Source organism: Battus philenor, unplaced genomic scaffold (assembly GCF_028537555.1).
Source record: "Battus philenor isolate CCGP_79_NKW_IND1 unplaced genomic scaffold, ilBatPhil1.0.hap1 SCAF_20, whole genome shotgun sequence".
Taxonomy (NCBI): Eukaryota; Metazoa; Arthropoda; class Insecta; order Lepidoptera; family Papilionidae; genus Battus; species Battus philenor.
The window spans coordinates 11,168,494-11,289,511 of record NW_027181683.1 but is presented as its reverse complement, the minus strand read 5'-3'; the positions used below and the strand labels follow the sequence as shown (position 1 = coordinate 11,289,511).

At 33.6% G+C, this 121,018-nt stretch overlaps 1 protein-coding gene across 1 annotated transcript; it reads left to right on the top strand.

The window, feature by feature from the left end:
• Nucleotides 1–3,759: 3,759 nt before the first annotated feature.
• On the top strand, nt 3,760–115,104 carry LOC137922734 (homeobox protein invected-like). Its single transcript, XM_068765781.1, has 6 exons — nt 3,760–3,892; nt 35,192–36,284; nt 36,884–36,964; nt 100,220–100,255; nt 113,801–113,904; nt 114,682–115,104. The coding sequence occupies exons 2-6, from the start codon at nt 35,216–35,218 to the stop codon at nt 114,946–114,948; spliced, it is 1,557 nt and encodes a 518-aa protein (XP_068621882.1). The 5' UTR covers nt 3,760–3,892; nt 35,192–35,215; the 3' UTR covers nt 114,949–115,104.
• Nucleotides 115,105–121,018: the final 5,914 nt, after the last annotated feature.

The following is a 121,018-nucleotide window of genomic DNA, read 5'->3' as shown; positions in this document are numbered from 1 at the left end:
ATCATTACGACAAAAGGATATCTGAGAGGACCAGGCCTCGTCTTGTTCGGCTGGTAGTCGCTGTTATTCATTTATTTATAGATTATTGTACACCAAAAATCTATAAAAACACAAACACAACATAAATGGAAATGAAATAAAAACATAGGTAATAAATAAAATTTTAACAATATGAATAGAGGTACAACAGGAGGTTTAATCACTGTTAGTTGCTGCCCTGCCAACATTACCACTTAGTAGGGCTTTAGCGCCAGAATCAGTGTAAGAAACTTCAGCAAAGCTTCTAGAATGATTTCTGACGATGCCTTTTGATTTTCGAACGATTGTGATTTTTATTTAATTATTGAAGATCAGGACTGTCATTAATTTTAAAAATACAAAAACAAACCATCCTGCATCCACTTTAATTGATTTTGATTTGATCTTTGATGCAGGGAGTGTAAATGTATTTATTATATCGGAAAGCTGTCACTTCGCACTACACCAATAGATGGCGCTAGTAGTCGATTACCGAGCAACATTTAGCACTGATTTAGTAGCGATCTAGGTTCTACCAAGGTATAAAAAGAAATGCTAAGAGCTTCAAAAACAGTCTAATATAGTACATAAGAATCTCGGTTGAATTGTCAATTATTTATTGACAGAGAGATATCAAATAAAACGCAACATATTAATTTATTCGCTTCATACTTCATAATGTAATTATTAATTATTTAAAAAATGGGGTAATATTTAATTTTAACTCACAATATGCGCGAAAAAATTCATCTTTACGTACGTGAGCGGTGAGGTGATTTAGGTGCTATTAAAAAGACGCACATGAGATATACAAGAACAGATAGTTTGTCGTTTGTGACTATCATTTGCAAACATATTATAATATAATAAATATGGTGTCATCGTTGTAATTTTAGCTGTAATAAGTCCACAGCTGGATATAAGCCTCCCTTATAGATTTGTAATAAGACTGAAGGTACATACAGTATAATTGAATTAAAAGTCTGTATGATACTACGGAACCCTACATACTTTTCTAATGTTCTGGCACTATTTGTTAAATTATAACGATAATAGAAATTTAAAACATTCTAATAGACGAACAACAAATCTGGCAGTAGCACTGACAGTGTGTAACCACCTTTATAAACATGTAACCTTTTTAATTAACATCGATACCAAGCATTAATTTTTTTTTAACATGGCGCATGTTATATTTGCTTGTTTTTTTAATTTCAATTATTCCTAGTGTTTATTATAACTGTTTTGTAATTGTAAATTTTTATTTGTCATTTGTTGTTAAAAAAGATGAATGTGAGACATAAAATTAGGTTTTGTTATCTGTGTTCTAAGCTACATATATGTAAATAAATCATGTATAAGTTTGTCCGTTGGCGGTGAATGACTAATTGTTTATATATGTTCCTTCTTCGATAGCGAAAAAATTAAAACTAAAAAATCGTCGTGGTGTATGTTAGAGTAAACATTTACAGATATATTTATATATATACATTGGTTTACTATTTACAGTTTTTATCTGAACACTAGGACAGCGGCTGTTACACTGATGGCGTCCAGATTCAAATTGGTTCGAAATTTAAATTCGAACGCGTAATAATTTAATTTTTAAAAGTATTATTGCTGCAGTGGCCAGTAGTGCGTAGCATTCTCATGTAAACGCTACAAGAGTATAAAAATAGGTATGACTATATTGTTTAATGTATGTTTGCACAGACAAGTAATAATAAAAATAAATAATGAGAATTTTAAAGATTTGTATATATTTATTATTAAATGGATAAATGTTTGAAATTTCCAGACAGTATTTAGATATTTATATGGATAAAAAAATTTTTGGACGTTACGTTCAAAATTAAAATAAAAAAAAATTGTCAAAGAAAATAGCATTGTTTTCGTATTTTCATTTAGAACTGCGTGAGGAAGTTAAAAAAGATTGTTAATTTAATAATCCTTTCTGAATAATTTATGTGCAAATAATGAACGAAAATCATATGATTAAAAAAAAGATTTGAACAGTTTTTTGGAAGTTAATTAAAAAATAATTACATAACAATATAGATTAATTCAATTAAATGTGGATTACATAAAATTTCGTTTGGAAATGAATAATTTCGAATTGTATTGTATTTGAAGATTTTTAATAAATGAAACCATATTTCTGTTTTTAAAATCAAGATGACAAAGCCTTAAATATATTTAGCCTAGATTTCTACTCCCGGGGACTGAAGTTGTTGGTATTACATTAGCTCTTGCATCAGATTTGGAGTCAGCTAATAGAGTATCTGGACGCGAAGTTCACCAATTTAGTGTTATACGAGTATGTATAAGAATAAGCTAGTGCAGCAGCTATTGAATATGTATTATATTTTGGCCCCCGGCTTTTGGGGATCTTTCGTTATACCCCCTATTTTGTTGGGAACAGGGATTTACTTTCTTCACTTAAATTTTTCACTTCCTTTTTATTATTTTCAAACACTTCTTTCATTCTTCACAATCTCTATCGTTGTCTATTTTTCTCTTCCGCTCTAATATCCTTTCGTTCATCCTCAATTACTGCAGTTTAGTTTATTTATACAATTTATATATATCACAGCCTTTTTAGTTAATTTTACATCATATACCTATATACCACAGTTCTCTTATTTCTCTTATTTTCAATATTAATATTTACATGTTTTTTTTTTCTATTGTAATTAGTTTTAATATACATTTTTGTATTTCACTGTTTATCTTAGAATATGTAATTTCTCAGGCTATTGTAAGATTGTTATTTTAACTCGGTTTGGATACGCACTGTTGTTTTATTGACGTCGAACTTAGGTCGTAGAACAATATTATATTTAGATTTGTTAGCCAGAAAAAAACAATTGATCACTGGCAAGGTAGATGATGACCAGGAGGTTGCGGCTCCATGCGATGGTCCAATCAGGTTCGAAATATGGTCGATACCGTAGTAGCCGAAGTAATACACACCGTCGAAGATCGGAACAGATGACGTAACATATTGCACTACGGACTTATTAAAAGGATATCGAAAAGATGGAAATAGGCATCGTCGCAAATGGTCAACGTAAACACCGCTTTCTTATTTAGTAAGACCTTACGTATATAGTCCAAGTTAAATCACTATATTAAGTGAATAATCTATGTTATGATAACTTATAAAACATGTGGCGTTATATTCGTCGAACTGCGTTTGCAAACAGGGGAATGGTTACTGGGTGAAGTTAAATCGATATTCCTTTCCTCCAACGTACAGGACTTGGTAGCGTATTTATAATTTATTTACGTTCACAAATGTTTATGTTTCATTTGTATATGTAAATGTTATTTATTTATTTTAATTTAAAATGTTCCGTTCGACGTTGATTGAAATCAGTTGATTCATTGAGACGTCGGATAGAGGGCGTCCGTGAGTCGCAGATGACAACTTCACTTATATTTAAATCGAGAGCAAACGAATAGACAATACAATATAATAAACTGTCGAACGGAAAATAAAAGCAAGGCGGCTGAGAGATGTTAACGTATAAATAGGTAGAGGGAAAAAAAGGATAGCGCTCCGCCCAGTTGTGGGCAGGCCACGCCTAAACATGGAGGGGATGAACAGCGCTATTCGCCAGTCTGATCAAGCATTCGCGCATCGCGTACGACATTTCAGTTCACATTACGCTTTTCATAAAAAGAAATCCAGGCAATTCATTCCGATATACCGCAAAATATAAACCCGCGAATTTTGACAGTTTTTATTTTTAATTTCGCGTCCGGCCAGTTCTGTGTCAGTGTGTGTGTTAGGATGATTGTTATGTTGTTTTAATATAATTGTTTCGTATGATGGCAGATTATTGTGGGATGTTCAGCGCGATTTAGAAAGGTAGGATTTTAAATGATTAAATAAATGAATTTCATTGATTATGTAAATTTCTATGTACTGCAAACGCAATTATATCTTCTCTTATAATATAATTAAACCATCTATTAAACTTCCGTTTACTTTTACACAATTATTCATTATAATTTTAAGAATAATTTTATATCCCACTAAATTAATATCTATTTTAAATTCACTAAAGCCACTCTTATAACAATCGGAATTATTGTTAGAGTATCAAAAATAATTTCGAAATTCGTACCAAAATTAATTTAAAAAATATATTTCACTAATTTTAACAACTTTATTATTAATCTTGATAATATAGCTGTTAATATTAACAGTATCAGCATTTTAAATAATTTTAATATGATATACTTTATTTAAAAATAAATAATCGATTGACGTATCGATCCCTGTTTCTGAACGCAGCGATCCGCTTAGGAAAATAAAAAAAAATAAGCTCACTTAATATATAAGCGCCATATTGTAAAAAATTCTATAACAAAATCTGTGATTGTAAATAATTGAAGAAATATAATAATATAATTTAAAATGTTCATAAGTCAATAATATATATAGTATATAATATATAATGCAAACATAATAATCTGTAAATTCATATAGACCGCTGACATAACGGTTTAAGGTGAACTTCCTCTGAAAATTTTATACAATTCGTTTCGAAAAAGAAACATTGATTTTAAAAATTTATTTTAAAATTTTTTTATTGTTATATAGATCTGTATCTAAATATGATCTACACAGGTTGAATGGTTATAGATATAAAAGCTATAAACGGTTGAATTTATACATGTTATATATAATAGGGATCGGCAAGTAATGTCGCTTTCTTAAATTAAACGCTCGTTTACATTTTCAACAAGTTTTTATTTCTAATCGACAATATATTCACCTTTATTATCAATAACATTTTGCCATCTAGTATACAAATTTTCAATCCCGGAGCGATGAAAATTCATCGGATTTTCTGTAAAATGTGTCGACAGAAACGACATTACTTTCTGTATCCCTAATATATACTCATGTTTTAGTAAAAAGCTTAAAAACTTTTACGCCTATTTCTAATCACCCTGTATAAAGTGATCACTCTGAAATATATGTTACATTAATTTATTCTTTATTTACTCTGGAGGAACATATAGTAAAAAATAATTAATTTAAAAATGAAGTTATCCGAATTTTCAAAAACCTTTTTCTTACTATGTTATTAATACGTTGTATATAATTCTTAAAACCTTTGATTTTAATTATCGTGTTTCTTATACATTATGATTGAAAATGAATTATATATTTACAAAGCTTTCAAGCTACAATAAACAATCTCCCTGTACATAGGTTCTACATGAAATAAATGTTTGTTAGTTTTTTTTTTTTTAATTGTAGTTCGATTTTTAAGTGTCATTCAAAATGATATTACTAAAATTTTCTCATACTAAATATAATATAAATATTTAAATTTATAGTAGCATATATATGACGCAGCTATAGTAAAAACTTTTTCGTTTTTGTTTGGATAATAGAAACAATTTTATTTACGTAGTGTCGTGCAAGTTTTCTTTTTAACTATATCTTAACTATAATTTGATCCAATACCAGTATTTATATTACATAGTAGTATCTCATACATACTCTGTCATGGTGCATTATCTATATATATAATAATATTATTCAGTTTTTTGGCAAAAGCAAATAAAAAAAAAATCAAAATCGTTTTTATAAATAATATCTATTACATTATAACTCCAAAACCGTTGGTATTTAAATATGGCATTCCATTTGATAGGTTATAGGCTATATTTTCACCTCTACAGATCTTTTACACCTATCACTATATATATGTGTATATATTGCAATAAAGTTAGAAAGGTTTATAAAGATATATCTTCCGTTTAGATAACAATAAACAGTTATTTTTAATAATACTTTATAACATAGCACAGATATAATGAATGTTGAAACTGTGGTCTCGAATAAGCTGAAAATTGACGCTGATATAATTATACGGAGGCTAGTGTAGAGTCGGATTCCAATATTAGCATAGCTCTCAAAGTATATGAATAACATAATAATTATGTATTTGTATATACTACACACAGAATTAAGGAATAGTTTAAGGGAGCGGCAAAAAACAATCGGATTTTTTGTAAAATATATCTGTCCATATCTATCTTATTGGTATGTATATCATCTTATGTGTAGTATATCAATAATATAATAATTATGTATTTGTATATACTACACACAGAATTAAGGAATAGTTTAACGCTAAATAAATGAGGTGATTCGCTCAAAAACCAAGATCACCGACGTAGATTGAAGAATTGCTCATATGAAATGCCAGTGGGCGTGGCACATCGCGCGTGCAACCGATGATCCTTTGCGACTGAAGGTTCTGAAGTGGTGACTTCGATCCGGTAGACGCGGCATGAGTAGGTCCCCCCTTAGGAGACCGACGACATAGTCAAGTTTGCGAGAATTCGCTAGACGCTGGCAGTGGAAGACCAGACATCGTGGCGATCTTTGTGGAAGGCATACACCTTGCAGTGGGCATCCATAGGCTGATAAGATGATGAAACAACATTCTATTGACGAATTTATTTATTTATAAACCGCAACATAAGTAGATGCATTACTAGGGTACAATTAAACACTTAGTTATAGTGTATAAAACATTCATAGTATTTATGATGTGATACTGTAATAAAAAGTAAGGTTAATTTGTTTACAGAATGTAAATTAGTTATTTATTCTTCCAAAGCAATTTCATAATCTTTATAGTAATCCCCATACGACAGTACATACGTTTTGCCAACGTTTTTTCCAGTCTTCAAATAAGTCGGAATAGTTTTTTCCCGTATAGCCTTCAACGCCTTCTTTTATTTAATTTTTATCTCCTTAATTGTGTCAGAACTTCGTCTCCGAATTGGATTTTTGAGTTCGATACAGTCAAAAGTCAGACGAATACGGTGGTTGCGATATGATATAAGTAGAGTTTTTGATACTTTTCTTTTCCATAAAACACTTATAACTCGGAAATAATTAAATCATTTGACAAATAAACGCTTGGTAAATGTTATAGACAGTCTTACCAACCTAAGAAAAAAGATTTAAATGTCTTCCTAATGCACAGGAATTTTAAATGACAATTTAAACTTACTTTTTATTCACATAGTGCAAATACACATAAATAAGAAAAATAAATTAAGATTTAATAATTATATACACATATATACACATGCAGCATTTATAATAAAACCAAAAAAAATAAAAACCTTATTTATGTAATGAATACAAACTCTTGACTACCAGCGCTAATCAAAACAAAAGATTACTTTTCACGTATTTAATGTTGATACGAGAGTTTTTAATATCTAATAAAAATAATATATATTAATAATAAATAAAAAGAATTATGGTAATACAAAACCCAATACTTAAATCAAGTAACAAAGTATACGTACTAACATACAAAACTTTGTCGTCATATAGGCGACTACTAGATCTGACAGAAGCATTTAAAAACATAAATTAGAGAAACCTAGGCTTCTTTGGAGAAGGCTTCCACCCGTGGAGGGGTTCTTGTAGATTAAAGAAACAAGCTGGTAAACCAAGAAATTCATAACTCTGTAACTTTTATTTCTACAAGAAATTAAAGGCTTTATTATTGTTATTATGATTAACTATTACGTTCGAAAGCAATCTACACAGCCTTGGATTTGAACTTTGAAATGTAACAGAAAAGATGGCCGCCGAGGCTTTAAAGTTCTGATGTAGAGACGAGCCTAGGACGTTCCTCCCGTAAGGCTCTACTTGGGTGTAAATCTATGGTGGAGGCCTATGTCTAGGTGTGTATCCACACCTACGGTTCCTTATGATGATCATTTGTCTGTATGTCCTTTATAGTATCGTAAACTATGCATTTGATTATATGATGATCATAAGCAAAATTATTGCGCATGAGCCTACAAAGGTTTCTATGTTACTATGACTAATTTTCGACAGATGGCGTCACTGTTATTCCAATGAATTTCATATATAGTCGTGACAGTTCATGCTGATTTAAATTAAAACGAAAAAACCCAAAAAACGTAACGGTAGAATGTCATATTTATTTCGTAATGAATAATATAAATAAAATTACTCAATATCAATTGAATATTTGTGTAATGTTTTCCGTTACATTTATTTTAGTTGGTGGCTTAACAATGCGCACAGGACACTGCCAGTTATATATGCATACGGAATAAGTAAACTCTTATAATGTAATAAATAAAATTTCCGTGTCACAATGTTAGTTACCGTACTCCTCCGAAACGGCTTGACCGATTTTTACCAAATTTTATATGCGTATTCAGTAGGTCTGAGAATCGGCTACTATCTATTTTACATACCCCTAAGTGTTAAAGGTGGTCCACCCCTAATTTTTTTTTTATTTTTTAAGCAAATTTTTATGATACAGCATACAAAAATACATACAACCCTAAATTTTCATCTCTCTACGACCAACCCTTATTTTTCATTCGTTAATTAAATACTTTAAATTTTTGCAAAACGACATTTGTGGGATCAATTAGTATAAATATAAACCTAAGTTGTTTTATGGTGTCTTTTACAATTTAAATAACACACGTTACAATTAACCATTACTTAGTCTTGTTAAACAAATTGAAATATCACTGTAGTCATATCAGACGATAGACCTCATCGCAAGAGGTAGACTTGCACCTAAGGCCGCCACTCTGACCAGTCTCGCGCTGCCCACATGCAGCGACTTCGACTATGTTGATCTTAGCTATGTCGTCGTTCCACCTGGTGGGGGCCTAATCACGCCGCGTCTACCTGCTCGTGGTCACCACTCAAGAACCTTTCAGCGCCAAAGGCTACAAGCTATATGTCTCGCTCACTGCCATTTTAGACAAGCAATTATTCAAGCTACATCGGTAATCTTGGTTTTTGTGCAGATCACCGCTTATTAAGCGTTAAACTATTCTTTAATTCTTTGTGTAATATATACAAATACATAATTATTATATTATTGATATACTACACATAAGATGATATACATACCAATAAGATAGATAAGTTTTACAGACATATTGTATATATAATCCGATTAATGTTTACCGCTCCGACATTGAAAATTTTTATACTAGATCGCAAAACGTTGTTGATAACGAAGGTAAAGATATTTTTGAATAGAAATATTGTTACATATGTCGTGTGAATTTAACGTAAGGAAGCGACATTACTTTCCGGTCCCTCTAATATAATGAATATAAATTCGACATGACACGGTAACGTGACTATTCTACAGAAGATATGTAACTCAAAAAAGGAATCCAAAAATGTTTTCTTTTTTTAAATAAAATATATATGAATATATTAATTTTCTTGAAAGGAAGTGTATCGTGCGATAAATCGAACGACATTGTAAGAATAATACGAATTCGCAAATATTTAATCTTCATCAAGCAATTAATCATTCGAAATATAATTAATTTAACACATTAACAATGTTCGCATATTTGTTCAGATGTTTCGTATTTAAATTATATTCATAAGACGAGAGGATTTGTAGATACTTTTAATAAAATAATAAAATAAAATATAAAATATCTATATTCAAGTAGGAATTTACACATACTTTTATTACATCGATTATTTTAACATTACAATAATAAGCTACCAGTTGCTCTATTTAAATGAAATTTAACAAAGTTCAACATATTGCGATCAATTACATACTCTTAAATGCTACTTATACTTTTAATTATAGATTTAAAACTAAGAAAAAGAAGGCCTGAGACATTTTTTTTAACTTTATACATGCTTACATTCGTACATGAAGGATTTATTACCTTTTTATTTCATTTATTTATTATATAATCATATATCGTTTAAAAGTAATTTTAACAGAACACAAACAAAACAATTTATTATTTAAATATCAAGTATATTTATATTATATTTATACAGGTTGTTATATCATGCAATATATAAATGTGGCAGAAGGCTTTGCGACTTTTGCCTTGTCTGAAAAATAAATAAAAAAATTTAACCGGTACATAAAAATCGGACAAAGAAATACATCGTACGTAACTAGTGACAATTAAATAATATAGCAAGATAATGACAACATAATAATTTATAGTATTTACATTGTCTTACGCAACCCATTTATTATATGCTTGCCGCTGACCATTCTTTTATAGCACTTGTTATAATATAATTACAATTTGTTTCTTGTTAATTTCGTACTTAAAGATTGCGCGTAATTAATTTTCCGGTATTTGTCACGTCGCATGTTTTACAGCTCCCATTTTGTATTTTCTTTTAAATTTCGAATTTGCTAGATTCTTATTTTAAAATGGGCATTCATATTAGGAACGCTATTATTTATGTGATATTATCTCATATTGTACGTGAAAACTTGTTTATATTTTTAGATCACTCTATGAACAATCATTAGGGAGAGGCTTGTACTTAAATGATGATGATAATGGTGATATATATTTAAAATGAAAACTAGTTGAATTTTAAGTAAATAACCATTTTTACATACATAAATGTATAATTTAAATTTTATTTATTTAAACTTTAATGGTACACGTAAAGTGTAATAATAATATGATTTTAATAAAAAGTCAGGAATAGGCGTAGATCGAATTAGTAACAAAATGATCCTTCTAGATTGTACAAATAGGAATTCTCAAGTTCTTTGGACTTTTTGATGGTGCAAGGAAAATATCTCGTGGACACTCTTCAAGAAAATGAACAGACCTCAGCAAAACTACAACAGAAAACTAATTAAAAGAACACCCTCTCTCCGACAAACACAGAGCTATATGGCGACGCATAACGGAAGCAGCGGGGGCATCAGAATCGACCGGGTCATGACCACGAAGAAGAAGGAGATTTAGTATCGTAAAATGCATTAAAAATCAATTATTGAATTTGTATATAAACCTGCTTAAATGGAAAAGAAATTTTATTATCATTAGCAAATATATGAATAAATATACACATAAATACAATTTCGTAATGATAAATATGCATATACCTGTAAATGTATCAGAGAGATCGGAAAGTAATGTCGCTTTCTCAATTTAAATTCACACAACTTTATTTTTAACAAGTTATTATTTGTAATCAACAATATATTCACCTTCGTTATCTACAACCTTTTACCATCTAATATACAAATTTTCAATGCCGGAGCGGTAACAAATCTATCGGTTTTTCTGTAAAATATGTGGACAGAAACGACATTACTTTCCGGTCTCCCTAATATATAAGTATCTTAATAAAAAAAATATAAATAATTTACACTATTTGTAACTATAAACGCCTGTATTTTAATAAAGTCTTTTTGAAACTCAGTGTAATCTAGTTCGTTATTGCAGCCCATAGACGCCGAATGCAAGGGATAGGGCTCCCCTAAATATATCTATGGGGGAGATACCATAATCGCCACGTTGAGAGGCACGGAGAACACTATTACCCGTCCTCTGGAAACTTGTTTGTGAGCTGTGAGAATCATATATAATTAATAATGCATAATGTGAATTATATGAGATTGTATTCCTGATATCGAATCTGCGATCTACGGTCGTAAGTCTCAATCCTCTGCCGCTGTGCTACCACTGCTCGTGCTAATTTATAACATAGTAATCATGTTTCGGTTTTAGTTATTCAGAACAAATTATTTAACAAAAAAAATCGATATTTAATATCACCTCTTCATAGCATAAATTGTTTGTAAAATTTATGTACTTGTTTGTTTAATAATTCGTATTAAATTATTTTAATATATCCAACAATTTCAAATTATGTTATAAAAATCGATAACATCGTTTGGTTTAATAAATTTAATCTCCATATATAAATGTGTTTGCCATAACAATTTTTATTGTCCTTTAACTTCGATAGATGGCGCTAGTAGTTCAATAAACTTCCAATATTATTACAAACGATACATAGTAAATCATATTTAATTAATTATTCTAATTTAAAATCTAATGTGGAAATAATATAGAATAATACTTAATTTTATTTAGTTTACTGTTATATATATTCATTTTTAACTAAATTATCTCTGCACATATGTCAATGGCAGTATACGTACGAATGATAACGTAATTGTATTTTTTTTAATAAAACTGGCTCATGTCAACATTATCTTTGTTATTAAAATTAAAAAAAATAAGGATGAAAAAACACTGACATGTGAAATTTTTTCTACAGAAATACATTTATTAAAAAATAATTGACGTGTTGCATCATATATTAGTTCATTAAAACGTGAACATAATTTAAGTTATTATATATTAGTAATCAAAGAAACCTATTATTTAATTATTTAGGTTTTTATTTTACATAGAAAATATTATGGTTTTCGTTTCAAAACTTTGTAGTAGTTGAACGTAACCTCAAATGTAACTGCGTTTATTTAAATATGTTTTATGTCATAGATTTTTCAATTTATTTATATTATTTATAAATTAAAATTAATTTTATTAAAAATTGAGAAGTAACATAATCTTGACTATGTAACTTACATTACATTATGTTTGTTTTACAAAATTCTGCACATCGACTCTCTGTTATTTTAATATCTATGTAGTTTAGAAACGTATTTTTTAATCAGAACACAGTAAAACTGATACTACTTGGCATCTTATATGTGATTTAATTTAATCACTAATAATGATTTCTAAACGCTGGTTGTAATTTGGCCGTTTCGCAAACTTAACAAACCCTTGCGGGTAGAATTTCGGTAAATCCGTTTTTTTGCTCGACAAAAGAAATATTCTTATGGACTTTCAAATCTTTCAGACTTAAGGTTCTATAGGTGTCGTGGTTATTCAATATATAGGGGGGGAAATATGTCATATGTGTATAATATATACAGGGTGTTTGGTAAAAGGGTGGCTTGTACAGCTCATTTCTTAGCAAAAAAGGTTTTTACACTCATTTCCAATAACGCTGAATGCAGCGATTACTACATGTGGAACATTAATTTATGTTATCTATTGTAATGTGACAGGCTAAGTCTGCATGAAAACAGAGTAAACAGTAATTCATTTTAATACGTGCTTACAATATTATTAATACGTTGTTTATTTTTAAAACTTACCGGGTTTATCATGTTTAAATTGACAAAAAATTGGCTCTGTTATACAATAACCTCGTTAAAGATTTTATAAAACTAAGCAAAATGTATATAGATACATGAGAGTTTTCAGTATTAAATAGAAAACGCATTGGAATTTACATCACATAAAATTTTATAGAAAATAAATATAATCTTTGTAATTTTTAGGTTATGATTAAAAATAGCATGACTTTTATGTATAAGCTCATATTATATTGTGTAAACGCTGTAACAATAATATAGCAATAGCAGATATATCTACTATTTTCAACAACAATCTTTTGAAGACACTCTTAAAGTATAAATTTAGTAAGAGCTCTTAAAACGTCTCCTGTTTAAGTGGATTTGTATTAATACGTCATAATGTTCTTCGCGGATTTATGACTCTGTGTTACAAAAAGCTATAAAAGCTAATGCTACAAACGATAAGCTTTATGTTATACTTTGTTATGTTATTCCAATAGCGGCAACGAGATGTAGCGGACATCATTTTTGTGCTGCTATCTTTCGCGCTTCTTCATAAACCTTGTTATAATTATACAGCAAAATATAGCAATAAGCAGATATATCTACTACTTTCAACAAGAATCTTTTGAAGACACTCTTAAAGTATAAATTTAGTAAGAGCTCTTAAAACGTCTCCTGTTTAAGTGGATTTGTATTAATACATCATAATGTACTTCGCGGATTTATGACTCTGTGCTACAAAAAGCTATAAAAGCTAATGCTACAAACGATAAGCTTTATGTTATACTTTGTTATGTTATTCCAATAGCGGCAACGAGATGTAGCGGATATCATTTTTGTGTTGCTATCTTTCACGCTTCTTAATAAATCCTGTTATAATTATATAGCAAAATATAGCAATAAGCAGATATATCTACTATTTTCAACAACAATCTTTTGAATACACTCTTAAAGTATAAATTTAGTAAGAGCTCTTAAAACGTCTCCTGTTTAAGTGGATTTGTATTAATACATCATAATGTACTTCGCGGATTTATGACTCTGTGCAACAAAAAGCTATAAAAGCTAATGCTATAAGCGATAAGCTTTATGTTAAACTTTGTTATGTCATTCCAAAAGCGGCAACGAGATGTAGCGGACATCATTTTTGTGCTGCTATCTTTCGCGCTTCTTCATAAACCTTGTTATAATTATACAGCAAAATATAGCAATAAGCAGATATATCTACTACTTTCAACAAGAATCTTTTGAAGACACTCTTAAAGTATAAATTTAGTAAGAGCTCTTAAAACGTCTCCTGTTTAAGTGGATTTGTATTAATACATCATAATGTACTTCGCGGATTTATGACTCTGTGCTACAAAAAGCTATAAAAGCTAATGCTACAAGCGATTAGCTTTATGTTAAACTTTATTATGTCATTCCAATAGCGGCAACGAGATGTAGCGGACATCATTTTTGTGCTGCTATCTTTCGCGTTTCTTTATAAACCCTCTTATAATAATATAGCAATATAAAGCAGATATATAAACTATTTTCTACAAGAATCTGTTAAGGATATTCTTAAAGGTTAACTTTCCTAGCAGCTCTTGTAACATCTCTTGTTTAAGTGGACTTGAAGAGATTGGTTGAGCTAAGTTTGTGAAGGTGCGTTGATACATTATAAGGTAGTTCACAAATTTATTACTGCGATAGAAGAAGCTATAAAAGCCGAAGCTATAAGCGTTTAACCAAATACATTTACATTATCATTGAATCAATAGGCAAGCTATATAGCCGGTATAGATGCCCGCTGAGGATTTAAAGAGTTGATACAACTAATTTATATTTACCATGTTTTCTTTTAGCAACTTACAAATTATTATTTTTTTCATTATATTGCATTGTGTAATATTCGAATCGTACTTTTTTCATACGTTTTTAGAGTGTAATGTAACGTTTCGAGTTAAGAATTTGTTTATTTTTTAAATATATACTTCATATACATACAGACGTTCTGAAGTTACAAACTGTTCTGCGTGCTCACTGCAACTCCAATTCATTTATTCTGTGTTAAGTCAGTTAATTACATTCAGTCAGTAATTTCGAGCATAGCCTTATCCGTAGCTTTAGCGGCTGTCAGATAGGCCAAGAGGCGCAAAGATACCACGTTTCACTCCTGTAAAATAAATCTCACAGTGTTATTAATACGGATTTTCTTATTTCTGACTCGATCTTTAAAAATTCCGAACATAGCCATCTACATGGTTCGTTGAATAATTGTATTACATAGTTATGTGAAGAAAAGGCGTTCGCAACTTTTTAGATGTACGCCGTGTGCAGCGGTGATCGTTCAGTGGCATGGCGGAAAACATTTAAATTTTGTATTCAAATAAAGAAGACCCGTTAATTCTTTATTTATTTAAGTTTTAATGCTATTTTATCAACTCTTACATGACGCTGACAACATGGATACAAGTTTTTTGCCTCAAAAAATAGCATATCCTGCAATCTATAAGATGGCATAGGTTCAAACTCAGAGATAGTCCATCGATGATCTATCTGGGAGTGGACCAGACCGTGGTGCACCTGTCTCGGTTAGCATAGAGAATAGAGAAAGAGAACATCGCCTCACTAGAGTGAAGAGGAGAGTTGTCAGACCTTTTTGGAGTTTTGCTAAAAATGTAATAGGAAAAAAAGTGATAAAATATCTGTGATAGAAATGTAAATTAAATGCGATATAGAGAGTAAGAAAATGTACAGGAATATACAATAAATTGTTAAACAAATATTAAAATGAATAAACGTAAAGATTGTAGAACTCTGGACGGAAGGCGAAGGAAGTGAGACGATGTATGAAAGGAATGAAAGAAACTGAGAAAGACAAAACATGAGTATGGAAAGTTTTTGAAATTAGAATTTAAATAATTACAGTGTAAATAAAGACCCAATCCGCCCATGATATGGGTTGAACGAGCAGCACCAAAAACGGAGCCTTATAAAAATATCTTAGACTTTGTATAACTGTACATTTGTACATTAATAAATCTACACTTAAATATAGAGAATTCCACCATATACAATTTCTATTACGAGTCATATATTCCAATAGTATGAACATAACATATAACACTATATTTTTTCCCGCCATTTTCCATTGCGTTTAACATCTAACGACCAATCAAAGTTTAGCCGCCATTCCAAATATAGTGATGTTACACACCCGCGTGTCGTGTTCACACGAATAATGTAAGGAATTTTTACTTTCATGCTTTATAGGGTAGTCATGGAAGCCGCGGGAGAGCTTTACAAACCTAATGTCTTTATATTTTTTTAAAATGTCACACGGAAAAGACAAAAACAACGTTCTGCTACAGCAATGCGGTACAATTTTTTTTTAACAATGCGATATTACGAATTGCCTTTTTTATGTTAATTACATAAGACGGCTAGTGCTCATAATTTTTTTTATTTAACACTATAATTTTTTGAACTGGTTTATACTGCTGCCTATCGCTTAGGCGGAAACTCTTATGAGTGTCTAGACTCAATGCCCCCCCCCCACTCCTTAGGGCACCACAGCCTGGAATATTACTTATCGATAATACCTGTTTAGCATTTCAACTTAAAGGCACTAGGTAGGGCCTAATTTTGACTTGGTCTGTTTCTATTGCCTGCCTAACATTGGACGCTTCAGACAGCGTTAGCGCTGGGAGTTTTCTTCTGGCGGAAGAAACTCCGGTAAATTTTCTATTTAGAACAATGTTGGCGACACCTGTAGCACACAAGCTGATTGTCATTTCGACGAAGCCGGTTGATTTTTCAAACGCTGTAATAATTTATATCTATATAGAGGAATAAAATTGGAGCGTTTGTTTGTAATATTAATTTAACCGCGTTTTACTACATGCATTTATTTTACTACATGTATATATATACATATATGTATATATATATATATACATATATACAAATATATGTGTGTGTATGTATAACTGGTCCTTTAAGTATGTATGGGGTGAGGCTTTTATCCGGCATCAGACAGATCATATATAGCTGGAATGATGATTATTGGAAATAAAATAATAAACATGAAAAAAAAATTAACTCTTGTTCACCAGTGTCTGTTTCTAACATTAAAATAACTGCTTTGTTTTACAGACATATGCATATCTATACGGTATATATAACAAAATTACATTGTTTTATATAGAGACATATATAAATCTCTGAAAGGGCTATACCGATTTAAAGCTATTTATACCGACATGTAGCTGAAGTAATAAGGAGTAACTAATAGTATTTTGGAAAAATTCTCAAACAAAAAAAATGGATAAAATTTACAAAAAAAACTTCTTAAAATCCTAGCGGACAAAGTCGCGCGCACAACTAGTTTAATATATATATATTACCTTTAGATTTATATTTATAACTTTAGTGCGTCGTAAATTGATAGAAGTTTGAGTCAAATTGAGCTCCCGATGACATCCTTCAACTGAAATTAAGTCGCGAAGATTCCTAAAATAAACAGTCGCTATAATTAATTTCGCAAAATATTTAAAAATAGAAGATATGTTAGAAAGTTTCATGTAAAACGAATATTTGTCAATTTCAAAAATGGAACATTTTGTTTATTGGTCAGAAGTGTCACACTTTATTGTATAATTTGTTTCCTTAGCAAAACAAACCGTAAGTAGATGCATTAAAATGGTACAATCCAACATTAAAAAATTCTGATGAATGTTGTTATTTAAGACGGTGTACAACATTCACAACATATTTTAAGAGAAAGATGATAAAATTCATTTATTCAACATCGAAACTTTTAACAGAACTCTTATTGATAGTCAACTTATTTTTTTAATATATTATATTTATGACTCTACTCTGTTTCGCAATATGTTATAGTTGTGGAGAAGAAGCAAGAAGAAACTCCACAACAACGCATCTTTGAATAAAGTATAATAATACAGATTTAAACATATACACTGTATCAGATATATTCTAAATTAAATCGAAATAATCAAGCGACATCATTGCCAAGGATTCTTGTCATTTAAATATTCGTTTATTGAATAATTAGCCTTTTGTGTCGATTTACTTTTAATATGCGTTTTGAATTTTGTAAATAATAAATTTTGTAAACCATAATGTTTTGCTGAATTTTATTAAAAAAAATCTGACTTCGTTTATTACAATTTCAATCAAAGCGGGTAGCTTTTTGAAACTTTTGAAATCAAAAGTTATTGCAGATTTCATATATTATTACTATGGAAGAATTTAGACTTGTGTTGGTACGGAACGACGATATATAAAAGGTGTTTTCGAAAGTACATCTTTGCAATTCGTGTGGAGCCTTTTTTTTCAAAGCGAATATATATTTATATATATATATAACCTGTAAGAATGCAGATAAGATATATTATATCAGTATCCATGAGATGAACGAAAAAAGATCCCCACAGAGTATAAAACAAACAATTGTTCATTAATTCAGATACATTGTCACTATTGAATTTGTTAATAATTCACATAATCATTGCTGTAATAATGCGGGTTGCAATGGCTCCCCTCGCCTTAAATAAACTTAATAATATAATTGATTGTATGGGGTTGTATGACCCATACATAAATAACCATAAATAATATAAGCCATGTGTATATCTTTTTTGATTAGTGTTTGAATTTAATGTATTGAACGTTTTCTATGTTTACAAATAAATAATGGTTTAGGAACGAAGACGAAGGAAGATTATGCATGGGAGACGATTTTAATATGAAGAAAAATACAGATGGTGAAGGACAGAAGAAAATTGTAATATAAGAGAAAGAAGAGGATGGAAGGAGTTGTAACGTTCCTGTCTTATACATAGTAGCGGGAACGAAAGATCCCCAAAAAGGAGAGCCATTTCAAAAAATAAAGAATAACTAGTTGTTTGTTGAAAAATATATTTTGGTAGAACTAAGAATAATGTAATATAGCCACTCACTAAAAAGCTCGCAATCGTCAACGAGCTATGGAGAAGGCTATACTAGGGATTTGTCAACGACCAGGCAATAAAAATGAGGAGTTCAGGAGACGAACGAAAGTAACACAGTCCAGGATTGGCAAGTTGATGTGGCAATGAGTATGTATCATAGCGCGAAGATTAGATAAATACTCTGAACTAAGGTTCAGCAGGTGATCACATACAGATGATCTTGTTAGATGCATCGGAATACGTTGGATGCAGGCTGCTTTCATTTGGAAATGTACGGGACAGGCCTATGTCCAACTGTGGACGTCATACGGCTGTTTATATTTAGCTTAGCCAAAACCAATTTTTTTTAAGTTCAATGACCCCTCCGCTCCTTAAACTTAGTTTTGATGAAGCTGTAAAAGCCCCTGGGCTAATAGCATCAACTTAAACCAAAAAAGCTAAACCTCTTTAAGTCAGGAATGAGATTTTCAGAAGAACCAAGATCAGTGATGTAGCTCGAAGAATTGCTCGTCTGGAGCAGTAGGCGAGGCACGTCGGTCGTGTACCCAATGGTCGTTGTGGCCAAAAGGTTCTCAGGTGGCGACCACGATAGAGACGCGGCGTGGGCAAGCCCCTCACCCACTAGGTGGGCTAACAGCATAGTTAAGGTCGCGGATAGTCGCTGAATTCTGGCAGACCAGTCATCATGATGCTCTTTGGTTAGGGGCTATGGGTTTAATGAGCGTCCATCGGCTGAAAAGAAGAAGAAATCTCTTTAAAATAATTTTATTTTTAATATTATTATTATTCACTTAAAAAAATTTACAGTGACCATTTGTGTACGTAATAGGCTTGATAGGTGCGGTATATACATATATGCATACAGGGTGATTTGTTATAGGCGTAAAGGATCTAAAGTGGTGAATGTACAGCTCATTTACTATCAAGTAAAATATAGTATCCGAAAATCAATGGTTTCAAAAATAATGTTGAAAAGTTAAAAATAAATTTTAATATTCATTATGATCGCTATGTATTAAAATTAAGTATTTTTATTATCTGTCCCTATAGACTTTATACTGCTAGAAGTTATTGACCTGTGTCATTTCTAAAGAATAAAACAACTAATGTATGTACGTTCAAATCGCTAATGCTTTTACACATATAACTAATCAACATACAACATATATATCTTAATCGTGTTCATTGGATCATAGTGGTTTTAATATTTATAGATACACGAGAAAGGTTTTAAAAATGTAATGTTTAAAATCTAAACTTACAGGTTTAAAATATTTATTATTTTACACTGTTATAATACTGATAAGAAAGCCGCGAAATATTTACTAACCTGCCAAGGAGTTCATAAATTATATGAAAACAATAACAAACAACTCCGACTTTTATAAGATGTAAAAATATCCGAACGCTTTTGTTTATTTTTTTTTTCGTCCATTTTAAACGTAATTTATGACCGAGTGACAGCCGGTATATTTTTTTATGATAAACAACAAAAAGTTAAGGTTTTATTCGCCGTTATGATTTTTTTATTAATGTAAATATTTCGATTATCTGTATTTAATCATATGTGACACATTAAAGAATTATACGTTCAAATTAAATAACATAATTGAGATATCTTTCGTTTATTTCGATGTTGTTTTTATACATAAGTATATTAATTAGAATTTACCGAAGCGATCAAACAATCCTCGGTGTCTATATACGAAAGCGTACAACCAATATGTTACCAGTTATGACTTGGTAGAGAAACGTGGTTTCACACTTCTGGTCTAAATGCGCATAAGCCCACAGTTGCCCAACAAGTGGGTTTTGAGTGAAACGAAAGTAACCAACGTAGCCCTTCGGATTGGCAACTTGAAGTGGCAGTGGACAGCCCATATTATGTGCAGAACGGATGACCGCTAGAGCCTGCGAGTGGACACTACAGACTGGCAAGCGTCGCGCAGGACATTCGCCTAACAAAGACTTCAACCGGTCCTTTGGGAGATCTTTGGGCGAGGATTATATCAAGCAGTGTCAGTCTTACGATGATGACGATGAAGATGATAAATTATCAGTAAATGCTGGTGATCATGTAATTGAAATTGACTTTAATTTAAAGATAATTATATAATTACAAGAAACATGCGATGTTGTTTTCTCTTTCCAACATGATTTTGAAATAAAATAAAAATGCACAATCACTAATATTAAGCAAAATGTTTATTTTAAATCACTACGGAGAATAATTTATTAGCATATATATCATTTGAAATTGTCTGTAACTAAAACTGGTAACTTGTTATCCATAATTTTTTCATAATACGGCTAAAAAATTGTAACTCCAATTTAAGACGCAAAATAGTAAGGACTTAACTTTTTGCATTATAAAATGTATTATATTTATTAAAGATTGCCAAGAATATTACAAACCAATGCAAAATATCAATTAAAACATTTGACTTATTGCAATTTGTATAACAGGCAACCTCAATTTGAGCTAAGTTTAGAATAAATAAATTTACAAAAAATAAAAATCAGATCAGCAATCTTTTTAAATTCTTAACTTAAATCTATGTCAAATAAATTTATAATAAATATAATAACTAAATAGATTACTTATTTAAATAAATGAGTTGTTTATTTATTATCAGAATGCTATGTAGCATAAATATTTTTAAAAGCTGTTTGAATGAGGTTATAACAGTATTTTAATGATAATAAACTAAGAAACTAAGAAATTTGTTGTAATTGTAATGAGTTATATACTATATTAGTAGGTAGATGTCGTATTATGTGAATTGTGTTATGTGTTTTCACATATTACGTTTGGAGAGAAAATAAAACGTTTCCCTTTGAAATGTCATTTTTCCCGCCATTACATCGCGTGCTATGCGACTTTCCGAACGTTTATAATAATCAATACATTAATTATATTTTCACTTCAATTATTTCATAATTGACACTTAATTAATATAATTAGAGATCTGTTACGATCGTGTACAGAAATAAGTAAAAACGTTAGAAATTATAAGTTCTGTGTGTACTGGCCTTTTAAACGGTTTTTTTTTTAATGACGATAATGATTTTTCTTAACGATAAAAACGTAATAAATCATTAATTAATGATCAGACAACGAAATGATTTGCAGATTAATGGAAACGCTTCGTAATGTTAAGATTCTTTTTTTAAATTATTTATGAAAGTTTAAATACAGTTAAGATTTTGTATAATGGTTACTGTATTATATAAGATGATTTGTTGCCTTAAAAAGCTTCAAAGAGATGAATGTATTTTTTATCCTTTATAGGCCAAGTATTTGACCTGTGTCTCGTATGATGTTAAGTGTAGACGAGGTCTACGATGCTATATGTAAGAAGAAACCTATTCACTCTTGAAAACTCCGAAGTTATCATTGTCTAGAAACAATGACACTGCTAGGTTGTTCCAATCCTTAGCTTTTTTTTACCCCCGCTATTGGGGGCCTCTCGTACCCCTATTTATGGTGGGATAGGGACTTTATTAGCATTTAATTTATTCACTGAATTATTTTATTTTCATTCTCTTCTCTTTCATTCTTCACATAATCTTTCATTCTGTTCTTTTATACCACAATTCTGCTTTCTTTCCCTTTTGCTCTGTTTTACCATTCTTTCATCCTATTTTCATTTTACATTTTCTTAATTTCTAGTTTTGTTGTATCACATTTTTATCTTTATCTTTATCACAGTTTAATATTATTTATTTTCACATATCTTTTTTGTTTTTGTTAGTTGATGCCTAACTTTTATTTTTTCCTATTGCATATTGTATAATTCTTTTGCAATAATTGAGGAATTCTTTCATCAATCCTTAGCTGTATGCTCTATAAAAGTATTAACACAACGCTTAGATCAGGTGGAAGGAATTTCAACCGTGGACTGATATGTGATTTATCAGCTCATAGTGATCACTTTAAAACATGTTTGCACAGACTTATTAAGACTAGGGGCCACTCAAATCATGAACTGATGGCGGGCCGGCCGCCAGAACTATAGGTAATTAATTTTTTTTTGGTTTTATTCTGGAATAGAATTCAATATTTTTCGAATGAACGAGAGTATTATTTTTGCTGTTGGCGGGCCACCAAATTTCGACCTTCTGGTCGCAGTCTGTGCAACCATGCCTTAAAATGTGTTACAATTATATATTTTAGATATTATAGTGTGACAGGCCAATAACTTCTGGCTGTACAAAGTTTACAGTAATAATAAACAATAATTAATATGTGACAATATGAATTTTGAAATCGATATTTTTCTTACTAAATAATCATTACGTTATTTATTATTTTTTAGAAACATTAATTGAAAGCATTGTTAGATAATTGCGACTTGCGATCAAGGGTGCCAGTTCAATTCCGGGGGTAAATCTTATATATAATTCACACTTTGTGCATTATGTAAGATTGTCGCTGCTCACAATCAGGTTTCCAGAGGATTAGTAGCATCGTCCTCTGTGTACAACAATAACACGAGTATAGCGTAAAGGTTATGGTATATTTCCCCCATAAATATCTATCTTCCCATAAATAATATAAATATAGGTGAGGTCTATGCTAATTTTGTGTTTATGGGCTAAAAAGAGACATGTAGACATTCCAGTTCACCCGATAGATGGCATATGCATTTTAAAATCAATTTACAAGCCTTTTATATGTAGAAGTTATATTTTCAGGCTCTATAAAATATAAAATATGAGTTGTCAGTTTAAGCATATAAGTATTGTAACAATTATACATTATTAATTTAAAACAATTAAAATCGAAGTGGGGAGACATGCCATTTTTAAAGTTTTTTGTAATATATTTTTTTCTTCATTTCATTTGCTTTTATATATTATATAACAATAAATGATTCATTTGTATTAAATATAACGATTAGTAAGTAACATATAAAAGACTATTCATATGCTGTCGACGAGAATGTTAACTGTTTTCATTTGATTTTAGAAACTTTCTTAATATGTTTCAAATAATTTGTTTAAATATTTTGTGTGTACTGTCTGTCTGGTTTGTTTATTTAACTGAAATAAAATTGAATAAAAACATAAGTATGTCTATGTTTAATTTGAAATAATCAAATAGGTCATTCAGTAATCCAAAGCTATATGTAAATGTCAAATATGACAGGTGATGTAAAAGTTTTTATTCAAAGCGACAAAGACGTAGCGTTCTGCCTAACCATCATACGTTGTGTTTATGGTAATACGATAAAAAATCAACAATGTGTTCATAGAATAGCACAGTCGAGGACTAAATCGCAATGATAAACTAGCGACAAGTTTCACGCCATGTTGAGGCTTGTTAAAATGCCGTCGGCTTTGCAAGTTTACACCCTGTGATAATCTAGTTAAAAGTTAATTTGTATTTTAACCTTAATGTATGTCTATATGAAGTCGTACGTTACATTTCCATACACGCGAGCCAGTTAATTATTTCTTTAGAAATGAATGGCACAGGTGTCGATGGCCGACCGTAAACAACTCACGCCGCCATTTTGAAAAAAAAAATGAAAGCGGAATGTTTAAGAATTTCTATGTATGGCAGCATACGGTGTTGACTGCCGTTAGCTTTTATTTAATATGTTTTTTTTAGGTAAATTACAGAGTATATAATTCTCTTTTTAAAAGTGTTCGACTAATTATGACTGTCTCTTATGTCAGAAAATGGCACGAAATTTGCATAGGATTTATAAGAAGTCTGTCTCCAAATATTCGACCGTGTGATTTAATATGAGGTTGGCTTGTAGGAATGAGATTTATAGCCGGAAGAAGATAATTGAAAAGCCTAGCCGAATTAGCTAGTTGTAATGACATGGACAGTCTAATTAGTGTGCTGAACATATGGTGACTGGGGCCTTAAGTTGCAGTTGAGATCATCATTCGAAAAGCGCAGCGTTGGAACTTTTTAAAGTCATCCAAAAACTGATGATGCGGGTTGTATTCAACCGGTTCCATCGGAAACCTCGGGAATAAGCGACTGTGAACGATTTATGGCTGTCGATGATGAAGAAGAATCGTTTTACTCTGATGATGTAATTAAAGTTTAAAAGAAATATTCCGAAAATTTTATATTTATAGGTAAATACCATGTGAAAATTAGTATGTTTGGTGTAGATACTGAAAAAAATTCTCGAATTATTTTAAAATTTGAAATATATACGTATTTTAGTAATAACATATATATAGCAATTGCAATTTATATCTTAACTACACAAATTGATTGGCCGTGCATGTCATTAGGTTTTATGACCGCCATTTTGATTTTTGCTTCAAATAAATTGTAAAAAATAGAACTTATTTTAGAAAATAAGCAAGATTATTTTGGTTCCTTTATAGCTGTGCTATAATACTTATTCGTAACCATCTAAATAAAACATCACTATCAAAATTTGACAGGACGCGATGTCCTGGCTGTGCAAGGCATAGGTTAGGTTTTTTAATGAGACCGGTTGGGAGCATCCTGTATCTAGGGTCTTCTGGCGGTGTTAAAAAAGTTCCGGTGCAGGCAAATGTCCCACGCTGATCCTTACTGTTCATAGATTCCACAGAACCAATAAATAATATTTAAGTATGTCTCGACTAATAAAAAAATAGCTTAGTAGCAACGCTACTGCGAAATAACTAATAAGCAATAAACGCGCTAATTCGCGTTTTAGTTAAAATAATAGCTGTTAAGGAGACTGTCAATTAAATATAACACTAAACGTGATTACAATTGAAAAAAAAAACGTGACTAAAGTCATTTCATATTAAATACACCTTCAGTTGTTTTCATATCGTCAGAACGTGATGCCATAACACAGACAGGACCATTACGAGGTAAATCTATTAGACATGTGCATTTAATGAACCACACACGCAATTTAGTATCGCTGTGTTTATTTATAAACATCATTTCTACGGTCATAGCGTTTCATGGAACCGGTGTTAGGCATTCATTCTATTTGCACTCTTCGAATCGTTAGTAATTAAAATTAAATTTAAATCTAGTGTTACTATTAAATAGCATAATAATAATTGTAATTGTAATATATAATATACCTTTATACTTATTTTATACTTATGTATCAAGCAAGAAAAGGACCGATATTTAGCCACTTCTGCTCATGCAGTGGCAGTCGTGCAACAAAGTGCACCGCCCGCCAGGCCGCTGATAAATGCGTATGCGGCAAACAATGCGAATTACACAACTACCACTGTCAAATCACTCAACACAAGTTTCACCCTTTCACGGGGCATTTTCAGGAGTTATGTTACACCGATTAGTGCTAAACAGAGAGCAGAGGCACGCATCACACACGTTCATAATAAATAACTCAAGTTTTATTTACCACTGTCACGTTTTCCAGTCACGAACGACACTCAAATCGTATATAAAGAACTAAAATAGCTATGATAAGTTTTACTCTGTATTCTAATATTAACTAAACGTATTCTTTATTTTAAATTCGACCGAGATATTTACTGCGTAATACATGGGATAACATTTTATTGACGTTTATATTTGATGTCTCTTAGATAAGGTGTTTGTCTTGAGATGTCCTCTCTCTCCTGTTGCTACAAGTACAGATTAATGTGTAGTAATTAGACAAGACTTTATGCAGGGAAAGGCTTTGTTTTGAATATTTGGATGATAGGAATCCTCTATAGTTATGTCACCTGATTATTTTGATTTTATTTAGGTTACGTCTGATAAAGTGTATATATACAAATCTGTGTTAAGCTTTATTAAAAGATGTGTTATTGTGAAGTTTCTTCCTGCTTACTGGAATTCCGTGATCTCAATTTCAAAGCTGCACAAAGCCTGTAGCATAATAACAATCATATCACATACATAATTGGGTCTCGTAGAAAAATCTTTAATTTATCTCCCTCCATGGCTCTTGGACGCATTTTTGTCATATAAATAAATTATATTATTAAAGAAGAACTACACTGTAAATAGTAGTTTGTACATATTTAATGGAATCAGGCAATACCTTGCGGAAGTCCATCCTAAGTAAGAAAAGGAACAATATTTAGCCACTTCCGCACATGCAGTGGCGAATCACACAACTGCCACCGTCAAATCACTCAACACGTGTTTCACCCCTCCACGGGCCATCTTCAGGAGCTATGTTTCACCGATTAGTGACACTCTGTTTGGCACTAATCTGATTATTACTAATGTGATACGCATTGTTTGCCGCATACGCATTTATCAGCGGGCTGGCGGGCGGTGCACTTTGTTGCACGACTACGACTGCATGTGCGGAAGTGGCTAAATATTGGTCCTTTTCTTACTTAGCCGTTTGTATTTCTTTTTGTTAATAACATATGATTTATTTTATCATTCTGTATCTTGATATGCCACAGTTAAATAAATAAATAACAAAATAAATAAGCTTTAGAATTATTATTTAAAATAAAAAATCAGTCAAAAAGTAATACATATACAATGTTAATTGTATTATGTACAACAGGGTTGTCAAACTCGCGGCCCGAAATTAACATTTTTATGGTCCACTCAGTATATCAGATAGTTCACTTATTAAGTATTTATTTATTTAAGTACACCAGCAGTACACATAAATTAAAAATTGAATTAAAAGTGACTGCATAAATAATGGTTTTACTGTGTTCCTTTATAGGTGACATAACATTAAAATTTTACTACATACACCATAAGAAAAATCAGACCACATCAAATCAAAATAAACTAATTGAAATAAGATTGAACAGAAAATAATGGCACGTAAGAGAAAACATCTGGTTTACGACTTTATACACTATAACAGATTTTAATTTAAAAATATGTGTAAAAAAGTGCTTAAAAATACTCAATAAAAATTTACAATCTGTTGTCTTGACTGTTGATACATTAAATTATTAAAATGGTTTCTGAGAACTCTATAAGAGCCGCGAATGATATCGATGTCTCACAAATGTTCAAATACTCTGTTGTAAGAACAGTGCTGTCGACCAACCAAATTTCTTCCGAAATAGGATAGATAGTATCAAACATGACTAGTCAGATATATAAGACGTAAATAATAATCTAATTAATATAAATTTATAACGATTTATTTATTTATTTAAACACTTTTTATACATTATGTTTATAACGGTGAACTTAATGCCGAAGGTATTCTGTGCCAGTTTTGACAGTGCAGAGATAAATTAAAAAAGATAGGTGAAACAAATTAATATTATAAAACATGAAAAATAAATTTAATAAGTACAATGTACTGATCAAAATAAAAATATTTTTATGTATGAACATTTTTACCTAAATAAAGTTAAGGAATGTTGTTTTGGGCAAAGTTAGCTTTTGAATTTGACACCCCTGGTGTCATGTATTGAGTCGCGTTAAGCATCGATCTTAATTTACTTGTGTACTTAATTATAAATTACAACGAGTACTTGATAATTGAACAGAACTATCACGCATTTAGCCAATGAAACTTCGCCGTCAGGAATTTTGTACGACGCACACTGGAAAATAAAGTAAAGTAATTTATAACATGCGATCGACCTTTTTTTTTTCAAGTAACGTCGCATTCATAGAAGTTGGTATACCGTATATGTGAGAATTAAGTGCCCTAACCGCATTAACACGTCAGGCGAGCGATGTCGGTCGTCATACAGATTAAAAAAATATATATCCAATCGGAAATGTCAAAGTTTCGCGCCGTTTTAAGGGCGGGAAAATACCGCGGCGCGTTACACAAGCGTCGCCCTAATTGCACACGCGACACTGTCCGAAGAGTGTCGAGTTAAATATTTAAAAGTTTTTTTTTTTTTTGCAACCAGTTAATGTCGTTTTCGAATTTACGTCCACACCTTGTCCGGTGTGAAGATAAATAATTGAAAAATTTATTATTATCTCCATCGAGCTGTCGCCGATTCTGTTTTTTTTTCTTTTTTAATTCCGATATGACCTTCATTTTACACATGTATATCGGATTTTGCAAGGAAAATAAAAAAGTTTAACAGGTAGTCATATATTATCAATGTAATCATATCATGTTTGAGATACAGTTTTTTTTTATTAAGAAATCACTAATGAATATCGATTTCAATTCCTTATTTCAATAAATAAATATCAGAATACTATATTTACAAATGCAGTAGGTAGGTGTAGTGGGTAGGTTGACTGAAACGATCGTAGGTCGTGAGTTCAATTCTCGAGATATAATCTTATATAATTTACACTTTGAACAATATTTATTTATAATTACCACCACTATGGGCAAAAGCGTCTCCCAGATTCAGTTTTAACCTATTGTTTTGCCACCAATCATCTCTCCTATTGGACCTTTTTCAATTGGTCGTGGTATATGACCATTTTTAGTCCATTATTCGGCTAATATGGCCTACTTATTGCCATTTAAGTATTAGTACTATGGTTACAGGTGAAGGAGTCTAGCGGCAGATGACACTCGCGATGTTCGCGGATTCGATTCCCGGTATACAATCTTGTATAAATCACACTTTGTGGCTTATTTATATAGTGTTGTCACAGCTCATGAGCTAGGTTCTAGATGATGCGAAGCAGTTTCCTCTGCATACCATAATACCATACTGCGATCATCAACTCGTCTGCCAAATGTGGCAAGTATGGTACATCTCCCGATAGATATCTTTGTGGGTGGCCTATGTCTTGCAGTATGCGTCTAAAATTTCAAACGACGATATTTAAAGAGACCAATAGATAGGTGATTAAAGCATTACGATTTTGTAGTAAGGTCTCTGTATATATAATATTGATAAATAAATAAATAAATAGAAACAAAGATATGCCTATTATTATACCTTTAGAATCAATAAAAATAGTAAATATTTATTTAACTATCGTATAATAAAATTAAAAAGTTTATCGAGAACTTGTCAAAAATTTTTGTTACAATTAAGTCTCATTGTGCGTGTTTTGGACCGGACTGTCATTGACTAAATGGCATTTGCAGGTTTCGCGGGTTTTGGAAATATCGAAGGTTTCCAGGGGAGCCTCGGTGGGCGGGTTCATACTACTATTTGAGAGGTTTTCGAGCTCTCGTGAAGAGGGGATCTCTGCTTGGGCCATCACTCGTCGACAATATCCGCTTAACATTCCAACATGGCGCCGGAGAAGACTGAACCTAGGCTTGGTCGGTTGCTATTTCTTGGCTTTTCCCCTTGCAACATCTCTTGATACTGAGGGTTCTGACCCAGAAAATTTGTCGAACATTATGTTACGTAATCAATGCCGGTCTTCGGCGGTGTGTATTGTTTCATCTATTGTGGTTTTGGACGTGATTGGACCAGGTGGTGCGTCTATACAATTTTCAAGTTGCGAAATACTTTCAAATAAATAATTTAATGGTAATAACCATACGAATTTATGGCTAAAATGGACTACAAATACAATGTGTAAACATCTGAATATTAGATTTGAACTTAGACATGTGTAGCTAACGACAGAGACAGTATCTTTCAATACACCGTTTTGAAAATTTATTTATGATATTTCCTCATTGATTCCACGACTAAATAAATACAATAATTATTAATAATTTACTCGAATATCGTATATTCAGTATATAAATAAGAAACCACCAACACCTCGGAAATTGCGAAATCGTGATACTAAAATAAAACAATTCAATTTCGCTACACTTTACACGTAACAATCTACAAAACAAATAATACTAAATACATCACCTTTATTGCAAACATCATAAGATTGAAGTTCCCCTAATTGTGTAGCATTTGTAAAATGGTCATGTTCCTAAAGCAGACTTTGATAAGCTCACGAGTAACTTGAACTTTAGGGAAAGGTAGTAAGGTTGATAATGAATCGTGTTAAGCATGTCTTGTAGCGTGGTGAGCAGATTAAACGAAATGTCTGGTTTGGCTGCGCGCGCGCCGCTACGTGTGTGGTCTTACTGTTGCAACGTTAGGACTGTTGCTCTACTTGAATATTTTAATTTAAAATATTTTTTTATCAATGGCCAATTTTCATTCGTAGTTTCATTGCTTCATTTGGGATTGTAGAACACTAAAGACCATTGACCTAGACTATGATACAGTAAATAAACTTCTAGCCTTCATCAGGACCTTCCAGCTTAACTATGTCTCTTTAACAAATAGACCAATAGTAAATAGGAGCGCCGTATTCAAATTGAGTTGTTAAAATGAGTCCTTCGTAAAGTACTAAACCGTATACTGTCAATTTTAAAAACGAATACATTATCTATTTGTAAAGATGTAAAGTTGGGCAGAGTAATAGAGATGAGTTAAAATATTCAAAAAAAAAATTTTTGACGGACTGTCAGTGCTCGCTAAAAGTCATTTAAGTACTTTGTGGGTTTGAAGTGGCAAAGCGCAAATTAGCTTGATTGCTCAAGGCGAGCGTTGGCTCGGGTCGCTATATACTACTATTTATCTAATAGAATTAGGCATTACCTGGCGGAAGTCCATCCTAAGACAGAGACTAATATATAGCTACTTCCGCTATAATACTACTAATTTACCGGATTTGGATTTTAATCGATTGTGAACATTTTAAAGGAAAATAAACAATAGTTTAGTAGCTAAACGCAAAAATCTAGACGTATTCAATAGTAGTTGAAACATTATCTAAGATATAACAAATCTGTATTTAATATTTATATCATCGAATATGGCTGAATATAGATTGTCAAGAATGTTTCAAGTAACTTGGGTTAGTGCAAGTGTAACTGGCGAATGTGGAACGATAAACTGATTATCGTCATCATCATTTTAGCTGTAAAATGTTTATTGCTAGACTTAATATTCTCACATACATTATAGCACAAGTTTAGTAACTTTTTAGATTTGAAACATCAAATAGAAGTGTAAGACTTGCATCAACGGTCTGTTGGTTCGGTTTTGCAAGACGTTGTCTTTATCGCACAGTGCGTGACACGTGAAACGATAATGTTAACGAAATATTAATATTTCATGCAAATCGAATGTAAGGTAATATAATATTAAAGTAGAGCAACCGTCCGATCGCATATTTCTTAACCAGTTTTGTCTCCCCGGTGAGCGCAACCGCAGTTTCCTCTGCCCGGCCATCGCGGTTAACTTGTGATAATTATTGGGGATGCTGTGTTTTATGCGACTTAATGCCGATAAACCGTAAATTTGCATTTCAATATACCCGATACGCCGCATGGACCAGCGTGGATTATAAAATCAACGGAGGCCTTTTAAAATGATGACTTCAACAATTTTAATATCTATACAGTTTTATGATCGTATCTTGATTGGAGATACTATGTACTAGGGCACTAAAATCACTTGAAACCTAGCCTTTATTAGTTCGAAAGCATTAATATCTAATATATAAAATTCTCGTGTCACGGTGTTCGAACTTGAACTCCTCCGAAACGGCTTGACCGATTTTTACCAAATTTTACATGCGTATTCAGTATGTCTGAGAATCGGCTACTATCTATTTTCTATACCCCTAAGTGATAAAGGTTGTTCACACTTAAAATTTTTTTTTTATTTTTTTAACGAAATTTTTTGTTTTTATTTTTTTATGATACAGCATACAAGAATACATACAACCATAAATTTTCACCCCTCTACGATCAACCCTTATTTTTTATTTGTAAATTAAAATATCAATTTTTTTTTGCAAAACAACGTTAGCGGGATCAGCTAGTATTATTATATGATTAACTATGCCTTGCAGTTGGCGTCTATCAGCTGATATAATAAGGTGATGATTTTTTTATTGATACATACGTAAATACAGTTTACAATTTTAAATCACACACAATAGACAATGTACCAAGGTGGACAGATGACTTCTTTAAGGTGGACGGAAAATACTTGGTAAACACCGCTTCCTATGTCCATTACTAAAATAGTGCTGATAATGAACAGCGTGCTATGTTCTACCACTAGATCGTACTAATGTATCATTAATTAAATTTATATTAAGAATATTACTTTAATTTACATTCACGTAATGTCAAAAAATTAATAACTTAAAATGAAACTAATATCAAAGTCAATTATATCGAAAAAGATACATAGCGCCTAGAATTGATAACTGCTGGGGAATAAAGGTTCTGGAGCGAAGACCACAGACCAGCAAGCGCACAGGACGTCCCACAAGGGTAACAGATGACGTTGTTATGGTCGTTGAAAGACTGAATGCAGTGTTTTTTTTTTGTTTCAAAGGGGGAAATCTTCCGGTGTTCAAGATGCCATGCCTCTGGGGGGAGGACAGGGGTATGTGGGATTCCTACCCAATTAAACCCTCCCCGGTGGTCGCCCTCTGCGCTATACGGGGGTCCGCGGTATCTCCCGGTCAGGGATCGCCACGTGGTCTTCCCTCGCGCCGTGCTATTTTTCGCCCGTCCCGGGGTATGCGTGTATACGCTACCTTGAACGCTTTGTCTATCAATTGGTTCAAATCTGTGGAGGAGATCAATGTTCAGCAATGGAAGTCCTTATTCCGTCTTCATTATAAAACCACCTAGTGGACTCTACCCCTGAGAAGTCTACCAGCTAGTGGTCGACAAGAAGCTACCAGCCTATCGACAGTTGCAAGAGCGACGTACCTTATCCATTGCCACTTCGAACTGGCAATTCTTTGAGATATATCGTTGTTCTTTGTCCTTTTGCGGATATCTTTATTCCGTAACTTTAGATAAAACTAAACTGTTATATTTAGTGACAGTAAAATGACGATCATATATAAAAATACTTCTCGAACTTTCTCATTCTCTAACTCCTTTAAAATACTCTTTTCATTTAGGACTGTTCTCTCTGCATTCCTAATTCAAACTCGTTGAAATATTTCAAGCGCTGCCTCTCTATGGCTCGTTACATTATTCAGCATGTACTACGCGTTACAATAAACTACGTGATATATATATATATATATATATATATGGTACATATATATATATATATATATATATATATATATATATATATATATATATATATATATATATATATATATATATATGTACCAAGGTGCCATGCCACGTGCTAGCCATTTTGAGAACAAAATAGATATATTAATAATTATATTCAGAATAATTATTAACATCTAACTTTTCTAAAATTAGATTAAACTTATATATCTAAGTAAATAGACTTATTTCTGAATTAACTTTTAATTAAATAAAATCTTTTTTTTCGTTTACCTTGTGCATATTGTGGTTACCGATTCTTAAATTTACAAAAACTTTCGTATTTTTACATTTGTTGGCATTACTGAATAAATAAATTAAAGTTACTATTATCATATCAGCCGATAGATGCCCACTGGAAGCAAGGGCCTCCCTCAAAAGTCACCTGTTTTGCGCTGCACAATTTTAGCAACTTCCTGCGACGTTTATTACGTCGCTTCTAGCGAGCAATTCATTGGTGTACGTTGTAGACTGGATCTATTAATTTCTCATTCGGTTGCCCTCTGGGGTACCTTAAACTTTCTTATAAAACTTATAAAAATGCTTTTACTTATAAGGTCTGATGTACCAAATGAGAATAAGCAGTGTTAAAGTTAGTCTATATTTAAATATTGTGACTATATAATACAAGGGTAGACGAAAGATTAAAAACAGCGATCAGATGACAAGACGTCAAATCGACCTTTAGTCAAATGTCAGTGCGTTCAGACCTTTTTTGATTCACGTAAATGATCTCTGCCTTGGCATTTATGAAAGGTAAAAGAGAAGTTAGATATCTTGAGTTATCTTGTGTGCTTCCGGGAAAAATGTCACATAAATTTTATTGACACCAATAACAATAATGCTTACAATGTTTTTAGTATTGTCATAAATTGTTCGCGTTAACAATTATTCTATCATCATTGTCCGCAGGCCTAGTTAAATTTGAAAATAAATCATTGCGCTCGAAAGTTACTGTGAATTTTACTTTCTATCTAACAATAATTTGATTAGTTACGGGTCTTGACTAGGTCAGCGGACAATGATGATTAATTCCTTTATTTATGCGAACGGACAATAGTATCTCACGTAACAAATCTTCATCAACATAATGTCAGGGGAGGTTGTCCCCTGATGTGATGATAAGATTGAAACCCACTGTAAGATATAAGCCTCCCTCAAAGATTGCTACAGTGATCGATGCTCATTCAGTATAAAAAATGTTACATTTAAATTAAAATTATAAATAAAAAAATGTCTGTTCCTTCAACAGATGGCGTAAAACTATAGAAACAAAATGGCCGCCGTGTCGACAACAGTACACCTTCAGGACAACAGGATAAAGATTCAAGACCATAGCGATGAGGAGCAAGAACCTTATTCACCGAACACCAGGGACACCATCAGCCCGGAGTATCATGAAGACGAGAAATGCGAAGACAGACCTATGCACACATCATCCTTTTCCATTCACAACGTGTTGAAGAAAGAGAGAGATTCTGGCAGCCCTGAAAATGTGTTCTCAACGGACAAACTGTTGCAGAACACACCAAATTTTGACGATAGTCAAAACTCAAGGACGTCTGAAAGTGTCAGCCCTAGACACGAAGACGATGAGAATAATGCAATTGAATATAGAACTGAGATAAGCGTTGATGATGAAAACTCCTGCTGTAGTGACGACACCGTGCTCTCTGTAGGTAACGAGGCCCCTGTGTCTAGTTTTCACGATGATAAAGTTGCTGAGACGTCGCAAGGACTCTCATCTTTCAAACACATACAGACTCATCTCAACGCGATATCACAACTAAGTCAGAACCTAAATGTAAATCAACCTCTCCTCCTGCGGCCAAGTCCGATCACTCCAAACCCATTAATGTTCCTAAACCAGCCTTTACTATTTCAAAATCCACTCAACCAAGTGGACTTGAAGTCTGGACTGATGACGAGTCGTATGCCAATACCGCAAAGCAATTTAAACCTTAACCACCAGCAGTTCGGTCTGAATTTCGGCTTACGAATGAAACAGGATCAGCGACTCCGAAGCGACGAGAATAGACGAGATTACATGACGCCAAAATCACCAGAAAACGAATCGGGACGAGATTTTATAAATCAGAATTGTTTGAAATTTAGCATAGATAATATTTTGAAGGCTGATTTCGGAAGGCGAATAACGGATCCGCTGACGAAGAGGAAGACTTTAAAGTCGAGGTCATTTGAGGCTAAAGCTCCCGTTAAAGAGGTTCCGTTGCCCTCCAAGCCTGAGGTGCTGGAGGCCAGAGTGCCGGATTTGAAATCAAGTGACAAAGGTGCTATCGATCTTTCGAAAAGCGACGACGGTTCGAGCAACCAGAGTAGTACAAGTAAGTTACGATTTGTTTTAGATTTTGTTACACTCTATTTTATGTATTGTTATACTTTATTCGACGTTTCTTACATTTTATTCTACATTTTGTTACACTTTATTCTACATTTTTTTACACTTTATTCTACATTTTTTTACACTTCGTTCTACATCTGATCGTAGGTAGCCGGTTGGATTCCCGGGATGCAATCTTATGTAGCTTACACCTTGTGCTTTAATAATATAGAATTGCCACTGCTATCTAGTTTCTAGAGGATATATAGCAGCATCCACACTGCGATATCCAATCCTTCAGCCAAGCGTGGCAGTTGTTGTATATCTCTCCATAGATATCTTTATTGGAGTCCTATGTCTTCCAGTGAGCGTTTATCGGCTTAAAAGGAGAGAGAAAGAGAAAGAATAAGGCTAATATTTAGATAAACTTAATTAATGAGCAGATTGGTTCTCTTGAAAATCTCTGGGGAAGGCATGTGTCCAGCTGTGGACGTCGTGCGGCTGAAATAATTATGATTAAGGAATAGATACGGCTTTTGTATCTATATGTTTGAAGCTAATCAGTGACCGTCATACATTTAATATGATTTATTTTTTATAAAGGTACAACCGTTGGTGAGAACGGACCGATGGTTTGGCCCGCGTGGGTCTACTGCACCAGGTACAGCGACCGGCCGAGCTCGGGTGAGTCGATACTTCAAATTTTGATTTCATGTATAAGTCTCGAATAGTAGAGTAAGTAATATTTCTATAAAACTGAAGAAGAAGCGATGTAAATATTAAGCTATAGAAATGAATATAACCTTATTATACCTTTCTATAGGCCTCATGAAATTAATTAGTTTTTCGAGGTCCAATGTATACTCTTTTGTTTCTACCTCATATTATACTACACTGGCGTTCTCTAAATGTAAGTATGATAAAGTTTTCTCCACCCGGGTTGGCACCAGGGCGGAATGGTTAGATTGTTCTAAACATGCTTTTAAATAACACCATAAAAGATTAAGAAAATGCGGTAACCCATAAAAAAGATTGCCACTATCACTTTGCAGCCCCATAAGGAGAGAGGGCGTTTAATGAAGTGAAGAGGGCAAATAATTTGATAACTGCCCTCCTGGGGGTGTCCCTCCAGATAAGCGGGGCGTCAACTTCAACTTATTAAACAACTCGGAGGGGAAACGAACCCTTGATACAAAGTTTCTTCGTCACATTTTTACGCAAACTACAGGGTGATTGGTAAACGTAAAACCTTTAATTGAGTGAAGTATAGCTTATTTTACGTCAAAAATAAAATTGTTTCAGAAATAACAAATAGCTCAATAATAATAAAGATAGCGTTTTTAAAATTCGAATAGCTACATACTAAACCTAATTTTGTCTCTGCAGAATCAAATTGTCGCATTCCAATAGATAAAATAAATTAATGTATTTTATTTAAGAGTGATCATTTTATACATGGTGATTGGAAATAGATGTAAAAGTGTTAAAGCCTTACTGATAAATACATTTCCCTTTTTAAAGCTTCTATATCTATAACCAATCATCCTGTAGATCACTTTTCGGTAAGCACATGAATGGAGACCAATTGGCAGCGAAACACAATACCAGACACGTTTTAAGTGGATGGTATATACTTGTGAGTTCTCCGACCTTGGCCTCTGGGTGATGGACTAAGGAAAGCTTGTTGCTCATATTAGATACGTAAGACAGAGAAATAAAGCACTGTATAGGTTCCTAAGAAGGAGAAAGGGAGGTTTATTTCGATATGGGAAAGTGATTCTGTGGCCTTTTCTTATGTTAGTGATAGAAGAACTTTAAAGGGGGTTTTGGAGCCATGAAATGATGATGTTTTTTAATTAATTAAATCTATCTTATTTGTGAGAAACGACGCGAAGAGAAACATTTACAATCGTCAAATGCAGCGGGCCCCGAAATGTAATAGAATTAGAAATCATTAGGCATGAAGTAAGGTTGGTAGTTGATAAATATTTATCAACTTTCCCCGCGGAGGGTCGCTTTAAAAATTGCTTTTTAGGGATGTCCTTTATTTTATCGATAACTAGTGTTGTTCTGTCAACGATACTTTCTTTAGATTTAAAAAAAATACTTTTGTACTTTTATTAATAATTGTGAACGAAATACGAAGGAAATGCCTCAGCGACATCACGTTTGATCATATCAGCAGAGAATTGAGATTTGCGAGCGTGAGTCGCGGGTTCGATTCCAGGGAAACAATGTTATATAATTTACACTTTGTGCATTAATTATATAAGATTGCCACTGCTCAAATAAGTTTCCAGATGCCAATGATTGTGGTATATCTCCCTTTAGTTAACTATGGGCTTAAAAGACGACGATACGGGGTGATTTGTAATTGTTGTAAAAGATTTATGTAGGAGTAAGTAGCTAATTTGGTGCCAATTAATGTGTAGGATGTTATAAAATATAGTGTAGTGTAGTAAGTCATAATATGTGTCCAAGTCATAAAATCAATGGTTTCAGAAATAATCATTAACGTAATGATGATATAGTAAGAAAAAAAATCAAAATTCTAATTACTCCATTTTAAAATTAATAATTGATTACTATCTGACCCCGCAGACATACTGCCAGTAGTTGTGGCGTGTCGCATTCAAATATAAAAAATCAATCAATGTGATATTTCAGAGTGATCACTTTATACAGAGAGATTGATAATAGGTGTTAAAACTTTAAAGATATTTGGCTAAAAAATTAGATAAATGAAATCCAACCCTTTAAACCTTTCACAAATGTAACGAATCATCATCTATATATACGTATGTTACTTCGTATAAAGGAATATATTTAGTATATAATATATTTATTTTTAACCGATCATCATGGTTGATAGCATTTATATAAAATTACAATAGAATTTTGAGTATATATACTACTATTCATAGTTAGTCAATAGCGGCATTTTAAATTTATAATTGAAATTAATAGAATTTAGGTATCGATGTTATTAAATGTAAATATAATATTATTTTGAAAAGAATTTCATAGCAAAATGAATTGTTTACGACAATATGAAATCAATATAATTACTTTTAAATATTATATTGATGTGAATGTTCGGTCACACCGTTCCTAAGTGTCATTTCATTAGGCACGTCGCTCCAAACCGATTGATCGAATCGAATCACACGATATCGATTTTTACAGTAATCGTATACAATTGTCACGGGGAGTTAAACTAAAAATATTTAACTTCGGAATTTATTTGTTTTTTATTACAATACGATTATTACTTTTTTAAATTACCATAATTTTTTTTTGACCTGGCTGATGTCAAGTGGTACTTACTTACTTACAAGATCAGAGCGTTTAGCCTAACATGTCTGTTATGATAGCAAAGCTCGTGGGCTACTTAAGGAGCTTCCGTTCACTGGTTTGGAAGGCCAAAAAGCTCTTAGATCCCTGGAGCGGAAGTTCCATGGAATGACCAGGTTAAAAGGGCCCTTAAAGTATCTTCGGCTCGAGCGGTGAGAAGGCCTGACCTCGGCTGGGACGATTGCTATGGTCTGGTTAATATACCACAGGAGTTGATGAACAAATTCTAGCAACGCTTCTATATAGAATAATCGATTCCGACATGGCCGGTTGGACTCCGACTAGTTGTCAAAATAGGGAGATCACTGATCTTATCGATGGACAAGAGAAGAGAAACGAGGTCTTTATTGAATTTATAGTCGAGGTAGGCTAAAAAAGAAATAAAGAGAGAAATAATAACACTCTTCCACTTAGAATAAAGCTATGAACGTTGCTAACGTGTAATCTGTGTCTGTTTTCAACGCATATTTTATATATTTATATATATGTATATATATGTATGCTTTAGTTATTCAAAATGTCCTGTTCAAGCTAAACAACACGGGGTATGGGATAACAACTCGCCAAGGTTCTTCCGTACTCCAATGCTGAACAGGTTCGTCAGCACACATACACAAAACATAACGTAACACACATACACACTAATATATACATACACGTATACAATTCCGATCGGAACAATTAAGAAATGTTTTTATGTGTGTGTCTATATATGATTAGTATAGCTTTTAATTATTTTTTTTAGTTTTATGCGTTTGTTTTTAAAATTTAAATTACTCTTAATATTGTGTGCAATAAATATTTATTATTATTGTTTAAAACGGTAAGTTTTTCTTTTATTATAACTTTTAAAAATAGAATAGCGTCAAAAATAAGACAGATTTAAAAAATGTTGACGATCAATAAAAGTTCCAATGTTAATTAAATTCGTTTTATCTTATATCTTTAACTTTAACAATTATCTTAGTAACAGTTAAATCAGTTTATTACGTATTTAATAATCTATTACACTAAGAGTGTATTTTTAACTAATTTTTAATATAAGATGATTCATTAACCAGATTGAAGAAGTTACTTTTCATGTTGTTCGACACAAAACAGAACGGTTAATGTTTTTATTGAATAAATTTAACAATTGAACACACATAACTCACGGTAATCGATCCATGTTATTCACACATACATTGTAAACGTACATTCAATTAAAAAAGTGATTTAAAAATCTAATATATAAAATTCTCGTGTCACGGTGTTCGAACTTGAACTCCTCTGAAACGGCTTGACCGATTTTTACCAAATTTTATATGCGTATTCAGTAGGTCTGAGAATCGGCTACTATCTATTTTCTATACCCCTAAGTGATAAAGGTTGTTCACACTTAAAAAAAAAAAATAATTTTTTATTAACGAAATTTTTTGTTTTTTTTTTTTTATGATACAGCATACAAGAATACATACAACCATAAATTTTCACCCCTCTACGATCAACCCTTATTTTTTATTTGTAAATTAAAATATCAATTTTTTTTTGCAAAACAACGTTTGCGAGATCAGCTAGTAATATATGATATTCATTTAACTTATCATCAGCTGAAAGACGTCCATAGCTGAACATGAGCTTATCACAAACATTTCTAATAAGATCGATAGGAAAGAAAATTTAAGTAAAGACGAAAAAAATGCATGATCTCTTCGTCGTCCAAGGTTCGAAAGGCTAGTGATTTTAGTTGTGCAATATTAAGCAATGGATTATTATCAAGCCAAAGTTAGTAAGTGGCATTGGGCATATGACGTAGCTCGCGGAACAGATGTCTTCGGGGTCCTGGAGGTTCTGGAGTGAAGACCTCAGATCGCCAAGCTTGGCGCAGGATGTCCACCTACGAGGTAGACAGATCTTGTTAAGATTGTTGGAAAAGACTGGATGTTTCCAAATCATCTTTTTGGAGAGCAGTGGAAGTTCTGCGGCTGAAATGGTGATAATGACCTGATCTTCGGCCCTTAGAACGCTGATGTGCTAAGTGGAGGTTCCCTCTAAATAAACCCTTCTGTTCCGTTCCTTCATGGAGCGCTTATTTCTTTGTTTTTTTTTTTTCGTTTCACATTTCTTAATTATTTCGACTTACTTTGGCCGAAAGGAAAACAACAGGATACATTATATTAGATAACATTTTTAATGTCATCGAATCCGGCCAAATACAAATAGTACAGTCAAAGAGATTTTATAACAAGTTTATACATAATATCTGCGTAAAGACTTTTCCTTTGACCTAAAAAAGGGGCCCATCTATATATTAAATATGTGAGTTGAGTATTTATTGACTGGCTTGTGTAGTAAATATATAATAATATATATTTATTTCACACAAAATACACAAAAAGACATAAAATTGGATTAAAGTAAAAAAAAAATTGGATTCAAGTACTAATTGAAAAAAACGAATCTTGTATTAGTCACATATGTTGAAAAATTGAGATGAAATGAAACTAATATATTCGTTATATGATTGGTCGAATATATTCACACAGCAATCTCTGATTGGACAAATCTTGTAGCCGTTTTCCGGATTCCTTTACCACATTTCCGTCCCTTTTCACGAAATCACACCCACAAAATGTATTCTACAACCCAAAGGTGTAACAAAGTGATATTTAAACAAAGTGTTTACAATTATAACAAGCTAATGAAAATAAAACAAACTAACTTAATAATAACTACACGTGATTTTAAAATAGTAGGAATTAAAGTAAACATTTTTATGTATTAGGTTATCAAGTGAATTGTGCCGAAAGGCTATTCCGCAAAAGATATACTCTCTCTGACCTATTCCTAATTTGTAGATTATACTGTCCCCAAAGTTCCAAACAAATGGGGACGGTACACCTGCCCTAGGATCTATCCTCCACCATACTTGAAAGCTGTACTTTTTCCTACCTGACTGTCCAAGCAGGTGATGAAGTTGTAAGGTTTAATCACTTCGCGTACATCACTATGAACGCACACGATTCATTTTACGCTCGGGATACATAAGCTAGCTCCTACATTATCCGGATGTGGTACCAAAGTTGTTGACACACTCAATTCCTGATTTTTATCACCAGGCGGTAGGTATTATCTAGCATATATAATTTGCTGACGAAATACCCGAGCTGCGGTGACTCGCCGGTTTTCAGCCAGCAAGCTACCACTAACAGTTGCTCCTAGCTGTGCGATCATCCATGACCACTCACACTGCCCGACGCTGATCGCCCCGCCAGCCTAAACCAGACAAGATGCTGGACATCTGGAATTAACCATAAATCCACGACGAATCTGATACCAATGACCAGGGTCTACCGCTCACATAGTAGGCGAGCTACTGGTCCCCGTAGTGATCTAGTCAAAACAACCAGACCCGAGGTTCAAGTTGGGAATCGACTGAAGTCGAGTCTGTCTAAGATATGTCAAATAGTTAGTCAGGGCTAGCCAGCCAGGGCTTCTGGGTAAGTTCACAAGTTTTTGTGAGGTGATGTCATCTCAGGCTTGCCACCTCAAATCTGTAAAATCTAACTATAGCAAATATCAGTTGTTAATAACATGAATGGCGCGGTATAGCGCTTTTGGTAGCACCATAAAAATATCAACAAGATAAACCTTAAAAAATGCATTAATGATAGAAGAAATAATTATACAATGTACAAGATAATAACACCAGGTTCGTACAATGAAATAAATTTCAATTAGCTTTAATTTGCTTAATAAAAAAAAATATAATTGATCGTAACACTTTTGTCGGCGCCTGTATACTTTATCATTAATTGGTTAGACTTTAATTCATTGTAACATTAATTGTTTGCAGCATATATTAGCGATGGCTGCATGAAAAACAGTGGATTACATGTTTTTTTCTCTATTCTAAGTTAAAAACACTTCCGGCTTAATTTCTCACTAAGTAGCATTCTCGTAATTTACGGTATGAAGATAATTGGACATTGTAATTCTTATTTAGATATTTATTGCTTCCGTTAGAGACTTATTGTATGCTTAAGTCAAAGGAAATAATAAGTGACGTTTAAGTTTTCTTTTTTACTAACATAAAACACTTGAGCAGTGGTAATCCTGTGGTAGAGGACTGAGACGGTAGAGAGAGATCGTAGGCCCCGATATTTATCCTTTTTTAATATCATAGTATATAATATATAAAATAGAATAGAGAATTATTTAAAAAGAAAATTTGTTCCATACTTTCTTTTACATACTCTGATTTTCTGACAATCTTTTCCCATGTGTAACCGGAAAGAGAACAGCCAGGATATCGTAATAGTTTTTGGGACAAGACGGTGAAGAAGGTAAGAATGGTATTACGCCAGCGTAAGGTGGAGGGGGGTAGAGGGGTTGTGAGTAGTGGTATCCCAGCGGTAGGCCTGGGACTTGTGATCTTAGGTCGCAAGCTCGTTTTCCATCCTCTGCGTACCATAATACCCCACTGCGATCGCCAACCCGTCTGCTAAATGGCGAATATGGTAAATCTCCCCGTAGATATCTTTTGGCAAGGCTATAGGCTGTAACGATGAAGACGCTTGGGTTCATTTTGTTTAAAAATAAAGTACCAGATAGATAATACATTCTATGAAATTTAAATCGTCGAATAACAATAGTATACTAAAAATACAATAAGTTTCACGATTTTTTTCATTTGACAAATCAACAGCACCCAAGCAACCAGGTGACTTCTTTTTGAAATTCTCCTATCTTTAATGAGGTTACAATAACAAATAGCATTCTATATAATAGAGGTATAATCAGTGTTATCCCGTCCAAGTATATAGAAAACAGCTCTAACTTGCTGTCTTTCTTTTATATGTTAGTAGTTAGTAGTATCTTTCTTTTATATGGTAGTTTTATATGTTAGTTAGCGAGTAGAATATATCCTTCAGTAATTATAACATATATACCTAAAATATAAACATACAAATATGATATTCATACTTTAGAAATGCTTCGTCATCGGTGTACAATTAAAGTTAACTTTGTTTGTCGTTCTGAAACTTGTGCATGTTTACTGTTTTAGTTTTACATCTTAATCGATTCCGCTGTTTATTATTTAATGGCGGAGCGGTCGGCCATTTGCATGTGACGTTAGGGTTGTCACTTACTTTGAAAATAGATTTAAAATTATTAAATTATTTTATCGTCACCTAATGGTGCGTTTATCTTAGAATATTTTAATAAAAATACAGAGATCTTCTTTTAACTATTGCATTTTTTTACCGATATAGCCTAGTGGATTGGGAAATTAATGGCAGTAGGTCATAGCGCGCAAGACAGAAGGCTATAGGGGTCTCAAGTGTGAAAGAGTGTACATCACAGACCCATAAGAGAAGTATAGTATGTCTGTCCATATGGTGGACTTTTGAACTGGTTTATGTCGCAAAATGTTACAAGGCGCTTTAAATAGATCATATTGGAAATATATGGAAGAATTCTATGTCCAGGAAATAACATCTTACGGCTGAAATGTAGATGATGACGATATCATTTTTACGAGCGATATGACTTTTAATTCCCACAGTTACGGGGGAAGGAATGGCTTACGACTTGTCCGGATTAAAAGTCCTGCGATATTTCTCTATCGTTTGAATAGTACCGTTGACATATCACCAAAAACCTTCCAAGGAGGCAAAGGGCGGGAATAAATAACTTCTTTTTTAAAACGGTCGGAGATGACTCTACCAACGCCGTAACCCAAAGGCGAAGGTGACTATTAGAGTGAGAATCAAATGCAGCACAAATGACTATGGGCTATATTCAATTAGTGTTGTGCGCTTTTAGTCTTTCTGGTTTTTACAGCTTCGTTTATTCGCGATCTAGTAAATTAAAAATAGCACAAATGAGCTATAAATTCACTCCTTTAAAGCCTTGCACTTATAACTAATCATTCTGTATATATTACACGTTTTATGTTACACGATTTGGTAACCCTGTTTGCAGATATTACAAAATATTAAATTGATAGCGAGCGTTGAAAGTAATAGAATTATTATCCGTAATAATTACGCGTAATGGTTGCCTTTGAGGTCCGCCGATGTGTGGCTAAAACATGGCTTGATTAACATAATTAAGGGCGCGTTTACATGGGGCGTTTTTTATAACGCCCATGCGAAAATTAGTTTTCTATGTTAAAAAACATATCGAAATTTTATTAGTAATAATTTTTTAGAATGGTAATAGATGCTAGGGGTGGTTAAAGATGTGGTGTGAAATCCGCGGACCTGCAAAAGGAGGACAGAAGACCTTGAAGTCACGTGTTAATGTTTTGTATGAAATAAGATGCATACGATTATATTCCAAATGACTAACATTCACTACTAGACATAGGTCGTTCCCATATGTTCACAATAGCACTAGTTGGGAGGAGCCTAAATAAAGCGTCTTTTGCGTTACAAGTCCACCCACCAAGCAACGCTTCCCGCTTCATATTCTCTTCTACAGAACCTTCTGGCTAGGCCATCCGTTCTTAGCATTATATGATCTGCCAACTGTCATTTCCGCTAGCCGATTCGCTGAGCTATATCTGTTACTTTCTCGTCGAATCGTAGGAGATCAAATGGGCCTCCTAATTCCATTGATGTAAAGAAATCCCGAGCAAAGATCTCTCGTTGAACGTGACAACAAAGATTCTTATTTTAAAATCAAATCTAATCAAGTGCAATTTCACCCTTAACCAAATAAACGATTATAAACTACAATAAATAGCAAATAAATCAAACTTTATTATTTCCGTCATAAGGTGTATAATCGTGTACATCAAAATTAATACAAAGCGTTCTGCAATGCACGCTTTATCGTTTACGGTACGTAATGGCGTTTACTTGCAGTTTTTAATTATATTCGATTATTAATATCGATTTTGCTTTATACTCGATCGATTTTTTTAAATTTTATGGAATATTTATTGCATGTCGATTTATTTTACCTGTGATGCTAAAGGTAATTATGGTCGGTGTCTTCTATAGTTTTTATAACCTATACTTTAAAATTCATTATAAAAATTTAAGCAACTGTTTTAAAATAAAAAAAGATTATTCATAATTTAATATTTAGTAATTACTAATACTTATTATTATCTACCTAAAAAGTCTCTCATCTCTATCCAGAGGTTATCTGGTAGAGATCACCTCGTGCAATAAGACCGCCTCTTGTATAATATGAATTGTTGCTCTTTTTTCCTCTATTTATTGTCAATGGTATAGAAAAAAGTGTTGATAAAAAAAATTACCAAACGATTTTTTTTTCGTGAAGCATTCTATTAAATATTCATATATTTGAAATAAAAATTGTTTTAAACATCTTCAAAATATTAATTACTAATTGTTTCGCGTGTAATATTTTTTTCGAGTACTTGTAATAAAATATGTTTATGGGTTATATATGGTTTATATTTTATATGGCCCTCTTTTTGGGGGACTCTTGTTCCATAATTTCAATCTATGACAGTGATTAAACTTACGATTTTTTTCTGTTATTAATGTTATTTATTTTCTCTTCTGCATTTCGTCAAATAATTTCACATTCCAACTACCTTCTTCCTTCACAGTATCTTCCACTCTATAACGTTTCTCTATACAATTCATCGCCCTTTACCCGTCGCCACATTTCTTACATTATATATTTTTTACACATTGTTCTATTTAATTTTTTATTTTACCATTCTGAAACATTTTTGGGATTTTTGTCGTCCTCGTGAAAATATGCGCACTTTCTTTTTTATGACCTTATGCTTGTTGTCAAAATTAATTTTGTCAATTTTCTCAAAAATGTTGTCGGAATATTTATAACACCAAATCCAAAGTTTAGTACATTTTATTGTATTTACAACAATGTCGATACTTTAAGACGAAATAGCGATAGAGACAGATTACAAAAGTATCGATAAGTTTATCGAAAATCCACCGCACATCACCAGCTCTCCCTCTATCTAGACATCTGTTTTCACGCTCCGAACGCTGCATTCCGCCGAGATATAGAACTGGCCCGAGCTTTGACTGTGTACAGTGATTGTATTGAATTAGTTAACATATCCTATGGGGTGCATTTACATTATCGATATCTCAACCGCCATTTACATAAACATCCCTAATGTTCTGAATTTAAATCGGCAACTATTCGCACTATGTTTTGAATGCCTAAATATTTTTACTCTGTTAGTATTACATGATTTATAAAATCATTTACGTTGTCATTATTTATTACCGTAATTATGTATTAATGACATAATCTTCGTCGTTAATTTTATTTAAAGATGAAAAAAAAATAGAAAAAAAAAAATTAAAAATTGATCATATCGATATTCGATATTTGCGAATGAATGGCCATCACTATTTTCGAGACATTATTCCGGGCCATTAGTTGTTGAAGTCGCGAACGATTTTTCACACTTATTTCGCCTCTCCACTTCGCTTTACAACCGTGAAAATTGTTTTTAGAATTTATTTTCCTCGAACTTGGTGCGCTGTTTCGAATTAGCTTCGAGCTTATCGAATATTTGTCGAACACAGACGTACGAAAACATTTTATTCTTCCTAATTTTTTTTCGTATACAAAACTTCAACAAATTTATTTATAGATAAATATTTACACACGAGCACACACACATTAAAAAGAGCCTGTCATTCACGACGCATATAAGTAAAATTCGCGAACATTAGGCAAAATACAACATATCATCTCATCCAATTACCTTCCTTGTGCCTAAAAATGAAAATCAACAAGCAATGTGTGTTGCCGGTGATGATTTTTATTATAGCAACATGTTCCCTTAACAAGCTATTGAGATTGTAATACTCGGGATTTCACTAAGATATTGAATTATCTATGAGGAGATTCGTAGTTCAATGAAAATAACCGATATCTGAAGTAATCACGGATCAGCAAGCGCAGAGTACGTTCAACCACAAGATCACAGGCTACTTTTTTAAGATCGTCAGAAAGTGTTGTTAACAGGTCTTATTGTAGGAATGTAGACGGGGAAAGAAAGGCAACGTATGAAAGAATATCAGGATATGAATAAATTAAAGATTTTGAAGGATATGAGAAACGAAGGGAAAGGAATTTGCGAGAAAAGAAAGGGGAGATAGCAATAGAAATAAAAAAACGTATGTACAGTGGGAACGCGTATATAAATTCGGTCTTATTGGAAATATCTTGGGAAGGCAGTACAGTAGTGGTATATTCATGATACTTTTATAGCTAGGATTAGTGATGTACCAATAGCACATCCTCGATAGCATATCATCACATCAGCCAACAGACGCCTACTACAAAGGATAGGCTCCCATATTCTTCCAATGCTCACTTCTAGCTTAGGCTTCCTTCAAACATCGCCATGATGATTGGTCCTGTGCTTCCTGTATTCAGCAACACTCCTCGACTTTCTGCGACCATAACTATGTCCTATAGGCTCCCATATTCTTCCAATGGACATTCACTGCAAGAGTTAGGCTTCCTTCAAACATCGCCACTATGATTTGTCCTGTGCTCCCTGTATTCAGCGACACTCCTCGACTCTCTGCGACCATAACTATGTCCTATAGGCTCCCATATTCTTTCAATAGACGTTCACTGCAAGAGTTAGGCTTCCTTCAAACATCGCCACTATGATTTGTCCTGTGCTCCCTGTATTCCGCGACACTCCTCGACTCTCTGCGACCATAACTATGTTTTATAGGCTCCCATATTCTTCCAATGGACGTTCACTGCAAGAGTTAGGCTTCCTTCAAACATCGCCACTATGATTTGTCCTGTGCTTCCTGTATTTAGTGACTTTACTCGACTTTCCGCGACCATAACTATGTCCTATAGGCTCCCATATTCTTCCAATGGACATTCACTTCCGTCAATCATTGCCACTATGATTTGTCCTGTGCTTCCTGTATTTAGTGACTTTACTCTACTTTCCGCGACCATAACTATATCGTTGGTTCTCCTAGCAGGGGGAGGGGTGGTGGGCGTTCACTCCGCGTCTACCTCTCGTGGTCGCCACTATCATATTAATTATGTATAATATTACAGTAGCTTAAAATTACGAATCATGTATTTCCAAACATTCCACACAAGGCCGAGCTCCGAATTTTAATTTGACATAATTACACACGACCACGTAAGAAGGGTAATTAGTCGTCATTAGTGCTGTAATGAGTCGTACTTTAATAAATCGTTATAACGTAACGGTGACGGTAGCTTTAATAATAGCTTTCCGTTGTAGTTGTCCGTGGAGGTGTGAACTAGTGCGAAGATATACACGCGGTGTCAAAATTTTAACATAGCATCGTTATAATACGTATCTGCTATAAATTTATATTTTTTTTTGGCTCCCGCTATTAGGGACCTCTCCTTCCACCTCTTATTTAATTGGGAACAGGGTTTTGTATTTCTTAATAATTTTTTCACTTGAATTTTTATTTTCGTTCTCGTTATAAATTTGTTTTTGTGTTTTTCGTTACAAACGATATCAGCTAAAATAAAATTTTCTAATCTTATTTCCGGATTGATTGTATACGTAATATAAGAAAATAAATATATATAAGAATAATAACTAAAAATATTACTGTACCCGGCGATATATTTTGCACATCGACCTTTAGAAAGAGACAACCGGCTAATATCGGCTTCGTATAGTATAGTCACACTACCTATGTGACGTTTTGTCAGTCGTAAATCGTGCGACAGAGATAACGCTCTACGAAGCCGAAATTACATGATTGTCTTTTACCAAAGGTCGATGTACCATATTTATAAAGAAAGAAAATTTATAAGAAAAGAAAAATATTATTAACAGCCTCTACGGTGATTACAGTGCAACCGAAACCGCTGTACCGCTCCTTAGACACGTGCGCGACGGGGGAGTATCGGCCTTCCATTCCGCCAGTCTGCTGTCAACATTCGCAGCAGTTGCTCATGCACTTCTTTCCCCGTCCCTCAACTCTCCGCGCTTTTTAAGAGACGGTACAGCTGTTTCGGTAACTCCATGTCTAGAGAGACTTAATTTTTTTTCGCGTATCTTTGCTAAAAGAGCTAGCAAGGTATTAATAAAAAGTTAAACCCAAAGGATTCAGCATAGACGTCATGGTAGGGTACGATAGGTTGCGTAAAGGCGGCTATAAACTGGGCCAAGACCTTAGGATCTCAAAATGCAAATACAAAGCTTCAACTTACCTGCACTGGTGCGCCCTCAAGGGTAGGGCCCAGTAGATTCAATGGTGTTTTTTAAAAGTTAAGAAATACTCTAAGAGACTTAGTAAACACTGGCATGCAGAAACGCGAGCAAAATAAATCCGAAATAAATGAAATGTAATTGTAAAAACAAAGGCTAGGACATATAGGTAGGGGAATATAGGAGAAAAAAAATCAGACCATATAGCTCTTAGCTTCTTTGCGCCACATTGAGCTAAAGGATTAAAATCATCATCAATCAATTTGTTTAACTAAACCAATCTTTTATACAAACTAAAAGATAGTGTGCATAAGAAAATGAAATCAGTGTACGATGTTTTAGAAATTAACACTAGTTGCAATAAAAAGAAAAACAGGAATATTTGAAAATCAATTCTAGTTTATTAAATTGAGATATTTTAACATAAAACGCGTCTATATCTTTATTCGTATTATTTTGAAGATTACATGTGCACCTTATAGGTGAGTGTTGACCATATTTTAAGAAAAAAAAACATTAAACGCCTTAACATTTATAATGTTTATATTAACTCTATCTAATTACAACGTCATGAGGAATGACTTGGTCTTTGACAATTTATTTATCTGTATTTTAAATATCATAATTAGAGACTTGGATTATTTTTCTATTATCTATGGCAATGTTAATGTAAAATCAATAGATACTTGTATTGATTGTTGTGAAATTCAGGATGTACATTACGTCATCGACGAAAAGGGGAATCCCACACTGGAGCGCTTTATGCGAAAGAGGGCGCTCTACGCATAGTTCTCGCCTTGTGATTGGATGACTGCTTTCATTGATTGAATATTGTTTTTGTAGTTTTAAGAATCATTATAAATATGGGCTAAGTTTAATCATTACTAAACTGAATATATTACTAAACTGTGAAGATCATATATTTACCTTGAAAATAGATAAGACAAACAGTGTATGGAAAAGCATAAGTAAAGTAAATTTAAATAGTCTAACATCTTTCTGTCACTTAATTTGAACTATAAGAATGCTTGTGGTTTAGGCATGGTTTCATCTAACCTAACTTATTCAACATCATCTAATGATGCTTTAAGTAATGAATGTTAATTATGATTATTTTTTTTTTCCTATAGACAACTTAAATAGGCTTGGCTTGGATTTATCTCGAGACACTAGATTTCTAAAGCACTGTCTGTAGCCAGATATCAATGTGGTCACCATACAACTTTATGAACGCAATCGCTCACAGAAAAACACTAAAGCTACATCCGAATATCACTGCCACCATTCCGATAAAGCGTTTTCAGCGCTACAGTGAACTTAATTAAAACAACAATAAAATTGAATACCGCCGTCTAATAAAGCCCTTGAGCGCTGTAGCGGGTTGAAACGGGACATTTGAGTGACTTTTAATTGGGAAACTTGGGCACCAATTGAAATTTCAGCGTGAAATACGCCAACCGTAACGCGCGGCAGGGCGGGGTCACAGTGTCAGCGGGATAATCCGATTTTTATTGTATAAATCATGAAATATTAAAAAAAAAGTAAATGTACCTTCTTTTTCTTACTCATTTCATCTTCTTAATTTTTTCTAATGACTGAGGGTTAATTTAACTGTCTGCCATAGATGAGTCACATAGGTAGTGTGGGACAGAGATAGTGCTCTATGAAGCCGAAATTAGCCGATTTTCTCTTTCTAAAGATCGATGCCATAGATGTTTTCAAATACAGTGTTTATATTTTTTATTCATATTATGTATAATTTTATACGAATGAGGTCGCAAATATTCCAATGATAATAAAATACGACGAAAGACACGGGACAGTGTACTGTCATTTTTACAGACAATATTCACGTTATAGCTTAGGTTCAGAATTCAGCCGAAAGCCCACTGGAAGGCATAGGGATTCCCCTAAGATTTTCACAATGATTGGTCTCGCGTTCCCTACAGCGACTTTCCGCGACTTTATCTATATCGTCGGTACAACCTACGCAAAAATAAATTATTCAGAAATAGTTAATAACGTAATAAAAGCATTCAAAATTCGAATTACTACATATTAAAATTAATTATTAATTACTATCTGGCCATACAGACTTTGTATTGCAAGAAGTTATTGAAAAGAAATTAATGTAATATTTTTATGTGATCACTGTATATAGGTAAAATGTAACAAACTTTTATAATGCCGGCGCATTTAAAAATATACACGGCTAACTCTTTTTCATTGGCTGTTCGGTTTTTAATGTGATATTCGTAATTATAATACTTGCAAAATCACTATCAATATTTACAAAAAAAATGTTTAAAGAGTATTTTCTTGACAAATCATAATGATTTTTTTTCTTCTTTTCTCTTATAGCCAAGTTTGAATATACAAATGATATTTATTATTACTATAGTGCATATCCACAAATGTATGTCTAAATGTGTATAACAGTTAATATCTATATGCATTAGTCTATTATATTATATACTTTTTATATTACTTACTATCTCGTACAACTTACTAACTTTCAATAGAAAAATTGCCTCGAATCATAATACTTTTTTCTGTAACGTTTACAACGTTGTAACACAAATGAAAACAAAAAAACAAATGGGAAGTCTTTGTTTCAGTTCACAGACGCCCACTGCTGCGCATAAGCCTCCCCTAAGATATTTATAGGCCTCCCCTAAAATATATACTTTAATCGCCACGCTCGGCAGGCGAGTTTGGCGATCTCAGTGTGGTAGTATAATATATAGAAAATTGTCTGTGAGCTGTGGCAACACTATATAATTAAAGCACAAAGTGTGAATTATATAAGATTGTATATCGGGAATTAAACCCGCGATCTATGATCGAAAGTCTCACTCCACTACCTCTGGGTTTCCACTGCTCGATTCGAGTATTAAATTAATACTGTAATTGTATTAATGCTTAATATTATTGTAAATCTATGATTAAAGCCTAGCATTATCGCGTCTCTCAAAGATCTATTGAGACGGACAGACAGGCGTGAATTCGCGTGGCCGATTACTATCGTAGGACGCAGTAAGTCTTCAATTTGTTTCAGAGGAGAACTATTTTAATTGCGAGACTTCTGTACCGCTTTACTAACTCACCTTTCGCCTCGTGTCATAAGCTTATAGCGTTTTTATTTATTTTTGTTTTATAAAGTAAACTTATTCGTATTCAAATTAAATTATTCTTTATTTTATATACGTTGGATTACGTCTATTATTGACGTCAGTTTAAGTTTACCATCTGTTCGGATTATAAATGACAGCCTGGGAACAGCTGTAATAAACTAAGCGGGACTAAATTTTTTTATAACATAAAATTACATGTCTAAGAAACCTTGTAACAGACTGCAGGCGAACACATTAATTCCAAGGTATGCAATCTTGTATAAAGTCATTTAATTTTAACCATAGGAAAAAAAAAGTCCCTAAAAATATTTTTTAATCGTAGTAATAGAAGCTTCTAACTAACGTATATTATTTAATGGAATCAGGCGTTACATTGCGGAAGTCCATCCTAAATAAGAAAGGACCAATATTTAGCCACTTCCGCACATGCAGTGGTTGTCGTGCATGAAAGTGCACCGCCCGCCAGCCCGCCCGTAAATGCGCATGCGACAGACAATGCCAACTACACACCGACTCGGTGTTTGGCACTAATCGGTGTAACAACTCCTGAAGATGCCCCGTGGAGGGGTGAAACACGTGTTGAGTGAATTTGCGGTGGCGGTTGTGTAGTTGTTGGGAAGTGGCTAAATATTGGTCCTTTCTTATTTAACGTATATTATGTTACAACAAATCTCATAACCTCTTTGGAGTTGAATTTGGATTTGAACCGTAGTAGCTTGAAGAGTTGATCGTTTGAAGTGGCAGTGGGCGGGGCAAATTGCTCGTGCAACCGTAGTACAAGTGGCGACCACGAGCCAGTAAAAGCAGCGTGAACAGGTTCCCCACTAAATGGACTGACGACAAAATAGTTAAGGTCTGGATTGGAGTAAGACCGGTCATGGTGGCGATTTTTTGGGGAGGCCAATGCCTTGCAGTGGGCAGATAGCTATACATTCAGTTTTTTAAAACTTTTACACCTATAGCTAAACACCTACGTGTATATTCTTACTAAACAATGTCATAAGTATGTATAATATTATTTATTATTAAGTCGATAATATTTCTAACTATATATAAAACAGAATAACGAATGTTAAATTAATTTTTTTATTTATATTTAAATTAAACAGGTTAAGCATTTGTGATTTAATCTAAAATGCAATCTCTTGTAACTTGCACCACGCACCTAATTTAATCACATTTTCTGCTCGTTCCTGTGACTGCTAATTTCGTGAACCCTTACTCAGAGGTTAACTCGACGCGTCCCGCTGCAGGAATCAAATGAGGATATTGCATTTGTCAAATTACAGGATCTACTGTGAGTTATTCATACTATAAATTTAAATAGAAAGTTCTAGAAAATCAATACGCTCTTTATCAAGATTCGAATATTTTTTTTTTACATAAGACGCGTCTAGGCTGTGAGATAAATGAAAGTCACTAATTTTAATCTGTATTGCACTGTTTTAAAGATGTTTGTGCTGTTAGCCCTAAGGCTTTTATAGCTTCGTCGGAAATGAGTTTACGGAGCGGAAGGGTCCGTGAATTACACTAAAAACTAAAGTATTCGTGTTCCCGAATCTACATTTGACACTCTGATAAAGGTTGAGGCAGCTAGGACCAGGCTTACCTGGTCGAACTTGTGTTGCTGTTATTGTAGTGTGTGAGTGAGTGCAACTCGGCAATCTAAGGAAGGAAGAAATTTTAATCTCTTGTCGTTTAATGCTTTATACTTTACTACCGTCTTTAGTCAGTTTAGACAACCTACATGTTTTATTATAGACAGTGTGTTCATATAAAATGTTTCGTAGATTTACAATGAGACCATTTGGAATTGGGCTTTCGTATGTTCAACTTGTTAGCGAACATCCTACGCTGCTCTTGACGATCCGTGGTCTTCACGCAGACCTTAAAACTTTTTCGTTCTGTGTGCCATGTGGCTTGCTTGGGGATTGTTGAATTAAAAAATCTAGGAAGAAATGATAAAAACACAAAATAACATTAGGTAAATAAAATTAAAACTGAAAACTGTGATAAATTGTTACAATTAGTAATAAATTAACATATTAAATATAAAAGTAAAATAATAGAAAATAAATATAAATAATTGTAAAGAAATGTGGATATAACGCGGGCGATGAATGAACGAAAATAAGTATGAATAAAATGATAGAAAATTATAGAATGGAAGAAGAGGAAAAATAGATGACACGAAGAATGGTAGAGGTGTACAGAAATAAAAGAAAAGGAAAGTGAAAAAACCCTAAGACAAGATAAAGTACGAAAGGTCTCCAATAAGACGGGCTTTTTTAAAAAAAACATACAAGGAGGTAAGAAAAGGACCAATATTTAGCCACTTCCGCACATGCAGTGGTAGTCGTGCAATAAAATGCACCGCTCGCCAGCCCGCTGATAAATGCGTATGCGACAAACAACACTAATCGGTGTAACATAACCCCTGAAGATGACCCGTGGAGGGGTGAAACACGTGTTGAGTGATTTGGCGGTGGCGGTTGTGTGATACTATGTATATATATATATATACAAAGTATACTATGTATATATATATATATATACATAGTATACTTTGTACACGTATTATGCTAGGTTAATCCATTTCTTGATTACGTCTGTAGCTAAGTGTAATAAGAGTCCAACTCAGCGTCAATTGGCCGCTTAATACGTTTTCTTAACCACCACTCCGTACGGTTAAGTATAATTCCTTGGACAATACAACTAATTGTATGTTACCAACACCATATTACAACATATCCCTTGCACTTGGCTCTGTACTGAACGTCGTCAGATATTGCTATATATGTCTCTCTTTCTAACATCGTACAATTTGTACATAGTAAACCGCTAAAATATTCTCACTCACTCCCACGTATCTTCAGACATTGTTAAAGCATTAGGAGTAAAGTCTTGTCGAAGCGAAGACGATAATTAACGTCCGGTCATTACCTTTGCCCTTACGGCCTACTATCACACCGAAGTGTAACGTGAGAATTCCGACACATATACACAGCAGTAGTGATTGAATTCATAAATAATGTAAACTATGACGTAACGTTATCAAATTATTTTGACAGATTGCAATAGTAAGAGAGAGCACGGTTTGACATCTGTCAGCAATGACAGATGTCAAAATCTTTCCATTGTCGTAAGGCATGATTATTTCTTTTTATTTCTTGAATGCAACATATAACAAGAGAAAAGATAAATCTGGTGACTCAGCTAGGACAGCCTGAATCTTCTGGTCCGACTATAAGAAACGTTTTAACCAACAGGAGGTTATTATAGTTTAAAATTAGGTACTTTCATATAAGATTCGTTCTAGAAATGATACAATAGTCTGAGTTAGTTCAAATTAGCGAAACAAATCTATGTGGAAGTGCATGTACAACTGTGGACGTTATGTTTTATAGTCGAACTTTAATTTTGTGGTTGTTATACCTACGAACAAAATAACAAAAAGAGACGATGTAATTTTGAAAATCTTATGTCACCGCATTTTAAAAATTGTACAAGAAAAACATATTAGTATTTTGTTGGTAAAAATTATTTTAAAATACCGATAAGTATATATTTATTACAGAATAGTATTGAGCCGTGGATCGGTGTAAGCAAACGTAAACAGTGAAAGACTTGACTAATCGCCGGAGTAATTATCTCAAGGAGCGTTATTGAGACTAACACGTTGGCGGGAATCCGACGCAAAGATGGCGGCCTGTCACTTTTGACAGTTACAAGTTTCGCGCCCTCTTCGCAACACTGCACATAGTTATAATATTTTGACTAACTGCCTTCACATACATCGTACTGTCTAAAATTCGGCACTCCAATGTAATAAAATAAATTAACATAACTTTAAAAGTCATAGTGATCTGTTTATTAAAAAAAAAATAATTATAATTAATAGCTATTGCTGTAAAATAATGTATGGTACTTCTCGTCCAAATCAAACATAAATAGGTTTAAAAATAATACATACCGTATTGACAATATTGAAACATCGTTCCAAAAATTTTGCTTTATTACAATTTAAAATTAATTATTGTTAACTAATTGTCCGTGCAGACTTTGTTTTGCCGGAATTAAACAAAATAGACTACGCTTTCTGAAATGAAATATTTGTTAATGTGACATATGTCAGACTGAACACTTTATATAGGATGATTAATAATAAGTGTAAAAGCTTTAAAGCTGTTTGCAGTTGTAAACATTCACTCCTTGAAGCAATTTATACCTGAAACTAATCACCCTCTATATAGTATTCAGTGCTTATAGTAACAGATCTAGTTGGAAATTATTATATATTGTTACAATACAAATTGATTTCATAAGTATGTGCGTAGGTTGTAAATCTAGTTTCTTATAACAGATCTAATACAGCTGCCCAAATGAATATACCATTTACAAATTTGAAAATTTTACACCTATAACTAATTGTAATATACCTAGTCTAGCTATAAATTTAGTTACTTGCTGTTTATATATATATCATGGTCTACTCTAAGCATCACCCAAATATTGAGTCGCACAAAAAACCTTTGAAGGCAGTAGTGATCAAGTTTCCTATGGAAACCATTCGTAAATCCATCGACGCATGTCCCGACCGTTTAAAAGCGTACGTTTAAGCTAAGGGTGGATAATTTGAATAACTAGTTTAGTAAGTTAACATATCCTTTTCACTCTACATAATCACATTTTAATTTTAATTTATCGGATATTTTTTTTGTAATAGAACTTATGGCTAGATTAGGTATCGAGCCATCACTAGGGTTCAACTAGGCCCTATCACTCAAACCGTATTTATTTCTATTCGAAAGTATTTAAAAAAAAGTTTAGAAATTCTATAGATAACTAAATAAAGAATCACGAATGTCTCTCACAACAATCTGCTGTAATTTCACCTAATTAAAGTTAATTTATAAAAAGATACAAAAAAATTCACGCAATTAAAAGCAGCTGTTACGTTTAATTAACGAGATTTTAAACGTAACCTGCAATTAAAGTATTAATTAAACTGACATTTACAATTATCCTTCGTATTTAACCTAATAATTAAAATTTCTTTTGTTACTTTACAATTATTTATATCGTATGTAACAAATTAATATAATTAAATTTATTTTTTAATGTCAAAAATATTATTTGGTTATTAAAATATTAATTACAGTATATTTATTAATATTCTCGTTACGTCAATTACGCAGTTATAATTAATACGTAATTTGATATAAAGTTATTTTTTAAATTGTTTTTGTATACTTTCAATAGTATATATATATATATATATATATATATATATATATATATATATATATATATATATATATATATATATATATATATATATATATATATTTGTATACTTTTTAATACTTTCTACATAAAAATATACAGATGTTTTTAAATTACGATAATTTTTCATTTAATATAATTTACACTGAAGACGAATAAAGACTTGCGATAGTAGGTCGCAGATTCGATTCCCACGATACAATGTTATAAAACTTACACTTTGTGAATTAATTGAAAAAACTTGCCACTGTTCTTTAACAAAAAAATGTCTGTCTTCTAGAAGATGGACAGTATCCTCCTCTGCGTACTATAAATACCACACTGCACACCAACCCGTCTGCTAAGCGTGGTGATCATAGTATATTCCTCATAGATATTTTTGGAAGAGGCGTATGCCTGGCAGTGGTCGTCTGTGGTCTGAAACGACCACCTTAGTCATGCAATTAGGTAAAACGCATTAGACAATGACATAAAAACAACTATCGTTTAGTTTATATCTATATAAGTTTAGATATACTTGGATTTATGGCAAGTTGAGGTGTCATTGGCTAGAATACATAGTGCGTAGATTGCCGCGGGGTCTTTAAGGTTCTAGAACAAAGACCAGATGAACTTAAGGTTGTTGGACACCGGGTGCACGAAGTTTCCAATCAGTTTCATTAGTAACAGGAAAGATCTACATTCAACGGTGAACGTTGAGGATATAAGTAAAAGATTTCTAATGTACTGACTCATCACGATATCTCTGAAAAAATAACGCTTAGAAGCTTGGAATTTGGTATAAATATTCATTTTGTCAATAAATGATCATCTAAGAATGGATGTTAAAAATTACACTGATGGGGTGATGGGGCGTTCATTTATTTCGCAAAGCAGGCGGTGGACACCTAATTATAGATATAGAAGAAATAGTGATGTGAGCCGCTACTTCAAACAAAAATGATACACAGGGTGATTGGTTTTAAGTTTAAAAGCTTTAAATTAGTTACTGTACAGCTGCCACATGTGTCATTAAAAAACTTTACAGGTTTATACACCTGTATCCAAACAGTCTGCTTGTATAAATAGATCCTGAAAAATGTTAAATTGATGTCTTTTTTCTATTAGATTCCTACAACGTAATAAATTCTGGTAGTACAAATTCAGCAGGGATATATAGTAAAAATATTTTTTTTTATTACTTATGTTAAAAAAAATCCCTATACAATTATTACGTTAATTATTATTTCTAAAGCTTTGATTGATAAAGATTGATATTTCGATACATCGAGAATACATACGTTAACTGAGAACAAACGAAGTACATATTCATACTGTGTATAATAAAATAAGCAAATTTCACTTATGTAGATAACTGTACACAAGATGAATGTAGTACACATTGGTAGCGATTTGAAAAACACTTTACAACACGCCTGTACGTGGTAAATTCGCACCCCAATACACATTATCAGCGCTGAACAGATGCGGGGTGGAGCGATGATGCGACAAAATTCGTTTTATCTGACGCTCGCCGTGAAATTCGTGTATTGGATTTGATTAAGGTGCACGTACACTAGATTGATTAAATTTAGACGACAGAGGTAATTGCGCGTCACGTGTTTTATGAAACAGGAGGGTAACATATGGGCAATTGTGTTTACAACCCGATTTATAAAGTGCCTTATCAAAATGCAGTTTTCGGAAACCATATAAACCAATACCTCACTTTGCGTCGTGGTTACGTTCCAAAAAACCACGACGCAAATTGAAACGCCACAAAGTGAATTAAGAATTTCAATACCAAACCATGTAAAGATCGAAGATATGTTCCAGGGTCACGAAAATACCATTTTTTAAAAATAACATTGAACAAAGTAAACATTTAAAAAAAACAAAGATATTATAACTCTACCAATTAATAAATTGGAATAATATTTACCTTTTTTGTAACCAGAAACAACACGTAAAAATTTATGTAAATTTATTATTCTCTTTTAAAAAAAGCACAACACACTACGTAATTGAAACTGAACTCTAAAATTAACAAAACAAATTGAAAATGTAAAACTGTATTAAAATTGCGTTGATTTTTCGTTAGAAAGGGAATCCCCGAGTTTTGATGACACGGCGCAATTAGGAACAAAAGTGTTGCCATGTTTTAGAAAAAAAAAGAAAGTTAAAAAAAATTACTCGAACCCAAAACAACGCAACCTCGAAAATCTAACGACACACAGTGAAAATTAGTGCTAATTAAGCAGCGGCGCAACTTCGAAAAAAAACGCAAAACGAAACGTCGCAAAGCGAGGTATTAGTGTACATTACTTTAGTGTTGCGGAAGAATTCTATTCCGCAAAAGGTGCTATGCTTCCCGTTCGACATGGATATATCTTCCCACTAAACCGTTCAGTGGTCGTGTTTTACGCCATTGAGGAGTTACAGGAACTCCTTTCAGATCCGTCCTATTATGTGTGTTGTTCTTTACCCTCAGTACTCTTGAAACGCTGTTACGATATCTTGGAACCTTGCTTTAAGTTGAAAAATCTCTAATAGAAGAGTTAAATCTGATTTTAGTTTCTATCGAATTGGATTCTTCTGGCATTCATGACATACTCATGTGATCATTTTTATTCTATTCAGGCAATACCTAATTTGAGTTAATATGGGATACCAAGCCTATCTGGTGATGGTGTTGTCTGTGACTGGGATCTGTCCTATATCTATACCGTTCAACTCCTTGAAGACTGTGGCCCTCCAAGCTAGTGATCGTCGCTGAGACACGGACTAGAATAAATCTTGTCCGATCTCGTCCACCAGGTTCCGCTTCGACTGCCAGGCCCTTGCGAGTATGTGCAAGAAGAAATTTTTTTCTACTTCACCACAGTATAGTGTTAGTAGTGTGGTACTGTCTTGTAGTGTTATTACACGTCCAATACTATTCAGATAATCTACAAAGCAACCGTACTCATAGTAACATGAGACGGTAAGTGTTCCCTTTGGACACTACAATTAGTTTTAGAATAAGTTGTCCGTTTATAAGGTCAATCAGTTCAATTCAGTTCAGACAATCCTTGTTCAGTTTCTGCATGAATTTTTTTGGATATATACAATATAGGGTCCTCAGAGGGAACAAGAATGTTACATGTAATTCTTACCCATTTACCATTGGTGACCCTCATTAGACAAGTCAAGTTATGGGAGAAGCTGAACTATCACCAGAATCTTAGCTATGTTTCTCGTTGCTGGCCTCCCCTGATTTACTAACACAGACAGTATTGATGTAAACTTGTTTGCATTTTTGCAAGTCAGAAATAAAAACGAATTATTTGCGCCAACAATATATCTTCCTTAAATTAAGATTGAATATGACAAGAATTTTAAATAAATCCTATTTCAAGGTCTTGACTTATATTGTCTCAGTGGACTGGTTTCTGCAACCAAGCGACAGGCCCCGGCTCGCAAATGAATTAATGAAAGAGTACTCTATTATACGAAGAATATTTAAAAAAGTGATCACAAGTAAAAATCCCGTCGGAGTTCATTGTACGCTCTGAGATCGGCGATCACTCTTAGCTTTAAGTAGAAGATTGAATCAAAGAAAATTTCAGTTTGATTCTAGTTTGTACCAAATTGGATTCTTCTGGAATTATTTCGCTTGTATCACCAAAAATAATCCTAGTTGAATCAATTCCTTTTGGTACTAAGTTCTGGATTGGAGATCACGACCCAGCGCAGCCATAACATAGTTACCTATCTACCCGCGAGGTGGATAGGTAACCTTGTTAAGTTCGCTGAATGGATACAGGCTTCTTCTAACTGGACCTATTGGAAACTTATGGGGGGGGGGGGGCTATGTCCAGCTGTGGACATTCTTTTGATGAAATGATGTTGATCAGGCATTAAAACTAGCCTTATTAAAATAAAAAAAATTTCAGTCAAAAAAAATTGTTTTTATCATCATGGAAAAAACAGATTAAATTTTGGCGACATTTAAATCTATTTTCAATCGTATCATTCAATTCGTAACATTTCAACTATAAATGAATATCGTACTGACAATGACTTCCGTTTTTGCTTATCGTTGCATGAACGCTAACAATTCTTAACACTTGTAATAGATAACGAATTTAGACGGGTCAATGAACTGCGTAGCGATTCGGTTATTTTGCTATGCCGGCAAAAAGTCTACTAAACTCGAACAGGAATCGTCAAATTCACAGATGAATTTGCGTTGGAGGCGTGCGTGAGCGAGACGGTTGAGATGACGTCACTGCATCTGTCCCCCTCGCACTCCCCGCCGCCTCTTATTGGTTTTGTTAGCTGCTACAGTATCAGACGCAAGGGCCACCCAGTGGGGACGCTAGGGCTGTCACAGACTAGAAATGCCGTTTGCAATAAAATTTTAATGTTTATGGTACCTCAATCAAATTTACTACGGATGCTCTGTTCTATGTATGAAGTACGGCTTTCATTTTAATTTATTACAAATATATTTAGAACTTGATTTCAATAGGTCTTTAACTGACAATAATAAGTGAAACGTGTATAGAAAATTATGTCAGAAGTATAAGTGAATAAGAGCATGTACCATAGTCATTGCGATGTTACAGAATAAAAGACATTCTTTATAAGTGATTCCAGAAATAAATAATAAATTATTAAAAAATAGTAAGAAAAACTTTTTCATAATTCGACTGTGTATTTTTTTTAATTTGTTCACCTTATTTCTCTATAGACTTTGTGCTGCCAGAATTAAGTGGCCAGTCGCATTCTATATAAATTAATGTAACATAAAGTAATCACTTTATTTAAGGTCATTAAAAACATCTATAAAAATTCAATCATCCTATATTAGCTAATTTAATTAGTGTTTACTTAAAAAACTTTGTACGAATTTTCCTTTATTATTTCCGGAAAACTTAGTTGATTACGTATTATCAAAAAATATCTATCACGTCGGACTTCATGCTTCCTTTTTGTATTCCAATTTCAAAATGACTCAACGCTGCACACTTAAGAGTGATCACTCTATTTATTAAATGTGAAATAAATAAATTTATAAAACAAACAGTTCAAAAAAGTAATGGCTGTTGACTAAGAAAAGTAGAAGGTGAGAGGACAAGTACACCAAGCGGTTTTGTGATCATGTCAAGTCTGTAAATTCGTGCTACTATTTCCTGGATAAAAATAGAAGATAAGATGGCACGGTAACAGCTCTTCAAAGATTTTGTCAAGGCGTTTAAAGACAGACATCATTAGTGGTGAAGAAACTATTGAGAAGAGGTGATCAATTGACAAGACCGGTGGCAGTAATCATCTTCATTTCAGCCTTAGGATGTTCACATCTGGATATAGGCGTCTCCTTCCAATAGCACCGGTTAGAAGCGTCCTGTATACAGTATCTTTTAACTATCTTAAGGTAGTCACTTAACTTATTGGTGAAACGTACTTCTCTACTGTAGAAACTTAAGGCTCCAGCGGCTCTTGCTTAATTATTTATTAACTTAATGCGATTTTCCGTCATTTTTCTTTCTAACAAAATAAGCGAATATTGCGAAAGAATTTATAGCATTTAGGATATATATTTTATTATAAGTTATACTACCATTAAGGTACAGTGGAAGTGATATAGATCGCAATAAAATTATGAAATTTGTATGTGTTTACACTGCGTTGTTTATTAATGCCATGGTTTTGTTTACGTTCATTGAATTCTTAAAGAAAATTTTAAATAAGCCGTAGGAAGACTGTGTTCGAGATCTGCCTTGCTCCCCGTTTAGTTTACGGCTGTTAAACATGGATGGATTCCGAAATAACAAAATAAAAATATTGACTTCTTAGCAAACAGCAAAGAAGAATATATTCGGAAAAAAGGAGAAACACAAAGTAAACAAAATTTCTAGATGCTCTAATAAAAGTCGTCATCGTTTCAAAGACGTCCAAGTCAAGGTATAGGCCACCTCCAAAGACATCTATGAGAATATATACCATAATCGCCACGCTTGATGGTCGGCGATCTTAGTGGTATCATGGTATGCAGAGAATGCTGCTGCGCATCCTCTGGATCTTCTTTGTGAGCAGTGGTAATCCTATATACGCACAGAATGTGAATTACAATATGTTGCATTCAAGGTATCGAACCCGCCACTTATGATCGCTAGTGCCAGTTCTCTACCGCTAGGGTACCACTGTTCTAGCAATTGTAAGCCATAGTATCCTAATAAACAAAAAAAAAAGATGGATATATACCAAAATTATCTGTAAAGGTTGGTTCTAGGAAAGAGAAGTTTTGATAATCAAGAAAACAATGCTGTGGTACTGTTACACCGGGTGGCATAAACTGGATTTATGGGACTTTACCTCTGAAGGATCCTCAATGTTTTATAACAAAATATTTCTAACTATACTTATTTGAGGTAAGATTGATTAACTTACATATTTGAAAGTATAAATATCTAATCAAAAGTATAAATGTCTAATCATTTGTTTTATTTTTTCATCATATCCTCCTCAAGACGCCTTCTCCAAACATCGCAGATTTGTTTATTAAATATTTACTTTTATTTATGATTTATTAGTACATTCGATGAATAAATTTATATTTCACATATTTCATACGGTGACAGCCCTGCGGTTGAAATATGTATAATTATTGGTAAAGTCCCGCGTAGAATGAATTTGTCAAAACATACGTCTGAGGCACTTGGGATTAATGCGGTCTGTCTGGAGTGAGCCGCGAGGCTCGGAGACCAGCTTTGGTGGTGGCGTTGACTAACAGCGCCATCTGGAGTATGGTAGACAAACCAAAATGGCGCCCGACTTGTACATAGATATACTATGAAGTATATTTAGCATTCTTTCTGTAGTTCATCATCTTCATCAACGAAAGAAGCCTCCACATGACTGGTCTTGCGCTGGATGAAGGAGGCTTTGCACCGGTGCTTTTGGAAATTTATGGTGGAGGCCCATGTCCAGTTGTGGACATCCCAAAGCTAAAATGAGTTGACTGACACAATGACGACTTGGTTATTAAAACAGTATATGTAAAATAGATAAGTCAACCTTTATTTTTCACTTTGTTCGACACTCATTAAAGTTTTTTAAAAGGTTAAATTTCGTAAAACTTTTTAGGCGCATAGATAAAAAATATTTCACTACAGATAACAAATCGATATATCGAATAAATAGAAAAAGTTTATATTTGCTAAAATATTTTTTATATTTTTAATCTGTGTATTAAAATACGATTAATCTTACGCCCTGTCCGGGCAAGTGAAAGTCTAAATAATGAATGATGGGCTACTTTTTGTTGCGGAATATTTGCGTAGGAAGCTTTGTGCTGGTTTCATTTTTACGATTGTGTATACAGGGTGTTTTAAAAGTCTGTAGGTGTTGTTTTTTATAAGCAAAATAGTTGACATATAGACAAAAATATGCTTAATTAAACTTAAGTATTTAATTAACTTTAAAGTCATACGAGCTTAACCGATGACTCTGTTAAGGTTATTGGGAAACGCAAGATGTAAACCACTTCAAACCAGACTTATTGGATATCTATAAGAGAAGTCTAAGTCAGCATTGGTTCAGCGATCTGTGACTAAAATGATGAAGATGATGATGGTATGTGCGAATGTGCAAAGTCAAAATAATACGAGACGCTTTCGTGAATAATTGTTGATTAGTCTTATTTTAGTATGGGAGAAAATATTCAGGATCTGCACAAAATGTCCTGCTATTTAGAAGATGAAAAGGTTTATATCAAATTTCTACTCTCGAATACCGTTGGGTTGGTCGTCCTAAATCCTTTGACGAGATAATAAGATCTCCAACGAACGTGCTGATGCCTCTAAGTATATTGTGCCAATGCACATTTTGGGGGGAGCCTGATCTCCCTCGACATTCTAGCCGTGCTGCAGCAGTACAGGGCTACATAAACTGTGTTACCCAAGGAATAGTGATGAGCGATAAAAGACAATGAACAAGTAAGACAGATGATGAAAGTAAGACAAAGTGATTATTGAAAGAGGAGAATGGAATATAAAATAGAATGTGAAATTTTATTATGTAAAATAAAGAACCTGACCACACATGATAAGGATAGAAAGCGAGATACCAACAACAGGGAACCAACCAACAAAAGAAGGAACACTAAGCTTCGACTGGCCTTTAATGGATCTATTCTAGTTGATTATCTCAGTTTTTATTCGTGGTAGAGTTCAATTTAAACCTTAGCAAGACAGGAGCATTCATCGTTATTTGAAACGTAGCACATTCACATCCTTTATAGATTTAAAATAGGACTTGGAAACGGCTTGTCTCCAGCTTATTCAAACGACTCAGCAAGGTTGTCTGTCCATGTTGTCGATCCGTGGTATGAACTGTAAAATCTTAAGGTATAAGGCCACATAATAAGGGGCCTAGCTACTGTGGGTATTGGTGTAGTCCAAATAAAAATGTGACGTCATATCTCACAATTTCAATTAGTTATCATTAGCTCATAGCTATAGCGTTTATCACTGCTAGTAGCATTGTAAATATAATAATCATTGCTTGTTGATCTACCAAAATAACATACTCGTATCAACGAATAACGCGCACACATGACTCATGATATTAAAAGCGAATTAGCGTAATTAGCAGTCTCTGCTATAACGCTAACCGATCATTTTCTTTAATGCTAGGTATTAAACTGTTCGTTTTTTTTTTTCGTTATAACGAATTATAATTGATGATATATGACTTTATTATATGCGTGTTTTTGATGCATACATACATTTTTTATCGTATATCGTAACTTCTTACGTCATCGCTATATAGTATTGTATTTTATGAGTCAAGCGGTAAGTTTTATACTAATTAAAGCTTCTTCTTCTTCTTCTTGAAGTGCCTCTCCAACTAGTGGAGGTTGGCTATCAGCTTCCTGCTCTCTTCCTTATTTTTGGTTCTGCGTAATAGCTCAGCAGCGCTGGCGATTCCGGTCCACTCTCTAATGTTACGAAGCCACGACTTCTTTCTCCTACCAACCTTCCTTTTACCAGCGACCTTTCCCATCATGATAAGTTGAAGGAGATTGTATCGTTGGTGTCGAAGAACGTGTCCCAAATAAGCGATTTTCCTTTGTTTTACTGTGAGCATTAGTGCGCGTATAATTAAAGCTCACAACGTACAAAAAGTCTCAACGGTTTTAAGAAAAGGACTCAAAAGTTAAAATATTTTATAAGGCTTATTTTGTTATAGAATTCCTTATAAGATATGTTGAATACGTATTAGAAACAACACAAAACTTTTTTATCGACTCTACTCAACGCATTTAACTTCTGTCTCGCCTGATGTTAATCGATGACGAGGTCTGCAATCTCACACGTTTGTCTAGAAGAAACTTATTCACTCTTAACTTAAAGACCTTCAAGTTATAGTTAGCTGGAATCAACGATGCAGGTAGGTCGTTCTATACCTTGGCTGTTCGCACTATTAACAGCCTTGTTCCAATTTTAAAAAAGATTGTAACGTAATAGGTATTACTGCTTCTGGAGGAGAAATATCTAAAGACGATATTAAAGTAAACGAGTAATAGGACTAAGTTAACACAATATGAAACACATAGTCAAAATGTTTTCCTACCTGTAGGCCTACTCCCACTAGGTGGACTGAAGACATGGTCAAAATGGCGGAAAGTCAGGCAGCACAAGTTCAGTCGTAGCAATTTTAAGGGGAGGCCTAAGCCTTGCAGTGGGCGCGCCTATTTATTGAAACAAAGAAGTGGAAAAAGCGAGAGATTTAACAGAAATCTTTCTATAACCTGCAGAATAATTTATGTCAAATCAGCTCATGTCTGAAACGGGCTTTTAAAGCACTATTTATAGATTAATTTCAAATTTGCTTAGGTAGAGTTTGATCTAGCAGAATAAATGTATTACAAATAGCTTTCGACTTACCCGGCGCCTCTCTCTCTAAATCTGTAGATTTGCGCTGGAATAGTTTTGACTAATCTTATTCCTACAGTTATTCGAATTAGAAATCCGTGTTCACATTGACCAATATTTAAATTTTATATTTCTTTTTTTAATTTCTATGTGACCAGTTATTTTTTTTGTTACATCTAATATATAAAATTCTCGTGTCACGGTGTTCGAACTTGAACTCCTCCGAAACGGCTTGACCGATTTTTACCAAATTTTACATGCGTATTCAGTATGTCTGAGAATCAGCTACTATCTATTTTCCATACCCCTAAGTGATAAGGGTGGTCCACCCCTAAATTTTATTTTTAATTTTTTAGACAATTTTTTTGGTTTTTATTTTATTATGATACAGCATACAAAAATACATACAAACCTAAATTTTCACCCCTCTACGATCAACCCTTATTTTACATTTGTTAATTAAATACTTTAATTTTTTTTGCAAAACAACGTTTGCGGGATCAGCTAGTATATACATAAAAATATATTTATTACGTGTACAATAAAGATTATTAAAATATGTGGTCAAAATCACAAGTTTAAAGGATCTTATTTAAATAATACATCCTGTATAACACTGTCCAATAGCAATTGACAACTATATCGGCTACGTGTGAGGTCTAAGATGTCCCTGCCCACGCAGGCCGGCGCGCCCAGGGCTGCGTCCGAAGATAATTTTAGATAAGTAATGTCTCGATATAAGCTATCGTTGAGTTTTAGATAAAACTGATTTACTTTATTCAATTACAGAAGCTACTTTTCATCGAAACTTTGTTTTAAATTATAATTATCATAAATTATATAAACGAATATAAAGAAAGCTTTAGCTTTATTCAATTCTTTCTAGGTGCAAATATTTCTGGCTTTTACAGCTTCTTTGGACTCAAGGTTCGCAAGACACGAGATAAAAATTACAAAAAAATTCCGTCAGATGCGACCCCTGACGTATTGTACTTCAGCTGAATCGATATCAGAATTGGTAGAAAATCGATTTGAGTTGCCTGAGTGTGTGTGGGACTACGTCACACACGGACAAGTGTACATTTTCATCAATATTATGTCCAATGCATCCAGCATTGATAGATATCCCAAATTAATTTCAAGTCTTCAGACCGTAACTGGCTTGCATTCGGCGTCTTCTCGCAACCTTGCAAGGAGCTTTATAGATAGACGTCCGTCACTGCTTGCGGGTCCATGGTCTACACTTCAACCAGGTCTCAGGCTTTAGGGGTCATCTGTTGTCTCTAATTAGAAGCCTCTTTGGTAATCTCACAGTTACAAGGTTGATATAATTCTTTCTAGTTTATTTATTATTATTTTTATTTATACAATAATCAGCACTTCAATCATAGATTGTTTTTAGGGGGATATGAGCATAAAGAAGCGGTTTAAAACCCCCTTGTGGGGGATTTTAGCCATCGTCCTTCGCAGCGCGTGGTGTTCATTCCGGATATTTAAGGGTCCAGCGTCTATATGTCCTACGCGCTGTGTCCTATCAGCTGGGCTAGGTCGGTTACTTCTGTTCTTTTACGTATCTACTAAGTAAATACCAGAAACAAAAATAAATTTTGTATACTTAAGATTCCAATAGTGTTGAAACCTAACATAAGCAATGTATAGATATACGTATACATAAGATACCGAATAATGATCAGATAGCTACTATAGCTTATTTAAAAAAATTGTCAAAGGTCATTTGTGTGCTAAGGATTTTTATGGCCACCTTTTTTGGGGATCCCTCCTTCCTCCTGTATGGAGCAGGGATGTTACAGCTTGTACCTTCCTTTTATGCTTCACGTGATCTCTCTTTACTCACCCGCAAATTCTCTACCTTGCACAGCCTTACTTCCTACAACTGCAGATCTTCAGACTTCATTGCACGATTACTGTTGCATAGCAGAAAAATCTATGTATCTCTTTCTTACTATGACATTTTGAATTTATACGCATACGTTTTCTTCATCAATGTATTTATAGTTGATTGATATGTACTTAGTTTTAATTAGAAGGTAAATAAAAGCATTTAATACGAATATATATAACGAGTTGATTCTAAAATAAATAATTATATTTAGTGTTCAATGTAATGTATCTAGATACATTACATTGTTAGTTCTATTCTCCAGTGCGTAAATAAATGATTTTGATGGTTTTTATCACGGGAATAATCAACATACAAATGGCCATGTGAAAAATGTGGATTTGGATGTATACCATTAACTTTCAATCGGCATTGCAAATGAAAGCCGCTTTGAAAATTGCAATTTTTTCCATAAGAACCTTCAATAAAATATTAGGAAACTAATATAAAAATTTATAAAGAAGAGTTTGAGTTAAAACGTGACATAGAGAGAGAAGGAGAGAGAGTTTAAACTTTGTATTCTTTTCAGCCTATAGACGCTCACTTCCCGCGACTCAGTCTTTAGTCCACCTCATGGGAGGCCAGCCTTTTGGTTATTTTTTATATACATATATAAGTATATGAGGATATAGATACAATGAAACATTTCAGAATAATTTTTTGGTAACCTAATATCGGAAGAACTAAGGTTACCTTAGTAGCTTGAATAATTGCTCTAAATATGCAATTTTAACAATCGTATCAGCCAGTATTTATCAATTACATAATTAATGTATTAATGGTTTATTTTTATAATCTATGGTAGTGCCCCACGTCCACCTGTGGACGTCAGTTTATAACTTAAACTATTCTAACCTCACTTTAATTATTATTTTACGCCAAAGGCCAAAACAATTTACTTTTTTTGACTATTTTTAATTCGCGCTTGAAATCGGAATATTATGTACATGCCTTTATTAGTATGTAATTAGGGTGTGATCTAAATAATTTCAGCACGAAATCGCGTGATAATGTAATCATCACTTCAACAAAAAAGTTCTTATTTGCTAATTCTTAATTTGAATAAACGTTTGCTTTTGTTTATAATTTAAAAAAAAAGCTTCCGAACTATTAAGCTCTTTGTTTATATTTAGAACATATTCTTTATATATTTAGAAAAAAAATTAGAATCAGATGCATTAGGATTATAAAATTAGTCTATATTGCTTATTAATAGTGTGTTCAAGAAAGCGACTTTCCCCTCCCTCTAATATATTAAAAAATAACAAAAAAAATATATCATCTGTCTGGCAAATGTGTCAATAAGATCTCTATCTTTGTTGATGAACGTCCCGCGCTCCGCTATTATCCTAGAATACCATCGCCTTGCTGGTGAACAGCCAAGATAGTCACCTTACCTTATTAGAGTACTACAGGAAGGTTCTAGAGGTAAGTATAAGTAGAAAAAAGCTGAGTATAACAAAAGATATATAGGATCGAATTGTTATATCAGAAAACTCCTGTAGAAAGTAAGAAGTAAATAAACGCAATTTAAAATGTAAAAATTCAATAATAAAACAAAAGAAATAAAAAATGGACTAAGTAAACGAAAGTTACTACCTGTAATTATACATTCACGGAAGGCGACGTGAGGCGAGATATTAAATACAAAGAATAAAATGTAATGTAAGAAATTGTGACGAATTGAGATAGAAGGAGTACGGAAACAAGAAAATTTAGTAACTGTATTATTGTAATTGTTATCCCTGTGTACCCAGGACAGGGGAAGTACGAGAGGCGCCTAATAGCGGAGGCTCTAAAATAAAGAACCTTAAAGCCTCTTCCTCGGTCATGTGTCCAGCGAATTGTGTCCTACTTGGTATCATTTCCATAGAACCCATGCAAACCGGACCGATGAACCAACCGGAGAGTGTGCTCCTAGGCGCCTTATTATGAAAGCCTATAATATTCACATTTCCGATAGAGATAGATAGATCTATTTGTTATGTCTTCCAAATAAATTTATAAAATTTGTTCTACACAGATTATACTCAGAATAAAAAAAATCATCTGCTTTTAAATACTTATATACTTTGTATTTCCTATAAATTTGTAAACTCTCTTTCTTTTTATTCAAATAGTACTTTTAATTCAATTAGTGGATAATGATATTCAATTTATTTAAACAATTTTTAATTATCCCAAATTAAAAAAAAACTAAAATCACTTTAATGTTGCTGATAAATGAGATACACATTTAGTCCCACAAATCTTTTACAGATATACTCAAACACCCTGTATAAAGAGATCATTCTGGAATATGTTACATTCATTTATTTTTACTATCAGTATGCAACAGGTCAATGACTTGCAGTACCAAGTCTGCAGAGACAGTGAACTATAAATAAAATGTAGTAATTCGAATTTTAAAAACGATTTTTCTTGCTACATTATGATTACGTCATTCAACTCTGTCAACTTCAATCAACCTGTATAAACGGGCAGAAGTATTAAAAAAAAAAACACTAGCAAAATTTTGAACTAACTACATAGGCCATATCCAGTTCTAAATTTATTTATTTTGATCGTAATGTCATAGTTGCAAGTAAAGATTTAACTTTAAATTCATGATTATATTTACATTTATGATTGGGCAACCCTACCTTCCGGTCTGTCCGTCATGGGCGGTATGCAAAATGATTATTTTTACGTTTCTTTCTTCAACTTATACGGACCATAAATATAAAAATCCCTTCGCCGGCACCTAAAGTCGGCTCAGAAGCTACAAAAAATATCAATAAATTATATATTACTGATTTGTATACAAATACGCCTTTTAATGTTCTGGAGTTCGAGCAAGGATTCTGCCTACAGCATTTCTATCCCTACGTTTCTCATTATTATGAGTTTTCTTGTTTCTCACTTCCTCTCAAGATGTAGACTGACCTAGAATGCCCCTGGCTTTTATAGTCGACGCGCGTTTAATAATGTAATAATTTTGATATTTGAAAGCATGAGATTAATGACATTGTCAATTTTCTTGCAAGCCAGCTGTTGTAACCTCTGCAGTTATAAAACTATAATTTTGATACTCGTAATGAATTTTCGTCATATCAACTTCTTGAACCTTTTCTAAACATTTTTTGGATGACAGCTATATTGACGTTTTATGCCTTCGTACAAATTGACATCGTTGTTTCAGCCTATAGATGCTCCTTGCACGGTATTTGCCTCCCGTAAACATATCTAAGTGGAATATCATAATCGCCTGGAAACTTGTTTGTGAGCAGTCTCATATAACTAAAGCGCAAAGTGTGAATTCTTTAAGATACCTCGGAAATCAAACGCTATATATGAAATAATATATCCAACTTGAATTCCCTTCGTATGTAATACACTTAATTACATTTCCACGTATAGTCTAACGATTGTTCGCTTATCAGGTTCCAAACAATATAGGAGTCGCTGTTTTAATTCATCAAAGATGGTTGTTATCTCTTACTCTACGGCTTCTCTTTATTACTTATGGCTGAATAAATAAGCAAAGATACAAAAACCTACTCAAGATGAATAATAGGCAATGTCCACTCCCGTCTAATTGGTCGGAACATGGGCATTCGGATGCCGGTTCTACCGATGTATTTATAAAATTCACGTTTATCTACTGAATTTATCAGTAACTTTGTCCAGCTGATTGATCGTTGTAATTATTCATTTTACAGAGCGAATGTTTTATATGTCGTGTTTTCAACCGTTCCGTACGGTATGCGGAACTTCCTGTATTGTTTTTTAGACAAATGTTTATATCGATTCTTAAATAAAAACTATTTATTTATTATAAATTGAATGAAAAAAACTAAAGGTTGTTTTATTATGTTACAATATATAAAGAAACAGACGATACTGTTAGAAAAAAAATTAAATACAAAGTTTTATACATAAATAGATTGTGGGAAAAGTTCCTACGCAATTAATATTCATACATTATATCCAAGGCATAGGCCTTCAAAGTTTTCGGGTTCTATTGTGTTGCGGTTTTAAAAGTACGACGTTTAATAGATAGAGAAACTTAAATATAAATGGAGGTTCGTCGTTTTCCTCGTTTCAGCACATAGACGCCTATGCTAAGCATAGGCCTCGTGCCAAAGATATCTATGGGGATATACTGTAATCGCCACGCTTGGCAGGAAGGTTGGTGATCTCAGTGTGGTATTATGGTACGAAAAGGACGCTGTTGTGTTCTCTGGAAGCTTGTTTTTGTGACCAGTGGTAATATATATAAGATTATATCCTCGGAAATCGAACTCCCGACCAACGATCGCAACACTCAGTCTTCTACCGCTGCACTACCACTGTTCCACTGCCTTTTAAAAGTTTATTAAACATAAAATAAATTATATAGTCTAAAGCTTGCCGTCTTATATGATGACATTTTGTAAATAGTAAGTAGATGCCGTGTTTGTCAAAAGATTTAATCATATCCAAATTACAAGTGTTTTAGTCAAATGTTTCAATTTTATCAAACGCGTCACAAGTCTTAATTGGTGCCAAAATCGTTAAATTTTTTGGAAAAAAAGCGTCAAAAATTCTATTCATATGGTTCACCACCGTATTCGCCTAATTTGGCTCAGTGCGACTTCTTGCTATTGAGTAAACTCAAAAGGCTAATGCGGGCTTTTGGGGGGAAAAAACCGAAACCAAGAAGGCTTGAAGGCTATACCGTAAAAAGATTCCAACTTTTTCAAAGCCTGGAAAAGTGTTGGCAAAAGTCAATTTTATCGGACGTAGGTTACTTTGATGGGAATGAAATTTATTTAGAAGAATACATAAAGAATTCACATTTTATAAACAAATTGATCTTTTTTTTTGATCATAGTGTGATCTTTTTTATCAGTGTTGTATATAAAGTAAATAAAACATCTTTAAAGAACGGTTATGGGCGCAAATAAGTCAATAATGACAATCGAATCGTGAACAGTTTTAGTTATGACGCGGACTTGCAATTTGACAGAATTAACTAATTATGTAGTGATTTTGAATCGTCATTGGAGTGGTTTCGTGGACGCTAAATCTGCCACTAAAAACTAAATAAACTAATGCTCACATTCAGCCAAACATCGAGCTACATGGCAACGCATAGCAAATGCGTAGGGGGTGCCAGAATCGACCGGGATATAATCACAATAACTCTGACTAGAATGCACTATTGAGAAGATGAAGAAGAATTTAAATTTTAAATTTAGAATTCGCTTGCTACATTTTTAATTAAATTAACATCAGTGTTATGAATTGGATTGTTCTATTGCTAGATTTTTACCTCTATTCTACGGACATGGAACTAACCTATAAGAAAATCTTCTTCTACGTTTCAGCCGATGAACGCTCAGTGCTAGGCATAAGCCTGCCCACAAAGATCAACACCATGATCAGTTTTGCGCTGCCTGGATCCGGCGGCTTCCCGTGATCTCAACTGTGTTGTCGATCGACCTAGCAGGGGACCTACTCACGCCATGTCTACCAGCTCGTGGCCACCACTCCAGGATCTTTCGGCCCCAACGTCCATCGATCACACGATGTGCCACGCCCACTGTCACTTCAGATGAGCATTTCTATGAGCTACAGCGGTGATTTTGATTCTATTACAGATCTTCTCATTTTTAATCCTATAAGAGATTGTTGCGCTTATGTATATAGATATTGACTATTCAAGTCATAGACTAAACAATAAGTGTAAACTATTGTAGAAGAGTAATTACAATTATAAATAAGTAAGCAGAGCATATAACACAACAAAAGAAGGAATAAAATATTCCGAGAAGTTCAATCTTATTAAATTTCAAATCAGTAAATGTGACTAAGAAAGAAACATAATTCCTAAAACTAGGTCATTTACAACGTGTCGTATCATTTCAGTGAAATGTAAAAAAAGAAAAAATCTCGTGGATTTATAATGTGCTCGTAACAAAAAACATGCTTCGCTAAGATTGATCGTCTCGAAGTTCTCCTTGATGGAGCAACGTTTATCTAACGAACGCTTTTATTAATAGCGCTATTAAGCCCACTCCGTCAAGCGTTAACTTATCTCCAACTTAACCGTGTAAAATCGCCCTTAAAAAAATATCAGCTCAAAAACTATTTGTCAATGGTAACTTAAGAGGCTGACAATTTTTTCTCCTTTGTCTCGGCGAGACTAATTAAAAAGTTAATTGGAAGTTTTTAGTGCACGCGGATCAAATTATAATATAACCTTAAAATTCCGCCGGTGTGAGATATAAAAGGATGTATTTAAATTCAGACCATTCTTAGTCTCCGCTCTTGCGCCTAATTAAAGGACAATTAAGCGGTTTGTTATTAACCTTTTGTTAGTTTAATGGTTCCGATGTAATGCGCCGGATATGAAAAATAAAAAGTCAACGAAACAATGAAAACAAGACTCAAATTACAATCCTAACGCACTGTGTGGTCCGTCATATTAAATTTTATTAATTCACTTTATTTTTATACGTCCCTCCTTAATGGTCGCGTATTTATTTTATCTCGACTGTTTTGCCGCGTAAATCATACGCGCCTGTCAGAGTGACAGCGAATTTGGCGCCAACCGCGGTGGCTGTCAATTCCAGATCTCGTTTCACGCAGTCGCTCGTTCCCAGTTAATTTCGGCCGCGTTTAATACATGATTAGTGAAACTAATGCCGCCGTAGACGTATTTATGTGATTGTTATTTTTGAAACGGAGAACTCCTGCATTACTTTACAGGAATATTTTAGACTCAACTCCAAAGTGGTAGAGTTTAATTTCGAATGACACGAATAATAACATACTGTTTTTTTTCGTTAACTACGAAGACAAATTTGTTGGAAGGAATTTATTCGTGCATTTTGTACGATGTTTAACGTTTTCAGTTGGTCATTTCTTTTTAATTGATCGTCTTCTATACGTCAACGGATTTAAACATGGCGCGAAATAGAACTACTAATTTAATAGAAGCTTTTAAAAGTTTTTTATGTTTAATTATCTGTATTATAAAAATTACCGGTTTTTACATCACTAGTATCGATAATGGCGGAATGAATGAAATATTGCCTTTCCTTGCTTTTATGTTTATAGACGAAGAAACGTTTTTGTAATGTACTTCAAACAAACGATGGATCGCCTGAGCGGTTATTATGAAACCTATTCTTATCGCTAATAGAATTATGGCTGTTAGAGTTTCTAATAATAAATGGATAATTGTTGTTATAACACATTCTATACACACAATTTCCTTCTTTCATACATACACACACTAAATAATTTTGTTAATGTAAATGAAACATATCCTTTTAAGATTCGATTTTTAAAACAAATAATGCATATACTCGATGGCTCCGGTAATATATAATTTATTTAATATCCTTATATAGATCAAAATAACATTATAAATATATTTAAATTCGTAGTCGTTTCAGATAGATCCATGGATGTTCACTGCATGGCATGGGCTTCCCCCAAACTTATCTACGGTTATATACCATAATTACCACACCCGGCGTGTTGGTAATCGCAGTGTGGTATTATGGTATGCAGAAGGCGCTGCTGCCTATTCTCTGGAGACTTGTTTGTAGGCAGTGGCATTTCTATATAATTATTTAATAGAATCAGGTGTTACCTTGCGGAAGCCCATCCTAAGTAAGAAAAGGACCAATATTTAGCCACTTCTGCACATGCAGTGGTAGTCGTGCAACAAAGTGCACCGCTCGCCAGCCCGCTGATAAATGCGTATGCGGCAAACAAAGCGAACTACACAACTGCCACCGTTAAATCACTCAATACGTGCTTCACCCCTCCACGGGGCATCTTCAGGAGTTATATTACATCGATTAGTGCCAAACACAGAGTCTATATAATTAATGAGAATCGAAGTCTCAGTTCTCTACCACTATTGAATATAATGTAGTTGCTTCTAAAAAGTTGCTTTTATATATAAGACTGTCTTTTGTATTTATTTAAAAATAACAGGTGAACAAAAAGAATATTTCAAATAGACTGTTATCCTTGTTAAAGTCGGCGCCAGCTGGATGCAAGCCGCAACTGGTCTTCCAATGTATGGGTTTATTAAAAAGCTATTCCTTGCACTAATTATAGCGAATGAAAAACTTTTAGAAAAATATATAATTATTAATTTTATATCTAATATATAAAATTCTCGTGTCACGGTGTTCGAACTTGAACTCCTCTGAAACGGCTTGACTGATTTTTACCAAATTTAATATGCGTATTCAGTAGGTCTGAGAATCGGCTACAATCTATTTTCTATACCCCTAAGTGATAAAGGTTGTTCACACTTAAAAAAATTTTTTTTTAACGAAATTTTTTGTTTTTATTTTTTTATGATACAAGAATACATACAACCATAAATTTTCACCCCTCTACGATCAACCGTTATTTTTTATTTGTAAATTAAAATATCAATTTTTTTTGCAAAACAACGTTTGCGGGATCAGCTAGTATATATATATTAATAGACATTTAGTTTTAAGCATCTTGAACTTGTAACAACGTAAGAAGAAATAACACACGACTCTATCAATCACAGCCATACTGAATACTATTTTGACAGCTGTCAAATTAATGTCAAGTAGCGCGGGCGGCGGCTTTTGAAGTTGTTTACTATCGCGGCGCGGTTCACTGGTTCGGTTTACTGTCCTACTTCCAAATGATTATTGGATTAAATAATTAAATTCAACCGTTGAGTTGTATTAAACGATTTTATACTTAACCCCGTTAACATTGATTATATTTTTGAATAACTTGTGTAGCATTGATTAGTTTTATATGAACATGGTCAGCTTATAAAATTGCAGAGCTACTGATACTATTTTTTTTACAAATGCAACAGGCATGAAGGGATCCGGGGTGATACGGAGTCCGATGAATTGGCACGTGGGCAGACGTCACAGCGCCCAGAATAAATAGCAGTAGCGGCTTTAAGGTTCTAGAGCGGAGACCTTCCACCTGCAAGAACAGATAAACTTATCAAGTTTTATGCAACACAATGCAGTCTGCTTCGAAACGTTCCTAATGAAAATCCATAGAGAGGCAGGCTAAGTACCAAAAACTCAAAGATCCTTTCATTTAGTATTTCATTACGTTTATTATCGATTTATAAATAAAACGTAATGGCCGAACATAAATTATGATTCAGGCTAGTTTTAAATACAATTACCATTGATTAAAATAAATTGATCATAAAGCACTTCTTATATCTCTGCAGCGAGGGACGGTGACCATATTTGTGGACGTATACATTACCGATCTGTCTAATGCCGGGCGGGTACAGTCGCGGCCAAAGTTGTTTGGATGAATTTATTTTTTAAATTGTCAAATATTGATTTTGTTCAAATCGTATAATTTTTTTAATATACTTGCAATGAAATAGGCGTTTTTCTCTCATCTGATGGAAAGTGTAGATTAAGACGAAGGTGGTACACCCCCTTCCAAAAGAAACCCGGTCACTCTCTACAGGCTCCAGGGTTCAACTCATCGAGAAATATAGACCCAGGCAGGTTGTTCCAAATCTTAGCGACTCTCATCAAATACGAGCTGTCAAACCATTTAGTTCGACTTATGGGTTTGTCAACAACGTATAGATGAAACTTTTGCCTGCGCCTAGTAATCCGATTAAAGAATGGAGATGGCTCAATTAGTTCGAAAAGAGCCTTCGAGCATTCTCCAAAGTGTATCCTATAATTAAAGTGATTGTTGATAAAACAGCTGATATCGTTAGGTCATGTAGAAGGTTGTATTGTACTTCTATAATGATCTGCCTGTCATAATTATCATCTTCGAGTCAGCTGATAGACACCTAATACAAGGCTTCGGCTTCTCTCAAAGATCACCACGATGATCTTCTTGTGCTGCTCGTATCCGGGGACTTCCAGAGACTTTAATAACTTCGTCGGTCCACCAAGTGTAAGCACCACGCCGCCTTCGTGGTCGTCACAGGAGAACCTTTCGGCCCTTACTGCCATCGGCCATTGTTATATTCTGTCTTTATGTAATATTTATAAGATGTACTATAAAGTAATAAATAAATAAAATTAATCGCAAGGGCGATCAAAGAAGCAGTGCGATTATGTATAAGAAGACCCGAGAAAGATGGAACAGATGGAACTACTGTTATTTTAACTTGCCAATTGTCGTAGTAATGCCTGTTACTTTCGTTCGTCTTCGGATATCCTCGTTCCCGAGACAGTTTCGTAGAGAAATCATGACCATATCCTTGTTTATGTCTCGATATTGGTTTTATCTGATGAAGTTGAACAGCTTCTATCTTCGCTAAGACTAGGTGATCAATTCCAAGTTTTTCTTATTCTAATTTATTAAAACCTTTACTTTTTTATATCTAAAAATAATATGACAAAAACAGATTATATCTGATGTTGTAACAGCTCCGCAGTTCCAAATATATATACATAAAGAAAACTTGTGAATGTACATAAAAGTTCTGTAAAAAGAAGTTTTGTTAAGCGCAATTCATTTGAGGTGAGAAAATAACAAAATAAATAAAATAAACATTGTGTTTATTGAGTTAAATTTTCCAAGACATCGCTGTTTAATATATAAATACAAGAACAAAAACAAATTATATATACCCAATTACGACTTCATTGAGTTCAAAATAAAATCATTTTATGCAATGTATACTCTTTTGCGTTGGGATTCAAGAAATATTTAGAAATCCCTTATTGCTAGATTATAAAAAAAGAATTTGAAAAAATAGTCAAGTATTATACACATGTATCTTAGGTCCTTTTTATTGGTCGTTTATCTTCATTGCTGAAAGTCGCGCTCTTCCTGGAAAGTCTTGGTCGAAGATTCGACAAGTTTTCATTACAGGTCTCTATGACCTGCTTTTCTGAGAGCCTCCGTTATTGTATGATCCTTCACCACCCGACACAGAGTTCATCTATCAGGGTGATTGTCCTCTTAGTCTGTTTTCCTCTATTTCACACAATCCCAGCTTATCTCTGGGGGCCTCCGTACTTGTAGCAAACTGAAATACCAGGCCTTTTTTCGCCAGCACCATATTTCAAGGTTTGTTTCACTGTTTTAATAGAAATTAATCAGACTGCCTTTATTTAATATGCTTTAAAAAATAGTCATATATTTTTTTTGATATATAGTTCAAGGTTGTGAGCTGTTGTGATAGGTTCGATGTCATTATGCATAGACACCTTACATAGATTTCCAATATAACTGGTGATAAGCGGCCTGCAATTGTATCTATCAAAGACTAACAAAGTCGACTGTCCCCCTTGTGGTTGGATGTCCCTACTTGCACTCGCTGGTCTTTGGTCTCCAATCTTCTCTTAAGTTGATCTTAAGATTTACCGACCACCTGTTTTAGACATTATGTGCCAAATCGCTCGCCTATGTCGGTTATTTTCTTTCATCTAGGGATCTTCTTATATCTGATTGATTTCATAGTGAAATCACAATCATAGCTAACATCGTATTATCGAGTAATAATATAGTATAAATAAAAACCAAGTTCCCGAGGTATCTCTCAGTCTTGGCTCCTGAAGAGATCTAGCGTAAATACCTTCAATCCTCTGTCACCTTAAATCTGATCGAGCTCTAAACACAAAAAAGTGTTAGACGGTATTAAAAAAAATTCGTTGCCGAGTGTAAGTATGTCGTGCGCCTGTACCCATACCGTCTCGGGTTACTCAGCGCGGTGGTGGTTCTAAAAATTAAGTCATCACTCACATCGTTCGCTTTGTTTCTTTCTTTGTAAATGCCACTCGGGATGGCCTTGTGCACTCACTGCCAGTTTTTATTAATATTATTATATACATATAAACCTTTTTTTTATTTTTTTTAAATTCATGGTTGATGGCTCCATGATTACGTTGCTCTTTGCATGAATCATTGTGGCGATAAAAAATGTATTTTGAAAATTTAGCTATTTATTATGTTCTTTTTTTAAAAATAACTTTTTTTGTAATAAATTTTCTGTATCGAAACCTACCGAATCTGTATTCCAATTTTTTTTTATACAATTTTTACATATAGAACCAATCGATTTTTATTTGACTACAAAAGTACACAGTGTTGACAATAGTTATAAAATTGTTTTTTTACACTTAAAAAGGTGAGTTAAAAAGTTTTTATATAATTAAAAATAATAAACAGTCATACGAAATTATTGAAAAACCTGATTTTTTTATAGGCTATTCTCAGATGAGGTCACTTTAAGATAAATGTCATCTTTATAGAAATGCTAATTTTCATTCAAATTTCCATCAAATTGGGTTCTTACACAAGTGATTTATTTAAATTTAGATTTACTTATTGTAGAGACTTAAAAACTAAAAAAAAACTTTAAAAAAATTGCGATATTTATAACAATATCTCATCACAAGGTTTCATCACCTTTATGTATAAATATAGACAGTGTGGATGTACAAAACAATCAAAATCCTACATAGAAGGAAATTACTCAATAAGTTTGATAGCATACATAGGATGTGTAAGCCTTATTGATAAGACCACTAATAATAAAAATAATAAATATTTTTTTTATAGGTGGAAGTTTTTTATATGTTCACGTAAAAAAGCTTCGTATTACTGGCCAGTACACCACAATGCTTCTTATTTTAAATTACTCTTGCACGTTCGAATTTCGATTTGAATTCTGACGCTGTCAGTCATTGCATTTATGTTGATTTTAACACATATATGATTACTTATGTATGTAACATTTAAAGGTTTTACATCCCTAACACATCTTATATATATAGATAAATAATACAAATAAATATAATAAATAACAATCCACCAGTTCATACTCTACGTATGTATATGAAGTACAATACAAAAGGATACAGAGGGAGGGGATGTGAGATGTTAGAGTTGAACAGTAGGAAAATTAAAAAGGTAACAAACCTCCTTGATAACTCATATCTAACATGTATATCATAAAAGCGGGGCATATTAATACCTCAAGCGTATAAATGACTGTATTGCATTGCATAAACCTCTTCAAACTCTTTTATAATCCTTATTTTGACAGCAAACTCTTCAATGGAGGTAAAAAAACGCCGCGAACGAGATGGACGTATGTAAACGAGAGAGACGGGCGGCGCGCATCAAGCTGGGTGGCATAGTGAGTCAGGGCTTACGGGTAGCGAAGGGGTTTAAGTGAAAGGATTAAAATTTGTTTTTATTTTTAACCGGGTATCCCTCGAAATGTGTTAACTATTTCGTTCTCCATATGATCGAGCTGTTTTTAAAAAGTGCAAGTGTGTATTGTGGCTACACTATATTAGTTTTTTGACATTTATAAATGCATTTTATTAATATTTCATCATAAACGTCTCCCATTGATTTTCAATAGGTTCGGTGATAAGCAATTGCATCCAGCATCTTCCGACGACCTTCAGAAGGTCGTGGGAGGAGGGTCAGACTCTGATCTGAACTGTCCAATGCCATTTCTAGTTGCCAATCCGCTGGGCTACTCCAATTACACTCTTTCTCTCTCTCTCTCGTATCTCACAAATTTGATTCGATCACGTTTGCTCTTTGCCAATTGGTATTTATATGTAATATATAATACACAAATGAAGAGGATACACCTCTTTGCGGAAATTAAATTCAAAGGCTTCCTCAGGAACCTATGGCTGTATTTGTAAGTGTCGTCAGCTAAAAAACAATCATTAGTGAAGAGACCAAACAGATGGACAACTAAACGATATTAAGACAAATACTCTACAGACCATTTTGGAGCCATTGAAAAAGAAGCAGATTCACACCTTAGTCTTCCTAAAATTTTTCGCCTATGTAACATAATAATTTTTATATTAAAGCGAAAGAGTTAAATTCATGTCGAGTCCACATTTCACGTCAATCAAATTGCCTCCCTGTGGGGTGTGGGCCTCACGTTGGGAATCACTGTTCTAAAGCCTTACTATTTAAATTAGGTTAAGATTAAACCACATCTGCACCATCATTCCTCGTATCTGCAAATGCCACTTGGGCAGAAGTATTAGTCCTGATAAAAAAACTAAATTAATGGTCTAGTCATGACCTATTTGTACTATCCCTTGAATGCAGTTCAAATTTTGAATCCAGCTTGAATAGTTATCATAAGTATTGAATACGAGTATAGAGCAGTGGTAGCACAGCGGTAGATGATTGAGACTTGCGACTTTACGTCGCGGGTTCAATCTTATATGATTCAAATTCATTTCACACTCGTTTTCAATTACACACCACAATTTACACACACAAAACTCAGATTCAATTCACACTTTTTGTATTAATTTTATAGTATTGCTACTGCTCACAAATAAGTTTCCAGAAGATGGGCATCAGCGTTTTCTGCGTACCATAATACCACACTGCGATTGCTGAATCGCCAGTTTAGCTTGTGGATTATGGTATATCTTCCCTTAGAGAGGCAAATGCCCTGCAATGGGCGCCTTTGGGCTTAAATAACGAATATATAGTTTTAAAGGGAAGTGAATGTCTCGCTGTCTTATTTGTCAATAAATAGCTTTAAAGATGTTTATACCTAATTTTAATTTAACTTGTATTATGTGATCACTCTGATATGTATTTTTTTTTGCTTACTTAGGCTACATAGATTTTAATTAAATTCTTCAACGAACAAATTTTTTTTAGTTAAATTTCATAGTAGCTAGTTTAAACTAACTATGCCCGCGTATATATATATATATATATATATACAACAAAAGAACATAGCAATCATTTGCCTGCAAAACATTTTAAACATTTTAGACGTATGTCCAATCATCTGTATAAAGTGATCACTCTGTGTCACAATTTTTTTTATTGGAAAGCGATAGGTCAATAACTTCTAGCAGTACAAAGTCTGCAGGGATAGATAATAAACAATAATAAATTTTCATTTATTATTACGTTATTTATTATATGTGAAACCCTTCTTAAACTTACAACTTATATAATTGAACCTCACGCGCCAACTTTAAAGCTTTCACACATTTAAGTAATCAATCTGTATATATTTTAAGTATTTTGTACATTGACTTCATTATTCATTTTTTTATAATTATCATTCGCCGTATGTATATATTCAATTTATACCGGTATAAACTCAAAACTAAATATGAAAAATCACTTTGAAAGAGGTAAATAAAAATTGGCAAAATCTAAGAATATTATAAATTTAAATATTAACTGCCAGTTATAATGTTCGACATAGCTATGATACACCCTTAGAGGGTCTAATAAAATATTTTTTTACTCTACAACCATAAAGGAGAGTCATTTAAGTTGATTATAAGATCACAGGGACTTAAAAATCCTTTTCTTTGCATTCTTTTGCCGGTTCAAAACGCGTTTCTAACTTGTAATCTTCGACTTATATAGAAAGCCGGCCAACGAATCTATACCATAAGCATAAATGACCATCAACATAGCCCCTCTTCCACACACGTACGCGCAGACAAAAAGAGGATATCTTTAAACGGAAGACATCTCAATTACTTCACACAGAGGTATTCTGTAAATAGATTTCATCTATAACATTCGAAATTGTGTTCTAAAATCATTGTATTACAACACAATTTCATTATAACAAATACAAAGATAAAATTCCACATTTAATCCTTTATGAAATAGTTTTTACAAAAACGTAATCTATTTTTTGATAGATAAAGTAGTTATTTGATCGTACCGATTGTGATGGAGATAGAATGTTGCTTTGTTATGCAAATTTGTGTCATAAAAGGATAGGGACAGAGTGCAAGGTTGAATGCGTTGTCATCGAAACATCGTGGCATCAGTGCCAGTGAAGCTTGAAATGTTTTGGTGACATGAGCAAACGATACGTGAACAGAGCATGAATGGAATCGAATTTTAACTAAAGATTTTTTTTTAAATATGTAAACCATATTAGTGTAATAATTTTTCAGGTTCAAGTCAAGTTATAGGAAGAATTAATCTAGTGCTAGAAGGCTGGCTTAGTGCTGTGGTACAAATGTTTATAAAAACATCGTAAGAGAATAACATTTAATAAGATTACTATATTTAATTCAATTCAAAAGTTAATTAGGAAATAGTTTAAGAGAGAGTGAGAGATTAATTTAGCTCTATAAGTAAAAACGCAGGAACGGGAACAAAAAAATTAAAATACTATTTATGATTGTAAAAAAAGCGGATGCTAATATCAGCGAGGCATATATAAAAGAAAAAAAGACGATGAATAGATACCATCATATTTCTTTTTAAATATATATTAAATTTGAAGAATGAACAATTATATATGATAACAAAAAGGTCAAGCCACATGCCCTCTCCACGGAGGCGTAAGTCCGCGTTGGGTGGCCGACCACCCGCGCCTACTCCAATGCATCTGTTTGTCAAATTAGGCGCCAGTACTGCACAGCAAGCACAGATCTGAGTATATCTTCACTCTTATTACCTGACAGAGATCTAGGTTCATTCTCCTACTTAGCAGAGCTATCGTGGAGGTATTTTAACCAGCTTTTTTGACGTCTACCGCTATTTCTTGACATCCACTGCTATTCCTATGTACCATTTCATAATGGATTTCTCTTGGTCAATCTATGACACTGGTATTTTAGGAGCACTCACATCACGCTTGAGTTTGCTGCCGCTCTTTTCAATTCCAAATCGTGATACGCATAGAGCATCAATGTTTTTTGTTATAGACTTTCCTTGTCATTTCTCACTTCATACATACACCAAGGATATTACAATAAATCCTAGCTGGTTAGATTTTATATAACTTCAACTTCAGGAAGTCAAACAAGACCACCTGTCCATCTCGTGGGTGATCGTTCTTGGCTTATAGGTTAAATTAGTTCTGCGTTTTACTAGCATTCTCGTATAACGCGTTATGAACACGTTTAACTTTTTTATACAAAGGGTGTTTAAATATATATAATTTTATAACACAATTAGTACAACGAGAAATTGATTGTCCTGTACAAATATCTATAAATTTGACGGTACAAGAATATAATGATGGCGTTGTAGAGAGGAAAACACTACGGTTATAAAAAAGTGCTTGACAAGACGGAGTGGTCACAATAATTCGATTTTATTATTGTTTATATTTAAATATATAGTATATGTAGATATTTAAATTAATTATGGTATGGTAATATATAATAATAGTAAGTAGTAACCATTAGTATATTTATATATGGTGTTTTTATATGATTATTTTACCTCTCAAATTGATTTTACTTTTTTATTGTACTTTTTATTTTATGATATTAACATATTTCACTTACCTTCATTATTTTATCTTTGCACCGCCTAGCGGTCAACTGGCAGAGAATAACTTCAGCATTAAGTTCGTCACTATACATACAATATATAAAAGTATTTTAAATAAATAAATTATATGAATACGCATGTACCGTGTTATAAGGGGTTGCTATTGTTTTAAAAAGACGAAGTAAAATCATAATACAATATATAGGATATTTTGAGTGATAATATAGCTTGGGAACACATTGATTTAATTACTGCATTAATATAAAAATCAGACTAAATTTGTCGTGCGATTTTTTAAATCAGGATGCGTTTTGGAATATATTTACTTTGTTTAAAGAGAATGTCATAAAGGAGCTAAATTTGTATTGAATTCCTCGAGTATTCTTATCGTGAACTACAAGTGATAAATGAACTACCTTAAAACAATGTAAATACAGACATCGAATCCACCTGCCACGTCTAGCATGGTGTTCGTTATAAATTAAAGATTAAAAAAAAATTCCGTCCAGGTGCAATGAAGATCTAGATAAAATTCCACGCATTTATAATCGTTGAATTCACTTACCGGTAGCGACGAGTTTGTTTCCTGTGCGTTCAATTACAGATCTGTAATTAACTGCCTATCCCCGTAATTAGACATGCGTCGTGAAGGTGGTCCCGCCGGTGACCATTATAAAGATTTCTTTTAAACAAATAATTTGTCTTTTAAATTTAAATTAAACCTATAAATATTACTATTCATTGTAAAATAATTTAAACTTATAACAGAACTGCTTTTGTATCTAATAGATTATGGCGTTACCTCGCGTAAGTCCATACTAAGAAAGGGACTAATATATAGCTACTTCCGCTATGCAGCAGTAGTAGTGCAATAAAGTGCACCGCCCGCCAGACCGCGGGTAAACGCGAATGCGGTATCAACAGGGCATCCTCAGGGAATGTTAGACCGCGGTCTAACATCTCCTGAGGATGCCCCGTGGAGAGGTGAAACACGTGTAGAGTAGATTAACGGTGGTAGTTGTTTCGCATTGTTTACCGGCACGCGCATTTATCAGCAGGCTACCAGGCGGTGCAGTTCATTGCACGACTACTGCTGCATAGCGGAAGTAGCTATATATTAGCCCCTTTCTTAAAACTGATATTGATCGTTAACATATTATTTATTTTTTTAATTCTATTTTACTTTTGAATCTACTCTGCTTAGCAAGGTGTAATAGTTGTGGAGAAGAAGCAGGAAGAAACTACACATATTATTATTAATAAAGTTTAACAAAAGCGATTTATACATATACACTTTTTCAGATATATATATACGGTTTTTATATAACTTATAAGGTTTTTTTTAGTACATCCACGTATTATTATCGTTACTATAATTTCAGCCGTTGGTTGTCCACAGCTGGATATAAGCCTCCTCATATATTTCCATTAGGACCGGTTGGAAGCAGCCTGAATACAATATCTTCTGACGACCCCAGTAACGTTGTATGTCCACCTCCTGGGTGGATTTTCGCAGGTTTTTCGCTGCGTTTTCCAGTTCAAGGTCTCCACTCAGCACTCTGCGGCTATTGACTTACTAATCTATTGGGTTATATCGTTTACGTTTATTCGTCTAACTTCTCATACCTAATTTGATCTTGTAGGAAAATGCGACATTAGCTCTCCTTGGCTTGTTTATTGACTACAATTCTTTCTTTTATCTATTTTTATTTGTCTAATTCTCCAATGATGTTCATTTGAAGTTAAATAATAAAACAAATCAAAATTTTTAATATAAATCCTATACATTCTAATAGTTTTGATAGTCAAAAAAATATGTTTAATATTTCCAATAGAATATAGAGACAGACGCTGTTTGTCCAAACAAATTCGTGGAGTTATTTACATTTCATATTTAGAGTGGGTTAAATGATCTATTTATCCTTCTTTTTGTGTTTAGCCGATAGACACCCATTGGCCATGCCCAAGGCATAGCCTTTAAGATCATCTGCCTTAAAGATCGCTACAATGACCGACCTTGCGCTGCCGTATTTATCGACTTTTCGCGACGTTAAATATGTCGACGGTCCATCTAGTTGGATGACTACTCGCTGCTTATCGTCGTCATTCGAGAATCTTTAGGGTCTAACGGCCAGCTAATGCATGAGCGATACACACTACCACTGCCACTACAGACAAGCTATTTTATAACTATATTTAATTTATTACTATCTTGCAACGAAACTTCGAGCACTGCACATGAGGCCTGTTGTAATTTAGGTTCTATTAGCAGCGTTCAAATAGATTAGATTTAGTGATATCCTAGGGCCAGTAAATACAGGGTTGACAAAGACTGTGATATTTAACAATATAAGACAATTTTGATTGCTATAATTAGTGTAGGAATTTAAAATCTCTATCAATAAAATCATGTCGCGTACCTGACAAATGTAACAACACTATTTAGATATAGACAATCATTCTCACCGTTGGTTGGCATTTATTTGCAATAAAATATAACGTTCGCTTATAAATAAATATAAGGGGCAATAAATTGTAAAACTTTTCCACAAACGGCCCATAAAACGTTGCTAAGGCCACAAACACACTAGAGTGTGTAGAGAATGTCCGATGGAGGCTTAGTGGTAACACCTTAACAGTTTATGGGTTCTGCGGTGTACAATTGTGGAGAAATTTGTTTTTGTTATGAGACTATAAAGTGGATATCGTTAACGTGCCTTTATCTTATCGTATGCGGTACAGGACTTTCTACGTTTAATCTCTTGTATTTTGATTCTTAATATATTATTATATTTGAAAATAGAATCTTAATTAAGTTTTCTTATAGTGGTATTGTGGTAGAGTTTAACAGGTTAGGAAGGCAATGTTAGAGACAACACCTAACGAGCTGGAGCACAAAAATTAAAACACTTGGATGAAAGATAGACACAGTTTATTTAAAAGTCGTCCGCCTACAACTTCAGATACAATAACGCCTATTTTTCATGGGATATTTGTCATGGGAATGAATCACTCATTTGTATATATTAAACATTGAATCAAAATTGATATAAGATAGTATTTAATTACATATTCCATCACAGCACTAAAGATTTTATACAAATTCACAAACAACAACACATATGTCACTTGACGCCTTTCGGAATTATTATATTTCATAATATTTTTCGGCGTTAGACGCGGTTTTGACAACCGCCTACAAATCATACACCGCGTCCTTACATTTTGCGCATGCGTAGACAGATGGACAACTGTGATTATATCGCTACAGTAGCATTCAAATGAAACACACCATGTTCTATCAAAAGCGAACAAACTCAGTCGGTTTTTTATTTTCTTCCGAATTATTAATTATTATTATCATTTAATAAACCCTTTAAACTATGATAAGATTAATAAGGAAATTCGATAAATTATCATATAAATAAACTAATATTTAAAAGCAGAGAAAAAAACCGATTTTTGTAAAACCGTAAGCAGTTGTGTACAAAAGAGTATTCAGTAATGATAAGTTAAAAGAAAAATTCGAGAATATTTAAAATTAACATTCTAGAATCAAATTGTACTTTTTATATAATGGCGTCGTTCAATTTAAAATAACAATTCAACAGTTTAAATTTGTTTTTTTTTTAATCACATCTGAAATGTCAATTCTGAAATGTTGACACATTGTGACAAAAATAAATACGTAAACATTGCTCTGTTAAAAGTATCGTATTTATTAAGATTGGCTCCATTAAAAGTATATTATATTTATAATTTGGTATTTTCTATTTTATTATATATCTCGTTCACATTCTTTAGTAGCATACATGGCACACATACATGCACACTCTACGAGGACTACATTCGTACAACTCAGCGGTAAAACAAAACCTACCTACTCTATGGTCATCAATCTAATGTTCAATTTATGGGTAGTTTATCAGCAGTGGTGGATTTGCCGAAAGTTGATTACCACACGGTTTTATAACGAATTCCCCGTCAGGCCGCGCGCAATACGATTATGTATAATCTTATCATAAGTTACATCATCATCAGTTAAATAATGATAAGAGTAGCTAAGTTGATGCTGTTGTAGCTTAGACAACTTAATTAAGCCATAGCTTTAACTACAAGTAATATAGGAACCGGAATATAGCGCCACGAGAGTATCACGTCGTTATCATTTATTTACTAATTTTATTTAACGCTCTACATTATCAACTACATGGTCAAACAGAACACCCAGCGTTGGTATAAATGCCCGTATATTGCAAAATTAGAGCATTTTTGAAGCAAAATTCTTGTAGCAGTTTTAAGTTCTTTGTGCTGGTTTTCCATAAATTTATTTCTACTTCTTTATTCTTTCTTATTAATACTCATTGAACCTCAGCAGTGAAATACAACACTGAAAACCTAAACCCAGAAATTCTAGAACATGTATCTACGTCGATTCGACTCCAGAATTATTAAAATAGCAAAAATAATTTCCATCATTCGTTACTTTTGGTTAATAAACTCGGCCATATTTTATATTAATTAAAATAGGAATAATTGAATATATTCATAATAAATCATTGAGCGAGTTGAAATAAGAATGTATAATGAGACGTTTAATAATATATATAACTGTCAAAAAACTAACATGGCGGCTCATTAAGAACGTAACAGATAATAAAGCGATTAACGTCGTTGTGCCGTAATTTACGCAACACCAGTGCCGTAGAATTAGCATACTCACTCAGGCTCCGTGGAGGTCGGATTTCGCTACTGTGACATACGGACACTAAGAATACCAATCAAGTTTATATCAACTTAATTAAAAACATACATAACTAATAGAACTATATAATTATCATAATTAAGACCGTAAGGCGTCCACAGCTGGACATAGATCTGAGAATAAGCAAATCTTTTCACGAACGAAATTAACTATTATCGCTTAGCGGTTTGACAAATTGAAAAGGCAGTAAATGGCCAAGTAGCGCGTAGAATAGATGGTTGCTGACAAGACCTTGGAGTGGATATCACGGACCAGAAAGTGGAAGTCTTCGGAAGATGCTGTATGCTGTATAAGACATATTAAAAATGGAGATATATCAATGATATCTAAGTCCAACAGTGGATATCCAGCGGCTGAGATGATGATTATTAATAACCTTTTTGAAAATAATTTACTAGCAAAGATTTTATGGAAATTGTGACTGTTCTTGTCGCTGAGGACTAAAGTGAAAGATAACCTTTCAGTACTGTAATAAAACTAGTATATATAAATATTAATTAAAGATTAAATAAATGTTGTTATGTTTGTCAAACTAAACAACCGTATATCACGAAAGAAATTCCATATCAATAACGAAATAACTTTATTTATCGTTCCACAGTCTCGAATTAAAAAGTGGCTATTAAAATTTTACTCATACGTTTGGCACATTCTTCGTGTTCATTATTTTTTAGTTGGGGAAGCATTAAAAAAACATTTTTTTCAGATCTAGTTTAATATATGGTCATGTTTTATTTAAAAAATCATCGCGTATACGTAACATTTTATGACTAATAAAAATGTTTCAAGCGGTTGTATACAATATTATATTAGTAAAAAATAAATGCGGTATTTTAAATGACTAATTTAGATAGATACAAGCTAATCCGGTTATAATAGCGCTATACATTTTGGATTCTTGTTTACGTGGTGGATTAGTACCTTTGAAATATTTATATTTCCTCTGGAAGATTTTTAAAACCTTAAGGCTGTCAATACTTGAGAAAGATTGATCATAGTTTTGCAAAGTTATTAATATTAAATAAGTAAATGCTTCTGGAAATGTATATTAATAAATAAAATTAGAGTGCCTATTTATAATATTAAAAAAAACCGCTTTTTATAATAGAATCAGGCGTTACCTTGCGAAAGTCCACCCTAAGTAAGAAAAGGACCAATATTTAGGCACTTCCGCAAATGCAGTGGTAGTCGTGCAACAAAGTGCACCGCCCGCCAATCCGCTGATGAATGCGCATGCGGCAAACAATGCGAATTACACAACTGCCACCGTCAAATCACTCAACGTGTGTTTCACCCGTCTACAGGGCATCTTCAGGAGTTATGTTACACCGATTTGTGCCAAACACTAATCGGTGTAACATAACTCCTGAAGATGCCCCGTGGTTTGACGGTGGTTGGTGATTTGATTTGATTTGGTGGCTGTCTGTAATTTTTGACGGGACTGATACTGACAGGTAGCTTATATATTAAGAAGTAACTTGGCTACGTTTATTTCAAAAATTTACTACTACACGAAAAAAAAATTTTTAGTTAAATTCCATGCGGGCAACGTGCGGGCACAGACAATATAACAATAAGTTTATTATTACCTCTATAAGGCTGTTGATACACTTAATTGTTGATAGCTTTGAAATATTGTCAGAAAGTGTTGAAACTATAGAACTAGTTGAATCTATGGAAGTTTATTAATAACTTTATAAAGTTGTCAATATTCCTGGATGGCTTAAGAACCTATATGTCCTCGATACACCTGAAAGATTTGTTAGACTTCTAAAAATATATTGTTATTCATAAAAAGTATCCCTGTCCTTGGAAATATGAAAATTAACCTGGAAGGTATTAAATGGATTTAACAGTACATTAACTTCTCTACAACGTAGTCAAAGTTCTCAATGTCTCCGAAGTTTTATCTATAACTCTGAAAAGATATAATACATTTGAAAGGCTGTCAATACCTCTAAAAGGCTATCAATAAGTCTGGAACCTTATAATGTCTCTAAAAAATTCTTAATAGTCCTGGAAAAATAACAAATTTGACTTGTCTATATATAACAAATTTGATAACATACTTATATAGTCACTACATCTGGAAAATTTTGAACGCCTCTCGAAACTTATCAATGCTACTGCAAGGATGTCAATACCTTTGGAAATAATTATACTTCTAGAAGGATATTTATGAAAAAATGGAATTTGAAACACATATGATCTAGCTGACAATTATAGGACAGAGATAGTATTTTCAACTTTTATAAAAATACGGAACTATTAATTTTATTATGGTCAACATAATTTCAGGCGAAGGATGTCCATTGCTGGAGATAAGCCTTCGACATACATTTCCAATAAGACCAGTTGAAATGAGCCTTCAACTAGCTTTTCCGTCAAGACTACAAAGTCACCTGTCTACCTTGTGGGTGGGTGTTCTGTGCTTCGCTAGTTGGTTCACAGTCTCCATTATAAAACCTTAAGGCTCCTGTTCTGTGCACTATGTAGCTTACCCACAGGCTATGTAGGTTTTTCTTCGTTCGTCTACGGATTATATCATTTCTAATTAGATTTCCTAGAGGAATTCCAAGAATAGTCCTGTCCATGGCTCTTTGTGTGAAACAAGTTAAATAAATATATTTATGGGTAAATAAATCGGAATTTTTATTAAATATTTCTTAATATAAATAAAAAGGTGTTAAAATTTTTGTATTTAGTTTTAACTAGATATAGACCTATATTTATTTTATTTATAATTACAATTCTGATAATAATTTAAATTATAATATGGATCACAGTTGTATCACAAACATGGGAAGTTTCTTGAAATAAAAACAATTTATTTATTTCATTTTAATAATAATTCCCAGCGTTAAACTTGAATTATTAGTTTATCCATTCCAAGTGTTTAAGCGTTGGTGTAAATGTGTAACAACACGTACGGAACATCCAGTATGCTGTTCCGAGATTTCGTTAGTTATATATAAATACATTTGCCGTTTGAAACAAGTCAAAGTCGTGTTGGGTCTTTAAACACGTCCGCGCCACCAACGAAGAATGTAATGAAGACATTTACCCCCAATAAGAGACCTATTATTACTGCTTACCGATAAAATATCCAATCCGATTGATTTAACCTTCAACGAATTTAGACTCAATCACTACACAATAAAATTGATATTTGATTGTAGTACACATTTTTTATGTTTGGATTATTTTATTCGAGTTAAGTTTTTTTTTGTCGAGACGTTTATTGATTGAATTGTTTATTATGTCTGTGGTGATTTTGTATGCTTTATTCAGGCTTTAATTGTAGTTCGAAATTCAATAATTTTTATCGTTCTATTGGATGTTACCGCGCATATATTTATATATATTAACGTGATAATGTACGCATTCACCTTATAATATATGCATACTTTGACGTGAAATATTTTTAAAATTAGTTGTTACAATTCGCAAAATACAAGTAAATCTTGTTTGTAGTACTGTCGGTGCGACGAAATAAAATAATTAAAAACCTAAGCCCCAAGAATATTAAATTGTAAACTTGATAAACCTTTGCATGAATTTCAGTAATTAGATCTAATAGATATAACCTAATTAGTGGCTTTTGCACCCAGTTATTTAGTTCAATAAGTCCAGCTGAAAGACTCAGAAATTTGACTGGCTCCACATTCCATGGAATATATAATGTGGTAGTAACAACTTCAGTCCTCGAAGTTACATTTCCAGACTAAGTATACTACACACTACCTCTTCAAATTTGAGTCCGTAAAGGCCATCAGGTAGACAGCATTTATAAATGCCAAAAAATCTAATCTATACCCAGGATTATGATGTGGTATTCCTTTTGGCTGTATTAACGAACAATTATTAATTATCCCCGAACTTAGAGATCAGAATTAGGTATCTTTCAAATTATGCTATTTTAAATCTGTATCCGTAAATTTCAACAGGCAGACAGAATTATATATGACAAAAAATCTATACCCAGGATTATGATGTGGTATTCTTTTTGGCTGTATTAATGAACAATTAATAATTATCCTCGTGCATAGATATCAGAAAAAGGTATCTTTTACATTACGCTTTTTAAAATCCGAGTCAGTAAATTCCAACAGGCAGACTGCAATTATAAATCACAAAAAATCTTTATGCAGGATTATGATGTGGTACTCCTTTTGGCTGTATTAATGAACAATTAATAATTATCCTCGTGCATAGATATCAGAAAAAGGTATCTTTTACATTACGCTTTTTAAAATCCGAGTCAGTAAATTCCAACAGGCAGACTGCAATTATAAATCACAAAAAATCTTTATGCAGGATTATGATGTGGTACTCCTTTTGGCTGTATTAATGAACAATTAATAATTATCCCCGAGGTTAGTGATCAGAACTAGGTCTCTGTTACATTATGCTATTTTAAATCCGAGTCCGTAAATTCCAACAGGCAGACTGCAATTATAAATGACAAAAAATCTATACCCAGGATTATGATGTGGCCTTTTGGCAGTATTAATGAACAATTACATTACATACATTACGCAATTGTAAATCCGAGTCCGTAAATTCCAAAAGGCAGACAGCAATTATAAATGACAAAAAATCTATACCCAGGATTATGATGTGGCCTTTTGGCAGTATTAATGAACAATTACATTACATACATTACGCAATTGTAAATCCGAGTCCGTAAATTCCAACAGGCAGACTGCAATTACAAATCACAAAAAATCTTTATGCAGGATTATGATGTGACATTCCTTTTGACTGTATTAACGAACAGTTATTAATTGTTAATTATAGGAAGGCAATCCCGGATTATGTTTATTCAGGGTCTTTAACTGTTTAATAGTCTGCGCCGGTCATAAAGGCGGCGCGATCAAGGCGGATTCGACGCGGAGAGTTACGTACTAAATGATCGATGGTCACTCTCTGTGGTCACTCTCTGTGTAAATATATTGCAAGTTTGTATTTTAAAAGACACTGTTTTTATATCTTTGTCGATTTTATATTTGTTTCTTAAAGACAACATAAGTATTATTTTAATACTGATATAATAAGTTTAATTTCACGGACCCTTCCGTTCTGTGAACAAACAGCAACAACTTTAACCAAAAATAAATCATGTAATAAATCAGTTATTAAAATTTTTCTTTCAATTAGTAGTTTTAATAAGTTACACTTTTCTTCTCTCCGCTTTATATCTCCTTCCATAAATTTATTCTGTTTTATCTTTATATCTAATTTATTGTAAAAGTTTTAAAAACTAATCTAGAGCAAAAACTAAATAAACACAGATTAAATATATCAATATAATTGCTCCAGGCATGATGTGTCAAAGTTTCTATTCCAAAATCAGAAGCGACATATATTATGAACAGTCTTGTCAATATTTTTATGAGTACAGCACATACAATGTATTTCAATTACTTCTGTACGTAGACCCTCTACATTTATAATTTTAAACTGATATTAAATAAAAAATATTGAAAAGAGTATATTATTCTATCCAAGAATTGTATATTGATGTTTTTTTTTGTTCATAGTGAGGAAGCTAATAATTATTGAGCACTCTTCATAAACTATATTTGGAAAGAGCAACTGTTGAGTTTCTCGCCAACTCTCAGCAGAACTGCCTTATGAGCTGATAGTAGGTTACTGAAGGGACAACAATGCCTGCTTGTAATAGCCTATTCGAATACGGAATATTTTGATTTTGATCCTTTACGACCAATTGAAAGCAGCCTATATCCAGCGTCTTCGAATTTAACAAAATAGTCTCCGTTCCAAAGCCTTAAGGATCCAAGGACTCAAATGGTCCAAATTATGCTCGGTATATAGTCTTTCGACTGATATTTCAACTTGCCAATACGCTGGGCAATGTCGGTTACCCTCAATCGTGTATGAGTAAATTATTATTACATGATAAATAAGTATATTCACTGTGTTTTAAAAGGAATTTAAGTAATTAAAATAGATAATTAATTAATGCTATCTCCGTGAGGGTTAGACAGGCTAGCCGGCTTCGTTGAAGGGGGCACTACGGACCACTAATAAGCCGAAATGAGGCCTCCAGGACCAACGGAATTCCTCACTGGTCCTCTCTGCCCGATAACATCGTGTAGCGACGCATAATGTCTTAATTATTCGTCGATGCCTGTGGGTGGTCTGTGACGTCAGAGCGGCTTCCCGTTCCACTTTTAGGATCCTTACACACTATAAAGCCGGGTACAAAAAGATCGAACTAGCGTTAATTACTCTTGCTTTTATGTTCGTTTGTTTTACGTTCTAATTTTAAATTCCTTTCTTAAAAATAAAATGATTTTTCTGTATGGTGATTTGTTACACATATACAAACTTTATAGGGATGAATGTATAGCTTATTTATTCTTAATTAATGTAGATCCTATCCAAAAATCATTAATTCTAGAAATAATAACAAACGTAATGATAATAAGCGAAAAGCGTTTTGCTAGGAGTTATTGCCTTGTCATATTGCAACAGAAAAAAAAATTAATGTAACATATTCCAAAGTGATCACTTTATATTGGGTGATTGGTAATAGGTGTAAAACTTGTAAAGGTTTTAACTGAATCATTAGTTATATATTCTCCAAATTAAGCTCTCTTATTATAACCTTTTCCTTTTGCGTTCAATAATTCGCATTGAGGAAGAATCCAGGAACTCGATAAAGTTTATATTTTGTAATCATTGTAAATATTTATTTTTCAATTTTATTATCACTTATAAAGTTAAAAATGCTAGTATACCCAATGGTATTTTTAATAATTATTGTTTGATGAACTTGCGCATGAGGAGACGCTGGAAGAAGGCATTCGTGGTGATCTTTGTGATAAGCCTATACCGTGCAGTGGGCGTCTATCGGCTGATGATAAGGTGATGATGATTAACTTGATAAACTGGAACTGCAGCTGTAAAACAATGTCTTTGTATATGTCTGCTATACGCTTCATTTGAACATATGTGAAGATAGAAATTGATTCATAATTTGAATATTTTGTAAGTGAAGATGGAAATAATAAATGTGTATTTCTTTAGGTTTCAAAATAAAACTATTATGATAACATGTATTATATTGTTCTGTTATAAATTTTATTTTAATAATTGTTCTAACGATTTGTTTTTCTCTTTTGTTATAGGACGAAGTAAGTACGGGCGCGGCTCACGGCTGCAACGTGAGATGAACCCATTTATTTATACTTTTTACTGTTTTTTTGTCATTGTTCTTACATGTGACGATTACTGACGAAAACATTTGTTTTATTTACTATTATTATTTTTATTACTATTCTTTTTGCTTAAATATTACTTTTATAATATAATAATAACAGATAAAATTGTTTTAAAATTAATTTAGTTCAAAAACTGATCTGTATTTTAAGACAGACCTCTTTCTTTAGTGAATCGTCTATGTACAATCAAGGTAATTATTTTTACCGAAAATATTATTAAATAAGACGCAAATATTGCCTTTACCTGTCGTAGCCCAGCGGCAAGTATTGAGTCTTCCGATTTTAGGTCGCGGGTCAGATTCCGAGGATACAATTTTAATATAATTGACACTTTGTGTATTAATAATGTAGGATTGCCATTGCTCACAAAGAAGCTTCCAGAGGATGGGCAACCGAGTCATCTGGGTATCATAATAATAAGCATGGCGACCATGGTATATCCAATACAGTCAAATACTGTCAAAATATCTCCAACAAATTTAACAGATTTTCAATTTTGTATGAACTCATCGCCGTATCTTAAGAACAAAAGAAAACTAAAGTCAATTAAGAACGGACTTTACGAAATGGCGTCCACAAGTGGGATTGAATTGTATTTCAATAAATTCGCAAAGGTGTGGGGAAACGATTCGTAATTGTCAAATAATATCATTACTACTTCAGAAAACATTCAATTTGATTTTCCCAAGTACCCATAGTTGTGATTCTTAAAGAGTGAATAGGTTTCTTCTGGGCAAGCATGTAGCATCGCTTAACATCAGGCGAGACAAAAGTCAAATGCTTTATCTATAAACAATAAAAATACGTTAGCGCTGGGAGAAGAAGCGGCAGAAGAAAACTCCGTCAACGATTCTATATATTATTAGAGAAATACTGCCGGATACGTTTCAGCATGACTATGTGATACACGGTTTGAAATAAGAATTCGTTAAAGCAATAAATGTAGTCACAATTATAAATACCAAAGCTGAAACAAATAATTAGATATAAAATAAATAAATAAAATTACCTTAAATGCTAAAAAAAAAGATTTAATAATAATAATAATATGTTATAAATATCAGCCAACACATCGATAAATGCCTTGTCTATAGCCTCTTTATATTCCTTGCTGTCTTTTGTTATCCGCATCTATTGGTAAAAAAACAAGCAAAACAAGATAAAACATTGTCAAAACGTAACAGAGAGATTTATAATAGGAGTAAAGAGAAAAGATTGAATAAAATTAAACAATATACAAATAAAAAATTAAAATAAAATTCATAGACGTCTTAAAAACAATTATAGTGGTATTTAGTCACATGGTATTCCCAGGTAACAGAGTGTTATCAGGTATAAAAGAAGTAAATGTACACAGAATAGGAGATGAGAGAATGACATTAAAAGAATAGCGGGTCCAATATTGACGCTCATAATGTATAGATATAAATAAAATTGGAATGTCTGTGATATTAAAACCGCTTTTTAGCACATTTTTATGAATATATATGGTATGTATATTAAATTTACATTTCTTTAATTTTTAGTCTGTCTGTATATTCTGGCTAATTTTTTAAATAGCTTTACCGATTTAGACAGGATTTATACTGGCAGGGTATATTAATAAGGTGTAATTTAATCTACATATATATTAAAAAAAACTCATAAATTATTAATAAAATTACACTCATAAAAATAGTACACGAGAAGTGGGGGGAGAAGGCTAGTTTAAAATATATGATCATAAATAAATAGTAATGTATTAAATTCACTCTTTATGTCTAAGTCGGAAAATGTCGATAGATCAAATGTATTTTACATTAATTATATATTTATTAAGGGTACAAAACACTAACTGGGTTCATATAAATGCTAATTACTTACAATAATTGTATAAATTATAACAAAATATGAATAATTGATTGGTGAAGCTTCGCACTTGTCTCATTAAATGTTGGCGAAAGAATTGTCATAACTCTTAATGACGAAGTACGTATAAGCATATGTATATATATCAGTGTATATATATATATATATATATATATATATATATATATATATATATATTATATCCACATACTTAGGTACGTGTTTAAATCTAACTATAATGGATGTAGTAATTATATAAATAGCATTTATTAGTCAAACTAATTATTAAATTAGATCCCTGTCTCCTAAATATCTCTGTACTATCTTAGGTTGACTGGTAGAGAATGCCTAAGGGAATTAAGTCCTATCTGATCGCGGGGAGCCAAAGCAAGCAACGCAAGGCCGGTCATAGTGGAATTGTTTGCATTTAAAAACTTGATATATGTTAATTTTTATTCTAATTTTATTATGTGTAAAGGTTCTTATTATATTAGTAAATTTTTTTGTACGCTTAAAGGTCGCCGATGTTTTAAAGAAATTTTACAAGTCCGTTAGAACACAGTGGAATATACAGCTCAAGTTATTTGATCGAGCCACGGCATCTACAAGCCTCCGTTAAAAGGGCAATAGGTGACGTCACGGGCAAATGTTATTTAAGATTAATAATCTTTGTGATAGATTATAGAAAATTGGCCACCGTATTTCTATATACAATTTATATTAATAATAATTCAATCGTGTTCATTTTGTACCTGCTGGAACGAGAATCCCTATGTTAGTTAATATTCTTTATTATACACGCTAGAAAATATATACATAGTTGCATAATTGTAAAGAAATAAGTACAATGGGCTGTCTTATCACACGAGGAAATTTCTTACAGACAAACATAGTATGAAAACTGTAAAAGTATACATAACGGGGAGGTAACTTGTACATATATACAAACATACATATGTATATAGCATATATACTTATAATAAATATGGTATAGTAATACGTAATTATAATTACAAAAATATTAAACTTACATGAATCGCACTTGCCTCAGAAAGAATAAAGAAATAGAGAAAGAAAGAAAATGAAGGATAAATAATCATTGGTGTAAATTTAAAGGATAGGCATGTTTGCGGTTGCTTTGGAATATATAGATGTATTATCACATGTGGTAATATGCTGCATTCATTCTGTATATGTAGTAAGATGCTTTTCGTTTTGAAAGATATATAAATTAATCGATAAATCTCATTGCTTGTGTAGAGTTTAGAAATCCTTTGTGTAATACTATAGGTTTTTATAAGTTTTTATGTATAGTTTAGACATTTGGCTAAGTTTAAAAATTATCGGTACAATAAGACGACATAAAAGAATGCGTGCTAACCAACCCAAATATCATCGCTTACTAAATTGACATAGCAAGTGGCAATCTATATTCATGTCTATAATGTATATATATGTGTGTGTATATATATGTATATTTGATAATATGTTTATTCGATAATTCTATGTACTGTAGCTATTTAATTAAAGCGACATTAATGCGTTATCGACACCACGGAACACACGACCTAGGGCGTGAGGGCGCTTTTCTGAAGTCCTATACTAAATAGATCCATTTGAACACAGACATAAAAACTACACACGCGTATGTGTAAACGGATACCACTCCGTAACAACTAAGAAATATTTATATAAGTGTATCTATTTATTATAAAGTCGTATTACTGTATTATTGTGTGAAATAAGTATATTACACTCATTTAAATTTCAACAGATTATTTTTTCATTTGGATGATTAAATGTGCGTCTGTTATGGTTTTCAATAGTTCTGAGAACTTTAAAAGGAATGATAGATATGTCACTAATAATAAATATGCAGCTTTTCATCAAAACATATTTAATAAAATTGACAAATTTGAAAAATCAACATCATATATAATATCAGAAATGCAAAAGATATTACTAGAATTTTTCAAATAAATATATAATAAACATACATATATGTATTTTGTTTCTAATTACGTGCATTTTTATAAACATTGTAAATAAACTGATTTCTCCTGTTAATTTAAGTAAAAATTATTGTTTAAAATAATACCACAGATAAATAATGCTAATTAAAATTTGTGCTAAAAGTCACAGACGACAGACATCCATTTTCCCGCCATAAAAATTGACAGATGAAACGAAGAATACAATTTCAATTCTACATTCACGGCACAGATAAAAAACAACGATGTACCAAGGGATAAATTAATCTGTTAACTTCAAAGTAATAATGTTTTGATCGATTGCCGTGAGGTCAATGGCCTTTTAATTTTTTTTTTCACGACGTAGAAGGAGAGAGGCATCGGTACACTTTTTGTGTCTGCCTTTTTGTTGGCGGTCAGTTCGATGTTTTTGTAACTTCAGCCACATACTTCTTGAATTTTGTATGACAAAAACTTGAAGCTGTTACGGGTTATTTTGAGATCTTAATTGTCCGACGAGAATCGATGTCACCCGAGTGTTTTTAGTAGCGTACTGCGACAGTGATGTCTCTTTGCGCTATTTCTACAGCCATGCTTTTGCTAACATCTAACGATTTTAGAGCTACAGTATGCATTGTTAAAAAATCTTATCATCTTATTATCGCAAATAATTCTTTAAACAAATATATTATTGGTGAGTCTCTTGCACATCTCTAATTATACCTCAAGCATTATATATTACATAATTAAAAAGTATACAAGATGATTGGTTAAGTGTATCTGCTTGGGGTGAATATATAGGTCATTTGTTGTTAATTAATGTATAGTGCAAATCAATCCTAAAGAGAATAAACATGATATACGTGAATTAAAAGATTCTAATCCTAGACTTAATTTTTTTTGATTCTAATGTGTATCGCTGGGATGTTATGTTTGCAATGTGTTTTTATGCCTTTATTGAACGCAGACAGTTCCAGAGGGATTTCCGCTATTTGATACGGATCTTTCTTCTACTAGCTGCGAGTCACAAAAGCGTTTTTTTTATTATATATAATTTTTCTTATGAGTAAATATAGCTAAAATTCATATATATAAACAAAATAATTTAAGACTAACATACACATTTGTACAAACATTTGTACATTATTTTATATGAAATCGCTGCCCAAGCGCTACAGACTGTTAAATGTCTTGAGATTTGGGACAATGTGCCGGGCCAACTCATCAAAAGATTCTACGTTAGATTATATCTTGAGAAGGTCCGGTAAGTTGAACGGAGGTATATCCAGCTTTTCGCATAGCGTCACGTAGTTGCGTCTTTCGGATTCGAATCGGGAATAGTGATAATAAATGTTAAAAAGTCTTTACTATTGAGCCGTTCCATAGGAAAGAATCCTTGTAGAATATATTGAAATGATTTCGAAGAAGATAGTAGACTTTGGAAATGACATGATAGCCTCCAGATTATTTATATCTATAATAAATTATGCAATTTTATATTATTAAAAAAAATATTCTGTCACGGTGAGTTTCCATCGCCTGTTCTTCTGATGTATCAGTTATTTACCATCCTAACACGTAGTAGACTCAACTTGACGTCAAAAAGAAATGTAATCATTCTTATTTTGAATAAAGAATCCTAAATCAAATTAAAGTGAATGATTTTGTACAGTTAAATAATGACGGAAGACCCCAATTAGATAAAAACTTGAATCAAATTTAGTTCTCCTATAAAAGCGTCTTTCAATTTAAAGCTGTTAGTTTCAAAGGCATTGTCAGTACAGGACATTATGAATGCGTTCAGTAATCTGATTAGACGATACCCGAGGGGGAAGAACCGTAACTTGATCGATTATAATTTTATGCATGTGTGTGTATACTAACTTCCGGGGAATTCCCGTCGACTATAATCATCATATTAGCTGTAAGACGTCTACTGGTATACTTAGACTTACTTCAAAGACTTCCTAAAGGACTGTTTGAAAGTGGTCTGCATGTAACGTTTTAGTTAAACGTCCTTCAATTCAACTTTAGTATGAATACGCAACCGTATTCATAATTTTCGTGCGTTTACTGAAGATATATCTACAACCTATGATCATAAATGATCATCAGCAAATATGCTCGACGCTGTGCTTGCCGTGGACTAAACAGGAGCGGAATCGAAGCTGCTACCCGTCAGACGGCCGGTGCAATATTTTGACCAATTTTAAAGTCCACAGCAGCCATCGGAGCCAGCATGAATTGGTTAAGATATTGCATCGCCCGCTTGACCTGGGACCATCGTCGCCGAAGAGTCTGTGCTTTTCTTGTTGCACCATCTATACCTGTGTTATCTTTTTACTTTCACCTAACATTGCATATAAGTGTGTGTTTAATTTTAATAACTTTATTATGTGTTTTTATTTATGTTTTATTTCTCACTGCGTGTTAAGTTATATTTATTTATTTATTTGTTGTTCTTAACTAAGTGTTTTATGTTATTAATCGTGTATGCTTAGTTAGTGGTGTTAATATTATTAAAGGGACCGGAAAATAATGTCGCTTTCTTAAGTTAAATTCACACGACTACATTTTTAACAAGTTTTTATTTTTAATTAACAAAATTTTCAATGCCGGAGCGGCAAAAATCAAACGATTTCTCTGTAAAATATATCGACAGAAACGACATTACTTTCCAGTTCCCTTAATATTATAGTTGTTGTGAATTGTATATACTGTGATCAAAAAGTAAGTTGATATTGTCATTTAAAACTTCCAGTCATTAGGAAGGCAGATAAACTTTTTTTACCAGATTCCTAGGACCGTCTATAATATTTTATTAGCACCTGTTTGTAAAAAAGGGAAATAATTTCTTAGTTAAACATGTTTCTGTCAAATCTTTCAATATTTTCAAATGTGTCAAGGAAAAAATCGTCAAAAACCTGACACATATCGTTCTGCAACCACTATATTCGCTTGATTTGGTTTCGTGCGACTCCTAGCTATTCACCAAACTCAATAGGCCAATACAGGTACGCCGTTTTTACACGGTTGAGGAGATAAAAACCGAATAGAAGATCTTGAAGGCTATACAGGAAAAAGAATAGTCCGACTATTTCGGGGACTGGAAAATGCGTTGTCAAAAGTGCGTTACATAGTGAAGATAACTTTGAAGGGGATGAAATATATTTGGAATAATAAATAAAAAAATTACGGTTAATAACAAATTGACCTTACTTTTTGATCACAGTGTTGTGTTATATTTTGTCAATGGTCGTTAGAAGACAGCATGCAAAACTATACTAGCGATTCTTTTATAAATCCATAGAGGAAACTTTTGTTTATAATTGGACTTTATATGATTAAAATGATGATGATAATATTGAATATTGAAGGATTTTAAATACGCACTCTCCAAAATGCAGTGTAGATATACTGGCAACTTTTTGCAGATGCTCTGAAGCTATATTGTTATAAATAATTGATGATTCAAAAGTGCGTGTAACTTAAAATCAGCTTCTAGTCTTAGCAGAGACATTTGAATAAACTAATGTATACTTAAATAAAAACATAATAAAACTATAATATTTCTAAGTGTCAATACTTACAACACTAGAAATTTATTCACTATTATATATTGCATAAACTTAATCAATGTAGTAAGACGTCAATTTTAAACATGATTTCGGAAACTTTAAACACGAAATTAGATATGAAAATGACTTTTATCACGATGCAATAGAGTTACAATTTGCTCGAGGGTCTTGTGTATAATAATTTAAAGATACCAGCGGGTGAGTAGCGGCTACTGTCCACTGTCCACCGCAAAAAAGAAAAAAATTGTATCAATAATTTATAAAATGAGCCGCCATTTTGTGGGAATTTTTTGACAGTTAAGATTCTTTTTATTTTTTGACGTAACAATAGTTTTTGGCGGCTTACTCCTGATATATACATATATATATACATATATATATATATATATATATATATATGTGTGTGTGTGTGTGTGTGTGTGTGTGTGTGTGTGTTTTTTTTTTTTTTTTTTTTTTTTTTTTTTTTTTTTTTTTTTTATAGAGGTTTAAAAATACCTTTACGTATCATAGGGCCTGATGTTGGTGCCCCGTATGTCGGACTCGATCTAGATCAATACCGACTAAAAACAATCCTCTCTCTTCGGTATCCCTGGTCCCCACGGCATGGCCGTTAGGCATTACTTCGCGGGGGGGATTTAGCCGTAGCTTTCTCTGATAGAGTGGCTGTTCAGGCCAACTTCCTCCGCTCTTGCTCTATTTTACGCAACTCCTTTAGCACCGTCGTACAGTACGCGCTCGTAAGTTCCCAGGCCGAAGGCGAGGATAGCATTGTAGCTATCAGAGTTTCAGGATAGATTTTGCATCCTACACCTTCTTCCCAAGACCTCCTGGCTTCGTTAAATCGGGGGCAGACGAAAAAGACATGCTCTGCATCTTCAATCATTCCGACACAATTAGGACAGTCAGGGGAATCTTCGTATTTGAACCTATGGAGATACGCTCGATAACAGCCGTGGCCGGATATCATCTGGGTCAGGTAGTAGTTCAACTCTCCATGATCTCGGTTCACCCATGACTCTAGGTTTGGTATAAGCTTACGCGTCCATTTTCCTTTCGTCGACTTATCCCAGGACGATTGCCACTGTTGCAAGCTTTTCTGTCTTCCCCGAATTCTAAGTTCAGCTGAAGTTGGGTCTGATTTGCTTTTTTTGCTACGGTACAGATCAGTTCTTTCGTCTGCAAGAAGCGCAACAGGAACCATACCTGCTATCACGCATGCTGCATCCTCCGATACTGTACGAAAGGCGCTAGCTACCCGTAGAGTGCTGACTCTATAAACAGAGGCGATTTTCCGTCGGGACTCCTGTTTGCTCAGTGCGTCGGACCATATGGGTACTCCGTACATAAGCACTGACGTAGTCACCGACGCTAATAACTTCCTTCTGTTTTGCTTGGGACCTCCGACATTAGGCATGAGTCGGCAGAGTTTAGCTGTCACCAGAGACGCCTTCGCTGCTGCTCTCTCAGCCTGATCTTTAAAGTTTAGCCTATGGTCGATCATTACTCCTAGGTACAGTATAGCTGGTTGAGTTGCGATTTCACAGCTGCCGACATTGAGTGTGATGGTCTCCGCAACTCTCCTGCCAGTAATGAGCACTGCTTCCGTCTTCTGCTCAGCCAGTTCTAGTCCGACTGACCTCATCCACAGGGTGATTACTTGGAAGGATCTTTCAAATGCCCACTTCACTTCCTCCACGTGTTTCGCTACTATAACGACTGCTAGATCATCAGCGAATGCGACGAGTTTAGTTTCGCTGGGTAGATGTTTCTTTAGGAGTCCATCGTACATAGCGTTCCACAAAAGTGGCCCTAGTACTGACCCCTGTGGGACGCCTCCAGTGACTTTGTACTCCTCCGTCCCGATTTCCGTAGTGTATATGAGGACCCTATCAGAGAAGTAACTAGCGACTATTTTACGTAGGTATAGAGGTACATTCAGTGAGCTAAGTGCCCCCATGATGACCTCCCATTTTGCTGAGTTAAAGGCGTTTTTAATGTCCAAGGTGGCAACCAGGCAGTATTTTATCGAGCCTCTCTTCCATCTTTTCCCAGACACTGCTAGTTTTGCTATATTGACTACTTGCTCTATAGCGTCCAGCGTAGACCGGCCTTTTCTGAACCCATACTGTGAGTTAGCTAGGTGGGGTTCAACTGCTGCTTCGATCCTGCTGTGGATAATACGTTCTAGTATTTTCCCCGCAGTATCCAGCATACAGAGGGGCCGGTATGACGATGGCTCGTCTGGTGGCTTCTTACCTTTAGGGAGAAGTACCAGTCTCTGTCGTTTCCACGCGGTAGGAAAGGTGCCTTCCAGTAAGCAGCTATTGTAGGCCTCCAAGAAGACTCCTGGTGTTGCTACAACAGCTTGCTTAAGAGCTACGTTGGGGATCCCATCCGGTCCCGGAGCTTTGTTGTTTCCAACCCTACCGCATGCTACCATTAGCTCCTTCTCGGTAATAGGGGGGATTTCATTCGGATCCACAATCCCTAGTTGAAAGGAGGATTTTGGTTGCGTGGGGAACAGAGCTCTGACAATTCTTCCTAGTAGAATAGGACAAGTGGGCGTTGTATTCTCATGTCTCAGTTGTTTAACTACAACCTGGTACGGCTTGCCCCATGGATTCTTTTCAACCTCTTCCAACAATATTTTCCACGCGTTTCTCTTGCTCTCTTTAATGGATTTATTTAATTTTAATCGCGCTTCCTTGTATTTGTCGTAGAGCTGCTCGAATTGTGGTGTTTTCCGAGCCCGTTGGGAGGTTCTACGCGCCTTAACACATATTTTCCTAAGCTCAGCAATGTTATCATTCCACCAGTACACCGGTGGGGTTCGGTTGTTGTTGCGTCGCCTTGGCATTGTTGCATCGCAGGCCTCGGTCAGCCTCCTTATGATTTCAGCCGCCTTTTCACTGGCACTTTTGGAAAGCAGTGGTCGATCCTCGAGTGCTATCTTGAACAGGCCGGGATCATACATGCTAGTCCTCCAACCCACTGAGCCAGTTCTTGTGTGTGGTACTCTATTTGTATTTGGCTTACATGATACCTCCCAGTATATGGCACAGTGGTCGCTAGCGGTGTAAGTATCCGAGATCTCCCAACTGCTATTTCCTCTTGCCAGTGTACTGCTGACGAAAGTGAGATCCACAATTGAGCTCGCCTCGCCTCTTGTGAACGTGGGTTTATCGCCTGTATTAAGTAAGGCGACGTCCAACAGTGACATCGCTTCCAGAAGCTGGCAACCTCTAGTGTTAGTAGCTTTACTACCCCAGTCCACTGCCCAAGCGTTAAAATCTCCAGCTATAGCTACCGGGGAGTACATTCGGGCATCCTCCACTAATTTGGCCAGGAACCGGACGAACTCATCGTGTGTTAGGCTAGGTGGTGCATAGCAACTGTAGAAATGTACTCCATTAAATTTGGCTCTTACAAATCCAGAACAATTATTTTGATTACCCTGGAGAGGTTTAGTGCCACATGCCCAGATGACAGCTTTTCCTTCCTTATCGGTGATCCAGTTTAGGCCACTGATGTGCTTATAGGGTTCCGAAATTAGTACTATGTCTAATTTTAGCTCCCGTACAGTCTGCATGAGTAGGTCTTGGGCAACCTCACAATGATTAAGATTAATTTGTAGTACCTTGATCATTTTTGAGGCTGTCTTAACATCTGAAGTGCTTTTTTAAATACAGGGCAATGACCACATCCTGCAATGTGAGCACAGTCTTCGGAATTCCCAATGTCAACACAGAGGACACATCGGGCTTCCTTACCGCACTCTTTGGCTTTGTGGCCTATTTCCCCACATTTGATGCAGCTCTTCGATCTGTCATGTTTGTTGCTGCATTTGTTTGCAACGTGACCATAGTGCCAGCACCTGAAGCATTTTATAGGCCTTTGAGTAGCTCTTATTCTACAATTGACCCAACCTATCTTGATGTTTTGCCGCTCTGTTAAGGTTCTGGCCAATTCTGCTGCTACTCTAATAGAAGCCGTAAGTGTTCCTCCGTATGCTTTGCGAAGGGACTTGACGCAGTGTTCAGAAATATGGCTTCCTCCGCCAGTTATTTTCTGTAGGGCTTCTACGATTTCAGGCACCGTCGTGGTTTCGTCTAGGTCCTTAATCTCTAATTCCTGTTCAGGTACTTTGCATACTACCGTAGCATCTTTTCCAAGAACTGTGGAAATGGTGTTTCTTATCTCCTGCGTTTTATCTTTTTGATTTTTCGCTAGGATAAGAAGCATATCGCCCGTAGCCGTCCTTCTAATTTTATCAACACATTTGCCTATATGATCTGCGGAAGCATCTTTTTTGACCCGCTTAAGGATCTCGGCGTACTGATCCTTCTGGCTTGGGCGAATGATAAGAGCACTCGGACGCGTTACTACTTTTTTCTTGGGTTGCTTTTTCTTTTTTACCTCTTTCCACTCCGAGTGATCGTGTGGAAGTGGCGGCTTTGGCTTCAGTTCTGGCCTTACCGTAACTGCTAAGTCCGCTGTATTAGCTTTTCGCAGTTTCGGTGCCTGGCTGATCTCCAAGGGTGAAGAGCGTTCCGTCCTTTTGACTTTTCGCGTTTTTCGGCTCTTCGGTGTTGCCGATTTGCTTTCTTCTTCGGTTTCTTTTACAGTCGTGTCCGAATACAATCTGTATAGAGACGGTGACGTTTGCACTTCTCCTACGGATGTGGTGGCGTTTGATTTTCCGACGCTTCCAATTTCCCTGGTGATCTTTGCGAACGATGTACCTAGCGCGGCCACATGTTTGCGGATCTCTCCATGAACGTTTAATTTGCCCTTTATGTACTCCGCCAGGGCAGTGATTGTATTTTCGTGGAGCTGTAATGCCTTCTTCAGCTCCATATTACTTTCATTTTCGTTTGTTTTTTTTATTAATTTATCCATGCTGTTCCCACGAGAACCTAGGGAAATATACAGTCCGCTTCGGCAGAGCCCCGGTTACCGAAGTAAGGCCACTTAAGTACGCCTGAGGTGGGACCTGGTACCCTCAGGGGAGCGCTTGCGACGACCATTCCCTGTCGCCTTCCAGTCCTGGGCACGCTAGACCACTGACATCGGGTTGTGTTTTGTCCGCGAGGGCTATTTTATTTCACCCCTACCCTGTTTCGCAAATTGCGACTCTCGGGCTTTCCCCTATCCGCAACCTTGGGGACGCGCCACGTAGCAGTACACCTCAGCCCGTGGTGTGTGTGTGTGTGTGTGTGTACATATAACTATTTGACTTTACTGGTAAACCAATAATTACCATATTAGGGGGACCGGAAAGTAATGTCGCTTTGTTAAGTTAAATTCACACTACTACATTTTTAACAGGTTTTTATTTCTAATCAACAATATGTTCACCTTCGTTATCAACAACCTTTTGATATCCAGTATACAAATTTTCAGTACCTGAGCGGTTAAAACCAATCGGTTTTTCTGTAAAACATGTCGACAGAAACGACATTACTTTCCGGTCCGCCTAATAGATCTTATAAATTATTAAAAAAAATTAATAAACGTTAACATGTCTTTGCAATTGACCAACATTACAAGTTTTTTTTTTATATCCTGAATAATAAAGTACTCTAGAGTTTTGCAAGGACCACATTGAGGACTCCTTGTCTATAGACATTTTTTATCTTCTTTAGGCGAAGCATTTGACTTCTATCTCGTCTGATGCTAAGCGATGACTAGGTCTGCGATGGTACATGCTTGTCTAGAAGATACCTATTCACTCTTGACTTGAATACTCCTAAGGTAAATACCATCGTAGCTGAAAACAGCTACTATGTAGTTTGTTTCATTCCATGACTGTTCGCACTATAAAAGTATTAGCAAAACGCTCAGTGCTGGTGGAAAGAATTTTAACCTTGTACACATGTCGTGAACATCACCACAGACCTGTTTTCCCGAAAATATTGCGGACTATATTACAATAGGCTACTAGCGTCTTAAGAATCCCACTAAGAATCCCTTAGGGTTCCAAATATGGAAGACCATTGTTCTAGTACAACCTAGCTCTTACTTAGACATATAAATATTATACTTTTTCAATTACCCAGAGGTCACCAAAAAAGTGTGCTTTCTGTGGGCAGGTCCGCGTACAAGGAGGCCGAAGAAACCGCCCGGGGAAGGCACGACGAGCGACGAGAAACGACCCAGAACCGCCTTCTCCGGACCTCAGCTTGCTAGACTAAAGGTAACCATAATTATGGCATAACTTAGTCTTCTTTTTTTAAATAGGCTAGTAGACTAAAGTTAATATAGATAAAAAATAATATATTTTTAAATATATTTGGGCTATTAGACCTACCCATATATAGTGCTCAGAACACATGGAAGCTGGTACTTTAAGGTTAACCATAGGCCGGCAAGAGCAGCATAAGGCGTCTACCCACAATGTGTACAGGCTTTATTTAGGTCGACGGAAGAGATGTATGCAGGCCACTTTCTACCAGGCCTCTTGAAGGTGTGCCTGTGGTTGATGAAAATACAGCAGAAATGATGATGAGGAAATAAATGAACATTTTTTCTAAAAAACTATTTTACTCTTTGGGCAAATGATTCGATTTGTTATAATAATCTAATATATAAAATTCTCGTGTCACGGTGTTCGAACTTGAACTCCTCTGAAACGGCTTGACCGATTTGTACCAAATTTTATATGCGTATTCAGTAGGTCTGAGAATCGGCTACTATCTATTTTTCATTCCCCTAAGTGATAAGGGTTGTTCACCCTTAAAATTTTTTTTTTATTTTTTTGACGAAATTTTTTGTTTTTATTTTTTTATGATACAACATACAAAAATACATACAACCCTAAATTTTCACCCCTCTACGATCAACCCTTATTTTTAAATTGAAAATTAAAAATATTTTTTTTGCAAAACAATGTTTGCGGGATCAGCTAGTGGTGATATGGGTATGTGTGTGTCGATTTGGTGGTTGTAGAGTGACAGGGATGTTCTGTTCGCAGCATGAGTTCGCGGAGAACCGCTACCTGACGGAGCGGCGGCGGCAGGCGCTGGCGGCGGAGCTGGGCCTGGCGGAAGCGCAGATCAAGATCTGGTTCCAGAACAAGCGTGCCAAGATCAAGAAGGCGTCCGGACAGCGCAACCCGCTCGCTCTGCAGCTCATGGCGCAAGGTCTCTACAACCACAGCACGGTGCCTCTAACTAAAGAAGAAGAGGAATTGGAGATGAAGGCAAGAGAAAGAGAAAGAGAACAGCAAAGCCGACATTGAACTTATCCTAATTTAGTATAAATCGCAGTGTTTGATTATAAATGTGACTAAAACCTATGACTAGTCGTGATGATTCAATTTGTCGAAACGCATAATTAACGTCGTGTTGTACAAATTAATGCACAATTATTATATATTTGAATTAACTAAAAACATATTTCGATAGGCTTTCGTTCAAAAAGTTTCGAATATTAAAAGAACTGTCCACTTACTAAAAAATCTCGTAACAAATTTAAATTAAGAATTTAAACATATTTTTAATGGATTATGTCGCGCAATAACTGTGTCATTTAGACGTATATATCACAGTCCCATACGTGGTGCTAAAAACCACTCGAAACTTCTGGTATATTATCAATAAACCGCGTAAACCTAAGAAGTCGATAAAAAACAAGTAATATTTCTGTTAATGATTAGTTTTTTGAACAATTTTATCAAGTTACTTTAACAGATATTTGAAAATAATAAAATCTATATATAACATTTTTCTTATCATAAGGTCCGAAATTGGGTTTCAAATTTAATTAAACAATTTCAGATCACGTTAAAAAGTCTAATATATTAAAGACATGTATGTATGTATTCGCTTAGTAAAATTGCCACTGTTTGGAGTAAAACCTCTTTGGAGAGATACTGGAGTGTAATCTACTAAACGAACTCTTCATTAGACATCATTTCTGCAATAGAATTTCCACAGCTGGACAAAGATCTACCCGACAGATTTCCAATAATCAGTTAGAAGCGGCATGCATCCAGGGTTTACCGACTTAAGAAGGTCATGTCCACCTGTGGATAACGTCCTATGCTGTGCTTGCTGGTCGATGGTCGCCACTACAGCACCTCAGGGTCCCAATGTTCACCTCTTCTGTGCAGTATTTCACCACTGCCTTCAACTAATCCGCTAGGTTATATCAGATACTTGCATTCGTCTACGGATCTGCTCATCTCTAATTCGACCTCGTAGTTAAACTTAAACAACCGATGTTATGTATTATCTCATATTTTTTAAACCAATTCTGGCCAATGTTATATAACAGGGGCGGTCAAACTGTTGCCCGCGAGCCACATGTGTCTCTTTGAACGATTATTTTTGGCTTCAGTTGATTGGCGAATTATTTCAATATTAAAATTTATATAACCTATGCCAGCTCTTGGGAAATCGAGTTTGCTTACAAGGCAATCCATCTTTTTTCTTTGGTTAAAAGCCTCGTTATCGCCTATATGTGTTCAGGTTTATGGGTTAGGATCCATATTTATTAATTCATACCTCATTTTGGATCATTTACCCTTTGGAAATGTGAATGTCAGGAATGCCTAAAAGAGCAAATTTAATTTTAATAATAAACAAAAAACATTCCTCGACCTTTAAATAACGTTACGGGGATCCCAAATAAGTTCTCCAAGAGACAAGACAAAGTTTTTTTTGTGGTCACTTTCACCAAGGTCCTTAATTCAGCAGTTATGATCACTTGAGTGCGTTAAAAGAAAAATGTGAAAGGACCAAATTTGATAGACAACAGATTCAAATTAAACTCCTCTATAATATTATCTGTCGACTTAAAATAGAGCTACGATTTTAAACAAGAATCCTGAGAAGAGTCCATGACGAATTTCGACAAATTTATTTTTGGGGACACTTTAAAAAAATACCTTCATTCAGTAGTTACAGTTCAGCACTAATTACCACTAATATGTTTATATGAACGTTTCAAATGATTCGGTATATTTTAAACAAGATGATAATCCAAATTTAAATTTGAATAATATCAAGGAATCGAAATAGAGCGTTCTAAACTCAAAAAATGTTAAAAGATAACACAATAGAAAATCTATTTGTAACTAATACATAAACGATGCAATTTTAAAATTGTACCAACTATAAACAGACGTGTTCTGATGCGACAAATGGCGCACAATCACGCGATCCTTTGCAATAAAACAATTGAACATTGCAATTGTTTTTTTAAGCATTAGAACAAGTGATTGATATTTCAAGTATAGTATAAGTGACTTCTTTAGTACGATGGTGATGGCAAAATATTGTTACTTACGATTGCATATCATTTTATTCCTTTCATCGTCAACATCATGTCCTCACTGCGATGCATAGGCTTCCTATAAATTTGCCATGGTGTCCTGTCTTACTCTTCCCGCATCAAGCGACTTACCACGATCTTAAGGATGTTGGTCCACCTAGAAGAAGAACCACCTTTCGGACATTTAAAACATTCGTTTAACAATCCATAATATTTTCTGAAAGTTCTAATACACTTTCTTGTATTGAACCATTTGTTGCTGATAAAACAGTAGTATCTGATCAATAATGAATTTGCGTACTTCGGTAATAGATGCTTTTACTTTAATAGACAAAGAGATAACTTTGATAAAGTCATCGGAAGACGTTTAATGCTGGCCTATAGAGGAAGCCTATATACAATAGTGGACGTCATATATCTAAAAAGATGATATGAATAATCTCAAAAGAAAAGTTACTTACATTTTAGATTCCTTAATACCATTTCTCTAGAGCACCGTATTTCGTATTAACAATTCTTAGGTCTAAATGTCTTATAAGTACTGTCGAAGGTAGAGTGAATCCCTCAAGAACCTGAGAACATCCAGAACCTGGTGAGAGTCAATACAAAATAGCATCTGAAAATATATGTGTCTAATGTCTGAGAAAGAAAAAGATGAGCACATTAAAAACACTAGTTCTTTTATTGAATGAAAGAATAAATGCAATAGATGATGCAATTGTTGATTTCTTACTTAATGTTTTAAATAAATTAGTTCGTTAACAAAGGGAGATAAAATACCTAATTAGATTCATTATCACATTACAAAGTATACAGAAGGAAAAAAAACATCGTTTCAATTCGTAATGGAGGTCGAATTTTCCAATCAATGAATTTTAAAACTTAAATCCGACGCTCATTGATGACTTGGTAATAAAATGTACTGTATTAATGGTACCATTCTGTGGAATCTTAAGGTCAAGTAATGCTTCTGGCACTCGTTTAGTCTCGTATAGTCTCATATATTATAAAATGATGTCGAAAGACACTTAGTCAAGGTTGTAAATGAAGCCTAGCTGGCCTAGCTTCACGATGATCACGATGGACAGAACAATTGAGGAACATCAGGGATCTTTCAGGTCTTCCATTCCATTGTTTCGCCTGATGTTAAGTTATTACGAGGTCTAAGATGCTACATACTTACCTAGAAGAAACCTATTCATTCCTGACTTGAAGACAAGTGAAGAGTGAATAGCCCCACAATCTTTGCTATGTTCCATGGTTAAATAAAGATAACTAGAGATTGAGAAATGGAAGAAAGAGAAGCATCTTTGTGCTCTTATAGAGTTTCCAAAAAACTTGTTAATAATTAACTATATCTATAACAGATATTAATTGAAAAAAAGAAACCTCCGGCATGCAATCATTTTCAAGGAAAGTCCCTAACACTGACATTAAGTGTCCTTTGGCAGTATAAAATTGTAAACTAAATGTTTCCTCTCAAATATGATCAGTTTTGTTTGCGTGTTTTATATATATATTTTAAGGTTGTGTTTCACATATGAAGGCACATCTATGACCATCATTTCTACAGGAAATTTTTATTTTTAAACGTGTACTTAGTGTACCTAGATAAGTAAATAAATATGAAGATGTTAGAAAATTTCCATAAGGAACAATTCTATTCACTGATAGATTGTCATATAACTTGATATTAATATGTTTGATACATAAGACATCGCTCAGTTTTTATAATTATAAAAGACAATACAACAACCCATTGTCCTGTCGATTACGAGCAGATGATATACTGTATTCAGCTGACAGATTTAATACCAGATACTGGACAACTCAATTCTTTGATTAATGATAACGAAGTAAGGATGTGTTTACACGCATGTGCTTTTTGCAAAATCTGGACTCATTCGCTTGCTATAACGTTGATTATTCTTATTTACTCTAAGTTAGCGTGTTTTTGGACTTATTCCTGTTTATTTAGTTAATTAATTTCAATGATAAATAAATAAATATTGTAATTACACAGAATCTTTAAGACAGTTGGCTTTGCTCTCTGCTCACGATCTTTTGATCACTTTTAATAATTCTTAGTGCATGACACTATGAATAAATACAAGCATGCGGTTAAAAGAGGGCTGTTTTAACTTTGTTCGTTGAATATGGTTTCGTAATTTTTAATGTAAAACATTTATTTAGTATGGTATTATTTTATTGATATCGATAAGGGGTTTAACAAAGGAAATACCGGTGAACATTTGTGACGCATTAAACGCGTGAGGTAAAAACATGCAGACAAACGCACTTTACTTACCTGACATCCGCGAACAACTATGTAGTCGATCCATGGCCAAGCCCCCTGCGGCGATCGGCTTCGCTATTAAAGTCAATAAGTTAACTTAAAAGGATATCACAGTAATTATCTATAAAATTAATATCTGTTATTTAAAAAATGTCAAACTAATTAAATAAAAACATGTACATAAGTCGGCTATTTTATTAGAACATGAAATTACGTTACATTACAAAATAGTTAGCCGTTGTCGTCGTGGGAATTGTCTAAAGCTATGTGATAATAAAAAAAAAATTATTATTACGTTTTACTTCTATTGAAGTAATCACAAAATCTTGTACCAATATCATAATGGTGACAGATCCTGAATAATTTTTTAAAGTTTCATAGAGGTCACAGATCCTAGTTATATTATTCCAAACATATATTATTTATAGATAACAGAAACTCGTAATAGTTTTGTAATAGACAACCTTTAGCTGTGTTGCAGTGACCACAAAACCGGGACGTCTTGTCTCAAACTTGTACCGATCTCTGTAACAGGTAGCATCCCTGATTCCCTTAATCACGTCATAACTTGAGAAAGACTTATACAAGATTTAATTTTTTCATCACCTTTTTTAACTCGTTTCCTAATATTTTGTAGGTTTCTTAATGATAAAAAAAGGGAAAAGTGCAAAATCATAGATAATTACAGAAAAAAATAATGTATACTCGTACTTGCTTTTGACAATTCACAATGAACATTACGTGTTTTTGACAGATCGTTATGAACAACGCGCTTTTGACAGTACGCTATTAAAATCGCGTGCTTGACAGTTCGCTATGAACTTCGCACGTTTGACAGTTGCGAGCAACGAGCTGCGTTCGAATCTTCGTTTGAAAAACAGTCAGTATTTACACATTGCAACATTTTTCCATTTAATCAATTAAAAAGCTATATTAAAAGTATTATGAATTTCGACTTAATATCTTGGATCATAGTTTCAAAGAGTTTGTAAGGTGCCATACTTTGAACCAGTTACATCACATTGCCACTGTTCAATAGAGTATATTACATAGGATCAAAGATCTGTAGGTTATGTCATATTTACAACCACAGAGACTTCATTATGATTTCCGGCTCTGAGTGTAAGGTAGTGAGCATATATAAAATAAACATACATACATGTCAACGATATATTAGACAAAAGGATTGTAATATATATATTCTTAATGTTACAACTTCATTGTTTGGCTGACAATTCTTTGCCAATCATACAAGAATACTGTTCTTTTTATAGCTACAAAAGCAAAGACAACGGTTGACTCTATATAAAACAGATTAAAAATTAAAAACAATTTTGTGTTGTGTTATATTTATCTAATTCGAACCAATTGTTTTATACCTGTTGTTACGAAAACCACGTAGGAAATACAAATGAAATAATTATATAATAGGTCCATTGCAATTATCCAATCACGTAACAGCGACTATGACTTGAAGTTAGTTAAGCAATTTGTTGATAATTCAATTTAGATGTTACATGTCCCACTCGATTTGTATAGATACGAACGCCGTGTAAATATAAATTTAGTTATTATAATAACAAATTAATTAAGTTATTTATTGTGCAATGTAGCAGTATTAGTAGAGAGGATTTAGTTTGACGATATTCTTGAGAGACTTTCGGCTTTTGCTTTTATTTAAAAAAAAAAGTAATGTCACAATTTACGCACGAAAATTTATAACCTCTTTCTTTTTTAA

What these genes read in the sequence shown, in the direction of transcription:
- LOC137922734 (XM_068765781.1), top strand. Translation starts at nt 35,216, where the DNA reads ATGGCCGCCGTGTCGACAACAGTACACCTTCAGGACAACAGGATAAAG. An exon ending in GAGCAACCAGAGTAGTACAA is followed by an intron (nt 36,285 to 36,883) that starts GTAAGTTACGAT and finishes TTTTTTATAAAG; the next exon opens with GTACAACCGTTGGTGAGAAC. An exon ending in CAGCGACCGGCCGAGCTCGG is followed by an intron (nt 36,965 to 100,219) that starts GTGAGTCGATAC and finishes CTTTTGTTATAG; the next exon opens with GACGAAGTAAGTACGGGCGC.